Raw genomic sequence first — 144,179 nt, forward strand, 5'->3', positions numbered from 1 at the left:
TATATATATGCACATACTTTTTCTATATATGCACATACTTTATCAATATATGCACATACTTTTCCTATATATATGCACATAGTTTAATTTATATGCACATTCTTTTCCTATATATGCACATACTTTTCCTATATATGCACATAGTTTACTTTATATGCACATACTTTTTTTATATATGCACATAGCTTACTTTATATGCACATACTTTTCCTATATATGCACATAGTTTACTTTATATGCACATACATTTTCTATATATGCACATAGCTTACTTTATATGCACATACTTTTCCTATATATGCACATAGTTTACTTTATATGCACATACTTTTTCTATATATGCACATATCTTACTTTATATGCACATACTTTTCCTATATATGCACATAGTTTACTTTATATGCACATAGTTCTTCATGTGCATACTTTTCTCTATATGAAAATAGTTTTTCAATATGAGAGTTACCATTCATATGATACTTTACCGAAAGTGCAATTTATAGAAAAAACGAGAAAGTGCAATTTAACAAAAATCAACGTTTCAAACATTTCGTAGGAAGATTTAGATACATTAACACAGTACTAGTTGACAAATTTCCCTGTTGCGTCGAAAATATGATAAAAGACTTTTTACTGCAAAAGACAGCTTTTTGTGGTCGTATAAAGAATTGGATTCACCCTTTCCATTCCGAAAATTTCCAAGCCCTCCCCCCTTTAATTTCCTCCTATCTCCCCTTTTCAGGTTACAAATGACCGGTCCTTTACATTTGTTATTACCCTTGCATTGTCCGATTTTTGTCCATTTTTCCGTCTTTGTTACTAATATCTTGAGAAAAGTAATATGTCAATAAAAACGTGAACAACTAAAATGATCAGCAAGTCTAGATTTACAAAAACTGACAATACTTGAAATTTGTGTATCTTATGGAAGAAACTGCCTCTAATTAGGAAAGGCATTTTCAATGGAAAGAAACTATTTTGTTTGCTTCTCTTCTGAAACAAATACTGTCTTTTTCAAGAAACTTGAAATCAAATTAAAAAAAGAATTGAATGGTCGGTACCTTAGCCCTGTTTACAAGTCGATGTCTTTAGTCTGGAGGTGTATATATGAGTGTCTGCCCACTAAACCGTTTATGTTTCTGGTTACTGTCTGTTTGAAGCTGTAAAATAATGCGCGAAAACGTAATAAAAAGCTGCGTACAAATGTAACGCACCGAGTTGATGTTCATCCCATATCTCCTTTCCTTGATACTGAGGGGAGGGGCGGGGCCGGGGGGGGGGGGGGGGAGGGGGGGGGCTGCTTTGGTTGCCGAGTGGTCTAAGTAATCAAACTACTGTATCACTAGCCTGTCAACACTAAGGTTGTGAGTTCGAAACCCGCACGTGGCAGGTTCGCTCGACTCCAATCTTAATTGACTAGAATTGTCAGTTTTCCTACCGAAGTTCGTTGGTTCTCTCAAGGCACTCCGACTTCCTCCACCAATAAAAACAGACCGTCACGAAATAGCACGATAGTGCTGAAAGTGGCGTTAAACACCAATTAATTATTCAATCAATCATTCACATCCGATGAGTAGAAATTTTTATAGCTATTGTAATGAAATACTTTTTTTAAAATGACTGTGAATTTAATTGGTTCAGGAAATGAATTAAGATAAAGCGGCAATTCAAAAAGAGGGACTAAATATACCGGTATAGCTGTCTTTTGTATATAAAGTAAACTATGTAGGAATATGACAGTTGTTATCCATTCGTTTGATGTGTTTGAGCTTTTGATTTTGCCATTTGATAAGGGACTTTCCTTTTTGAATTTTCCTCGGAGTTCAGTATTTTTGTGATTTTACTTTTTATTAAACATCTTCATGACAAAAAGCTGATACCATCCCATAAAATGCGTTTTGGTGAAATGGAAACAACTGACCATTATTTGTTTTTTTCAAAATGCCGAAGATTCGGTGCATTTCGTCAAAGACGCATATAAAATCTAAGGCTTCAAAAAGAGTATCCACATATACTTTACTTTTTGGCTCCGTTAGAATATATCGACAAAAATGAATTTCTATTGAAACACAGCTACAATTTAAAATCGCTATATACCCACTCCTATCTTCTATAGTCTACCTTTCTGTAACATCACTGCCATTTGTCTTCGTTTATAAGTAATTGTGTGTATGACAAATCCATCAATAAAATATGTGTACACTTACAGGAACGAAACACAACCTGTAAGTCATCATAAATGTATATTATATAATTCTGTACTAAAAATCAGATCTCCAAGTAAAAGGAAAAAAGACCACACAGCTGTCTGATACATTATAAAAGAACGATAGGGCGGACACGCATGGGTCACGTACACTATTTATCCAAGCCACTTCGTGAAGGGGGCATTTAATTAAAAACAAATACATAAAATAATAATTAACATTTTTTCTAAAATATTATTACATATATGAATGGGTTCCTGAATAAAAAAAAACTATGCATCACTATGCCAATGAAAATTCTGATCATCATGTTAGGAACATCCAAGTAGCGATTAATGTTTCATTATACCAAAAAGATATACACTAGATAGTATGTTCTTTATGAAATGATTTTCAGGTAGAACATTTAGGATTCACTTTTAAAACGTTATGATTTATATTTCCCACTGCATTGTTCTGGAAATATAGGACAATTGATCATCAGCATTAAATAAGTGATCACCACTATCCCCGAACACTCTCCATATGATGTCTGAATCTAAGTATATTGTCTAATGCTTTATGGATACCAGCTCCTGTTATTGCACTCGTTCCCTGTATAGTACATAAACGTCCAGAGATTTGTTTAAGCTCTAAAAGTTCAACAATGTCTTTTTCCTTCATTGCACCTGCAGTAAATATATATATAGGTAAGTAGAAGTTATCATTGCATTTAGAAAACACCAAACCATCTACTCTTACAATTCTTTACAACATTTTTTATACTTCTGTGTGAGTGGTAAGATAATGAAAGTGTTTTTTTCTTTTCTTCTTCTTCAAATGAAACTTTTACTAGGAGAGGGAATTTTATACCGGTGTTTCATACCAAGTTGAAGGAAGTTGTGGGATACCGGTATAGACTTTCCAAAATTGATAACATGAGTAACAATCAAGTATTTAGAAGGGCTAAGACCGTGCGCTCGTAACATAAGTGTGTTAAAAATTAGAATAGTGAGGTGAAGAAAAGGTTACTGAGCTTGATTTAAATTGTTATAGTGATATTGACTCGTTTTTGGATAAAAAAAAAGTTGTCATTGATGACGTTTTGTCAAAAATGCTGACATAGTTTGAGGAAGAGTGGAAAAAACAGTGTCAAAAAAGTATCTTGTAATATTGGTAGAGGAGTTCTTTGTTTAATTCCACATTTAAGACAGAACACTTCTGTAAAATTTTGATAAAAAGATAAGGAGATGTGGTATGACTAAAGATAAGGAGATGCGGTATGACTTAAAGATAAGGAGATGTGGCATGACTAAAGATAAGGAGATGTGGCATGACTAAAGATAAGGAGATGTGGTATGACTAAAGATAAGGAGATGCGGTATGACTAAAGATAAGGAGATGTGGTATGACTAAAGATAATGAGATGTGGTATGACTAAAGATAAGGAGATGTGGTATGACTACCAATGAGACAACTAGAGACACATAATGTACACGTAAGCAACTGTAGGTGATCGTACGACTTTCAACTATCACCAAATACATACCGTAAAGTCGTCTATAAAAAGGCCCCGAAGTGAAAGATTTCAAACGAAAAAAGATTTATGACAAAGAAAAACAAAAAACAAAATTACAGACTCCTAACTACGGCCAGGCACATATAGATTGTGGCGGAGTAAAACATGTTTGTGAGCGCTCAACCCTCCCCTAACGTTGGACAGTGGTGTAACAGCATATCATAAGAACAAACCCATCTGGGAATCTTATGTTTTTTAAAGGTCTTAGTTGTAGTAGGAAAACATTTCCTTCGTATTTGTTAACAATGACACATGAGTCCAATAGTACCAAAAGCTATTATAATCCGACAAAACTGGCAAATGCTATAACCATTTGCAGGGCAACAATAACAAACCACCAATGTCAAACGGCTTTAACTAATTTCTAAATGTAACGAATTGCTCTATTTAAGTGTTAGTTGTTGAATAAATCATCCGAAGAGTTCGAATGTAATAAGATTAACGGTACCAATTTACTGCAACAGATGCGCATTTCGACAACACATGTATCTAATCTATGGAATAGGATCTATATCAATCCGCGTTACATGATGACACTATCGGTTTATATGTTTTATTTGACAGACATGCCAGTTTGGATCAAATCTGTCACGGTTTTTTCTCAGACCTTATGGTATAAAGTGTAAAACAACGGAAGTGCAACGCATGTCAATTTTTTGTGAATCAGCTCAAATAGTAACACCAGAGTTGTATATTTAGGTAAAATAATGCATGTTGAAATGCTAAAACTGCAATAACGAACACCGCTTAAAAACAGCTGTTTAATGTATTATATTGTATACCGTCTAAGTCTTGTTTGTTGGCCACAACGACAATAGGTGTACCTAAAAGTTCATCGTTTTGCAGAAGTTCATCAAGTAATTGCTGTGCCTCATCTATCCTGTCCTTGTCTGCACTGTCAATTACAAATAGGATGCCTGTAAAATAAAAAAGACACCTTAATAAACAAATGTTTTATTGTTATTATTCATTTACCAACATTTACCTGGTTTTGAAAATAGTTATCAAACTCAGTTTAAACATTCCAGTTTCGATTTTTAATCGCTAGAAATGTTGGGGTTTTTTTTTGTCCCATGTCTTAAAACAATCATCTTACCGACAATTGTCCACTATTGTGACGCTGATGATTGTTATTTAATATTAAGAAACGCATTCTAACTTTACTCGTCCCAAAAAAATAAAGAACGAGATTTCACTTTTTAATCATAAGTCATCATGTACCGAAGAAACAACATTACTCTACCACTACCTTAAAGTAATTCGTTCTGTCATTATATTTCTGAAGGTAATTATTGATAAATGAGAATTATTTTTGTGTATATCCTACCTCTAATTCTTAGAAAATAATGCCTCCATAATCTTCTGATGTTCTCCTGACCTCCCATATCCCAAATCGTGAATTCATTATCTTTGTATGTTATTGTCTCTACATTAAATCCTAACGTAGGTGTTGCCTCTATTACTTCTCCTGTAACTAGTCTGTACATTAAGGTGGTTTTACCTGCAATGTCCAATTGGATTGATATTCAATATAATTACTGTGCATTTGCCCAACTTACTATTCAAAGGGAGACAATCAAAGAATTTGTCTCTCTCTCTCCATATTATAAGGTGTATGTCATGTATATAATTATCTACACAACTCGTTTATATTTATAAGATTAGTTAATATTCATGTAGGCTCTCCTACATGTGAACCATGTACATCTCTTGTCATTAGGGTACAAATCAAATCAAATCAAATATTTTATTATTCCAATCAGGGTCCCACAGGGGGCATTTACAATTAACAATTATGATAATATAAGCAACAAACATGAGTCATTGTACAGTATATAACGTGACAGATATTATAATAGGTACAATGCGTTGAGTTTTTACCTACACTGTCAAGTTAAACATATATAGAAAATATCGCGTGGTACTTTTTTTTTCTCTTTGGGTGGAAAATTATTATGTCAGATATGTAAATATGCTTTCTGTTTGTTATTTTTTTAGACTCGGGACAATTTAAAGCTTCTCATATTGTAAAGACAACCATCTTTTATTGGAGACTATGTTGACCTTTAAACTGTCATTTGGTTATTTGAGTGGTTGGGTTTCTTCTCATTGACGTATATCGAGTATCTTCTTTTATTCATATCAAATAATAATGATTTGTTGTATGTACCTATAGAATAAGTGGTTGGAAATCATTTTTCATTTCAAGCACCGACTATTCTTCTTGTGTGTGTGTTTAGGCGAGATGGGGAGGGCATGCTTTTTTTTTTTTTTTTAATATTTCTGGAAAAAATAATTTGCTTCAGAAGGAAAGTGAACAAACTTTGTCTCTATTTTAAATTGGTAAAATATTTAAATAAAAAAGTTAATTAAAAAAAATTTGTCATGTATGTTACGTATCTTGGTATGTACTTTATCATTCCTTATTCTATTTAAGATTTTTTTTATCAAAGTTGTCCCGAGGCCTCCGATCCCCCAATATCATCATATATATTAATGTAAAGTCAGACTTACCACTTCCATCTAAGCCCACCATGACAATTCTCAAGGAGTTTCCGCCACGGTAAGTCTTACTAGCGGAACACCCCATAATAGCGTCATAGGGAATTTATGTCTGCACACCCAGTTTAAGTCCTTTTAGTTCTCAAGGTTATTTTCTTTAAATGAATCTGAGTAACTTCAACTATGACATAGACACCACAGCGAATTTGACTACCTTTTAATTCCTAGTACCACAAATTATTATAACGCGACAATTCCTTTGCCATCTTTGATTTCAGGACTACTTGTATTTACTGATTCGAGTGACGATTTTGTAAATATTTATGTCTAACATGTACATAGATTATCCTTTTCTTTTTTTTACATTTTATTTGAAAAGTAAAATTAGAGACTATATAATCCTCACTAATTCACTGTATTATTTATCCCCTATACAATCACAAATTAAATCAAATTTTACCTATTTACTGTAGGTAAATAAAGCCTATGTGTACAATGTAATGTTTTGATTTACAAACAAATAGTTCATAACTTTGACATTCAATACCTAACACTTTGTTTGGTTCAATAGCAGATTTAAAATGTTCAATTTGAAGACGAGATTAACTTTCGTTAAAGTTCTTTAATTAGCTTTGACTATGTAAAAGGCTTACGTATGCTATTTTGTTAACCATGTTAGGATTAAATGCCCCAGTGCCTAAATAAACCATATGACTTTGACATAGGCGTTGATTTGACCGTAAAATGATATGGTATGCATGTGTTGCATATATAGTTTTTAGACGTAATGCATTATGATTAAAAAGCCCAGTGTTGCATGTTGATTTTATCCAAATGAGACGAATAGTAATATACAAAACACATTTCCCTTATATTATTTCGATGACAGAAATTGTGTTTGGGTATAAAAAATGAAAACTGTGTGTTAAACGTTTTTTCTATTTTTGTATTCATCTTATTTGATTTAATTTAAAGTCTACAACAGATTTAGCCATTAAACAAAATGGCTCATTATAGATGTGTTTAAAAAATTTAAATAAGCTAACCGAAATTATATATAATTTCCATAAAGCATTATGTATCCTTGCCCCCAAAGTAGTATATATGATCATTAGTACCTTTATCACTAAGTTCTGTAAGCGTGACTAATTCGTATAGTAGTTGCCGGTGTTACTGATTATGTTGCTACTGTATTATTACATCTCGTCTCTCTTTATTTGTAGTGATTGTGCACGTCAATGTAAAACCATGCGCATTTTCCAAATTATAATATAAATAAACACGATCAGTAGACTGACGTCTTGAAGTTTTTGGTTTAGAAATAAGGTGGAATATCTACGAAGAGAATAACTAATGAAATGATGGTTGTTTAGCAGGACAATATGTCCAGTGAATTATTGGCCAAATGACCTTCACCGAAACTTATCAGGTCATATTTAGTCCTTTAATTTCTCGATAACTAGGCCATCACGCAGAAGTAGTAAATTATTTCTATTTATTCAAACTTTCTAAACTCCCACACTTTCTCTTTGAAGTGGGTTTTGATCAAGCCTGGAAATTCGGACCCTCTTTTTTACATTTCCAGAGAGCTATATATTAAGGTAGTTATTCAATGCCTATAATGGTAGTTATCTCTTTTTATTTTACCTATATGCGGGCTTTAATATAACATTATAATAAAGTATATATGTAATTTTTTTTCAGAGACAACTGTCTGTGCCACTACAGACTAGTTTCTAACGATTTCCTGAAGAAATACGTAGGTGTGTAACAACCTAATCCAACACATTTACAAAGACAAACAAGAGGCATTAGTAGTTTGTGCGGAGAAATCTCAATATTAAAAAAAAAACAAATTAAGCACTTGTACATTTGACTATGAGGTATACTGCAAATAACAAGTTAGTATATTTAATAAAGGATATTTAATATGACTTATCTGCAAAAAGCACCAAGAGTCGGTGCTTAAAGGGAAGTCCCTACTTGTACTTAATGCAGATGAGTCAAACTCCTAAATTATTTAAAATATATTTTAAAAACATATTTTTAAGATTATAGATTCTGTGTCCAGCCAGCAAAGATCATCAAGGGACGGTGCCATAGAATTTGAAATTCTTCTTATGATCTGTGCAGGCTTAACAGGGTATCCAAATTCATATTAAAGAGTTATATTGAAATTAGTTATTGCAGATTATGTTGTCCTTCAATTCTTAGTATCTTCTATATATTTATAAAATGCAAATAGTACATTGGGATCCTCATTATTCATTATCCAAATTAATTTGTTATTAATATTTAAATTTTGAAAGTTTGGACATGATTTTAATATACTTTGCATCAATTCCTCTCTTTTTAATAAATGAGTGTCACATTTAAATAAAAAATGAACTTCATCCTCAACCTCACCAGAGGTGCACCTGAGACAAATTGTGTTTTGTCGAAGAGTACCCTGGTATCTACCAGATTCAATTGCAATTTGTGAGCAGGTATTCTTAATCTAGTTATACATTTCCTTTGCTCAAAATGTCGCATTATTGACAAATAATTTTCAAAACCGAAGTTGCACTTGAATGTTACATAAGTTCGTAGTTTACCATCTTTATGTTTATCTAGCTGTTTTTTTCCACAATGTAGTATAGTATCCCTTAACAATCTGACCACAGTGTAATTTAATACTACAAGACAAATGCTTCAGCAAAGTTTATTTTTTTGCATATTTTTAGAAAATTGAGAATGCTAATGCAAAGAAATATGTCTCTGGCTAATGTAAAAGCGAAATATTATTTTAAAAATTTTTTGGACGATTATATGCTAAAAGTTGATATATTTTCCAATCAAAGCGGAATATGACACCTTGGTGGGTCTGGTATCACGTGATACTAAACATTCAGCGTTTCGGTCATGTGACTTCTAGTTTAATTGTTCAAAATGGCAGAAGTCGATGAAAAAGGTACACGTCTTTTCTTTTTTTTTTCAAGCATTTAACCATTAACAAAACTGCGTAAATTCGCGCTTATATTTAAAGTATGCATATTCGTAACATAATAGGCATACCCTTTTATTTCTTCCAGATTTATATACCCACATTTTTGTACCTGTCAGCATTTCCCATATCCGCTCATGTGTAACGACCGGGTCACCATTAACTTAATTAAAACGTAAACGATTCGCGTGATAACCTGAACAATAGTGTTTTTTTCTCAATACCACAGTTAACAGGAATTACCACATAAAAAAAAAAAATTGGGGAGATAATAAAATAATATATTTTAACGGTTGAAAATTTTTAAATTGAATACCTTTTACAATACTCCTACATGAAAATAGAAATGAACAATTATAATATGTAAAAAAAATTATGTATCATAATTTAATGACAAAAAAAATTCAAACTTTATTATTATACTAATCATGCTAATTGCCACGCCAAATCAATACCTCATTCATTGGGTTCCTTGCGTGGTGAAACAGTCAGCAAGAAAAAAAACGTTTATTTCGTTGAGACCATATCCAAATAATTTTGATTTTAATGATAATTTATAGTGAATTGGAATTTAAAACAGGAAATGATTAAATACATTGTATTCTGTTTTACTACATTGAACATTGGACTAAAGATATTAAGAATTTTATAAAAATAAGGAGATGTGGTTTGATTCTCAATGAGATAACTACAATGTATTTACCAGAGTTCAAATGAAGTGGATGTAATCAATCATAGGCCACCATACGGCCTTCAACAATGAGAAAAACCCATACTGTTTAGTCAGCTATGAAAGTCCCTGACATGAAAAATGTGAAACAATTCAAACGACAAAAACTAACGTCCCAATTAAAACAAAAAGCAATTTACGAAAAACAAATAAGACAGACATGAACCAACAACAACCACTGAATTACAGAATCCTGACTTGGAATAACAAACAATTTATGAAAAACAAATTGTACATCTCAATCATGTACAAAATATGTTTTACAAATAAATTGCTGCAGACCTTCAAAACATATGGTTTAATTTTATGAAGATTCAAAAGTGTTTAAAAAAACAAAATCAACTGCAATGATGTTAAATGCCATGCTCAATTTTTATGCAAATGCTGCACAGGCCTCAGTGAATACATTACTGTTTCAGCATATTCACAGAGAACTAAGCTGCCTTGTTTTGGTTGAAACAATAATATCAGATCTTGCATTATTTCACAATATATGAGTGGGTATGTACATGATGTATGTTACAAAATTTTCTTTCTTGCATCTTTAAACTTTTTTTATCTAATTTTTCTAACAGAAATAGCCAAACTTGAGAAGGAAGCTGTCAATGGGGATGAAGAATCTCAAATCAAATTAGGGAAACATTTTTTAACCTTGGCAGACTCTGAAATTAAACGTGAGATAAATGGAGAACAAGCAGTGAAGTGGTTTATACAGGCATCTAGACAGGGAAATGATGAAGCTACACAACTATTACAGAAATGTCAAAAAACTAAAACAGGTTAACATACAAAATGATAGATTTTACAATTGTTTTTTTTTAACTGGGATTTGTATTGGAATTTTTATTTATTGATAAGATGCGAGTTCATTACTTAAATACATTTTTAGCTCACCTGGCCCGAAGGGCCAAGTGAGCTTTTCTCATCACTTGGCGTCCGTCGTCCGTCGGCATCGGCGTCGTTAGCTTTTTACAAAAATCTTCTCCTCTGAAACCACTGGGCTAAATTTAACCAAACTTGGCCACAATCATCATTAGGGTATCTAGTTTAAAAAATTTGTCCGATGACCCCGCCAATCAACCAAGATGGCCACCATGGCTAAAAATAGAACATAGGAGTTAAATGTAGATTTTGGCTTATATCTCTGAAACCAAAGCATTTAGAGTAAATCTGATATGGGTAAAACTGATAATCAGGTCAAGATCTATCTGCCCTGAAATTTTCAGACAAATCTGACAACCTGTTGTTTGGTTGCTGCCCCTAAATTGGTAATTTTAAGGAAATTTTGCAGTTTTTGGTTATTATCTTGAATATTATTATAGATAGAGATAAACTGTAAACAGCAATAATGTTCAGCAAAGTAAGATCTACAAATAAGTTGTCATGACCAAAATTGTCAGTCGACCCCTTTAGGAGTTATTGCCCTTTATAGTCAATTTTTAACAATTTTTTGTAAATTTTTGTAGTCTTTTACAAAAATCTTCTTCTCTGAAACTACTGAGACAAATTTAACCATACTTGGCCATAATCATTATTAGGGTATTTAGTTTCAAAAATTTGTCCAACCATCATGGCCTACTTGGTTAAAAATAGAACATAGGGGTAAAATGCAGTTTTTGGTTTATATCTCTGAAACTAAAGTATTTAGAGCAAATCTGACAGGTGGCAAAAATGTTCATCAGATTAAGATTTATCTGCCCTGAAATTTTCAGACGAATCCGACAACCCGTTGTTGGGTTGCTGCCCCTGAGTTAGTAATTTTAGAAAAATTTTGCAGTTTTTTGTTATTATCTTAGATATCATTATAATATCTAATATCTAATACTATTAGTTATGCTTTTAACCTTATTTTACATGATTTCCAAAGCATCAGTAAATACAGGTGAGTGACACAGGCTCTTGAGAGCCTCTAGTTATTATTTTTATTTTAACTGGTGGATAGTTCTCTCATTGGCAATCATACCACATCTCAATAATTTTATATGGACATGATTTTTGATAGGTGTCAATTTATGTGTACTAGTATAAAAATCCATGCAAAAATATACATAAAAGGAAATGTGAAAATGGTCATATGAAAAAAGACTGTCATACATTTGGAATATGGATTTCCAGGAAATTAATTAGTTAACTAATAATACATGTATTATATACTAGTATACATACAACATTTAAAGAGTTTTAATGTAAAGACACTTTCAGAAAATCTTACTATTTTCAACAGGAATAACAGAGTTGAACCGGGAGGATGTGGAATGGTGTGTCAATACCAGTAACCTGGAGAAGAAAGTTAGACAAGCTGCTAGAAAACTCTACACAAAAATGAATGACACTCATAAAGAAGTTTTGTCTAAAGAAGACTACATCACAGCTGTAAAGAGAGTGACAGGAGGAGATGTACTGGAACAGAAATTACTCCTTGCAGCAGGTACCAGTCTTCCAATCACCACTTTTTTTGTCATTTCCTTGGCTTGCTGCAGGTACCATCTCAATCAGTACTAGTTTTGGTACTCCCTGCTGCAGGTTCAAATTGTACCACATTGTAATCCACAGAAAAATATATATTTTTTGGCCATTTAGTTCTTTAAAATAGGAACATGCGATTTATATGAGTATAAAAAGGGCATCTTAAAGGTCAAGGTTAAGAACCTTACAAATATTTTCTGCTCTCTACTAGTGGATATTGAACAAGATAAGGTGATATATTCGATTTCTAAATGATTTTTTAAACAATTTGTAAGCAAGCTGCTACCTTTTTCCAATGATCATCAAAAAGATTGTATTCTTTTTGTGAGAAATTCATCAGGCTTAGAAGACTTGTTTTTGTCGATGTCACAAGAGCCAAATCAGAGGAAGTAAGAACATTTTATTTCATAAATGAAAATATTTTACCAACGAAGAACTGTGATCATGCAACCTACACATAAGAAACATCATATTTAATAATATTGAAATCTTATAAGTAGAATATGTATTAATATGTAACTTGTTATATTACAATTTTGTCTTTAGATATTCCCTTATAATCCTCATCATGATATGAATATTTACAAATTGAAGGATGTAGAAATTCGTTGCTTCAAGCATTGAAAAGAAGAACCTTCACAATATAAGGAAATTTTATTTGTTTATATATTTGTTAAGGAAAGAAGATAGGTGATTCTATTAATGAGACAGAGTTTGTCAAAATCTTGTCCAAGAAAATTCAAGGAAACCTTACATTAACTTCAGAAGAAACAGAGGAGCATTCATCTGAATATAAAAGTGCTGGCATTGTTACAAAAGTAAGTTATCTGAATATGTTGGAAAAAAATAGGAAAAGATTTTAAAGAGAAAGAGAGAGTTAGTATAGGCAAAGTTGATAATTGTTTAAACTGTTAAAAAAATATACAGATAATATCTAGAAATTGAAATTTAGTATTTAGTTAATAAACAATAAAAAATTCAAGAATATCCAAAAGCAAATTGATTACACTAATTGAAAATTTCTTTATTCATGTTTTATTTGTATCAAATTCAAAGCAATACAGAAGATGACAATTTATGAACTTTTTGTAGAAGATCACATGTGAATAAGATTACAATGTAAAGAGATGTTTAATAGGTATTGAAATTAATTTAAAAAAATAGATTAAAGAAGTTTTTATTAATTGATTTTTGCAAATTTTAATTGCAATGTTTGGTTCTATAAAGACAAGCTCCCTTTTTATTTTGATGATATTTCAAATGTTGACCCAATATTATTATGGTTGAAAGTACTCACTTTTGTAGGACATTATTAGGTACATTTTCCATACTCTTATTTCTTTATTCTCATAAAGCCAACATTTTAATCGATACAGCAATAACAACAACAATAAATATTTAAACATACTCATTGCTCAATATAAAAGTAAGGAGATGTGGTATGATTTCCAATGAGACAACTATACACCAAAGTTCAAATGAAGTCGATGTAAGTAATTATAGGCAACTGTAAGGCTGACCCATCGAAACAACATCTGATTAAAAAAAAAAACACTTTTAGATATTTAGATATGATATATTGGCTCTCAATAGTGACGACTTCAGTATGTACACTAAAGAGGTTTATCCTGCCGAACTGACTTTAAATAAAGCTAATACTAACAATGAACACTGCCTTTTCCTGGATCTTGATATCTTTATCTTTAATGGGAAGCTTAATACCAAAATTTATGATAAAAGAGATGATTTTTCATTTCCTATTGTTAATTATCCATTTTTAGATGGTGACGTTCCCTTGTCGCCATCTGATGGTGTTTATATATCTCAACTTGTTCGATTCGCTCGTGTATGTAACAACGTATTTGATTTCAACGAAAGAAATCTCTGTATTACTGAAAAATTATTACACCAGGGTTTTCGATATCACAAACTAGTCAAAACATTTACTAAATTTTATCATCGGTACAAGGACATCATTCCATCATTCGTAAATATAAATCAACATGCAGACATCTTATACGTTCAGTATTTCACATCCAATATTTTATGGTAATATTCTCTACAAAGCACAAAAATGTCGGCATTCACCTAAAAAGCTAACCAAACCTTTAAACAGACTTATTCGGAAAGGATATAGTTACGATACTGTTGTCAAGTCATTAAGGATTGCATATTTTGGTATTGATATTGATTCACTCATAGGGTCTTTGCATCGGAAATAAACACATTTATTCTAAAACCAGTTGTTGGCATGATACGGGTTATGTTCTTCTCATATATTTTATGATGGTATGATACTAAACCCCTAACAGGAGGGATTGTACTTGATTTTCATATGATGAAGACACAATCTTTCAATCAGTTTAATTGAGGTCTGGAGCTGGCATGTCAGTAACTGCTAGTAGTCCTTTGTTCATTTATGTATCATTGTCATTTTGCTTAGTTTCTTTTGTTACCTATTCTGACATCGGACTCTGACTTCTTTTAAACTGAGTTTTACTGTGCGTATTGCTATGTGTTTCTTTATTTTACATTGGCTAGAGGTATAGGGGAGGGTTGAGACCTGTCCCAAGTCAGGAGCCTCTGGCCTTTGTTAGTCTTGTATGTTTTTTAATTTTAGTACATTTATATTTTTTGGAGTTTAGTGTGATATCCATTTTCACTGAACTAGTACACAATTTTATTTAGGGGCCAGCTGAGGACCACCTGTGGGTGCGGGATTTTCTCGCTGAGTTGAATACCCATTGGTGGCCTTCGGCTGGTGTCTGCTCTTTGGTTGGGTTGTTGTCTCTTTGACATATTCCCCATTTCCATTCTCAATTTTATTTCAACAATGAGAAAAACCCATCCAGTATAGTCAACTATAAAAGGCCCCAACATGAATGGCAATATAAAAATGACATGATAATTTTACCTGAAGCAATTAAGAATTATAGATTGTTCTTTTCAGTAAAAAATGTAAAAAACAATAAAAATGTAACATTAACTCAAATCTATTGCTTTATAAGATATTTCAACTCTAGATATTAAACAATTCTGCCCTTTCTTAAAAGTGATATGGTAAAACAATGTTGGTGTAAAATAGAGAAAAAGTAGTCATTAATATGATTTTTCTTATTACAGGTTTACAGATACCCTAAAGAAACTTTCCAAGCTATATTTGAACAAGGATTTGAAACAGTGTCTAAAGAGGGGATGAATTGGGTGACATCTTTGATTCCATCAAATCAGATACAACTGTTAATCTTATTTTATTTGTATAATTTTATAACAACTCCAATGATCCTCTTAATTGTACCTTTATTAGTTTTCTATTTAAGTGCTTTGGTCATGATTGTTACTACAGTACAGATGTTTTACAAAAAGAAGAAGATGAAGGACGCTGCAGCTCTGGCTAATGTACTCAAAACTTACGATGTTGGGGTAGATGTCAACGAAACTCGTTCTCAGTACTCTTGGAACTCTTTAACACCATATTTGGTTTTTTTTGGAGCATTACCATTGACTGTTGTTAGTTTTTCTTTAGCTAATAAGATGTATATTCCTTGCTCAGAGTTCTGTATTCTGGCGGGTGCCTTTGCAGGGCTTTGTTTTACAGCACTAAGTGACAGCCATGATATACTGATGATTCTAGCAGTGGTATTCAACTTAATTGCATCTCTACCGACATTTGTAAATAGTCTACCTCAGATTCCATTCATTACAGCTGCTATTAAATTAGTACTAGGAGCAGGGTTCTCCATTGAAGTAGGAGGAGGATTTCAGATTAATTTGGGATTACCAACGGTTAGTTACCTGGTGGTTCCAATCATGTTTATATTGATGGCAGCACGTGGTTCATGGAAGGGCACCTATCAAGTGCTGGTTCCCCACCTGGTATGTTACTTTTGGTGGCAGCTAATGGTAGCAGTCTTCCCTTTTACAACTTGGAAGGGACTGATACGTTCTGCTGTTGGCTATTTCTTCTTACCTATGCTTATACCTTTGGCTGTTCTCTTGGTAATTGTTGGGTTGTTTTATATTGTCTACAAACTGTTGATGACGGCTGTTTTTGGGAAGTTAGTTGTAACTCTGCTGTTGGGAGGATTAGCATTTCTCTTGTCTCAGACTAAAACCTTGTTTGGGAAGAAAACTGATAAAAAGTTAGGAACTACAAAGAAAATAATAATGGGAATATTTGCAGTGTTGGCTTTGCTACCAATGATCTTTGTACAGCTACCAACGACTAAAAAACCATCAAAGCAAGTCATAGCATGGGAGGAATACAGGAGCATTTGTGCTGCGAATGATGCTAATTCTGTTCCAGAACAATTAGCCTGCAGTTCTTTCATTGGATCCAGTATAACATGGACTGGTACCTTCAAGGAAGCTAGAATAAGTAAAATAGAAAATAGTGTTGAACCACTTTTGAAAGGAATGCCAGGATTTATAGCTAATTACCTCAGATGTTCATATGGAGGAGAGTATGGTGATTGTAATGACGAGACAAAATCGGAAAAAGAAAAAGAAGTATGTTCCTTGATGACCTCCCTAGGACATGAATGTCATCTAAATAGACACAACAGCTATTCATTTTCACTCCAAGTTAAAATGGAGGAGTTTGAGAAAGGAACTTTGGTCTTGAATGCAGGTAACAATTTTAAAGAGACACTGAGTGCATTAGAAGTGGAAGACAGGGTAGAATTTTCAGCAACTTTGGTCGATGGAGCAGGATCTCTTGCACCTCAGTTTAAATTGAAGAGCATTAAATGTCTTGATAGACAGTTGGACATTATGGCAGTTATGGAAGAAAATGATGAAGATTTGATATTACGATCAGCCAATGAAGCTATAGCAGTTGGTTTCAATTTCTTCTGGTACCCATTAGCAGAGTATATCCCTGACAAAGGCTTTCTGGCAGAGAAAGAAGAGGAGGCAGCAACTGTAGAATGATGACTGTGCCATTAAATTTACCATATAATAGAGGTATGTTTTGGATTAAAATGTAAAACAAGAGTTTTGTCTTTTTGGTTAAGTATCTACTGACAGAGTAGGATTATTGTGTAAGTGAATGCTATACAAAAGAACAAAAAATATCTAAAGAATTTTTTTTACTCTTTTTTTAAATTTACTTATGATTAATTAGTTAGATGGCAAACCGAATAGATAGAACATAAAAAAAATGAAGAAAATCACAAGATGTGGTTTTATTTACTGTTTATATTATAGATACAAATAACTTGCTTGAAACAAAAAAAGCATATATTTTACAAGTCTATTTATATATGCATAATAGTTACTTACGACATTGACTCTATTTATCATGTTTATGAGAAGAATCATTTAAAAAAAAAATGATGAGCAATGAAAAGTCTATTTGACATTTGTTGAATTAACTTAATAATTATCATGATTATAAATTTAAATTAGGAAAAGGAAATTGTCTCTTTTTTTAGCTCTTATTGTCTCCCCTACCATTTGCCAATGGCGTTGCTATAAATGATAAGTAACATCTGTACAATCTAGATTTTAGATATGAAATGATCTGTGAAAGAATATTTAAGTATCTAAGATGCTTTGGAAACCCTTTATATGGGATGTTTTTTTATGATAGCGGTGATCACAGTTATAGAAAACAACCTGGATTTCTAAGACATTTAATTGAGAATTGCTCATAATACCCACCTTTAATGTTATTACCAGTTAACTTTTTTTTTTAATTTTAAAATGTCATTTAGCATTACAGTAACTTTTACTGTTTCAAACAGAAGATAATGTTTAATAATGTTAGTAGACCTATTAATTATGTGCACATACACCATTATATATATAACTCGTCTCAAAATTAGCCCATATATATATTTATATATATATATGTCAACAATCATGTTAAACTACAAGATAATTGCAGTTCCTGTAAATGCTTTTAAAAATCTCCTTCTGATAACCATTTTTTCTTGAGAGGGAGGTTAATTCTAATGTGCCAGAAAAAATCTCCAAATGTCTCAGTTTTAGAAACTGTTGCCAAAAACACTTTAAAACAGTGTTTATACAATATAGAGTTCCAACCGTATCAGTCATGATGTTTATATAATTTATTAATTAATGGTTATATTCATAGAAAGTTGATTGAAAGATTTGATGAAAAATATGTATTTTATAGCAAAAAATAAAATGGAACTTTCCAACTGACGACCAGTGGAAAATTTATATTCTTAAACTTATATCCCACTAAATCATTTTCCAGAGATTGTGATCTATCTCTTTGAAAGTTGAAAAGTTGACACATATGAAAATTGAAATCATTGTATTGAAGATATTGAAAAAGGAAATATTAGACAAAATAAAATGTTATGATATAGAAACTTCTGATTGGTTTATGTCAAGATACTATTTTTATTACTTTAATTTTGAATTTTTATACAGTACTACTTAATACAGTTGTAGTTATTGTTGCACATAAGTCTACTTATAAGTAACATGCTTTTGTATTCTTGTTATATATATGTACATTATTGTTATGAGAAGTTATACTTCCTATATAGTTTAATAGATGCTTTGTTTATATCTGTATGGTTGTTGGATTGTTGAAAAAGATATATAATCAAATAATATTTATATAGTTATGCTGTTTTATTTATAGTAAAATTTATTGTATATACTCAGCCAAGTCTTTCTACTAAAATTGAAATAACATTTGTAAGAATTATTTTTATATAATATTTTCCTATTGACGATGAGGATTAGTTTCTAAAATACAGTTGTTTCATTTATTGAAGATTTAACTTTTATTTCAGTTTGCAAATTGTGATATTTTTTTTTATATTCTTATATAAATCTTGCTTTACAATATGAAGTCATTGACACATGTTGAATTTATATAAATGTTTTTTTCAAAATGGATTTTATGAACATGATGAAAAGTATCCGATTATTTTTAGCTCACCTGGCCCTGGTGAACTTTTCTCATTACACCGTCGTCGTCCGTTACCTTTTACAAAAATCTTCTCTGAAACTACTGGACCAAAAAGTAAAATAACAAATCTACCGAACTCCAAGGAAAATTCAAAACGGAAAGTCCCTTTTCAGATGGCAATATCAAAAGCTCAAACACGTCAAACCAAATTTAACCAAACTTAACCACAATCATCATTGGGGTATCTAGTTTAAAAATGTGTCCGATAACCCCACCTACCAACCAAGATGGCCGACATAGCTAAAAATAAAACATAGGGGTAAAAGGCAAGTGTTATCTATTATTTTGAAAACTGTTATAAATGCAGAAATGTTCAGAATGTTGAGCTTTACCAATTGTCTATTTATGTTGGAGTAATTTCTCTTTAATGACTATTTTTACCAATTTTTTTTTTGCATTTTGCCTTGTATGATAAAAATTAAAATAGATAAATAGGAACTTTAAAAAGCAAAAATGATCAGCAAGGCAAGATCTACAAACAAGTCAAATTTTGCTGATTTAGTAAGTAGATTGCCAATTTTTGTAGGAGTGATTGCCCTTAAATGAGGATTTTTTTAACCTATTTTGTGTTTTGAGCAAAAACTAAGAAAGATAGAGAGAAACTAAACAGACAAAACGATCAGCAATACAAGATCATCAAAAAGAAATTTTTGTCATGAATTCTATTCTCGTCTTCAATGTTGGAGAGTGTCCTTTGTTGAATATGCGCATAGACCTAGGTGAGAGACACAGGCTCTTTATAGCCTCTAGTTTGTTGATGTGATAGTCTTGAAGTTCTTCCCGTATTATTTTACATGATAGTGCTTTTTGTTCTGATAGACGTCTGTTTACTATGTCAAAGTTAAGGTTCTGAATAGATAAAATTACAAAAAGTATAAATCAGTACAGTCGAGTACAAATACTGCCCATTTCAGACAATAATTGGTTAGTAGTAATATATAACAGCTTCAAAATTTTACTTACTGGGTCTCGTTATGGATGTCATGGGATTCTCTCAGTTTTTTTGTTTTTTTTACCCTGATTTGTTATTTATGAGATTTGAATATTGGTTTACAATATTACCTCTAGTTTAACTAAGTTTTTCTCTACTAATCATATCATTGTCTAGGTTAAGGTCAGCATTTTTTAACAATACATGTATTTCTTCTTTTCATATATGTAGTAGATTGCCTTGAACGTTTTTATGCATAACGTATCTCTTATGTTACATTTGTGCCATTAGGTGAATGCCTATTATTTTGTCAGTGTTTTTGAAAATTTGACTAATATGTTACAAGCAAGTTTATTACATTATATCTATCCCGTTGACAAGAACCCATTCATTTGTTATACATTAATAATTTTGGAACTAAAATGATGGTATGTAAAAAAATTAATCAATTAAATTATTTTATTTTCTTTTTTAAAAATGTTTAAAGTAAATTAAGTACTTCAAATAGAAATAAAATGGTCTTGTTAATAAACTTAAGGAATAGTGCCATACAAGTATTGGAAGAATGATTGTAAACGAAATGACAAAACTAGTTACTGACAGAAGGCAAGTTAACAACAGATATTGCAAACATGTAGATTAAAGATATATATATGCAATAATTTTTTTTACGTTTGTAAGTTTTATATATTTCTAAGGATTGAAAATTATTTGATGTAAGATTTTTCTACAGACGTTGCAATTATATCTATTCATTTTAATATTTATTAACACTTGATAATAAAAACCTTTTTTCTTGTTAGTTTTCTGATTATTTATTGTTTTGAAATTTCCATAAACATACTTTGTGCATCATCTGTTAGTATATAAAAAGAACATTTTATAAATTTATCTTCACCTGGAACGCTCAAAACTAAACATTTGAAAGCCGAGGATGTATAAATGTTTGAGAAGCTATATGACAATAAGTAGACATAAGAAGATGTGGTATGAGTGCCAATAAGACAACTCTCCATCCAAGTCATAATTTGTAAAAGTAAACCATTATGGTCAAAGTACGGCCTTCAACACGGAGCCTTGGCTCACACCGAACAGCAAGCTATAAAGGGCCCCAAAATGACTAGTGTAAAACCATTTAAACAGGAAAACCAATAGTCTAATCAATATGAAAAACGAGAAACGAGAAACACTTATGAACCACATCAACATACGACAACCACTGAACATAGTGGCCATAAAAACACTCTTTCAAGATAGCAGGCTTGAAATGTTTGTACGCCAGACGTATTTCGTCTACATTTATCAGCGGAAAATTTAAGAACAAATTAATAACTTATATAAGACTATTTATAGCTTTGTTATTTGTTAAGATCTTCTGAGCTGGCTTAGATTTGCAAACGTATGCTGTATGGTGGGTTTCCATTTTCTTCTCTGTCTTTGTACATCCGTATATATGACAGCTGGTTTTAGGACACCTTAAATTGCATTCATTCTAGTAGTATATATAACAAACAAACAAAAAACATCTACAGGAATTCTTTAGTCGTGTTCATTGGCTAGATTTCATACTGGATCTATCAAAGTGTTAAGATCACTTTTAATTTGTTTTATCTAAAATCTAATTTGAATGAAGAGACCTTGAGCATCTGTACGAAATTCCTTGCTTTTCATAATGCATGTTTTAACTAAACATCTCCCCCAAGTGCATATACTGGTGTAAAGCAGTCAAGTTCATGTTCACCGATTTAACCCAAATTCTCATACTTGATTTATAACATACTAAAATGTATATCCAAATTACCAAAGTTCAAAAGAAACAATTAACAATACAGGAGGTCGCAATTTCGTTCGTATTTAGACAAGACGCCATTTTCTTATCCATCGAGATGACCTCCAAAGAATGTCATCGAACATATAACTCGATATAAACAAGAATATAAATATAAATAGATAACGAGCACGTGCAATCAGATTTTTTTTTAGGTCTGTTTGATATCATTTTATAGGTTAAATTATATATGTAAATGATCGCTTTACTTGTATAAGAATATTTTTTTGTTGGACGGATCAGTCAACGAGATTGTTATTCCTAATGCCTCCCTTGTTTCACTTTTCAATGTTGACATACTTTTTAATCAATGGAAATGCTGACCACCACACGCTAAAGACATGCGCAAGGTCAAACTAAAGGTTGCATGAATACGGATGTGAATAAGTTGAATTATTGACTTGCAAGTCAATACACCAGTTATGTCTTTTAGCTTTTTTGACGAAATTGAACGAAACTGTCTGCTAATAGCGAAACATTATTTCTTTATTCCACTTTTATAAATATATCATTCGATTCCCTCGGTTTCTGTTTGTTACCTTGATCTGTCTCTTCCTGATAGATTTACGAAGTTTGAACATTCGTAAACTACTGTCGCCTTAATTTATGCATTTGCTGATTCATATATTGATATCGTTTTCTGATCCTGGAGAAATACATATACGATTTAAATGACGCGTTATTCTGTTCATAGAAAGTAGAAGCACACGATACAAAAACATGATTTTTAAGAAGGTTAATTTTTTGAATAATATGTAAGCGTAACTTATATGGATTTTGTTGAACTTAATGAACTAATCATCAGCTATCGCAAACAATTTTTCAAAAGATGAACTTAAGTTATGAACATTTTGTGAAGTTTAGCCACATACGGCAAAATTGGATATTCTACGATCCAAATTTTATTGATATTATAACAGACACATGTACATTTTATACATTAAACTAATTTTTGTCTCGCCTGCTTTAGTCGCAGTATGCGAGACATAGGTATTACTATCCGGCGGCGGCGGCGTAAACTTTTTGTATAAAGCTTTATATTTCAGAAGGTAGAATATCTGGATGCTTCATACCTTGTATGGAGATACCTAATGTTACGAAGTTTCCGTCTGTCATATGCCCATTGCCCTTGACCTCATTTTCATGGTTCAGCGACTGCTTGAAAAAAAAAATTTACAGTTTTTTTGTCATGTGAATTTCTCACTTATTATGAGTAATGGGGTAACTATATTTAGTATATGGGTTCCTTGCAACGTCTACATGTCCTTCAGATAGGGTTAACCTGACCTCGACCTCAATTCATGGATCAGTGATCAAGGTATAAGTTACGTGATTAGGTCCGTTTCTCAGATATTACAAGCAGCAGGTCAACTATATGTGGTGTATGGAATGATTGTAAAGTGCACATGTCTGTCTAGCCGGTATCATATGACCTTGACCTCATTTTCTTGGTTCATTGGTCAATATTAAATATTTGTGTTTTGGTCATTTTTTCAAGTACTATAAGCAATAGGTCAACTATATTTGGTTTCTGGAATGATTGTAAGGTTTACATGTCTGTCTAGCCAGTGTCATCTGACCTTGACCTCATTTTCATGGTTCATTGGTCAATATTAAGTTTTTGTGTTTTGGTGTTTTTCAAAAACTAATAGCAATAGGTCAATTATAATTGGTGTATGGAATGATTGTAAGGTGTACATGTCTGTCTAGCCAGTATCATCTGACCTTGACCTCATTTTCATGGTTCATTGGTTAATATTATGTTTTTGTGAATTGGTCTGTTTTTCAATCACCTTTAACAATGGGTCAACTATATTTGGTGTATGGAATAGTTGTAAGGTGTACATGTCTGTGTGACAGTTTTTATCTGACCTTGACCTCGTTGTAACGGATCTTTAAAAATGTTAAGTTTATGTGATACATGTATTTAAACCTTTATCTTTAAGACTTTCAACATAAAATCAATGGTCAGTAAAACAGGCGAGACATTTCAGCATGTGCACTCTTGTTTAACATATTTTTATTCAGTGTAATTTCTGAGGGACAGTGCTAATTAGTCATATATTTATCTACTTTAATTTACAAAATGTTTATAAATTCAAAGCGGAGGCAGTGCAAAATTAAAATTTGACAAAAACAGACACAAAACGAATAATGACGAGTCAACAGTAGTCCACAAAACACTACATATGGATTTATCCTCACAAACCTAGACTCGTATGATTCATCAATATCTATAGACTTATTTATAACCTTGTATACTAAAATGTTACAGATTATTCCTGTTATTTACAAACACAATGGTTTCCCTTCCTTGTTTACACCCAAAAAAGGCAGCAAATACCACAGGAATATTAAAACTCATAACACCATGGGAAAAAACAAATACCACAGGGATATTAAAACTCATAACACCATGGGAAAAAACACCAAATACCACAGGGATATTAAAACTCATAACACCATGGGAAAAAACAAATACCACAGGGATATTAAAACTCATACTACCATGGGAAAAAAAACCCCAAATACAACAGGAATATTAAAACTCATAACACCATGGGAAAAAAACAAATACCACAGGGATATTAAAACTCATAACACCATGGGAAAAACAAATACCACAGGGATATTAAAACTCATAACACCATGGGAAAAAACAAATACCACAGGGATATTAAAACTCATAACACCATGGGAAAAAACAAATACCACAGGGATATTAAAACTCATAACACCATGGGAAAAACAAATACCGCAGAGGGATATTAAAACTCATAACACCATGGGAAAAACAAATACCACAGGGATATTAAAACTCATAACACCATGGGAAAAACAAATACCACAGAGGGATATTAAAACTCATAACACCATGGGAAAAAACAAATACCACAGGGATATTAAAACTCATAACACCATGGGAAAAACAAATACCACAGAGGGATATTGAAACTCATAACACCATGGGAAAAAACAAATACCACAGGGATATTAAAACTCATAACACCATGGGAAAAAACACCAAATACCACAGGGATATTAAAACTCATAACACCATGGGAAAAAACAAATACCACAGGGATATTAAAACTCATACCACCATGGGAAAAAAAACCCCAAATACAACAGGAATATTAAAACTCATAACACCATGGGAAAAAAACAAATACCACAGGGATATTAAAACTCATAACACCATGGGAAAAACAAAAACCACAGGGATATTAAAACTCATAACACCATGGGAAAAAACAAATACCACAGGGATATTAAAACTCATAACACCATGGGAAAAAACAAATACCACAGGGATATTAAAACTCATAACACCATGGGAAAAACAAATACCACAGAGGGATATTAAAACTCATAACACCATGGGAAAAACAAATACCACAGGGATATTAAAACTCATAACACCATGGGAAAAACAAATACAACAGAGGGATATTAAAACTCATAACACCATGGGAAAACACAAATACCACAGGGATATTAAAACTCATAACACCATGGGAAAAAACAAATACCACAGAGGGATATTAAAACTCATAACACCATGGGAAAAACAAATACCACAGAGGGATATTAAAACTCATAACACCATGGGAAAATCAAATACCACAGAGGGATATTAAAACTCATAACACCATGGGAAAACACAAATACCACAGGGATATTAAAACTCATAACACCATGGGAAAAAACAAATACCACAGAGGGATATTAAAACTCATAACACCATGGGAAAAAACAAATACCACAGGGATATTAAAATTCATAACACCATGGGAAAAAAACAAATACCACAGGGATATTAAAACTCATAACACCATGGGAAAAAACAAATACCACAGGAATATTAAAACTCATAACACCATGGGAAAAAATTAAAAACAACGAAAAGACAAACAACAGTCTACAAAACACAACATAGAAAACAAGACTGTGAAACACTAACCCAACTTAAACCGAGGGTGACCCCAGGTGCTCCGGAAAGAATAAGCAGATCCTGCTCCACACCAAGGTCCCTCCAATATATTTTACTGTAGTATATTACAATATTTGATAATAGTTCGATTATTGTTTCATATGGTATCCACTGAAATCGATCCCAAAATTGAAAATTGATCTCATGTTGAAAAAATATTTAGGTATTGATAATATAACTATTTTAAAGCATATAGATACATTTATACATATACTTGACAGTCATCGACCAACAGAGAATGGATGTTTGTTTTGTCAATATCATATTACAATGAATGAAAAAGTTTATTTACTACGAGGTATAATATACTTTAGAACCAGTCTGTAGAGCTTCAGTCAACATATAAACTAGCTTGGTTGCCATTATAACACTTTCGCCTGTTACTGTACATTCTTCTTCACCTTTAAAACAATAACATCATTGATTTATATATTTCATTACATAAGATATTTCATACAATGAACTTTTCTGCTTTTTAATATTTTACCTACTTTGTGTTTTGATTTCTAGATTTGAGGAACGTTCTTGTATGTTATAACACAAATCTTTTTCTATTATTTTGTCATTTTCTCCATGTCCTATCATGTTCTTCTATGTATTGTAAATGTCACTTTTATTTTTTTTTTAGATAAAAAGTAAGATACCGAAGAAACGAAAAACGTGGACAGAAGGAAAAAAAAAACAACAAAAAAGACAAACATAACACATAACACTAAAGATAAAGGAACATTAACAAAAAACCAGGTGTGAATTGAAGTGCTTTGGAAGGGCTCCTGTTCCACTACTAGCACCCGTCATGTTGTTCATGGAAAGTTATAAAATCAGCAAACCTCTATCGAAAGGAATAGGGATAGAATGTTGTATCAATTCAAAGATAATTCGCCAGATTCAGATAATGCTAGGATGTTACTACAAAGAAATAGATAGTTTACAATGATCATTGGAATCCTCTCTGTGATGAAAAGTACAGTTTTGAATTCTTAAGGTTGATAAAAAGTACAATCACAAAAATACTGAACTCCGAGGAAAATAAATTAATGTAATGTGCTTTTATGTTTAGAATGAGAAATACTTTTTGTAAAGGGCAGAAAATCAATTGTTTTATGGTACTGCACAAGTAAAGGGCGTAAATTGAATTGTATGTATTTTAACAGATCATTGAATTTTATTAGTTTAAACATTCTATTCACACTGTACCTGGAGTAAGTTGAGTCACGCACGGTTTTGATTTATAAAATAAAGGTTAATAATTTTGAAAGAGGTTTTTCCTGCATCATGGACAGACCAAACATAAAACGATGGTTGTACGGATACTTATGTCATTTGAACATTAAGTTAGGTATATGAATAGTCAGTGCCTCATCGTTCGTTGAAAGACCACGAAACAGGAATACATTTCCACGTAAGGAAGTATCGTGTGTGTATATGTTGGGTTTGATGTGAATTGTCAAAAGACATGCAGCACTTTTATTATCCTTTACATTATAATAAAATGAAAATCATAACCGTAAGAGAATAGCTAAAACTGTAAAAACCCTAGGGATTGGGAACCTTTTTATGTACAGATATAACATCCATAACAATACGTATAAAATAACATTTCTATATGAGGTAAACATTCATCAAGGATACCAGGCTTATAATTCAATCGATGAGTTTTTATAATCTAGTAAGTCTGACGCGCGTTTCGTCTACAAAAGGATAATCAGTGGCGCTCGTCTCAACAGTTATAAGGCCAAATAAAGAACGAAGCAGACGAGGATTGAGGATCCCGACATATCAGTTGAAAGTTTCAATATTATCTTATTGCAATACTGGAGTACTGACTACAGTGCTGGCGATATCATTAGGGACGAAACGAAACGAAACGAAACGGCTATCATTAGTGGCATCGACCATGTGTTTATAAATCTTATCAAAGATAACAGGCTTATAGCTGAGTACCCCAAACAGGCATGTCGTCTTCGCAAGACCCACCTGTGGCGTAAAAAATTAGTATTCACAAATCCTGTGTAACATACGTTTACCTTTAACAACGTTGATAAAATGAGACATTTCTGCAGCAAAAGAATCTAAATATCTGTCTAGAAATCCATCCACTAAATAGTATGGAGGCAAGTGCGTGCCTTTATCGTCAGTGATTTCTAACTGTGACTCTCGTATGTTTGTTACATCAGCCACCTGTTTTGTTCCTAAAATCTATAAAGAAATGAGAAATTCCAGAAATGACTTATATCCAAAGGAAAAACGTTAGCAATAAGACATAAATAGTACCATTTCAATACACCAGATGCGCATTTCGACAATTAATTGATGCTTAGGCCAAAAAATTTGAATAGCAAAGAATAAGAAAATAAAATTTTATAAAAAATATTAAAATTCAGCACTCCTTACCTGCATATCCAAATTCAAAACAATTATCCATAAAAGAACAAAAGAAAAGAAAAAGCAGAAATCAGAATTATAGGAACAATGAACAATTAAACACGTAAACAACCAGTTCAAAGCATACACAATAAATTGTTCATAAAATTAATATTGTAGCCAAAGTTGTTTTGTTACAAATTAAATTCCAATGCTTTCGATAATTAAAAATGTGTGCAAGTGTTGTAAAAGCATTTTTTGTGCGTTTTATTAACCCTCAAAATGACAGATACATACTTTCACAGACTGTTGATAACCTCCACATGTCACCCGGTTAAGGTCTAAATGTACTAATGTACCATTTTTGAATTTGATCAATCCCATGGCCGTGTCATATTCCCCGTACGACTGAAATCCCTCCGACATCACTGAAGTATGTGAACCGATAGCTGTACAGAATTCTGGTTCGTCCCCTATTATCCATGCTATGTAATCAATGTCATGTATTCCCATATCTAGAAATATTCCTCCTTTATAAAAAACAAAAAACCAAATACAAAATCAAAAAAAAGCTAACGATACAACTGGAAACAAACCAAAAACAAATGAGACGAACCAACAAAACAACACATTTACAACTAAATCTAAAAGATGATGCTACAAAGAGTCGAAGCGGAAGATACCAAGGAGCATATCTAATAACTATTAACTGAATAATTACGTAACATGGTAACTTAATGTTTTCATTTAATTTGTATTATTTCAAAACGGCATCCAAACTAATTTCTTTTCCAATTCACATAGTTCTAAACAAAATTGTTTGTTTTTTGTTTTTTTTTTTTGTGGTTGAAGGAGTGAGCTCTTTTGAGTGTGCTTTGTTTTGTTGTTGTAGTTGTTATTTTCGCTCGTTTATATTATATTGATTTGTTTTAGTCTTTTTAGGGAGGGTTATAATTGTACCGAGTTGTAAAATAGCACTTTTAGTTTTAAACAATTGTTGCTCAAATTTATTCAATAAATATTAAGGAGACAAATGTGACTGGCTGTAAAATAGACAATAAATGAAACAAAAGTAATTTTGAGACGTCATTTTAGACCCATTCTAATCTTTTGACCTCCAAAACGTTGTGCTCTGATTATTTCTGAGTAATTTTTATCCAGAAAGCGTTTCTAACACTGTATCATGTTAAGAAATTGATATACCTCTAGGTCAATACCACACGTATATGATGCTTAGGCATCACAAATTCCATTTTTAAATAGTCAATGGTTTGATCTATTTCATTTATTAATGCTAAATTGAAGATGATAAATTTTGCAACACAAACCAGTTTGAACTTCTTCCTAAGTATTTAAAACAGTTTTGACTTTCAAACTGGTGATTAGTAAGCGTAAAAGGTCTTCAATGACAATAACTTTCTTTTTTAAGACATCAACTACAAAATTAGGGGAAATTCAAATAAAAAAACAAGCAAAAATAACGAGTGATTAGGTAATCAATATTTTTTTTTACAAAAAACAACATAATATAATAGGGAGCAATGAAAATAATGAACAGTCTTTTCGTTAGTTTTTACTGTTACTAAAGACTTAAAATTTCATTACCTTTGTTGTGAGCAAAATATTCCAAATTAGTTTGATTATCTCTGCTTTCCATCTTGACGGTACGAATTTTACCGAAAGCTCCATTTTTGACCAGGAGGCGAACATGGGAAAACTGTTTATCGAAGCGTCTACATAAATAAATATACACGGAATAGTTAACAGTGTGAGGCAGTAATTATCTGTTTTCCTTATCGTTTTGCATTTTCAGCTTTGAATGACGTTGCATAAACAAAACACACTTAAAAGTTTCGTTTTGGCCATTTTTGTTCAACTGACTACACATGTGAATGCACTAAAATGTCATTTAATATACTTTTACATTTCCAATTTCCGCGCGTTTTTTCTAAAGTCTTCAGCTTTTAATGACGTTGCATAAAAAAAAAACACAATTAGATTTTTCGTTTTGGCCATTTTTGTTCAACTGACTACACATGTGCATGCACTAAAATGTCAGTTAACCCCGTGATGCCTGTTATAAGTCAGTAATTTTGCTATTAATATCTCTACTAGGACATTTGCTTTTCGCTCTGTATATCCCTTATTCGTTATTGACACAGATGGACGACTTCAAATTAGATTCTATGTCAAACGTGATGATTTCTATTTTCCAATTGTTAACTTTCCATTTCTCAGCAGTAACATTCCTTCTGCTCCATCGTATATCATTTACAGTCTTAATTAATATGTTACGCACGTCCATGTTAACAATTACGGACTTCATAAACAGGGATATGCTCTTTACAAAAAAATACAGCTCTACAAGAGTGAGGAGGAAGACCGACTGAAATCGACACTTCATAAGTTTTACGGTCACCATCCAGAATTGGTTGACTGAAACGATGTGTCGTTGTTTCAGCTTACTAGTGTTGTATTTTCGCTGTCTTTAATCTTCAAATATTAATTTAGTCGTCTGATCTGTACTTTTACCGATGGTGTCCTATTCCCGACTGTAACATTTTAACTAAATGTGAATTCGCATGGCTGGTGATGCATGCATAGCAGAGGAGGCATACCCTGTCGATGCACCTCAATGCACCGGAAGTATGATAGTATGAGTGGGGCATGGTGTCCTATTGACACATATTCCTAATCCTTGTACTTTGTTTATTAAGACTTGGGTTTTTATGCGTGTCATTGTTCACATATATTTGAGAGCTACTCAGGAATCTAGTCGATGTAAAGTTTTCCGTATGATATGGACGCATGGTTTTCAATTCTTATTTTCACCCAATAAATTGAAGAAATCAAATAATGCAATAAACAATAATAAGAAAAGGACTTCAAAACAAACTTGATACCGGTATTTCATTTCTTTGCACACCCATTATCTAATAATGACATTTTTTGCAGGAAAACATTGTATGGACATAAAACATGCAACTATAAAAGAAACTCAATAGTAAAACAATCATTAATATTCGTTATTATGTTTTTTAAACATTATTCACCATACGATGAAAGTCTTTGCATTGACGCTGTTAAACTTTTAATATGTACCCTATTAGTGTACACAACACATGTTTGCGTTGACATTTACCTGTTTAATGCGCTCATCCAAATGCAAGACGTCAAAGTCACTTGCCTGTTTAATGCGCACATTAATGATTGTATTGCATCTTATCTGTTTAATATGCACCTTAAATGATTGTGCAGCATCGTATGTGTTTAATAGATATAGGAAGATGTGGTATGAGTGCCAATGAGACAACTCTCCATCCAAGTTACAATTTATAAAAGTAAACCATTATAGGTCAAGGTACGGCCTTCAACACGGTGCATTGGCTCACACCGAACAGCAAGCTATAAAGGGCCCCAAAAAATTACTAGTGTAAAACCATTCAAACGGAAAAAACAACGGTCTAATCTATATAAAAACGAGAAACGAGAAACACGTATGAACTACATAAACAGACGACAACTACTGTAATCAGATTCCTGACTTAGGACAGGTGCAAACATTTGCAGCGGGATTAAACGTTTTAATGGTACCAAACCTTCTCCCTTTTCTGAAACAATAGTATAACATCACAACATAGAAAAACACACTATAAAATATCAATTGGAAGGTTTAACTCAATCAAAAAACGTAAATTAACACACAATGAACGAATAAATTTGACCTGTGACACCTGAATGCAAATACACAGTTAATAAAAAATTACAAGGGATAAATAATTAAAGTCAAAAGTAAATAAACAGGTTTCAACAAAGTTAAAGTATGATATCACTGTGAAAAGTCAAATATTTTTTTAGGAAATCATCACTTTTGAAGAAAACAACATTAAATGATTGTGTTGCCTTGTACCTGTTTAATGCCCACCTTAAATGATTGTGTTGCATCTTACCTGTTTAATGCGCACATTAAATGCTTTCCTTGTCGTTTGGCTTCTTCATAGCACTCTTTTACATCTTCAACAGTAATGCATAATGGTTTCTCACAGAAGACATGTTTACCTACCAACAATACATTACTATTATCATCATTATTGCACGAAAAAGTGTTACAAAAAGAAATGATAAGGGTTTTCATTCATATTTAATACCACACTGTAGTAAATCCGAAGTAAGTTCATTGACAGAGGTTGAGTAGTAAGTCAACTTACAAACAGACAAACCGAAGTCATTTCAGAAGCAAGCTATATTGTGGCAAGAACAGAACACACACATTAATTATGTCAGATAGATAAACAATTGACTACAACTGCTCAACTTTGAAAACTACTTTTACTAAATTTCTTTACATATTAAGTTCATGTTATGACGACAATTCATGATAAAAGATGCAAAGCGTCAAGGGTTCAGAAGACAAGGTACGCTTTGGGGCCACATTGGCCCTAAAATCAAATATATTTCAAAAGAGAGGCGAAAGATACCAAAGGGATATTCAAACTTTTAAGTCGAAAACAAACTGATAACGACAAGGCAAAAAAAAAAACGAAAAACGACAAAAAGACAAACAACAGTACACAATAGTTATCAAAGGTACAAGGATTACAATTTAATACGCCAGACGCGCGTTTCGTCTACATAGTAAGACAAAACACAACTGAATACTGAACAACATGAACCCCACAAAAACCCGGGGATGATGTTGATGATACGTCTAATTAGGTAGGTCACATTCGAAAAGAGAAAGGAATTGTGATTACGACAATTGGAACATATCTGTCGTCATCTGTGAAACAGATATTTCATAACGGTCAAAATATCTCGAATTTTCAAAATTAAATGTTGAATGTATGAACTTTGAGGTTGCAATTCTGTAAATATAGACAATACAATTTGCCATAGGAACTCCCTTTGCGGCTAAAACTGTGCCACTTTTACTAGGAAGTTTCGTGAAAAATTATATCCCAGAACGGAAAGTTGATATACACTACTATTTTATTCAAAGGTCAAAATATAGGGCTGTGCAGCATATTTTCAACATTTATATGCCCTGAACTTTTAAGAGTTTAAACTTACACTAAAATTCTATACTCCCCCTACCTTCACTTTTGGACCTCCTAAGAATTAAATTTTAGGCGCTGCCATTTTTTTCTATACTGGTAACATTCTCAAGTTATGTCTCTATAAGATGAAACACAGAGATCATATCTGGGAACCAGTACGTTAACAAAAAAAATTAAACTAATATTATAAACCACATTCAATTAAAAATATAATCGATCATAAATTTCTATACCTATAATGGTTAACTTTTATAAATTTTGACTTGGATGAAGAGTTGTCTCATTGGCACTCATACCACATCTTCTTATATCTACTTACCTGCTTTTAATGATTTCATTATAAACTCTTTATGAAGCCCAGTTGGTACACATATTACTACCATTTCAACTCTGAAAGAACGATCATATATTGTTATGAAATACACAGGAGTGTCAGGCCCTATGATGCATACTTATGATGAAATCATATACATTGTAACGTTTCATTCAATTACAGGTGTATTGTTGATAAATAGCCACTTGTTAGGACACATAAATAAGGATTCACGTATGCACACAAAAAAAACGGTTTTAAAAAACTGTTTAATATAAGCAGACACTTATAATCTCTGCACACGTTTCAGCCTCGAGGCAAATACAACTTCGCGCGAACATTAGTGTTTTCGGGCACCAAATGCAAGTATTTCATTACTATTAAAAGCATATCTTCATGAAATGGGACGGAATCGGAAACACATGAATACGTTTTAATCTATTTCGTACTGTGTCACCACAGCACTACAATTTAATTTTTTGAGGAAGAACAACTGAAATTGACACTACACATGTTTCCGGTTACCATCACTATTTGGTTGATCAATACGACGTGTCGGTGTCTTTATTCCCGAGCAATATCTTTTCGCGATCTTAAATTTTTAGATACCAGTATAATCTGATCTGTAATTTTCTGGATTGTGACATTTTGACTAAGTGTGAATTCGAATGGCGGATGATGGTTTATTAGCAATAACCTAATCAAAGATACCAGGATTGAAATTTTGTACGCCAGACGCGCGTTTCGTTTCAAAAGACCCACCAGTGACGCTCGAATCAGAAAAGTTAAAAAAGTCGAATAAAGTATGAAGCAAGAGACGCTTACCCTGTCGACACTTCTGGTATCGCTCCTTTTAGAGTTCATGATCGAAAATATTTCATGGGCTAGGTTGGGGTGATTAATGAATATGCTGCAGCTATATCGTAAGATAGATGTTAAAATATCTTCTTTATGTATTACCGTTTAGTCTTTTTCATATATTGTTGTATATGTATTGACCTAATTGATTAACGTGTTGTTTTCATTTTTTTTACAGCACTGGGTCGATACCTCTGCTAATGGACTACCAGTCCCCGAGGGTATCATTAGCTCATAAGTCAATACTTCGGTACTGACATAATTAATAATAAACTTTTCTAAAATTGTCCGTTTACAAATTTTTAAATTATGAAGAAACTAAGGTTTTAACTCCCTCAGGTAAAGTTGATAGATTTGGCTATTTTTTGGGGATCCTTTTTGGTTATATAGCTATTCAATTGTTTCGGTTCTTATACATCCTTGGCTTTCAAATATTATGCTTTGAGCGTTCCGGATGAAGGTAAATCAAGAAAAGCGCTTTGGACGCATTAAATTTATAACTTGTTGTTTTCATTTTTTTTATTGTTGTCCTTCGTATCTTCCATCATGTTATTTTTACACATGTTTAAATTTATGTCTACAGTTAATACCAGCCATCCTTAAATAGAATGACACAACTGCTCAAATTAAGCTTGTTTTTTTTCTCTTCAGCCAATAAACTCATAAAGTGAATATAACGAATCATGTTTTGTTGAAAAGTATACAAAATTACAAAAATATCTATAAAGTTAAATCTTTAAGTTATTAAAAATATATTCAATGCAATACGATGGATCATACACATGGGGGAAATATTTTCAACGATTACCTTTCGTCCGCCATCACAGTTTCAAATTGATCCGGGGTTGTTATATTTGAATCAACAAGATCATAAAAGTTGGCTAATTCCTTCAGATTTCCATGAACAGCAGCAGTGTCCACCATCCAATGAATCTGAATACAATGACTGTTTACCATATTTTTTAAATGAACCTGTCCAATACGACCAACACCAATGATAGCAGCACCAATGCGGTTCATCTTTTTTTTTAACTATAAACAGATGTTAACATTATTGTTATAGTTCAACATTACTATTGACAAATTGACTTGATGTGAATTATCTATATTTAAAAAAGGTAAAGTTGTAACAAGTATCAATTTCTATCTGGTTGTGTACAAGTTTCTGAGAATATACTTTCCAATACAGAAGTATCATTTGGATTTTATATTTCCGAAAATGGTATATTTTTAGGCAGGAAATTCGGAAACTCAAAAGGCGTTAGGATCATATGCCTACTAAGTATATGCATCGTTATGGATGACAATTTTACAATCCAATGAAGAAATATATCGTAAGGTTTACACACATTAAGAGTTTTGTATAAAAAAAATCATAAATCATGACTTTATATTTTGAAATAAAGATGAACTTCATGGATATAACATTTAAAGGCTACTATTCATTGCATACTGCGTGCATTATTGACTAACGAAAGCCACTGGACACAATGCAGTAGGTGTTGCTGTTGATGTTTCATCGCCTATGGGTTATAATCACGTCGAAGGAACGATGTAAGTTTTTCAAAATGCTGTTTAAACATTTTTTACCGAAAGCGAAAAATATACATAGAACAAGATGGACAACGTTCCAAAAGCGTGTGATAATAAATGAAACTATATTTAAAAAATACTCACGTTATGAATAATCAATATGGATTTGTAGATCAAGTGTCTAATGCGATAAATATAAAAATGCACAAAATCTTACTTTTCAAGACGACAACAATAAGATTGTATTAAAGGTATCAAATGTAGAACAGTTTATCTACCTGTATATAAACAACCTCTGACCTTGTTACATGTATAAATTTGTAATTTCGGACGCTAAAAATAATCTTTCACAGACAGATTGATAGATTATGACATAGCTTTTCTACCTTTATCTTGTCAAGAACATTGGTAAATCAAACAGGTGCGTCAAATTGTACTTCTATCAGATTTTGTATAAAATGGGGTACTTCCATTAAATTAATACGATATCAAATTTGACCTAATAAGACCATGGATACATAAGACGTCTAGTGATTGTGTCATCATTCACTTATTAATAATATTAAGAAGAAGAAGAAGAAGAAGAAGAAGAAGAAGAAGAAGAAGAAGAAGCAATAAGTCTTTTAATTGGTGACTTTCAACAAGTGTGATTTTTGAAACCTTTCTGGAAAATTTTAAACGACAGTGAAAGAACCATAACTCTTCTTAATATCTAATGTCTCAAGGTATTTGTTGAAACTGATGGTACTCCGAGTCCAATAAATGGGAAGAAAAGTCTCCAAAGTTATTATACTATACATTAGTTTTAAATGGAGGATGCACAATAAAGCATAACATATTTTGAATTTAGTACACGTGAATGTAGATATGTTTCATGTCTACCTGCGGCAAAGTTTACCTCAGATGAATTTTGCTATTCTGTTTAGGTCCTTTGTGGTCATGAACTCATTGTCGGTACTTCGCTACTGTCATGATTTATAACATTTACTTATTCATAAAATTCCCATAAAATTTAGAAATGATTAAGAAACCAAGGCTCCTAATTCCTTTGGTAAAGCTAACTTTAGATGAATTTGGTTGTTCTGTTAATGTTCCTTTTGTTATAGACTCATAATAGATATAAGACCCCAGAATGCCAGACGCGCGTTTTGTCTACAAAAGATTCATCATTTATGCTCGAATCAAAAGAGTTTAAAGGCAAGATAAAGTACTAAATTGAAAAGCATTGATACCCCAAAATTTCGAAAGGTTTTGCCTAAAACATCAAATTTAATCTATTCCTAGGGTAGAAATCCTTAGTATAGGATAAATAAAGGCAACAGTAGTATACCGCTGTTCGAAAATCATAAATCGATAGAGATAAAAACAAATCCGGGTTACAAACTAAAACTGAGGGAAACGCATCAAATATAAGAGGAGAACAACGACACAACAAAAACACAACATTAAAATGTAACACACAGAAACAGTTAATTTACAGCCCGTAAAGTTGCGCCGGTTTTAGTGTTCCTGTTGAATGTTATCCAGAAAAACGCTTCGAACTCACGGAATAACTAAATAGTGTATTTCATTTACTAACACTGGGTCGACACTGCAGCTGTTGGACTGTTAGTCCCATGAGAATCATGAGCTCAGTTATTAGTACTTAGTGTCTTTTTTGTTGTGGGAATGTATACGTACCCTGCCACGTCCACTCTGTGTTTTTGTTAGATATATTTCTATTTGTTGTATCCATCTGATGAGTTAAGCCTTTTTCAACTGATTTTTATAATTTGTTCTTATGTTGTACTGTTACACCACTGCCCCAAGTTAGGGGAGGGTTGGCACCTTCAAACTAGTCCAACCCCGCCACATTCTATATGTGCATGTCCCAAGTCAGGAGCCTGTAATTGAGTGGTTGTCGTTTATTGCTGTTTCTCATACAAGTATTTGTTTTTCGTTTATTGTTTTGTATAGTTTGTTCTTATATTGTGCTCTTGCACCACTGTCCCAGGTTAGGAGGAGGGCTGGCGCCTTCAAACTAGTTTAACCCCGCCACATTCTGTATGTGCCTGTCCCAAGTCAGGAGCCTGTAATTCAGTGGTTGTCGTTTATTGCTGTGTATCATATTTGTTTTTTCGTTCATTATTTTGTACTTAAATTCGGCCGTTAGTTTTCTCGTTTGAATTGTTTAACATTGTCACTTCGGGGCCTTTAATAGCTGACTATACGGTATGAGTTTTGCTCATTGTTAAAGGCCGTACGGTGACCTATAGTTGTTAATTTCTGTGTCATTTAGTCTCTTTTGGAGATTTGTCTCATTGGCAACCATACCACAGCTTCTTATTTTTATATTAAGTACTGACATTATTACAACATATTAAGGTCCTTTTTGTTTATATAGCTCCTAACGTTGCCACGTTTGTGTATGTTTATAATGTTTACGTTTGAGAGTTCCTGATGAAGGTTAATCTAGAGAAATAATTTAAATACTAAACAGTATATGCTCACCGTATAAACAACAAAACCACGTGCTTCTGATAGTTCATAAATGCATTTTAACTTTATTGCACTAAGATCGTAACTCCGAGAGACACAGTTTACTTATAACTGTATTTGGTGTTCCTCTTGTTCTGTCAAACGTTATATGATTTAATAATAAGGCCATGATCGTACCCACTATAGATTATTTAATTCAAAAGGCTGTGTAGTCTGGACGGAATCTTCAAGACATTACTTCCTAACAAAACATTAAGGTTTCTTACTTCGAACCAAGCTATAAAAAATACAGTTGTCAATATTATACTATAATGTCAAAATCGGGAATATGAAACAATCGGTTAAATTACAGATCAGAATACAATGCCGGTATCTAAAGACCTGAGACCTCGAAAACATGTCGCTCGTGAGTTAAAACACCGACACATCGTATCGGTCAACAAATACGTGATGGTGACCGTAAAACTTATGCAGTGTCAATTTCAGTTGATCTTCCTCGTAATTCTGTTGGAGTAGTTTTTGTGTAAGGAGCACACCGGAAGTGTGATACACCAAACCAGGTACCTCATATCTGAGAAACAGGCAATATGCCCTCAATTTTTACATTTTTGTATTATTCAAAATTATCAGTCAAAAGGTGTTCTACAAGGATCACCAGTCCTTCAACTTTCATTTGATTCCTAAATAACCAAAATATATTCTACATAGTTTGATATTTACACCTATGCGTAGGAACTATTTTGTTTTAAATATGTAGTACGTTCCAGTATGTTCTTTTGGCCGGGCCAAAGTGGGTGGTGTTACATCTTACATACTCTACCCGAATTATTTGCCCTATACGTCCGTTATTTCCTGCAAAAAGTAAAGTAACAAAAATACTGAACTCCCAGGGAAAATTCAAAACGAAAATTCCTTAATCAAATGGCGAAATCAGAAGCTCAAACACATCAAACGAATGAAAACAACTGTCACAATCCTGACTTGATACAGGCATTTCCTTATGTAAAAAATGGTGGATTAAATCTGGTTTTATAGCCAGCTAAACCTCTCACCTGTATGACAGTCGCATAGAATTCCATTATATTCACAACAATATGTGAATAAAAAACAAACAGATATAATGAGTAAATATGTCAAAAATTGGGGTATAGCACAGTCAACATTGTGTTATAATCTTAATCACTATAAAATCAAATAAAATGGCGTATAGACATTCTATAGACAAAGTACATAAGCAAAAATGAAAGACAAGAATATAAAAATGAACAAAGCACAATAACACAATGGTGGGCCACGCCAGAAGTATTTTATCAAAAATGGACCTGACAGTCGAGTTAAAAATATACAAAGACAAATAGAAAGAACATTACAATTAAGTGCGATCAAGCTTAGCGAAAGGCCGTGCGACATAAGTCAAACAAACTTTATTAAATCAACTCGTAAAGGAACGATCGTTGTCATTGGTCAATTCAAACCTTCGACCTCAAATAAACTATCAAGCACCGCCCAAGCACACCTGCGAAAATAGAACACACGTACACACAAACGATCGAAAGTTGAATGGATTGATCACATACATGATTGTGTACTTGATTATCTCATGGCAATTCTAGCTTATATACATGTGCATGTAAAATTTATTTATATTATAATTTTGGGCAATAGTTCTAATAAGGTCCTTTGTTTAAAATTTTTTGAAATTGATAACAGAGACGCTTTAATAACAGGTTTCCAGGCGAAAAATTGAATCCAAGGCCACTGTGTCCTCTCAACCTCTGGACTAACCTCTTGCAACTTTTCTATCTGTTAAGTTACATCATTATGTGTTTGGATTGATACCGAATAAGGAAATATGAATAAAGTTGCTCGGATTATGTTGGATAAACGTAAATGAGACCGTAACTTCAAAAATAGCCAAATTACATAATAAAGATATCGACACGATTTTACATTAAATAGGGTTGTGAAATAAACTGTTCATTACTCATATTCTATCGTCAGTGTATCATAGCCTCTTCCTCGACCCTTAAACTAGGCTCACGTATACAAAACTTTTTTTTATAAATATGAAACTACATGGAAATAGAAAAATGGAATCCCAATGACTAGTTATAAATGACAACTTAAATTTACATCATTTCATGGCATAATCCAGTAACTTTTTAAAGCAGGGAAGCTTGGGGTTTTAGGGATTCGACTTGGGATAGTGTGATTTATTTTCTGATTCAGTTTACTTGATTTTGAACAAAAATCCCGAAATTCTAAGTAAATTCAGAGCAGGTAACCATGCTTTGTTTGGAGATGACAAAACATTGGCCGCAGTAATGTTTAATTCATGATCTGTTAGATCAGCAAGAATGTGTAATAAGATACATTGTGTAGAATTCTACTGACCAATGGTCATCCATCAAAAAGATTGTAATGCAGGGGTTCCCCAAAGGGGTTAGGAAAATGTAAATTTCCAAACAAATTAATGGTTTCCTTCGTCTGCATAAAAATAGCTATTAAAATAACTTGCCTTTATTTAATTCTTTTCACGTTCGTAGTAACATAGTACATTCCATTGTCGGTCACCTGTGTCAATTCACGTGCACACTACGATTGTTGTTGTAGTTGAATCTTTCGGCCAATGAAATGGGACGTTACATGTTGTTTGTTTGTGATATGCCAGAATGTTATCAATGAATTATCAAACGCTTAACTTGACTGCAGTTCGGTGTATATCACGTCATTAAGAAAATAAACAACGTCAGTACCTAGAATCTATACTTCAAGACCATCATGTATTATTTGTGAAGTTGATATTATATCATATAGTATATATGTTACAGTGAATTTGTATAATCAGGGATATTACATAATCCCTGAAATTTTCAGGGATTATGTAAAATAACTGGTTAGTTTAGGGATTATATATAATCACTGAAATTTTCAGGGATTATGTATAATCACTAGAAAAGACGTCAGGGATTATGCATAATAACTGAAATGAAGAAACAGTTTTGTGTATGAAGAAAATGAATGTAAGTTAAACTAAATAATTCATAATATCAAATCATAATAAAACTTCATTATAAACATCCTAAAATATTTCCATACACCAAATTTGTAGACCTAGCTATTGCATACAGTATAAGAAAAACAGATCATAACAAAAAAACTGAACTATAACCACTGAACCATGAAAATGAGGTCAAGGTCAGATGACACCTGCCAGTTGCAAATGTACACCTTACAATCCTTCCATACACCAAATATACTAGTCCTATTGCTTATAGTAACTAAGATATGGACTTGACCACCAAAACTTAACCTTGTTCACTGATCCATGAAATGAGGCCGAGGTCAGGTGAAAACTGTCTGACGGGCATGAATACCCTGCAAGGTACAATGTACGCACATACGAAATATAGTTATCCTATTACTCATAATAAGAGAGAAATTAACATTACAAAAAATATTTAACTTTTTTTCAAGTACTCACTGAACCATGAAAATGAGTTCAAGGACAATGGACATGTGACAGACAGAAACTTCGTAACATAAGGCATCTATATACAAAGTATGAAGCATCCAGGTTTTCTACCTTCTAAAATATAAAGCTTTTAAGAAGAAAGCTAACGCCGCTGCATCACTATCCCTATGTCGAGCTTTCTGCGACAAAAGTCGCAGGCTCGACAAAAATGATAACCTTAAAGTATAATGAAAATGTTAGGCATACTATTTTAAAATGTCACACAAAATTAAAATATTAAGCACTAAACATGTATATTAAAATGATAACCTCAATATATTTTACACAAAATACAAAAATGTTAAGCACAATATATTAAAACATTCATTAAATAAATTTGGATGGCAGAAACTTTTGCACATTTGCCCTGTTTTTCTACAGGCACATCTACCTGATTCGCATCTGTTTTACTACACTATCTACATTAAAAAAAAACCTTGTCTTTCTCATATCGAATCAGATTTTACGGCATGTCTAAGAGAAATAAAGTTTGTAATACAATCATCTGAAGGTACTCAAAAAAAGGGAATCAGCAGCCGTGAACTGATTGCTGATGCTAGCAGAATTCTGTTGCGTTATTTCTCTCAGAATTGAATTTCATGTTCTTTATCCCCTCTATGGACAACGCCCTCAATTCAACTCGAATCAACCACTGATTTGTTATAAAAACTAGTATACTTATGAGACGCAAATCATATAAATGGTACTTCTGTTTTTGTATATCTAGTTTTGACAACTTTTGCTTTTCACAAAATATATATTTATTTCGTCAAATATTGAAGACTATCTATTTTTAGATCCATGCCCACCAACCCCGTCCCCTCCTATAGTACTGCATAATGCTGTAAAGAGTGTAATATGTATGAAATATATAGGATAATAGCAGCCTTAAAACAATTTAAATATATACTTTGTTAGCAGATAGAATTAAGCAGGATTTTAGTCTTTTTTACTTGGTTCTTTTGTCATCAAAGTAAAAATACCATTTTTTGTTCCTTGTCCATAGCTTGCATTTTGTATTTTCCTCTGCCATACTTATTTGTTTGTGAAAATATTGTGGTTCAACATACAGTTAAATAAAATATCACTGGTAAAACCTTTCCCTTATTTTTTTTTCATTATTGATAATCCCTGAAATCATATTAGGGAATTTGTAAAATAATTAGTAAAATGTTCAGTGATTATGTAAAATCACTGGTCATCTTCAGGGATTATATATAATCACTAATGAGTTTAGTGATTCTACATAATCCCTGAAAAACCAGGGATTCTACATAATCCCTGATTATACAAATTCACTGTAACATATATACGGAATATTTATCAACAAGTTCTTGGTATCTTCCGATTAAATTTTTTAGATAAAAGACGAGACGTTCTTTGACATAACCCTGATTCATAAACTTTCTGCTTAGACAATGGTGACAATTATAAAGTCTGGGTAGCAGCTGCAAGCTCTTGCATACCGAATGAGTTGGGCAATGTATATCCCATATGCAGGTGAAGTTGGTATATTGCTGCTTAGGAGGGGGAAATTTATAATCTAAAAATCAAAATCGTCTCGTTTGTCATAGATTCTGGTACTGAGATGACCGCAAAGTTATCTAACATATATCTCGATGTGCCCCGTGGTTGACTAAATGTTTGTATTGTCTTTTGCACGCTTCCGTGTGATTATCCGGCTAAATTATGACAGCACATGCTTGATTTCTTTGCCAGATTTATTTTATTGATATAACTCCATGGCTTTGTTCTTCAATTCACAGTTGTGGCGTGGTCGTCACTGTGCAAATAATACCGCTAGCGGTACTAGGAGCCGTCTTAAACTTGCATTGACGTGAGAGCGTTTTTTGCTCCGGTTGAGGAACAGCCATACAAGCACTATTCCTTTGATTTTTGTGTTTTTAGCTGTGGACATGCTGATTTTGTATCATGGATGGATACCCCATATCCTCTCTTTTCTATTACATTCATGTTAATGAAATCCGTATAGTGTGACTATGCACGAGCGAAAATTATTACTGAGATATGTAAACGCCATATGATGGAGCAGAGGGTATGTTACTGCTGAGAGATGGGAAATTAACATTTGAAACGGTGTTTAATCATCACGTTTGTCACAGATTCTAGTTTGAAGTTGTCCATCTGTATCAATATCCAGGAAAAGGTATGGAGCAGACCTTCTACTTTCGGTAGTATCCTTTATCTTATGTTCATTTGGCGATATGAGATTTAATCATTTATTTAAGTATGGGTTACAGAACATCATCAATTATCAATATATCTGAAGGTTGCACGTTGTAACTACATCTGATTCACCAACTACGCCTCTTTTGGTTTGATACTTTATATTCATAAATATTTTGTTTTGTTAACCTACTGGTTCCCAGATATCAACTCAATGAGAAACAACTTGGAAATTTTATCAGTATAAAGGCAGTGTGAAAACTGTCAATTGAATTCCAAGCAAGACTCAAAGTGAAGGGAGGGGTAGTACGGACTCTTAGAAGCTAGAGGTATATAAATGTTAAAAAGATGCTGCACAACCCTATGTTTGACCTTTGCAAAAAATAGCAGTGCATGTAATCCTTCCATTCTAGTATATGATTTTTTACGAAACTTAGTAGTAAAAGTGGGTCAGTATATAATACATTTCTTGTATGGAGTATACATTTCTTAACTCATACGATACTCACGAGCTTGCAGCTGCTACTGATAAAGATAGGTAAAACGTCATCGGTGTCTGAGCAAAAAATGAATGAGCCAGGGTTTTGTCAAAGAACGTCTCGTCCTTTTTCTCAAAATGTTCATCGGAAAGTACCAAGACCCAATAGATAAATATTTAGTGTCTACAATGTTGTATTTCACAAATAATACAAGATAGTCTTGTGTTATATATTATAGGTGCTGGAAGCTGTGAATCTTTTTATTTTACTTTTAGTTTCCCCGTTATTTGACTACGTGCTATTATGTTCCTTTTAGTCGTATGACTTTTGACATGACTCAGTATTTATACATCCCGCCATCGGGTTTTTTAGTGTTTAACTTTGGGCATTCCTGGTGCAGGTGGCTGCTGACGTGCGATTCGGACAGAGTTTTCACACTGTTGTTTCTATTTTGTTTACCCTTGTTTTTAGATTTACTTAAATTTCACTTTATCAAGAAAGTGTATATACTATATACGGTATGTACTTTCACGACAAAATGTTTTTTTGTTGACGTCATTGTTAAATTTTAATTTACTATCTACTACACCTTTCTTGTTAGCGTCTTTATAAGATCAATTTGTTAGTTTGTTTGAATTTTTACGTCAGTAGTGTTGTTTGTCTGTGATGTATGTTTCCACAGAAGAAGAAGTATACTTAACAACACAATTATTTTCATTTACCTGTGTTTAATATGACGCAGGTTTCTTCAAACGTGATGATTTTCTAAAAATTGTTTGACATTTCACAGTGATATCATACTTTAACTTTGTTTAAACCTGTTTATTTACTTTTGACTTTAATTATTTATCCCTTGTAATTTTTTATTAACTGTGTATTTGCATTCAGGTGTCACAGGTCAAATTTATTCGTTCATTGTGTGTTAATTTACGTTTTTTGATTGAGTTAAGCCTTCCAATTGATATTTTATAGTGTGTTTTTCTATGTTGTGATGTTATATTATTGTTTCAGAAAAGGGAGAAGGTTTGGTACCATTAAAACGTTTAATCCCGCTGCAATTGCTTGCACCTGTCCTAAGTCAGGAATCTGATTACAGTAGTTGTCTTCTGTTTATGTAGTTCATACGTGTTTCTCGTTTCTCGTTTTTATATAGATTAGACCGTTGGTTTTTCCGTTTGAATGGTTTTAAACTAGTAATTTTTGGGGCCCTTTATAGCTTGCTGTTCGGTGTGAGCCAATGCACCGTGTTGAAGGCCGTACCTTAACCTATCATGGTTTACTTTTATAAATTGTAACTTGGATGGAGAGTTGTCTCATTGGCACTCATACCACATCTTCCTATATATATTTACACAGTTTTGTTTGCTGGATCCAAATTATTGTCACAGTAACCTATTATGTCTGTTTGGGTTGCTAAATATAACGGAACTATAAACAACTGTCATACATGTGGGAGGTTTAGCTAGCTATAAAACGAAAACATTTAACCCTACATTTTCTTTCTGTACCAAGTCAGGAATATGGCAGTTGTTTTTCACTTGTTCCGTTGGTAATAAAGTTTGATTGTGTCAGTTTTTATGGACTTCCTCTTTTTGAAAATACTTCGGAGTTCGTTATCTTTTTTATATTACTGAATTGATTATCCAATAAACTCATCATAGATACAAATTACACAAACAAGTATCCTTATAAACAACGTTATATTGCCGATCTACAAAAATGTTCTACAAAACCTCTTTTCATATTATTAATATCTAAGTAATCATTAATAAAAACATGGCTTCAAAATTAATGTCAAAGTATCTACTTTAGGGGATTCAGATGTGGATATGAAAAAAATCAAAAGATCTGTAAGAGTACGTACAATCGATCTCTCTTTCCTCATATAATAGTATAAACAAATCATTTTGACTAAACTTAAAAGTAGATTCATAAAAAAATAACCTTATTGTTGAAGGTCGTACGGTGACCTATAGTTGTTAATTTCTGTGTCATTTGGTCTATTGTGGAGCGTTGTCGCATTGGCAATCATACCACATCTTCTTTTTATATTATGTAGATATAAGTATCTTGTTTTAGAAAGGGATAAAAAAATGAAAATAACACACTATAAATTGTATGCGTCCTTTTCAGGATTCCCCTTTTCTAGGAACGCGCAAAGCCAAATATTTTAAAGTCGACGAAGTATATGTACCGAAACACTTTGAGAGATTTATGACCAAAATGAACCTAAGAATAATAGCCAAATCCATCTAAGGTCATCTTTGCATGAGGAAGTTGGAAGCTTAAATGATACTTGGTGAAACAATGTCTAAATGTAACAACAATTCTCTGACATTGACACAAATAAAGATGCCTGATTTTTCTATTGGCAATATATTTGTTTCGTTCAGAGGGTGTGTTTTCAACAGGCATTGCTATTGGAACCAAGAGCGCTTCTCCTCTTGTCGTCATGTTCCTTTATTCATACAAGGCTTACTCCATACAGGAGCTTCTCATACAAAAATGAAAAAAAAAGCTAGCAGTATCTTTGAACTTCATGTTCCCCCAATAAATAAAGGCAACAGTAGTATACCGCTGTTCAAAAGTCATAAATCGATTAAGAGAAAACAAATCCGGGTTTCAAACTAAAACCAAGAGAAACACAGCAACTATAAGAGGAAAACGATTGATATCCTCTCATGTAATTATTTACGTTTGGTGGTTATGTTGAACTTGAAGTAAAGGATACCACAGAAAACAGTTAAGTTGGCCTTTTCTTGACTTACATTTAGAATTTGACAATGAGGAATGGTGGAGAACTAACAGTTAAGACAAAAGAGAAGATTTTAGTTTTCCAATTATGAACTTTCAATTTAACGTAGCAGCATTTCAGCGGCGCCTCTGCCTATGGAGTATATATGTTTTTAGCGAAATTCATTATTCCTGACCATGCGTTATCTGTCATGATTTCCTTGTTAGAGGGTGCTGCAAAGATGAAAGCTACTGAACCAATGATTCATTTAGGTGACGTAAAGTCATCCCTTTGAAAGTTTCAATGACGCCATCATAATATGCTAGATCTTTATGGCTTATCTGCATCACAGATGATCATTGATATATCACTATAGTCGTAGCCACAATTTTGTCCTGTTTTCTCCAATTGTGTTACACCGCCTGTGACTTATCACCAAAATCACTTGAATGAAAGTGGCCCTTAAATAATTTTGCGCAATATGTATTGCAAGGTGTTAAATAGTAATTTAGTTTTTATCCAAAATATATAACGTAATGATTTAACTTTGAAGCTAAATATAACTGTGTAAGACATTTAATTTTGACACAGTAGATTTATCTAAAAAAAAAGAACTGTTCAATTGAATTTGTTTTTTGTAGAAAATATAATAACTGGATGAGAAATTTTATAAATTTTCTAATACTTTATATAGATTTGTTACGGTCGTGCATGTTCACTCTATACGTACTTAATTTGCAGGGTCTGCTCCTTACACAAAACTGCTCTAACAGGGTTATGAGGAAGACTGACTTATATCGACACTTCACAAGTTTTACGGATAGCATCACAAATTATTTTCGCAATCTCAGATATTTAGATACCAATATAGTCGCATGATCGGTAATTCACCAATTGTGTCCTTTCTCGATTGTGATATTTGACTGGGCATGAACTAGTTTTCTATGCTGTGTTTTGTTTACTATTGTTTGTCCTTATCGGCGTTATCTGTTTTTTGCCATGACATTGTCAGTTTGTTTTCGATCTATGAGTTTGAATATTTCTTTGGTATCTTTCGCCTTCAATTTTTTTAAAAAATTGTCCGTTTATACATTTATAAATTATCAAGAAACTAAGGGATTAACTCCATCAGGACAAGTTGACCTAGGATTGATTTGGCTTTTATTTTTCGACTTTGAGTGTTCCGGATGAAGGGAAATTCAGAAAAGCGCTTCGGACGCATGAAATTTATAAAGCAATGTTATCATTTTTACCCTGTCGACGCAACCGGTATCGCTCCTTTTTGGAGTTCATGCGGTTCTTTCAGTTTTTGTTTGGTTACTTTGAATTGTGTTCTAAATCGATCTTTGAGATTACATGTCGGTTAACTTCTGATGCCTTGATTTATTTTTGGTCTGACTATTAATTTGATATATATATAAAGACGCCTATCTGTTGTTGAACACCAAACGATGAACTATTTGCCGTTGGTCTCTGCTTCATCGGCGAATATCCCAAATATCATTTTATTCATGTCATACTTACAAAACTTGTTAGTTATATTAGAGATATTTAAAGAGTAACAGAAATGAAATCGAGATACTGATTTACGGAATAGGATAAAGACATTTGTTTCTGGAATGATGGTCTTAGATAGAAAAGAGACCAGACCCTTGACGAGGTTTTTAACGTATTAGCTGCCAAAGTAGGAGTTCACAGTTAAAAGTGTCCAATACATCTGGACACCTTTATTAACTCTATTATCTTACAAACTACATGATGAAATAAAGCATCCCTTGAACAATTTTTATTAACGTTTCAGCAACATATGAAAAATAACAAGAAAAATGTGAACAATATTTGAACACCAGTAATACAACAAATTAACCAATAATTAGTTATACATCAACATTTTAGCTACTTATATAAAATTATTAGTTTCATGTTTGGAAAGACATTTTTGTTTTACGCATACAGTGATGTTTCAATTCACGATTTGTGCCACCAAAGTTGAAAGTTATTATTTGGAGGCATTATCTTGTTTGTAATATTTGGTGTTTCTCCGTTTACTTTCTTTCTTTTTCTAATGTTGTTGTTATCATCTTTCTATTTATAATGTTTTATAAACCTCTAGATGTATTCCTATTTTTCAATTGTTAATGTCTTCTTATTTTTCAATAGCAGATGTCTTTTTATATTTCACTTGCAAATGTCTTCCTATTTTTCACTTGCAGATGTCTTTCTATTTCTTAATTGCAGATGTTCCGAGGTATGAAATGTTTCTTTGATTTATTTTATTGAATATATTTATATTATAAACCTAAATAACATCTAATAATTTTCATAATCCCCCACAATTAAAACACATTGTGATACAAATAATATAAAAACCCTATTAGTCACTAGTGATATTTTTAAAATGTATTGCAGCAAACCACTATTAATGTAAGAGAAACAAATGATTATTTATTATGTTGCACCAGATTTTGTATAGTGTTACAGAATAAGTTGAAGTACATTATGAACATCATATTATGTATAAGATAAAAACATGATGACAGAAAATATCGAACATTTCTCAAATTAAATACATTATTTAATAACCAATCCAATCTAATGCCATTATAAAAACCGAATTAACATTAAACAGATCACAATAAAACATAAAGATGTCTTCTGTTTTCTGTTCTTGTTTCGAATAATAGATTTCATCCATATGGTTTCAATTTTTCTAGTAGTAAATATTTTACATACATATCTTATACCTTAAAACCTTTGTAGGAGGACTTGCCTTGTGGACAATACAGTCATGTACATTAGTTAAAGTGGCACAGTTTAATGATAGTAGTTTTATAATGTCGTATTTGATGCTAGCATGCTTCCATTTATACGAGAAGCCGTTAGACAATAAAACATTTCGTTACCATGACTACATTCAATACCCTTTGTCAAATTATATACTGCTACTATCACTCCGATTACGGAAGCCAAAATTCCAAAAGTAGCCACTAATATTGGGAAAATATTCTCTTTTGATAAAACTGGCTCTTGTCTTAATTTCATAACACATAACGGTGGTATAATGAATGCTAATGGACACGCCACAACTACTCCCTAAAAATAAAATAAACATACAATATTGAACCTTATTGTTTAGGACCTATTTTAAATTCATCTATAAATGATAGTCAAATGAATGTTGTTGGCAGTGTAACAAAATGAATGATGTTGGCAGTGTAACAAAATGAATGCTGTTGACAGTGTAAAAACTTCATCTAGCAAAATATACGCTTTATTTGGACTCTGTTTGATTGTTGTCACATGGACAATCATACCACTTCTCTTTTTTCATATTGCTGTGGGCATGCAGTTTTATTTGCATACTAGTATTAACACTTATTGGTGTTCCAGTAATGATAACGTAAACGATCTTGAGTTTGATTGAGTTTGATTGTTCTAAGACATCAATTTAATAGAATGTTGATTTATTGTACAAGTCTAAATGCACTGTTAAATGCTGGTAATATTGGTTAAACGTTTTTACAGATTTTTTACGTAATTCTAAATTAGAGGTATGAAGTCATGGGAAATATCAAGAAGTTAAGTAACCATTATGAGATTGTTACAGGCTGCTTTCAATAACTAGTACTGCAAAGTCCAGTGGTAAATATCTAATGTACCTCGATGTTTTGTTTTATTCAACGTTTTATATGTTTTCAGTTCTACTGGTTCTAAGCGAATATTTTGTTTTTCAACTGATTGATTAAAAGGTGAAAGCAATGAATAATCTAAACATTTAGTTCAAATTAATATCAACGATCCGTGTGAGATATTTAGTTGTCTCTGTAGAAAATATTCACAAATTGTATCAACTTAAAGGGAACAGGATCTTGTCATGCTATTAAGTTCTTGTTGTCGTATAGTGATCGTTGTATGTCAATTTTGGTAGTGCAAGTCAATGGAAAGTGATCATGAGAGTCAATAGATAATGAGATTCAATGGATAGCAGCTATCAAACGATGTTTCCTCACGCCTACTACCAATAGTCTATATTTATTTTCAAATGGTTGAGCAAAAGTCTACTTTCATAAACTTGAATGTGACCCAAGCCATATTATTTTCACAACAATTTTGACATGACTATAATGTACTAAATGAGATCATATATAACAGCAAAAATCACACTGCATACAAATTACTTAATGCCACCACATTTACCAATCTTAAATTAAAATAATAAACAAGAGGCTCTCAAGAGCCTGAATCGCTCACCTGTAATTTTTTGCTTAAATCTTTCATCAATGATTATTTTTTGCTTTTCAATATATATGAATGAGTGGCTTAAAAATGCCATTTAAATGTTCTTTGTATCTGTCATATTTTCTTCAAAAGCAAAAAAATGCATTTTACCCCTATGTCCATTTTAGCCATAGTGGCTATGTTTCTTGACGTACAAGAAAATAAAATACAAAATTTATACAAGATACTCTGAAACTTATTCAGCCCAAGTTTGGCTGAAATTGATTCAGCAGTTTCAAAGGAGAAGATTTTTTAAAGTAAGCAAACTAGATTAGATGAACAAATTGTGAAAAATTGCCTCTAAAGGACAATAACTCCTTCAGGGGTCAATTGACAATTTTAATCATATGAACTTATTTGTAGATCTTACTTTGCTGAACATTTTTGCTGTTTACACTTTGTTTATCTTTATCTATAATAATATTCAAGATAATAACCGAAAACTGCAAAATGTCCTTAAAATCATCAATTCAGGGGCAATAACCTAAAAATCAGATACCCGATTTGGCTGATAATATCAGGGCAGGTAGACCTTGACCAAATGAATACTTTAACTTCTTGTCTGATTTGCTCTTAATGCTTTAGTTTTTGACATATAGGTCAAAAAATGCATTTTACCCTATGTTCTATTTTTAGCCATGGCGGCCATGTTTTCTGAGGAAACAGAAAATAAAACACACACTTTATTCTAGATAACCTAAGAATCATTCAGCTTAAGTTTGGTTGGAATTGGTTCAGTAGTTTCAGAGGAGAAGATTTTTAATTTAGAAAACATGATAAAAATTGTGCAAAATTGTCCTTAAAGGGCAATAACTCCTTAAGGGGTCAATTGACAATTTTGGTCATATAAAAACTTATTTGTAGATCTTACTTTGCTGAACATTTTTGCTGTTTACAGTTTATCTTTATCTATAATAATATTCAAGATAATAACCAAAAACTGCAAAATTTCATTAAAATTACCAATTTAGTGGCAGCAACCCAACAATGAAAATTTCAGGGCTGATAGAAATTGACCTAATGAACATTTTTACCCATGTCAGATTTGCTCTAAATGCTTTAGTTTTTGAGATATAAGCCAAAAACTGCATTTTACCCCTATGTTCTATTTTTAACTATGGCGGCCATGTTTTTTGACGAAACAGAAATAAAACACAGACTTTATTCTAGATACCCTTAGGATCATTCAGCTTAAGTTTGGTTGGAATTGGTTCAGTAGTTTCAGAGGAGAAGATGTTTGAAATAGTTTACACCGGACGGACGACGACGACGGACGCCAAGTGATGGCAAAAACTCACAGTTCCATCGGAAAGGTGAGCTAAAAACCCTCCAAACCTACCAGCCTTATGATTAAGTACGCTGTGGCGCGTTTCGTCTACACTCAACTTACCAGTGGGGATCTAATAAAACCAATTGGAAAATAAAATCAATTACGAAGTTGAGGAGCATTGAATAGTTCGTAAAAGTTTTGCTTAATCTGACATAAGTTGTTCATGCCTGGGGAAGAAATATCAAACCAGTTGGAAAGGTAAATCAAATATAAAGTTAAAGAGCCTTGAATTACATAAGTTCCAAAAGATTTTGCCAAATCCTGATAAGGCCATCTATGTCTGGAGGTAGTAAAAACCTTGGCGATTCGAATGATTTTTACATACCATGAGAAGTAAGTTTATAAAAAGAAATTACCGTATAAATGATATTTGTATGGCAGCACAGAAACGCTGACAAGCATTGGTTTCGATACAACCCAGCAGTACTAACCAACACATTTGCCTGAATCGTTGTCTTTTCATTCAAAATTGCACAATGAAATAATTAAGTTCTGAGTTATGCAATCTACCCCATGTCGTAATATTTTTGTTAATTGAGCTTTGTGTATATCTTTAATAGTGTATGTTTTATTTATTCACAAAGCTTTAATTATCATTACCCGTACGAAATTATAAGGCGTATTACGCCTGGAAATCTGGCGTAAACCAGGCGTAAGTGGTAGTTACGTGTCCAGATCCAGGCGTAATGGAGCAGGAAACGTAAATTTGTAGCATTTACAGGCGTAGGAAAAAGTGGTAAACCTGGCGTAAATTGATATAAGCCAGGCGTAATTTTTTCTAAGGGCGTAAAACTGTTGGAAAGGCGTCAATCATTATACCCATAATGCTTTGTTTAATGTCATGGGAAATGTTTTCAAAATTTGGCTCCCTTGTAACTTGCAAGAGTTGGACATATGGCAGCTTGATATATTCAGGGGAAATTAGCTAAGTTTTAGTGCTTTTTGAAAGAATTTGAAATTGGAATTATGGAATTATGGAATCAAATTGATGAATAAAAATTGTGAAATGAAAGGAAAGTAGTATACATGGTAAATAATAATTATGTGAGTAACTAAGTTATGAATTTTTTATTTTTTACCATTAATTTCAAATTCTGGAATTGACCCTCATCCTTGGATAATAACATTTAAATCTTTCACAAGTTGAATTACAGTATTATCATTGATTTTTTTAGTAATTAAATGACATTAATTTTCAAAACAACTTAGTCAAAATGCTAGTGTCTGTCTGATATGTATTTATCTTTATAGCTTCTTCAATGGTTAATATTTCAAGTTTTATGTCAAACAGTGAGAACTTTAAGCAACAGTACAAGTTTGTATCAAATACACAAAGTACACAGCTAGTACACTGATTTAAATTAAGTGTAGTATTATGTAAGGACATTACGCCTGGTTTATGTATTGACCAGGCGTACTCATTTGCATATTACGCCTGGTTTTCTGTCAACCAGGCATACTCATTTAAATATTACGCCTAATTTTACGCCTGGTTTCCGCCTCAGTTACGCTTGGTTTCCGCCTGGTTTACGCCTGGTTGACGCCTGGACATGCATTCCTTAAACACTGCAATGACGCCAGGATAAAGTATGATTTCTACGCCTGGTTTCTGTGTCATTTCCAGGCGTCACATTTCGTACAGGTAAGCACACTGTCTGTTGTTTAAGTCTTATGTTGTCCTCCTGTTATCTTTGTTAAAATGTGTTGATTGGACCACTGTCCCATTGACGTTACCCCACAACTCATTTCTTTCATATCCACTAGAAAACATTGTTTACTTACGTTAAACGTCAAAACAATGCCTAGACAGTCTGTAGTCATTGAAATAAGAACTGTTGCTGCTGCTACAGAAATTGTAACTGTTAGATGACGCCACATGGGAGCCTTTTCAGTTACTGCAAAGAAGGCATTCTCAAATACCTAAAACGACAAAAACATATTTGAAACAGTTGCCTTCTGATTAAAAATTAATATTACAAACTATGCATTTGTTAAGCTCGTTTTGTGTTTAAGTTTCATTTGGATTAAATCAATGCTATCTTAATTTAAAAGAATTGTTTAATTTAAAAGCTGGTTAGTTTTGCAACCGTTTTACATATGTCCATATATATTTGCAACCGTTTTACATATGTCCATATATATTTCCGCAAAATAATAAAACAATCATACTAGTGGTTATAGTCACAAGATTGACAACAAAGTAAGTATAGACGACAAATCATGTAAGCGGTGATACATACACGATGGACGCATTGTATGTGTACTTTTTGAAGTTTATCATGCTTAATCGAAAATTACACTTACATGTCGAACAACAAAGCATTCTACAGATCATAAATTGTGTAATGGAAATCTTAACACTTACATGACGAACAACAGAGCATTCTATTAGTTATACTGATACAATGGACATATATTGTGAAATAGAAATCCCTAAATACTTACATGTCGAACAACAAAACATTCTAGAGGATATGTCAACATAATAGTTATAGCAAAACAGAGTCGAGCCACATTCATCAAATCATCTGTACGGCAGTAGTTTTCCAAGAGATCACCTAAAACAGAGCATAAATGTGTAGAAAAAAAAACTTGTACATATATGTTTAATTAGTTTGTCCCGTTTACGTTGAAAAGTTGATATTTTGTGAGCAGATTCATATGCAAGTTGAAACAGCCAAAGGAATAAAGGGGTACGTTTATATGTGTCATCAACCAAGGATAAACGTACAACTGTGTATCTTAAAACAGACACCAGTTAATGTAAAAATAATAAGAAGAAAGGAAAATGGAATATTCAGGCGACAGTAGTTTACCTATCTTCACATCTCGTAAATGGATAAGAAAAGACAAATCATGGTAACAAACAGAAACTGAGGGAATATTTATACAATAATGGCATTTTTGCTTTTGATACTGATTTTATCAGCCAGAAATTTAGGCGAGCCAGCTAGTGTGAGCTAGTGTGAGGTCAGTATTAAAATATAAAACGCAATTACTCTTTTAATCGGCAATTTGTCTCAACTTTTATGTTTTTTTTATTGAGGATATGAAAGAAAATGAAATAGAGAGTAAAAGATATTTTTACGCGTACAAAACGTTGCGATAGTTCCATTTGATAATTTTTCGCGGATGGACATGAACATGTGTCGCTGCTGCACTGATACATGACGTCATTGTCTGATTTTTTTGACTATCTAGTCATGTCCATGATCTAAAAAATATTAGACAGTAAGATCAAAGGGAAAATGTACACATGCCGATAAATCAGCATACCAGCATATTAATTTTAATAAAACATTTATCACAAGGAAACCAATCTAGAACTAATGACTATGTTGTTACTACTAACCTAGGATGTATCAATCAGCTGCATAATTAACTTGGAAAAAATGTAAATGCTAGAAAGCTAGGAATGCAAGTCGACAGCATAGTTACTAGGGTATATTATGTTAATAAAAACAGCCCAAAATGCCAATAGGCAGCATATTTCACTTGGGTAGATCCTGTGAATGTTACATAGTCAGGTATGCCAATAAGAAGCATTATTATCATAGGAATCTCATGTGAATGTAACTTAGCCGAAAATGACCTATCAGCACCATAACTACCTTGGGTATATTCTTTCAATGTAACATAGCCGAGAACGCCAAACATAATTACCTTGGGAAGAGGGGCGAAAGATACCAAAGGGACATTCAAACTCACAAGTCGAAAATAAACTGACAGCGCCATGGCAAAAAAAAAAAGAAACAGACAGACAAACAATAGTACACAAAACACAACATAGAAAACTAAAGACTGAGCAACACGAACCCCACCAAAAAACTGTGGGTGATCTCAGGTGCTCCGGAAGGGTAAGCAGATCCTACTCCACAGGGAATATTCTATGAATGCAACATAGCCGAGAATGACCAATCAGCACTACTTGGGCATGTTCTGTAAATGTTACATAGCCGAAAATGCCAATCAGCAGCAAATTTAGCTTGGGTATGTTTTGTGATATTACATAGCCGAGCATGCCAGTCAGCAAAAATTTTCCCTTGGGTATATCCTCTGAATGTTACAAAGCGGATAATGCCAATCAGCCGCTTGATTACCTTTAGTAAAATCCTGTTAATGTAACATAGACGAGAATGACCAATCAGCAGCATAATTACCTTGGGTTTATTATGTGAATGTAACATAGCCTAGAATGCGAATCGGCAGCATAATTACCTTGGGTATATCCAGTGAATGTAACATAGCCGAGAAATGACAGCATAATAATCTTGGGTATATCCTGTGAATGTAACATAGCCGAGAAATGACAGCATAATTACCTTGTGTATATCCTGTGAATGTAACATAGCCGAGAAATGGCAGCATAATTACCTTGGGTATATCCTGTGAATGTAACATAGCCAAGAAATGGCAGCATAATTACCTTGGGTATATCCTGTGAATGTAACATAGCCGAGAACGCCAATCAGCAGCATAATTAACAATGAAAATAAAAAACTGAAATGCGTCACAATTTGAAATCTCTTTTCTGTTGGATTCTCTAGTGACTGGTGTATCAGAAATGTGTTATGGTGACACATATATGCTGCAAAAAAATAAAATTCCCAATAATAAGCAGATAATATACACATGTTTACCACAGCTGTTATGCTTCACATTAAAAAGAGAGTATAGTGCAGATCATAACAAAACATGTAACACTGGGAATTAAACAATAAATCATACTGGACATTCCCTAGTTTATCTTAATAAATAAAAATTACATTCAACATATTCAATTCTGTCCAAATTAGAATCCTTGTAAGTAATAAGCGTTTGTTTTAATTTATTAATGTTTGTCATTCAGTGAGTTTGGTGTACTGATTTTACGGGGAACAAAGCACTGAAACATCTATGATAATCATTGTAAAAATTTTGTCACAACTATTCCAGATACTCGGTGGTTTATGGTATGGCATGTTGTATAGGCACCTGACTATTGTCAGTGATCTATGGTTTGGCATGCAGTATAGGCACTTGACTATTTTGAGTGATATGTGGTTTGGCATGTTGTATAGGCACTTGACTATTGTCAGTGATCTATGGTTTGGCATGCTGGATAGGCACTTGACTATTGTCAGTGATTTATGGTTTGGCATACTGTATAGGCACTTTACTATTATCAGCGATCTATGGTTTAGCATGCTGTATAGGCTCTTGACTATTGTCATTGATCTATGGTTTGACATGCTGTATAGGCTCTCGACTATTGTCAGTGATTTATGGTTTGACATGCTGTATAGGCTCTCGACTATTGTCAGTGATTTATGGTTTGGCATGCTGTTTAGGCTGTTGAATATTGTCAGTGATATATTGTTTGACATGCTGTATAGTCTCTTGACTATTGTCAGCGATTTATGGTTTGGCATGCTTGATATACTCTTGACTATTGTCAGTGATCTATGGTTTGGCATGCTGTATAGGCACTTGACAATTTTGAGTGATAAATGGTTTGGCATGTTGTATAGGCACTTGACTATTGTCGGTGATTTATGGTTTGGCATGTTGGATAGGCACTTGACTATTGTAAGTGATTTATGGTTTGGCATACTGTATATGCACTTAACTATTGTCAGCGATCTATGGTTTAGCATGCTGTATAGGCTCTTGACTATTGTCAGTGATCTATTGTTTGACAAACTGTATAGGCTCTCGACTATTGTCAGTGATCTATGGTTTGGCATGCTTTATAGGCTCTTGACTTTTGTCAGTGATCTATGGTTTGGCATGCTGTATAGGCACTTGACTTTTGTCAGCGATCTATGGTTTGGCATGCTTTATATGCACTCGACTATTGCTAATTACTAGATATATATTTTGGTTTTGTGTGTGCTGCTGTGGTGTTGTGATATTGATGTATATATAATATTTCCTTTTGTAGTTTTATAAGTATAATTGAAATGTTTATGTAAGAATGTGTTTCAAATTGAACAAAAGTTTCAAAATAAATACTTCTTCACGAATAATTTTCTCCATTTGTTCCTTAGAGGGTATCATCACCCCTGTAGTCATAACTGTGGTGCTCACATGGAATATCATAGAACCGATCATGTTCTGAAAAGTTATCCTTTATAAAATGTTCAAACACTAGTGATTTCCTACACACAGGGAAAGTTGGCCGTACTAGATTTGACATAATTTTTGTGTTTACCTATTTTAGTTTGTTATTGACGTCATTAATTTGGTTTTCCAATTGTTTTGATTCAAGCTCTACTTTTGTAATCTTGAAGATGATACGCGCGTCTGACGTATCAAATTAAAAACCTGGTATCCTTGATGCTTGAATATATACTTACCAAATGTCATTATTCCTATCGACTGTGCAAAGTTATAATCAAAAAGAGACCAGGCATCTGCAGTAGCTCGTCTAAAATCAGAAACAATATAAATAAAAGGCTTAGCAGGTAAGGAACAGTAAACCCGTTATATATATATATATATATATATATATATATATATATAAAAGTCTAAATTGAAAACAACGTTCAAACCTATGATTGCGTTGGATAAAAACCGCAATTTTTATACGTGTGCATGTAAAACAAATTTCTTGGTAGAGGGGTCTAAATACAGCACAAACAACAATTTCCAAAAGACCAAAAAAAGTGAAAAAGTCTATTTTAACAAAACGCATTTGACTAACAGGTCGAACAACTGATGTTCTTAAACCTTGCTGACTGCCATTGGCGATTGCCAAATAAATTGATCACCAGATCTAACAAAATGGATCTTAATATTAATTTAATACCAAACAGAAAACAATAAACTAGTGGAAAAGATGATATACCACAAACATGAGGTGCAAAAATTTGTACACCATATCCGGATTTCGACAATTAATGTCCCTTCAGTGATGTTAGGGATCGAAACGGTATATATATATATATATATATATATACATACTCTACCTTTGTCTAGTGAGTGTATCAACTTGAAAGAGTGAAATCTGAGTTTTGCTGAGCGATTTAAACATATAAAACTTAACTGCACAGAGGTGACCAATTTCATAACATACGCGACACAGTTTTGTGATTTATTAAAACAATTTGTGAGAAAAAGTTTTACATTGACTTCTGTTTTAATGACATAAGTTCATAAATTCATGTTTTAGTTTATAACAAAGATGCTTTATAAATGTTCAAAATATTATAAAATAAAACTTCACCCACGAAGATGGAAGACACAAGTTTAATCTTCCTAAACTTATCATCACTGCAGTGTTAATTTAAAGAAAGAATCAGAGTACATCAAAGGCCTTAACAGAAAAAGATACACAACAAACACCCACAACCACTGACTAGGCAGGTGTACAATGTAGGCAGCATGATTTCATGTCATAGGTTTTAGTACTTTAAGATTGCAGTTAAGTAATAGTAATCACTCCTTTATACGGTATAATACAAGAATAGAGAATGGAAACGAGGAATATGTCAAAGAGACAACAACCCAACCAAAGAGCAGAAAATAGCACAAGGCCATCAATGGGTCTTCAATGTAGCAAGAAAATCTCGCATCCGTAGGCGGGCTTCAGCTTATTGCTTTGTTTGTGTTATTTTTTTAACTGTTACGTTAGAGTTAAATGCCTTTCCTGTACAGAAGGTATTGGGTAATTTTCTAAGTACATTTTCTATGTCCACTAGTGTCCTGGTCGAGATTATTAAAAACGGGGTCGATGAGATATATAGCGCAACATTTTCTTGTGCATGTCTCCAAGTTAGGAATTTGTCTTATCTACTGTGATGATCTTGCATTTTTGGAAATTTGGGATTGTTACCAGATGAAGTTTTATCAAATTTATTCACTCCCTTTTTTGACTTGGGAGATTTAAAATTTTACATCTTGTTTAAACACATGTCTGGAGACGGACGTATGATGACTTTAAATGTCTATTGTGCTTTGTGATTTCGAATGCTGTCTCATCGGTGTATACGCCACATCTATATTCATATAAAAATACTGAGATAATAATATTATACAAAATCGAGTGATGTCATGTCCTCTAGAGGAATACTGCCTAGTCGAAAAGTTGTAAATGTCAAGCCTTCCATATTACAGGGAAACATTAACATGTATGGTAGTATGGTACAATTCATTGCAGTCCAAACATTAATGTGTGTATCAAACCACAAGGTATGTTGAATACTACAATGGCAGAATAACTTTCAAAAATCGATTTTAGAGTAGAAATATACTTACACATCACTAAAATCTGGAATCCTTATACAAATACACACAATTATGAACACAATTAAAACCATTGCTAGAAACGCCCACTGAAATTAAAAAAAGTTATACACTACCAATAATGTACTCAAACAATTGTGCACTACCAAGAATTTATTTTAACAGTCAAACACTACCAAGGATTATACTAACAGTCTGATTGTAAACTAAACAAACAAATTTACACTACCAACAATGTACTTACATTTTACTTTATACATTTTTACCCTATACTGAATCGTTACTGAATAATCAAAATCGAAAGTTACACTCTGTTTCTTCTTACTGCCAATATCACACACATAGAAAAAGGCAGTTTTTAAGCAATGGAAAGTATAGCGTAACATTTGGATTATAAAACCGTGAGTTACATAGTCAGAAGTATGTATACTTGGAAGTGTACAGGTACTATTCTGATTTTATTACAATGTTTATGTTTTGTGTTTGGTTGTTTTTGTTTAAGTACGAATCGATGTCTTTTGATTGTAGCACTTAATTAGATAATTTTACAACAATGAATTCTGGTGTTGAGGACATACTATGTTGAGTAAACAAAGTTAATTTACAACTTTTGTTTTTGCTTTTATATGTTTTTAATTTTGTCTTGGTTTGTCATCTGTTTTATATAAATTAATTTTGAAAATATAATATAAAAACATTAATATGTAATTTCATTCGTAAATATGACAAATTACATGGTATGTTTTAAATGATTTTAAAAATATTGTACTTAAAAAAATTATTCTTCCTAACATGCATTTCACCAAACAAAATGTTATGCATTTTCCGGAGGTAGCATTATATCATTAGTCCACTAATGCTATATGAAATCCTTTCTTATTTCATATTTACGAAGGAAGTAATGTTTGAAAAGTTCTGTTTAATTTACCTTACTGAGCTTGGCTACATCTCTATAAAGGGATAATGGTAACGTAACAACTAAAGTAGTCAGAAAAATACAAAAATGCCTATTGACTAGAACTGTGCCTTCAAGATAATCTGTAAATATAATTACAAAAATTGTAAATATGGAATAAAGCATTATTCATTATAAGTGTAACTAACGCTTTACAAATGTTGTGCGTCCGATGCGCTTTCTGGATTTCCCTTCACAGAAACGCTGAAACCACTATATTACAAAGCCAAGTATGTATAAATACTCAGCAGCGTTAGGAGCTAATTAACCAAAGGGGAACTTAATACAATAGCCAAATTTCTCTAAGGATATTTTTGCCTGAGGGAGTTGGAACTTTAGTTTCCTAGTAATTTCTTAATCTTTTAACGGGTGATTTTAGAATGAATATGATATAAATCATAATATGATACGATTTAAAAATATCGTAAGAATAGTTAATGTACATATTTTGTATATAAAACTTCCTTGAAAATAACAAAATGAAAATAATACTGAATCAATTGTATGCATCCGTAGCGCTTTTCTGGATTTATTAGTATTTAGATAATCAAGCTATGTACAAAAAGATACATGAAATCCATGGTACTATCGAAATCACGAGGATACATGAAATCCTCGGTACTATCGAACTCATTAGGATACATGAAATCCTTGGTACTATCGAACTCACGAGAGATGCATGAAATCCTTGGTACAATCGAACTCACGAGGATACATGAAATCCTTGGTACTATCGAACTCACGAGATTACATGAAATCCTAGGTACTATCGAATTCACGAGAGACATATTGCAGGTGTATTTTCAAATTAATCTTCATGAGGATCGATGTCTTTAGGTTACAAGTTTGAAAATCAGTCTACATTTTTAACCATTTCATTTCATTTTCGGAAAAAAATTACCTTTTTTGAATGTAGACTTTTTCTATATAATATAGCACTCTATTTATAATCATTTGTTTTATCAAATATCAGACAGTTAGTTTTCTAGTTTGAATTGTTTCAAATTTTGTCATTTCGGAGACTTTTAGGGCTGATTATACGGTTTGGGTTTTGCTCATCGTTGAAGATTGATGGTAATTTCTACTTTGACTCTGATAGATAGTTGTCTCAATGTTTCAATGGCAATCATGCAATATCTCCTTATCTTTATATCTATATTCACCCATTTCATCCTTTAGAAAATTCAGTCGGATCTATACTACCATTATTCCGTTTTAAATGATCCAATAATGCTCTGCTTGTCAAAATAATCTAATAAGGCTATCATTTTATTTCAGGGAAAGATTAGACGGTCAGATATAATAATTCTTCCATACAAGTAAACAAGATTTACTGGGGTATACAAAGTAAACATATTTACCTCCTCCTACTCGTAAAAAACATTTAGTAATTGTATCTCCTATTATAACCTGGTAACTTATCATAGCTGAAAACACAACAGAAAACCATATCACTTCCAAATTTAAATATATAAAAAAAGCTTTATGTGGTACTATATTAGTACTTCTTTTGTAACTCTGCCTCTAATCCAAATTTAAAAACTTTAAATTATACAATAAGGATCTATTTCCTTTTAAATTTCTAGATAACAATGCTACCTTTGATTTAATGTATTTTATCAATAAATTATTTGACATATATAACTGATATTAACACTAGCGGTACCAAATTTACTGCACCAAATGCACATTTCGACAATCATTGTCTCTTTAGAGATGCTCGAGGCCAAAATAGTTAAAAATCCAATATTTAGTACAAACCCTAAACAGCCTATACAGCCGATACAGGACCAAATATAAAGCCAAACGTGGACAAGGAGGCAGAATTATAATTGAATGTTTCCCTTTACAGATAGTTACTTCGTATAATTTGAAGTAGAATACAGTGTTTCCCTCTTTATATTTTTAAATGTTGAAATATATATCAACCTTGTCGTAGCAAGCAATGACTAATCGGAATCAAATAGACCAACTTCATTTGAACCTCTTCATTCGTATTAACCAATAGTACTTTAAAACAGTTTCCTTTTTGAACAAAATGAAGAGCACATAAATTAGCACTATTAGAAATTTGAATGTCTTTGCTGCCTAACGTTATTTACTATCCTTAAACCTGTCTGTTTAGATTAAAATGTTCCGATGCAATAATATAATTTTCTTTTTGGAAATTTTAAACATGGCAATACTACGTCGAATCGTTTTCCCGATGTACTGATAAACCCTGTAGCATCTTTCACACGGCAATACAATGTCGATTCTTATCTTAAAATGGATGAACAGCATATTTAACAGAGCAATATCGTATCGATTTTATTCATGGTACACTGATAGTCTCAACCGGCATTAGCTTACGAGCAATATTGGGTCGATTCTATTCCCTGTGAACTGATGGTATTCCACACCATCATCAAACCGGGAATACTTCAGTGCCAGCATTGGTTATATTATAAATGTAAATTTCGCGAATGTAGACATACAGTGTCTGCATGACTCCTTTGAAAGTTAATCGGAGACTTTAAGTCACTGTTTTGTCCCTTGATGTTGCAACCCCTTAAGTATCTATTCATTTTCATTTTTTTATTTTGTTTCTTGGTGTGTTTAATAGGTTAAAAAAATACAAATATGGTTTATGAAACAAAAAGCGAATTATACATAATGTCCAAATATTTACCTATAAAAGGATAAAGGAATTGTAAGACAGTTAACAAATAAAATCCAGGTCTACCAAAAGCCACCAGAACAACATCCTGGAAATAAAACAGTTAAAATTTAATATTCTCCAGCTAAATACTGCTTAATACTTTTACCAATATAGCTTAATGTTATTGCTTTTTGGAAAATCTCTTAAAACTTAGGAAACTGTATAAACCCTTCACTTCAGACCATTAATACCAGAAATTGCATAATATCTTACTTTCATTGGTTCCTTAAAATATGTCATGCTGTTTGTTTAATGGTAACAACTGTTAAAGAAAATTATTTGAAGTAACATGAATTTAATCTCTTTAAAAGAGTATCATTTGGTTCAATCATTACTATTCGGAATTGCTTTTGCGTAGAAGGATCCAGGATGTTATACACATGTATAGCACGGATAAACAAACTCCAACGCTTTACATTATGATATTGTTGATAAGAGAGAATAGCATTGATAAAACAAATTCCAATGATTTACAATATCATATTGTTGATGAGAGGCAACAGTAGTTTATCAATGTTCAAATCTCGTAAATAGATTGTGAATATACAAATACAGATAAAAATAAACTCCAAAGTGAAACTGAACAAGTGTGTCGACAGGGTAAGCATCTCCTGGGGAATAGGATACAATCGGTAAATTAGAAGATCGCTGTGCAAATATATAATACATACCTGATCATAGACTACACATTTAGGGTAGCATTTTTTTTTTTATATATTTAAGGAAATGAGAGAATCCGCGAAAAATGCTTGACGATGAGATACACTCGACTTCTGGTATAAAAATTTAATCTGATAAAATTGTCATATCAAATGTTTTAACATACACTGTTATGTCTTGCCTTTTTGTTATTTCGTTAGTAAAATGCAAATGTTGAAATTAAAATAGCAATACTTTAACATGTAATTTATGCAAAATATTCAAAGTCAATAAACTGACCTAATAACAAACTAATACATGTAATCTAAGGAAAAGTTCCAAAGTCAATAAACCATGACTGAGGGTGCGGGCAAAATAATCTCCATAGAAATGAGATGTGTAAATGCTTATACAACTGCAAACCAAATATCATCGACCTACCACTAGTGATTCCTCATAAACTGACATAATCACAAACTAATACATGTAAACTAAGCAAAAGTTTCAAAGTCATACTTCATGACTGAAGGGGCAGGGCCAAATAATTTCCATAGAATTTATATGTGCTAAGGCTAATACCATTGCATACCAAATATCATTGACCTACCATTAGTGGTTCCCTACAAACTGACATAATCACAAACTAATACATGTAAACTAAGAAAAGTTTCAAAGTCATACACCATGACTGAGGGGGGCCAAATAATCTCCATGGAAATTAAATGTGCTTACGCTAATACAACTGCATACCAAATATCATTGATCTACCACTAGTGATTCCCCATAAACTGACCTAATCACAAATCAATACATTGTTGACGCCGACGCCGTAAACAACATACCTTTGTATCGCGTCTTAGCTAAATTTTAAACACTTGACAATGAGCAAATTCTTTTTATCCATTTAGGAATGAAAACAGTCAGATCCTAGACGGATCTTTGTATAATTTTCAACTTATTGAATTTTAAAATGTCTAAATCATACAAGACACCGATATATCAAGAAGAACATTATAGATTATTTCATCGTAATGTCTGAGAAAGTTACATATCAATACTATCAATTCTTATCGGATCACCGATAAGGACGCATTTTGTTCTGTCAAACCCTCAAATATAAAAGTAATAGTAATGCTAATTAATTGACTGGATAATGTGAATGGAAGGATAAATTAATGTAAGACATGTCTGTAGATCGAAGTCTCTTAACCCAATGTTAACTAAATCACTTGACACTGGATGTAAGACGAAGTATGGGGGTAATATATATCTCTATGTGATAAGTAACTGACACTAATGTGAATAAAACGTGAATAGCAAATTGATGATATAGATGAATTGATTGGAATCCTGTTGATATTATCTACTATTCATTTCCCGAGAGGATACGATGCTTACAGCTCAGACTACAAATAAGTCCGAAATGAAAAATGATACAATGTAATGTTATGTGTTTTCAAAGGCAGAATGGCAATGTTTAAGAGATAAGAATAGTATGGATGGATAATACCAGTATATCGGTTGATACACTGACGTTTGTCTTTTAGTATTCAGTTGTTTCCCTGTATGTGCCCTGTAATTATTAAGTTTTCCTATATGCCCTGTAATTATTAAGTTTATTTTGATTTCCAAATAGGATTAAAACATGTTTTATTTTTTTTAAATAGTAAGATTAATATGCAAATAAACAGTTTACAATCTGTCTAATTTTCATTCTCGATTTAATACATAACCTGTTTAGGAAATAGTTCCTGCAATACATAAGATTTATATGAAAAAGACGAAGAAATCCACAAACGCTGCATTGAAAACTAAAGACTGAGCAGCACAGGTCCTCTGGAGGATAAAAGATCGGCAAGTTACACCCAAAATTTTCCAGGTAGAAAAATAAAAAGATATGACATATAGCTATTGATGAGGTTCCTGATTTGTTCGTCTTTTCAGAACAAAACTGATCACGCCATGAAAAAATCCGACCAAAAGACAAACCACAGTACAACAAACACACCGCAGCAAACTATAGACTGAGCAACACGAACCCCGCCAAAAACCGGTCTTGTTTGTGGTTAAGGCAAGTTTTGTAGTTTTTGCGGTTTGAAACATATCTGTCGTCCTCTGTGAAATAGATCTTCCATAAGGGTCAATATAAAATTGTTGACATCAAGTTCATATCCGTGTCGTTTTACGATTTTGTTTGCACTGTGATTTCTCTGAAGTACAAACGCATATCAGAGCACAACGTACTTCATACAAAGATACTGATTAATGCATTCAATCAATTACAGTTAAATGTCATTATGTGGTATTGTAGAGAAAAAATTCGTCAGTTGAGATTTGTTTTACGATAATTAAAGGAATAAAATGAAACAATCAATACAAATTTGCTATCTGCTGAAAAAGAAGTTAACTGGATGTGCACTTTCCAGTATTCACCACCAGTCTTTGAAAATAGAAAAGGCATAATGGAGCATTGGTATTAAAGTCATTAGAGAAAAAACGATGAAACATTTTATCGCATAATTACACGCAACCATTACTTTTGTCTTTTAAACTGCTTTACATTAGGTCTCCTTCCTTTTGGTTTGATCCGTAATATTTGTTTTGTTCTTTGATCCTTTTTGTTTGCCATTTTCAAAACACTTGTAAGGATCAAGAATTACCTAGCATGTAGTGTAGTATCCATTAGATGACAATTATTTTTTTTCAAAAGTGATTTAACAAAATACCTGAGCGTGTACGTAGTGATAAATACATGAAGTGGTGAAGAACGTGTGAAACAAAGAGCCGTTGTATCGTGTTCTGTGTCAAAACATACGGGATTTAGTTTTAGTCTTTTAGACATAAAAAAGATAAGCAGATGTGGTATGATTGACAATGACACAAATATCCAGCATTGATCAAATAAAGGCAACAGTATTATACCGCTGTTCAAAAGTCATAAATCGATTAAGATAAAACAAAGGACGAGGATGTAAACAACTAAAGATCACTATACGGCCTTCAATAATGAACAAAATATGTACTGTATAGTAAGCTCTAAAAGTCCCCGGTATGACAAAATGTGAGACAATCAAAAAGAAAAAACAACAACGGCCTAATCAAAATAATAAATGAAAAAACTAAAACCAAATATGGCAGACAGCAGCCAAAGACAGCCATTGAATTACAGACTCCTTACTTGTGTCAGTGACATAACGAATGTGGCGGCGTAAGCAATATTGGTGAGCACTCAATCCTCCGACTAACTGTAGTTACCTATATCAGTGATGTAACAGCACAAAATCAAACAAACTGTTAAAAAATTAATTGGAAAAGGCTTGTTGACTCAACTGATCAACACGAAGCACAACAACATAGAAGTCCTCTAGACTGTTGCTGAAATATTTCCCTATATGAGTATACTTACTTGGTAGGTATCTGTGTTAGACAATTTTCCACCTTGCACTAACAATAGAATAGAGTAATCTGTAAAAAGCAAACAAACATTGTATGTGAAATATCACGTATATAAACCATCATTCATTCTGAAAAAAGTTCCATTACCAATTAACTGTTGTGTGATGCCTTGGTCAAAGTTTGCTTCATAACGTTACAATGGCACCATGTCAGAGTTTGGTTCATAACGTTACAATGGCACCATGTCACAGTTTGGTTCATAACGTTACAATGGCACCATGTCACAGTTTGGTTCATAACGTTACAATCGCACCATGTCAGAGTTTGGTTCATAACGATACAATGGCACTATGTCACAGTTTGGTTCATAGCGTTACAATGGCACCATGTCACAGTTTGGTTCATAACGTTACAATGGCACCATGTCACAGTTTGGTTCATAACGTTACAATGGCACCATGTTACAGTTTGGTTCATAACGTTACAATGGCAACATGTCACAGTTTGGTTCATAACGTTACAATGGCACCATGTCACAGTTTGCGTTACAATGGCACCATGTTAGAGTTTGGTTCATAACGTTACAATGGCACCATGTCAGAGTTTGGTTCATAATGTTACAATGGCACCATGTCAAAGTTTGATTCAAAACGATACAATGGCACCATGTCCAAGTTTGATTCATAACGTTACAATGGCACCATGTCAAAGTTTGATTCAAAACATTACAATGGCACCATGTCAGAGTTTGGTTCATAATGTTACAATGGCACCATGTCAGAGTTTGGGTCATAACGATACAATGGCACCATGTCAAAGTTTGATTCATAGCGTTACAAAGGCACCATGTCAAAGTTTGATTCAAAACATTACAGTGGCACCATGTCAAAGTTTGGTTCATAACGTTACAATGGCACCATGTCACAGTTTGGTTCATAACGTTACAATGGTTCCATGACAGAGTTTGGTTCATAACGTTACAATGGCACCATGTCAAAGCTTAATTCATATAGAATAACCATACATTGTCTCGAAATATATATTTTATTTGAACAAGGTTTAGAAACAGGTAGAAAGCGAGGCTTTGCCGAGCATTTCTATCCTGTTTTGAGCCGAGTGCAAATAAGATTTATATTTCGAGACAATGTATGGTTATTATTTGTATACTGCAACTCTTACAACTGTTCCAAATGAAATATTAAGGGTAAAAACCATATTTTTTTTTAATTTGGAGCGAACAACGTAAAAATTCCGCGAACCTGTACCTTTTAATGACGTCATAAATTAAACTCTACGGAAACGGATTGTTAACGTCATAAACAAGGCGATATATCACAAATGATTATACGGTCAATATAATTTCACTGCGCAAATAGTATATATAACATTACAATGGCACCATGTCAGAGTTTGGTTGTTAGGTGTTTTTCTTTATTTTATGACGATTATCACGTTTTTCGACATGTGTTTTTGTTTTGGTCTTTACCAAATCATCTTTGTTCTGAAAGACTATAGCAAATATACCAAAATCTGAATCACATCCTTTTGAAATTCAATTTCTCCATGTCACAGATAATAACTGGCCCGAAAATGTATGGTTACTAGGTGCTTTACTAAAAAATTGATCTAACACACATTCGGAAAATTTATCAAAATTTGAATCGCAACCTTTGGCCAATTATTTCATGTTTAATCATAGGACAATATAAGATTGCTAGGTACCTTCCATAAAGAATTTTGGGTGTAACTCTTTCTGGAAACTTACTTAAATTTCAAAATTTCAATTAAAAGTTCAATAACGATGTACAATGGCCATCATAAATCATGAAGTTGGGTTTTCTCGTTTGAATTCTTTCACATTTTTATGTAGGGGCCTTTTATAGCTTTCTATATGGTATAGGTTTCTATATGTTATAGGTTTCTATATGGTATAGGTTTCTATATGGTATAGGTTTCTATCCTTGTTGAAGGCTGTACGTTGGCCTATATTTGCTTACATCCAGATCCTTTAGTCTCTGGTGGATAGTTATATCATTCATAATCATATGCTCATTATTTTTATGATTAAATATGTTTAGTAAATTTGTTAAGTGTCATATTTTGTTGATAGAACATTCCAACAGGCATACATTCCTTTGAAAGAACATTCCAACAGGCATACATTCTTTTGATAGAAAATTCCAACAGAACATATTTATTGATACTTTTTTTGATAGGCTAAATTATTGTCATTTCTTTAATTCTTGTTCTATTTACATTTCTAATTGTTATACAACAATAAAGAAGAATTAAGTTGCACTAAAGGATTAAGACAGAATCCGATGTACAGAACCACAAGATATCATGACAAGAAACAGTTAGTCAGCTAATCGATAAGACCAATGGGTTTTGTCTCACAATGAACCATACGTTTTATGGCTAACAACCTTATTCAAGGTCATTTACAGCAGAATATAAAAAGAAACGTCAATATTAATGTGTGATCTATAGATCTTCCTACCCATAAAGTCATATATTATCAGATTATAACAGGTTTTATTGTTCTTGACATCAGTTTAGTCGGATACAACCATTTCGACTAAAAACAAAGATGATCTTGAATGTATAAACATATAGTTTTGATCAGTTCTAACCTCTCTTCAGAAAATTTATTCTAAAATCTTAGAACTGGTACTACTATCAGAATCTGTTCTAAGGTAGAGTAATTTGAATCTGTTTTAGGGTAGAACTGTTTTCTTTTACTTTTTACTTTTGTTGTAATGTTACACTACTGTCTCAGGTTAGGGTGAAGGTTGGCGCCTGTTAAAACGTTTAAACCCGCTGCATTTTTAGCACCTCTCCTAAGTCAGGAGCCTGTTGTTCAGTGGTTGTCGTTTGTTGGTGTGGTTCATAGGTGTTTCTCGTTTCTCTTTTTTTTTTGTAGATTAGACCGTTGGTTTTCCTATTTGAATTGTTTTACACGTCATTTTGGGGCCCCTTTTAACTTGCTGTTCGGTGTGAGCCTAGGCTTCGTGTTGAAAAACTTTTTATACATTGTGACTTGGATGGAGAGTTGTCTCATTGGCTCTCATACCACATCTTCTTATTTATAAATACTAAACATACCACTGTAACATGTTTAACACCGCCATAATAAGCATACCACTGTACACATACATGTTTATCCCCGCCACACACTGTTCATCTTACCTGTGATAACAGCAACTAAAATCAGCAAAAATGTTCCAAACAAAAAACCGGACTGCTTCAGTGCATATGGTATTCCTGCAAAATATATAAAAGGAAATCATTTAGATGTGCAATCTATCTACCTGAGTATTATAGTTTGTCAGTTTTTTTTCCATATTTAAATAGTATTATGGGATTCTTGATACAATAATACTGAACTTAATATGTATAGAAGGTTGATATATTATCTTGATTTAAATCAGTTTCTTAAATATACAATTCAGTGTTTAAGTAATATAAAAGTGAAGAAAACCCATAATTATACTCCATTGCATGTTCATTTGTCTGGCCAAAGCCAGGAATCTCATCAACTGTCAACAATATAGGTTTAAAAACCAGGTATTAAATTATACGGACTATCGTTTATTTGGCTTTCCTGTCATCAATAATCATCTTAAATCTTAGATAACCTTTTTTGTGTGTTTTGGGATTGCTTTCTCAGTAACGTATAATCTACTTTTTCTTTTATTAAATTTAATGCCATTTGTGTACAGAACAGTGCATATCCGACTGTGAATCCATCAATTCAAGGCTGACACAATCCAATATTCACACAATCAATGGAACTAGATACTATATTTTATTGAAAATACTAATGGAAACTACTTTATTTGACAGTGTCTGAAATTAGTCAGAATGTGACAGTAGTTATCCATTTATGTCACTTGTTCTCCGATATCTCTAGTAATTAATGTTTCTATCGGCATCTAGGGATTGAGTTGAATTAATATTTCTTGCTTTTAATTGAAAATATTTATCTTAAATAATATTCGAAGACAACCAATTACATTCTTTTTTTTTACAAAAATATAAACAGATGACATAATGTTTTGTGTAATTATATATAGTTCTTGAATAGAACTGATAAACGAATAAAAAGTGTGTATTTTAAATTAACATTTGAGAATTCAATCCATATGTTGTTATTAATACATTGATGAAGTCTGAATCACAATATCCTCTTAGGACACTTAATAATAATATAGATCTCTGTGTGTACAATCAATAAAGCACAAGGTAAAGCGGACAATTTGAATGATAATAGTATTGTGATCAGTAGTAGTTATAATTCCACGTGTCAAAGAGTCGGTGTACAAGTATATAATTCCACGTGTCATAGAGTCGGTGTACAAGTATATTTTCAATATCGAATATTAAAGCTTTATTGAACTGACTCCTTGCATATTCTTATTATTCATTAATGTTTTGATTTATTGCGGACCTTTTTTCAATATCGAATATTAAAGCTTTATTGAACTGACTCCTTGCATATTCTTATTATTCATTAATGTTTTGATTTATTGCGGACCTTTTTTCAATATCGAATATTAAAGCTTTATTGAACTGACTCCTTGCATATTCTTATTATTCATTAATGTTTTGATTTATTGCGGACCTTTTTTCAATATCGAATATTAAAGCTTTATTGAACTGACTCCTTGCATATTCTTATTATTCATTAATGTTTTGATTTATTGCGGACCTTTTTTCAATATCGAATATTAAAGCTTTATTGAACTGACTCCTTGCATATTCTTATTATTCATTAATGTTTTGATTTATTGCGGACCTTTTTTCAATATCGAATATTAAAGCTTTATTGAACTGACTCCTTGCATATTCTTATTATTCATTAATGTTTTGATTTATTGCGGACCTTTTTTCAATATCGAATATTAAAGCTTTATTGAACTGACTCCTTGCATATTCTTATTATTCATTAATGTTTTGATTTATTGCGGACCTTTTTTCAATATCGAATATTAAAGCTTTATTGAACTGACTCCTTGCATATTCTTATTATTCATTAATGTTTTGATTTATTGCGGACCTTTTTTCAATATCGAATATTAAAGCTTTATTGAACTGACTCCTTGCATATTCTTATTATTCATTAATGTTTTGATTTATTGCGGACCATATTCTTATTATTCATTAATGTTTTGATTTATTGCGGACCATATTCTTATTATTCATTAATGTTTTGATTTATTGCGGACCTGTTTTTGAAACTTCTCAGTTGTGGGTCCAGGTGATTTCCATAGAAATAGGAAGATGTGGTATGATTGCCAATGAGACATCTCTCCATCCAAGTCACAATGTGTAAAAAATAAACAATTATAGGTCAGAGTACGGCCTTCAACACGGAGCCATACCTATTTCTAACAGTAAGTATCACATGATTTTATCGTCACTGTGCATGAAATATATTGATCACAGAATGATACATGAATGTAAAACTGAACGTACGCCACCTATAACAAGAACCACACATATATATATTTCAAAATTATAGACATCTTCATAAGTTATTCAAATCTAATTACTATTTTCATTTAAAAAACATTTGTCAACGAAAATTCATATGAGAGATCAACTTGATGTGTTGAATCCGGCAATCTTGACCAAACAACTTTGGCACCAAAACAATATGTATTTACACTGCCAATCGAAGATCGACTACTAAAAATAAACTGAACATGAAAATGAACAAAGAAATTTTAAAGAAATTATTTTGAAAAAAATAAGTCGTCAATGAAAGCTTAAGTAATATCATATAGATTTATTCTAGGAGCACAACTTCTGTGTCGTCTAAATTGAACCCAAATTTTACGGTATTGACATTTTTTTCTAAAACGTTCGAGGCAATAAATTTTATTCGCAGCCTTTGGAGATAAAATTTGTCTCATAGTCAAGAATGTGTTGAATGTGGTCTATTTAATCATTTTGTTGATGAAAATTATATTGCTCTTTTTAGATGAACAGTTTGGTCTATCATAGACATATTATGTCATTGTATCAATATGTATAATGATTTAAAACAATCCACCAAATCTTTTCTGCGTGAACTCGTCCCATTATCAGAAATACTTTACTTGTATTACTAATTGCATGTAGGCAAAAATCAATAAACGGATATTGTATATTTTTCTCCGGCTGTTTTAACGAAGGCGTAAACCTAATATTTTATCTATTTGTAACTGCTGTTGGTTGATCAAATTTCTGATCTTTTATCATTTTATGCACATCAAAAGACCACATCGAGGGAATTAAAATAATTGTTTTTAAATAAGTTTTATTTTCATCGACTGTTTGAGATAAAAAAAAAAAAAAAAAACTACTGAGCGAGAAATACATGTACAGTCTGTTTTTGATGTATATATCAAGAGGTTAGTCAGAAGAGAAAACAATATAAACATATTTATAAGGTAGTGTTATTCTTGGTGGCCATGCAATTAACTACGCTCCGAAACAAAGATTTCAACTCAGATGAGTAAAATAAATGCAGTGTCTCGTATTGGCAAGATCATTGGCTATCATATTTAAAGTCAATTATCTAAATACTCCTGTTGAACTAGTTAAAAAGATCCAACCAGTTGTAATATACATAGAATGTCATATAATTCTCCCAGTTTTTTATTTGTATTCTATCTTCATGTGTATTTGAGTGGATTGAACCTCGGTAAACTACAGCTGACTCAAATAAATGACGTCATCTAAACTTTAATGTCATTGATTTCACCAAGGAGGTAATGATACTTAGTATTTTATGCAATAGTGTTCGAATTAATCAAAAGCCAGTAGTTGTATGGAAATACAGTTTGACTCTGAAGTATTGTACCTTTTTTCTGTCATTGTGATGTTATTTATCTGTAAATGTAAACAATCTATAATAGTAAGACCATATTTTTTGAAAAAACTAGTCTTTTTAGATTTTTGTCTTTTTAGACTCTCACAATATTTCTACTTTAGTGTGGTAATTTAAGATAATTTATTTATTTACTGAATCCTCAAATTTTTCATCATCTGATTACTATTGTGAACGAAAAACAAAACTTTTTTAAAAGAAATATATTCATGCTTATTACTGTTAAATGCTTTTTCCAATATAGCTTAATGATGCTGCACTTTGAAAAATCTCGTAAAACTTAGGAAAAAGAAATTAATCTTTTACTTCGCAGAATTAATACCAGAAATTCCTTCTTAACTTATTTGTACCTGTCCCTTTAAATATGTCGAACTTTTTAGTAAATGAAAAATATTTAAGTAACATGTATTTTAGCTTCAGAACTATATATATAATTTGGTACAATTTTATAAATTACTAACAGTATCTACTGTATTCATAATTAATTCTATTAACAATATTTAAGCTGGAGTTCGATTGCTAAGACTCCTAACCTTTTTTATGGTAAGAGTATAATTACATATTTATTTTTTATCAATTTGTGTCAAGATTTATTGTAGAACCGCATAAGATAAAATAAAAGGCTTTTATTTAAGACTTTGATTGATAGTAATGCTCTGGAAAATCCAGCTGTATCTCATCTTTATCTAGGAAGTCAGACCCATTCGATTTCCGGAATCTTACGCTACATGAAATACGGAAACGGTAAAGTAGATTTATAAAGCAACTTACTGACTCAATAAATTGCATATGATGTAAAAAGCAAATAAAATACATGAAACGCGATGATATAAAATCTAAAACGACTATATGTATTTTGAAGTCATAGTCGGGTTTTCTTTGTAGTTATAATACATATTAAGAATTACAGGGAACTCCTTATTGATTGTATGTGTGAGACAAATCCAGAAATATCCCACCGATCTTAATTAACAACTTATACTTTGAAGGTAACGATCGATGACATCATCAAGTGATTGTCACGAAATACCAAGTTATTTATTAATTCAAATTATGAATAACGACAAAAATCATGCTGAGTCATCATTTTTGTATTTATGCAGGTCTTTGAGATGACGTTTAGAGTGCACTTACTTTAATTTTCTTTATTTCTTTATTACCTTCTATTCTTATAAACAACAAGTGATTTGTATAACATTTCAGTGTTTAATGATTCAATGACAAATGTAAGTTATTCGCTGTTCATGATGCTCAGTGTATAATGATTCAATGACATGTTCATGATGTTTAAAGTTTCAAAAATAGATGTCAATTATTCGCTGTACATGGTGTTAAAAGATTCAATTGCAAATATATGTTACTTGCTGTGCATTGTGTTTAATGATTCAATGCATATCTCGTTGTGCCTAGTATTAAATCTTTTAATTACATAGGTATGTTATTCGTTGTATGATTATTTAATTACAAATGTCTATTGTACGTAGTGTCTGATGTTTAATGATTCAATGACAAATTTTGTAATTTGCCGTGAATGTTGTTTAATGGTCTAATGACAAACGTCTGTTATTCGCTGTGTATATCTGTGTAATGATTCAATAAAAATGTTTGTTATTTGTGGTGTTTTGTGTTTAATGATTCAATGACAAACGTCAGTGATTCACTGTGCTTGGTGTTTAATGATTCAATGACAAATGTAGATTATTCGCTGTGCATGACAAATGTCTGTAATCGGGTGTGTATTCTGTGTAATGATTCAACAAATATGTTTGTTATTTGTTGTGTTTTGTGTTTAATGATTCAATGTGAATGACACAGTTATTCGACGTATTTGGTGTTTGATGATTCTATGAAAAATGTCTGTTCTTTTGCTGTGTCCTGTGTTTAATGTTTCAATGACAACCGTTTAATGGTATAATATCAAATGTGTGTTATTCCCTGTGTGTTTTATGTAATGATTCAAGCAAAATGTATGTTATTCGCTGTGTATTGTGTTAAATGATTCAATGGCAAATGCCTGTTATTCGTTGTGCATGATGTTTAATAATTCAACGGCTAGTTTCTGTTATTTGTTGTGCATGGTTTTTAATGATTAAATGACAAATGTTTGTTATTTGCAACTTGGAGTTACAAACTAGTTTCCTTTAGAGAGGAGGCGTGCCATTAGCTACTTTAAAGCCTCGCAAGTTTATAATAAATTTAAAGCAAAAATTCTATTCTATCAAAACTAGGTTATCTTACTGATAAATGAAAATAAAGATGGATTAATTGCTGTTTGCCTAAAGTCCAATATCAAATAGTCTATGCCTATGCATATGAAAAACGACAACAAACTTACAATAAATGTAAACAAGAGGCTATCAGATTCACATCAAATCGGGTTGTCCTGCATGAAAATGATATTTGGTCAAATCAATTTTGATCCATTTATCATAGGTGGCATAATATTGGAATTTAAGAGAGTATATAAGTACACACACATTTGTTCAGCAGGGGTGGATAGGCAGCAATCATGAAGTCAATAATGAAAGAAATATGTTTATGAGATTGTAACCTTATTTAGTATGAAACCATAGAATAGTGTGGTCACTCCAATAACTATCCAGAAACCCACTCTCAAACGGTTGTTGTCTTGTTTCTTCAAAGTATGATAAGACTTTCATCTAAGCCTTTTCAAGTTATCGCACGGACAACGCTCTATCACCTTACGCTACTAAAAGTTCTACAACTTTTCAACAATAAAAGCTAAAATCGTGAAATTCGAACTTGACCTTCGTTTAGTCACAGAAAACAACAAATCTTAATTTAAAAAGATATCGTCAAAGCATTTTCAAGTTATTGCACGGACAACACTCTAAGTATGACTTTTCGCTACTTATAGGTCTACAACTCCACAAAGATAAAAGCCAAAATTGCGATTGCAGGTGCTGATATCTATGATCAAGCTGTCATTGCATGCTTCGATATCTATGATGTACAGACAGCAATGACAAGCATCAAGCATCGGTTTCAATTACTGTCTGTACATTATATACCTATGACACCTGATCAAACAATGGAATTGATCATCTTGATGGTTGTCATTGCTGTCTGTACATTACATACCTATGACACCTGATCCACTAATGGAACTGACACTGTTAATGCTTGTCATTGCTGTCTGTACATTACATACCTATGACACCTGATCCACTAATGGAACTGACCATGTTGATGCTTGTCATTTCTGTCTGTACATTACATACCTATGACACCTGATCCACCAATGGAACTGACCATGTTGATGCTTGTCATTGCTGTTTGTATATTACATACCTATGACACCTGATCCACCAATGGAACTGACCATGTTGATGCTTGTCATTGATGTTTGTACATTACATACCTATGACACCTGATCCAACAATGGAATTGATCATGTTGATGCTTGTCATTGCTGTGTGTACATTACATACCTATGACACCTGATCCAACAATGGAATTGATCATGTTGATGCTTGTCATTGCTGTGTGTACATTACATACCTATGACACCTGATTCAACAATGGAATTGATCATGTTGATGCTTGTCATTACTGTGGGTACATTACATACCTATGACACCTGATCCAACAATGGAATTGATCATGTTGATGCTTGTCATAGGAATACTACTTTGTTCTTGGTCCTGTTTTTCATCTGTAACTAATTGCTTTGTATCTCCAATACTACTGGTTTCCGAGAACGTGGACTGTGTCTATAACAATATATGGATATTATAAACGTATAAGTTATCTATGTCACTGCTTTACTTTGTATAATGCATTATGATAACATTTACTGATGTCTGATATTGAGTGGTAATTTAGTGTTGATATCTGAGATTGAGTGGTAATTTCATGTGTTAATATATGTGATCGAGTAGTGACTACATTTGTTGATTTTTAAGATTAACGGCGATGTCATGTGTTGATATTTACTTTTGAATAGCGATTGTTTGCGAGATATCTTAGATTCGATAGTAACTGCATGTGTTGATAACTAAGATTGAGTAGCGATTTCTTGTGATGATATCTAAGATTGAGTAACGATTGCATGTGTTGATATCTAAGATTAAGCAGCAATTGTACATGTCGATATCTAAGATTCAGTAGTAACTGCATGTGATGATATCAGAGATTGAATTGCGATTGCATGTGCTGATATCTAGACTATGATTAAGCTGTTATTGCATGCTTCGATATTTATGATTAAGATGTTATTGTATACTTCGATATCTATGATTAAGCTGTTGTTGCATGCTTCGATATCTATGATTAAGATGTTATTGTATACTTCGATATCTATGATTAAGCTGTTGTTGCATGCTTCGATATCTATGATTAAATGGCAATTGCATGCTTTGATATCTATTATTAAGAGGTGTTCAAAATCCAGTGATAAATATGCAATAAACATTCAAGACGAATGTACCCTGTATGTAAGTTGTGAAGAACAGCTTGACGGGGGAGGGGGTAGATTACAAAAATCGACAAGTCGATCCTACATTTTTATGTTTCCTTTACAAAATACCGACAAGTCGATCCTACATTTTTATGCTCCTTTACATAAAAACGACAAGTCGAGCCTACACTTTTAACTTTCCTTTACAAAAAAAACCGATAAGTCGATCCTACATTGTTATGTTCCTTTACAAAAAAAACTGGGAAATCGAGCCTACACTTTTATGTTTCTTTTACAAAAGACCGACAAGGCAATCCTACATTTTTATGTTCCTTTACAAAAGAAACGACAAGTCGAGCCTACACTTTTATGTTTCCTTTACAAAAATCGACAAGTCGATCCTACATTTTTATGTTCCTTTACAAAAAAAAAACGAAAAGTCTAGCCTACACTTTTAGGTTTCCTTTACAAAAACAGATAAGTCTATAGTGTGTCTTTTTATGTTGTAATGTTACACTACTGTCTCAGGTTAGGGTGAAGGTTGGCGCCTGTAAAAACGTTTAAACCCGCTGCATTTGTATGCACCAGTCCTAAGTCAGGAACCTGTTGTTCAGTGGTTGTCGTTTGTTGGTGTGGTTCATAAGTTTTTCTCGTTTCTTGTTTTTTTATATAGATTAGGCCATTGGTTTTCCTGTTTGAATTGTTTTACACTAGTCATTTTGGGGCCCTTTATAGCTTGCTGTTCGGTGTGGGCCAAGGCTCCATGTTGAAGGCCGTACTTTGACCTATAATTGTTAACTTTTTATACATTGTGAATTGGATGGAGAGTTGTCTCATTGGCACTCATACCACATCTTCTTATTTATATAGCCTACACTTTTAGGTTTCCTTTACAAAGACCTACAAGTCTAGCCTACACTTTTATGTTTCCTTTACAAAGACCTACAAGTCTAGCCCACACTTTTATGTTTCCCTTACAAAAACCGATAACTCGAGACTACACTTTTATTTATGTTTCCTTTACAAATACAAGAAAGGCTTGTACTCTTCCTTCTCCAACATGGTTCGTATTGCCCAGTGAAATTCAGCGTACATACTTCTAAAATATTAATGTACTACCATACATATGCTACACAGAAAGTTTTCTATAATCTATGCAGTTTGATTGGCTATGATATCGTTTTTAGACTTATCTTTTAGGTTTATCACCGAACAATTAAGTTGAACTGGACGTTCAATGGTTTCATTTGGACAATTACATTGCATATTTAGGATTTTTTCATGGCAAAGAATAAACCTCTATTTTCGAAAAATATATGCTTGAATTTAATAAAACAAAATTTAAGAGAAATAATACACATGCGGGCATAGATTGGTTCTTGTAAACTTAACTTCCAGTGAGAATTGAAAAGACAACCTCTACTTTAAATAAATTATATGCTTGAATTGAAATATTAAAGTTTATGACAGTTTATACACATGCGGGCATAGATAAGTTCTTGTAAACTTAACTTCCAGTGAGAATTGAAAAGACAACTTCTACTTTAAATAAATTATATACTTGAATTGAAATATTAAAGTTTATGACAAATAATACACATGCGGGCATAGATTAGCTCTTGTAAGTTTTAATTCCAGTGAGCGATTAAACAGAAGAGGACACAGTGTAAGATTTGATTAAAATCTACAATGAATGCTCTGCTCCTATTTCATTAATGAATTTAACGGTAATATACATGTATATAAAACATACATATCATGCAATGTTTTTATGTAGGACAGAACAGCACGTGCCCAATCTATGCAAAGGACGCTTGGGCAACGGATGACATTACAAGTATCGAATGCTCAAATTTGCAAAACGTGTTAAATTCTCCAATATACATACAGTAAGTTGAATTTCCTCCATAATTGTTCAGCGTGCCTATGAAAAAATGTGTTTAACAATCATTTTAAAATGATCTTTCCACAGCTATGTATTCCAGGGTAGTTAAATCTATTAAGTCATTTCGTTTTCATAATGAATAATAGATCATCAAGAGATCATTTAAATCAATATATACATATTAATTACTAGAATAATCTTAAATGATGTCCTTCCAAAGCAAAGTGCCATTCAATTTTTTTTATTAAATTATTTTCTTGTTGTTCTTTTGTGTTCTTTTACTTTTATTTTTCTCTCTACTTCTTTTGTGTCACTTAATTTTTCTGTCCAATTTATACAAATGTTGAAATAATATGTAATGTATGCATGCTCTTATACATTGTATTGTTAAATATGTTAAATGGAGAAGACTTCATAAGTCTGTTTGACTTGTGTCTCATCCAATTTGTTTTGCAAATAAAATATATCTAAACTAAAAACTTAAGTGCTAGTATAAGTAAATAATTCATTAACTGGAAGTTAATCAAAATGTATCATTTGGTCATAGAAATACAAAAAACACTGACTCCTTCAAGACTGTACTTTTGAGACTTGGTGACTTATAGTCTTCAGCAGTACTGAAAATTTTGGTAAAAAAGGTATAACACAAATGTTCTTGATCTCCAATCTGGTTTCTGGAATAACAGTCAATATTCAAAAGAAACGCTTGAAATTAAAATTCACAGAACGCTTGTAAGCAGCAAAAGGGCCTAAAGAGAACAATCGTTCTATAGTCAACTTGTATTAAGTGAATAGCCATCTTGGTTTCAGTATAGACATTATTTATTAACCAAAACGTTATTCAACATATATCATTGGGTCATGCCAATAAAGAAGCACTGGCTAATGTGGTAGAACCTTGTGGATTTACATCCCCAAATCAGTTACATAGACTCTTTCATATTTTAAACCAATATGTAATCCCCCAAGATATTCACATCGAGCTTTCGACTCAGGTTTATTACTTTATCTGACCTTAAAACTGACATGATTTTATCTTCATAATGTCTGTAATATTAGCATCGAATGATACAGGGAGGAAAAACTGAGCATATGCCGTCATACTACACGAACCATACATCCTGGGCAAACTTTGCTGGGAAAATCTAATATATTTTAGAGTCTCTGATTTTCAGAATCAAATGCTGAATCTATGTGCCTTAATAAACAGTGCTGTTTGTTTTAAAATATAACTTGTCCCTGGGAAATACAGCTAAGGAAAATGAAGGATGCACAAATTATGTGTTTTTATAAATATCAATTCTTTGTTTTACGGTAAATACTTCTTTTTCTTAAATTTTCGGGAGCAAAAATTTATTTGTATCCTTTGTGTTGAAGACAAAAAAAGCCAGCCCCTGAAACTGTAGGAAGTGGTTATCTCATTGACGAAGTTCTATAAGACATACAGATTGATACATCACAGACATGTTATGTCATTGTATCGATTTAAATACTATTTTAAAATAATCCCCCAGACTATTTTCTGCATGACCTCGTCTCATTATCAGAAATACTTTGCGTGTATTACTAATTGTTTGTAGGCAGAAATCAATAAACGGATATTGTATATTTTTCTACGGATGTTTTAACGAAGTCTTTACTCAGCTGGTGTTGATGGATCAAATATCTGTTCATTTCTCATTTCAAGCACTCAATAAGAAGAGCTGATAGATCACCCCAAGGGAATTGAAACAATTGTTTTGTCATCGCAGACTGTTAATAATAAAAATCTCCATGAACGTTTTAAGAAAACAAATCATAAGCCTGTGATTGAGTGGTTGTCGTTTGTTGCTGTATATCATATTTGGTTTTCGTTTGTTGCTGTATATCATATTTGGTTTTCGTTTGTTGCTGTATATCATATTTAGTTTTCGTTTGTTGCTGTATATTGTATTTGGTTTTCGTTTGTTGGTTTAAACATTAGTCAGGCCGTAGTTTTTTTCTCTTTTTGATTTGTTTTACATTTATTTTGTCATGTCAAGATCTTTGTTATCCTCTTTATAATAAACTTGTTAACCACTTTTGATTTTTACAAATGGGGTAACCATGCAAATAAACTGCATTCTTAGATAATGAGTTAAACTCAGTTGAGTATCAATAATGCGAAAACTATGTTTTGTGATTGCAAGAAATCAACTTGGAAGTCAATTATCAAAATGTTCCTGCTTAAATTGTTAACAGACCAAACCAATTATTATTTTTCACAGAATTCTCTAATGATGTGTTAAATACATGCACCTAAACATCGGAAATCCTTACAATTTATGTGGTGTGTCATCTGACATAATCTTAAATAAAACTTTCAAAAGACATATTTCACTAAAGAAAGAATAATATGCGTTTAGTATTTTACGCTTTCGCCAGCAGATATAATGCTATACATCATGTTTGTTTATACCATTTGTTCAGCGGTATAGCCGCCATATTTAATGATGTTACAACTACACATCATGTTTGTTTATACCATTTGTTCAGCGGTAGCCGTCATATTAAATGTCTCTCAGGGTAACTACACATCATGTTTGTTTATACCATGTGTCCAGTGGTACCCGCCATATTAAATGTCCTTCAGGGTAACTACACATCATGTTTGTTTATACCATGTGTCCAGTGGTACCCGCCATATTAAATGTCCTTCAGGGTAACTACACATCATGTTTGTTTATACCATTTGTTCAGCGGTAGCCGTCATATTAAATGTCTCTCAGGGTAACTACACATCATGTTTGTTTATACCATTTGTTCAGCAGTACCCGCCATATTAAATGTCCTTCAGGGTAACTACACATCATGTTTGTTTATACCATTTGTTCAGCATTATCCGCCATATTAAATGTCCTTCAGGGTAACTACACATCATGTTTGTTTATACCATTTGTTCAGCGGTACCCGCCATATTAAATGTCCTTCAGGGTAACTACACATCATGTTTGTTTATACCATTTGTTCAGCATTACCCGCCATATTAAATGTCCTTCAGGGTAACCACACATCATGTTTGTTTATACCATTTGTTCAGCATTACCCGCCATATTAAATGTCCTTCAGGGTAACTACACATCATACTTGTTTATACCATTTGTGCAGTGGTACCCGCCATATTAAATGTCCTTCAGGGTAACTACACATCATGTTTGTTTATACCATTTGTGCAGCGGTACCCGCCATATTAAATGTCCTTCTGTTCGGGGTAACTACACATCATGTTTGTTTATACCATTTGTTCAGCGGTACCCGCCATATTAAATGTCCTTCAAAGTAACCACACATCATGTTTGTTTATACAATTTGTTTTAGCAGTACCCGCCATATTAAATGTCCTTCAGGGTAACTACACATCATGTTTGTTTATACCATTTGTTCAGCGGTACCCGCCATATTAAATGTCCTTCAGGGTAACCACACATCATGTTTGTTTATACCATTTGTTCAGCAGTACCCACCATATTAAATGTCCTTCAGGGTAACCACACATCATGTTTGTTTATACCATTTGTTCAGCATTACCCGCCATATTAAATGTCCTTCAGGGTAACTACACATCATGTTTGTTTATACCATGTGTCCAGTGGTACCCGCCATATTAAACGTCCTTCAGGGTAACTACACATCATGTTTGTTTATACCATTTGTTCAGCATTACCCGCCATATTAAATGTCCTTCAGGGTAACTACACATCATGTTTGTTTATACCATGTGTCCAGTGGTACCCGCCATATTAAACGTCCTTCAGGGTAACTACACATCATGTTTGTTTATACCATGTGTCCAGTGGTACCCGCCATATTAAACGTCCTTCAGGGTAACTACACATCATGTTTGTTTATACCATGTGTCCAGTGGTACCCGCCATATTAAACGTCCTTCAGGGTAACTACACATCATGTTTGTTTATACCATGTGTCCAGTGGTACCCGCCATATTAAATGTCATTCAGGGTAACTACACATCATGTTTGTTTATACCATTTGTTCAGCGGTACCCGCCATATTAAATGTCCTTCAGGGTAACTACACATCATGTTTGTTTATACCATGTGTCCAGTGGTACCCGCCATATTAAACGTCCTTCAGGGTAACTACACATCATGTTTGTTTATACCATTTGTTCAGCATTACCCGCCATATTAAATGTCCTTCAGGGTAACTACACATCATGTTTGTTTATACCATGTGTCCAGTGGTACCCGCCATATTAAACGTCCTTCAGGGTAACTACACATCATGTTTGTTTATACCATTTGTCCAGTGGTACCCGCCATATTAAACGTCCTTCAGGGTAACTACACATCATGTTTGTTTATACCATGTGTCCAGCGGTACCCGCCATATTAAATGTCATTCAGGGTAACTACACATCATGTTTGTTTATACCATTTGTTCAGCGGTACCCGCCATATTAAATGTCCTTCAGGGTAACTACACATCATGTTTGTTTATACCATGTGTCCAGTGGTACCCGCCATATTAAACGTCCTTCGGGGTAACTACACATCATGTTTGTTTATACCATGTGTCCAGTGGTACCCGCCATATTAAATGTCATTCAGGGTAACTACACATCATGTTTGTTTATACCATGTGTCCAGTGGTACCCGCCATATTAAACGTCCTTCAGGGTAACTACACATCATGTTTGTTTATACCATGTGTCCAGTGGTACCCGCCATATTAAATGTCATTCAGGGTAACTACACATCATGTTTGTTTATACCATTTGTTCAGCATTACCCGCCATATTAAATGTCCTTCAGGGTAACTACACATCATGTTTGTTTATACCATTTGTTCAGCATTACCCGCCATATTAAATGTCTTTCTGTTCGGGGTAACTACACATGTTTGTTTATACCATTTGTTCAGCATTACCCGCCATATTAAATGTCCTTCTGTTCGGGGTAACTACACATGTTTGTTTATACCATTTGTTCAGCGGTACCCGCCATATTAAATGTCCTTTAGGGTAACTACACATCATGTTTGTTTATACCATTTGTTCAGCATTACCCGCCATATTAAATGTCCTTCAGGGTAACTACACATCATGTTTGTTTATACCATTTGTTCAGCATTACCCGCCATATTAAATGTCCTTCAGGGTAACTACACATCATGTTTGTTTATACCATTTGTTCAGCGGTACCAGCCATATTAAATGTCCTTTAGGGTAACTACACATCATGTTTGTTTATACCATTTGTTCAGCGGTACCCGTCATATTAAATGTCCTTCAGGGTAACTACACATCATGTTTGTTTATACCATTTGTTCAGCGGTAGCCGTCATATTAAATGTCCTTCAGGGTAACCACACACCATGTTTGTTTATACCATTTGTTCAGCAGTACCCGCCATATTAAATGTCCTTCAGGGTATCTACACACCATGTTTGTTTATACCATTTGTTCAGCGGTACCCGCCATATTAAATGTCCTTCAGGGTAACTACACATCATGTTTGTTTATACCATTTGTTCAGCATTATCCGTCATATTAAATGTCCTTCAGGGTAACCACACATCATGTTTGTTTATACCATTTGTTCAGCATTACCCGCCATATTAAATGTCCTTCAGGGTAACTACACATCATGTTTGTTTATACCATTTGTTCAGCATTATCCGCCATATTAAATGTCCTTCAGGGTAACCACACATCATGTTTGTTTATACCATTTGTTCAGCGGTACCCGCCATATTAAATGTCCTTTAGGGTAACTACACATCATGTTTGTTTATACCATTTGTTGAGCGGTACCCGCCATATTAAATGTCCTTCAGGGTAACCACACATCATGTTTGTTTATACCATTTGTTCAGCGGTACCCGCCATATTAAACGTCCTTCAGGGTAACTACACATCATGTTTGTTTATACCATTTGTTCAGCATTACCCGCCATATTAAATGTCATTCAGGGTAACTACACATCATGTTTGTTTATACCATTTATTCAGCATTACCCACCATATTAAATGTCCTTCAGGGTAACCACACACCATGTTTGTTTATACCATTTGTTCAGCGGTACCCGCCATATTAAACGTCCTTCAGGGTAACTACACATCATGTTTGTTTATACCATTTGTTCAGCATTACCCGCCATATTAAACGTCATTAAGGGTAACCACACATCATGTTTGTTTATACCATTTGTTCAGCGGTACCCGCCATATTAAATGTCCTTCAGGGTAACCACACATCATGTTTTTTTATACCATTTATTCAGCATTACCCGCCATATTAAATGTCCTTCAGGGTAACTACACATCATGTTTGTTTATACCATGTGTCCAGTGGTACCCGCCATATTAAACGTCCTTCGGGGTAACTACACATCATGTTTGTTTATACCATGTGTCCAGTGGTACCCGCCATATTAAATGTCATTCAGGGTAACTACACATCATGTTTGTTTATACCATGTGTCCAGTGGTACCCGCCATATTAAACGTCCTTCAGGGTAACTACACATCATGTTTGTTTATACCATGTGTCCAGTGGTACCCGCCATATTAAATGTCATTCAGGGTAACTACACATCATGTTTGTTTATACCATTTGTTCAGCATTACCCGCCATATTAAATGTCCTTCAGGGTAACTACACATCATGTTTGTTTATACCATTTGTTCAGCATTACCCGCCATATTAAATGTCTTTCTGTTCGGGGTAACTACACATGTTTGTTTATACCATTTGTTCAGCATTACCCGCCATATTAAATGTCCTTCTGTTCGGGGTAACTACACATGTTTGTTTATACCATTTGTTCAGCGGTACCCGCCATATTAAATGTCCTTTAGGGTAACTACACATCATGTTTGTTTATACCATTTGTTCAGCATTACCCGCCATATTAAATGTCCTTCAGGGTAACTACACATCATGTTTGTTTATACCATTTGTTCAGCATTACCCGCCATATTAAATGTCCTTCAGGGTAACTACACATCATGTTTGTTTATACCATTTGTTCAGCGGTACCAGCCATATTAAATGTCCTTTAGGGTAACTACACATCATGTTTGTTTATACCATTTGTTCAGCGGTACCCGTCATATTAAATGTCCTTCAGGGTAACTACACATCATGTTTGTTTATACCATTTGTTCAGCGGTAGCCGTCATATTAAATGTCCTTCAGGGTAACCACACACCATGTTTGTTTATACCATTTGTTCAGCAGTACCCGCCATATTAAATGTCCTTCAGGGTATCTACACACCATGTTTGTTTATACCATTTGTTCAGCGGTACCCGCCATATTAAATGTCCTTCAGGGTAACTACACATCATGTTTGTTTATACCATTTGTTCAGCATTATCCGCCATATTAAATGTCCTTCAGGGTAACCACACATCATGTTTGTTTATACCATTTGTTCAGCATTACCCGCCATATTAAATGTCCTTCAGGGTAACTACACATCATGTTTGTTTATACCATTTGTTCAGCATTATCCGCCATATTAAATGTCCTTCAGGGTAACCACACATCATGTTTGTTTATACCATTTGTTCAGCGGTACCCGCCATATTAAATGTCCTTTAGGGTAACTACACATCATGTTTGTTTATACCATTTGTTGAGCGGTACCCGCCATATTAAATGTCCTTCAGGGTAACCACACATCATGTTTGTTTATACCATTTGTTCAGCGGTACCCGCCATATTAAACGTCCTTCAGGGTAACTACACATCATGTTTGTTTATACCATTTGTTCAGCATTACCCGCCATATTAAATGTCATTCGGGGTAACTACACATCATGTTTGTTTATACCATTTATTCAGCATTACCCACCATATTAAATGTCCTTCAGGGTAACCACACACCATGTTTGTTTATACCATTTGTTCAGCGGTACCCGCCATATTAAACGTCCTTCAGGGTAACTACACATCATGTTTGTTTATACCATTTGTTCAGCATTACCCGCCATATTAAACGTCATTAAGGGTAACCACACATCATGTTTGTTTATACCATTTGTTCAGCGGTACCCGCCATATTAAATGTCCTTCAGGGTAACCACACATCATGTTTTTTTATACCATTTATTCAGCATTACCCGCCATATTAAATGTCATTCGGGGTAACTACACATCATGTTTGTTTATACCATTTATTCAGCATTACCCGCCATATTAAATGTCCTTTAGGGTAACTACACATCATGTTTGTTTATACCATTTATTCAGTGGTACCCGCCATATTAAATGTCCTTCAGGGTAACTACACATGTTTGTTTATACCATTTGTTCAGCGGTACCCGCCATATTAAACGTCCTTCAGGGTAACTACACATCATGTTTGTTTATACCATTTGTTCAGCATTACCCGCCATATTAAACGTCATTAAGGGTAACCACACATCATGTTTGTTTATACCATTTGTTCAGCGGTACCCGCCATATTAAATGTCCTTCAGGGTAACTACACATCATGTTTGTTTATACCATTTATTCAGCAGTACCCGCCATATTTAATGTCCTTCGGGGTAACTACACATCATGTTTGTTCATACTTTTTGTTCAGCAGTACCCGCCATATTAAATGTCCTTCAGGGTAACCACACATCATGTTTGTTTATACCATTTGTTCAGCAGTACCCGCCATATTAAATGTCCTTCAGAGTAAACGGATGTAATGATAAAATACGGATTGTTTTTAAGGAATATGCTTTTATCAACAGGAACATTGTAAGTATTTTAACAGAAACATTTTATTTATAAAGCTTAATAGTTTTAAGAATTATTCTTTAAATCTTTTGGTTTGTTTTTTCTCAATATGCTATTATATTCATTTGTGATAATGACTAATTCCATAATCTTTGGAACAAGACTATATGTTACTTTTGTGGGTTTTTTTCTGTATTAACAGTGTGTACACATTGGGCTTTGCACAAGATCGTGTCTTTCTTGACATAGTATTGTTGTCTCACATTTACTCGGAACACAGATGCCGATATCACAGAGCTTTGCACAAGATCGTGTCTTCCTTGACATAGTATTGTTGTCTAAAATCTACTCGGAACACAGTTGCCAATATCACAGAGCTTTGCACAAGATCGTGTCTTCCTTGACATAGTATTGTTGTCTAAAACCTACTCGGAACACAGTTGTCGATATCACAGAGTAGGATAGGATTATTTCTTATCGTCCTTCCCTTCGCCTTTATCACATTGATCAGTCGCTACGTAATTTTCGAATAGACGTGAGCATCCAACTGATCAAGGACGTCACGATGTGTGAGGGAACATAATCAAGCTTACTTTCGTCAAGCGTAAAACTGTCCAAGGGTGGATGAAGAGACCAAAACATGCAGGATACAAATATTATCGGGTTTTCTACGTAAAGATACAATAAAACATCAACTGCTCGACACAATGCGGAGCTTTTTTGTTCGTTCGTTGCACTCACTCGCCAAAAAAGTTCATATTGTGGCTTGCGGCTGATATTTTACGATATCAATGTGCAGAAAACCCGATAACCTAAACATATCAGCTGGTGAAGCAGTTTAAACTTGCTATACATGCGAGCATTTTTCATTCTGTATTGTTAATATTAGTGTACTTTACTGCTTTTTTGTTTTATTTATCATACTGCTCTTATCGAGTTAAGTGCTTATCGAGTTAAGTGCTTATTTTGTATTTATTTGTATTGTCTCTTCATAAATTAGCATTTAAATTATTATTAATCTAGAAAAATAATGAAATGCTGCCTTCCTTTACTCCATTTATTCAGATACTATTAATTTGATGAAAAGAAAAGAAGCGACCTATATACATGCAAAACTCAGAAACGTGTCCATCCCCCCAAACGTGTCCATATGACGTCGCTGAATTAAAAACATGTCTAGCTGCAAAAGGGCTCCGAAACGTGCCATTTTTATGAGCGCTCAATCTTGTCCATATTTTCAAATGCCCATTTAATTAATTTAATTTTTGACCATCAAGTAACTATTACATATCCACCAATATTAAAATTTATTATTAAATTTTGGTTATTGTTCTTCTGTTGACGTATATTCCTTTTAATTTACTCATTCATCTATTGTCCCACCTCCAAGCGTGAAAAGAGAATAGAAACATGGTTTATTAGGTCTTCTTCCAACCGACAGTTAAATCCTTGCCAAAGTTGTGCGTCCATTTGGCTGTGTGGGATGTAAAAGTACGCAGCCATATCCGAAACCTTGTGTAGGAAGAGATATATCTACCTAATGTATTTATTGTTAATATGTTGTCGTCCTGAATATGAATTAAATATTTGTAACTGGCCTTTAAGCAATCAACAGTAAAGAGTCAATTTATATGTTGCAAATCAAGCATGCAATTATTCTAATTTGAATATTAACAACCGACGTTGAACAAACTAAATCTAACAAATTTAGGATTTTCTTCTTTAAATTCTGTTCCTTTTTAATTTCCATTAATTGTGCCGGAATACTTCATTCAGCATTTTTGTCTTTTGAATACGGCTTTACAACTGTTTAATCAATTATAGGATTTAATCGAAACCCGACATATTTTCGTGTCCCCGAGAATTGAATTGCCGTAGAAATTATTAACAATAGCGCTAAAATTTCTGAAACGTTCAGGCGTCTTAAAGTGGACACGTTTTGGCGAATAACAATTATCGGACACGTTTGGGGATGTGAAATTTGACACGTATGGGCGATTTGGGGGTTTAAGGACACGTTTGGGCGAACTAGACACGTTTGGGGGAATCGGACACGTTTGGGAAGATGGACACGTTTGGGAGTGTTACATACATACACATATAAACTACAAAATACAGAACCCAGATCTTAGCATTCTGTATCTAAATCGAAGTAGAAAATACGTTCTTAACTTTTTATACTTAAAACAAAAATCTATCTGTATTTCCATATGAATGGTGAAGACATAACTGATGTAGTTTTGGCTTTTTGTAAACATTTGTATTGAAGGACATCCTTTACAAAATTAATTTTTTAATTTGTATCTGAAAAAATAGCTTCACTTTCAATAGGGTTTTAGTTGTGGATATTTGGTAAATAGTGGTGTTCTTTCTGCTAAGTTTTTATTTATGCCAGAATTCCAAATTGCAGCTGTTTTTAAATCTTTGAGCACCTACATTTTTATAACATATTATGAAATACGAGATAATGTTGTTGGAATCTCAAATTACACACATAAAAATATTATTTAAAAAAATATTTCAAAGATCCTATCGGTTGAATTAAAACCATGTGAGAAAATAGCCTGACGTCTTTTTGATTTCTGATGTTTATTGTGACCAAACTTGTCATTAATCCAAATCCGAGTTCACAACATAAAAAAAGAGTTTCCTGCTTTTATCATCAGATATTTAAGTGGGCTTCAGCAAATAATAAAACGTTGTCATTCGTTTATAAAATGAACACTCCAGGGACTACTAGTTTATTGTATCGATATGATGTAATCAAATCTACACTGGCTGTTGTACAATATCAATGCCAGAAGATGATTTGATTTCATACAATATGTTTGCTACCCCCATCTTCTACAAACGTTAATTTTTCTCATCTCCTTTCGTTATTTTTTCCTTTAGAATACCCATTTAAAACCAGCCTTTTTTCTCGACTTCCGCCCTCTCATCTCTTGGTTAACCATAAAACATGTAATTTTTATTTGCAAATCATTGATCAATAGTTTCTAAATGCCAACACTATCTATTATAAAATTGGAAAAAGAAAAGTTTTAGTTGTCATTTAAACAAATTGAAAAAAAATGCGAGTTTGTAGTCTTATCGAATTGTCTCCGATTTATTGCGCTTCATCAAATAACTTCGTTTCAGTGATACATTTATCCAATCTCATTCTGAACGATCGGCTTGATACGGTTTGCTTGATGGCATTGAGCTTTGGAAGTAATTAGATAATGAGAATTTAATCAACAGCTTCTTCTCTATCACAATTTTCAAACAATTGAAATTATGATGGTAACTCGGAACGTTTCTCGATTTCGATTTTTTTAACTAAGCATGTTTAATTGACAAATTCTTGACAGTCAACTCCCATATTAACAAATGTGTGAAATATTTTAACGGTGAACTCCAATGCAGATAAGTGTGCACAAGATCTAAACAGTCAACTCAAATGTAGGATGTGTAATAAACTTATCTTGAAAGTCACTAAAGTGTAAAAAGGTTTGACTGAGGTAGATAATTATGATCATCCCTTGATCTTCCTCTGACCGGCAGTAAACCCTTGCCAAAGTGGAGCGTTCGTATCATCCCTTGATCTTCCTCTGACCGGCAGTAAAGCCTTGCCAAAGTGGAGCGTTCGTTTGATTGTGCAGGATGTATAAATTCGCTTCCATAATTCGAAATTTATAGACCTTCATTCCTGTCGACCCCTATTGCAGGTCCTATCTATTCTTTTAATTCGTCCTGAACATGCATGAAATATTTGCCACTGGACGTAAGGCAAATCTATCACTAAAGAGTAGTTCTTAAATAAAAGATAATAAAAATCTATAATGTCTTATTACTTTCCATATTGTTCATAAGTGTATAGAGACAACATAATGAAAAAGAAAATGTATGGTGTATCAATTAATGACACATACATGTACATGAAATAAAAAACATTCAAACAAAGGAGCCGTGCTTTTATTTCTGTTATTCATCTCAAAGTAACAGTAAGGTCTTCAACATGGAGCAAAACCTCTGACATTATTGCAAGTTTAAGACGGCCCGTATCATACAAAACGAGAGGGCGAACATACAAAAACTCTGACATTATTGCAAGATTATTGCAAGATTAAGACGGCCCGTATCATACAAAACGAAAGAGAGCGAAAATACAAACAGGTCTACAAAGCACTACATAGAAAACTAAAGCAACACGAACCCCACCAAAATCTAGGGTGATCTCGAGTGCTGCGGAAGGGTAGTGGCAGAGTCTGCTCCACTAGTCGAGTCAGAAACGAATTGAGCAAAAAAAAAAATACTGTAAACCTGTTATTTGTTCGGTCGTTGGCTAAAGGCAGGATCAAAATTTTTGTTTCATTATAAGAGATCAACTTTCATCGTTAAAAAAGTCAGATTTAAAAAACTTACCTGGCTTCTACCGAGAATATAAGAGTCTTCCGATGCTTTATTGGACGTCATATTTCTATTTGAAACTCTCTAATCACTATGACATTATACGCCTTGCATTTAAGTTATTCCAATCTTGTTTCATTCACCGACTCCAATAAGCGTTTAACGGATATTATCATTAATTCTGGCTGAAGCAAAAGATTTTCCTGATTTTGAAAGTGCAGACGATACGATCAATTCCCGATTTCACAAGACTGTCAACTGCTCTGCTATAATCCAAACTCTATCCAACGATTACAACACAAGTCTGATAATAAGTGTCCTTGCTGAAAGAACAGAAATATTGATTGGAATAATTATTTATAACAGTGTGACAAAAACTTTTGTCCACATCCGGACGGGAAAGGGTAGGTGGATAACTACCACTAGAAGATGTCAATAGTAATTATTGGTAGAAAAAATCGGTAGGATTGTTTAATCTATCGGAAAACCATTAATCGCTCTACTATGTATCAATATCAGATTTTAAATAACATTTATCATATTGCATCCTAATTGTTTTCAATTTAGCGAATCTTCAATTTTAAATTATACTAAGCGTACGTGAATCATCATCATAAAAATCGTCATGCGTTTGATTGTGTCTATATTTTCTTACTGGAATAGCAGATAGCATTCTTAATTATTTGTTTTCATTATTTTTGCAGTGGCAGTTAATATAATTCATTTTGACTTGAAAATGCACAGTATAAATAGCATTAGTTTTAATCTAAAAAAAAAATATTATGCAGTATGATGTAGTTGGATAATTTGCTTAATCTATACACATTTGTATAATGAAATGAGAATTTTTACTAAATCACAAGAATCGCTTGCGTTATCTGTTTCGATGCTTGGTATTGTCGTTGCATGTCGAGTAATATCCTGAAAATAGCTATAATACTCTACAAATACTTTTATATTTTTACATCTTTCAACAGTTTACGCACACAAACATTCATGCAATCCCTTTTTTATTCCAAATTATATGAGCACTATTCAGTCACGGGCATGAAATTTCTCAACAATTGATCGTAGTCCATAAACTTTAAGGGTGATCCAGAATTAGATATATAATTTCTCAACAGTTGATCGTAGTCCATAAACTTTAAGACTGATCCAGAATTGGATATATGACTTACTATTCACGCTCTACTGGTACCAATTAAACAAGATATAAACATACAACTCAAAAACGAAAACCCCCTTTTCTGAATGATACTTGATAGATTTTCAAACGAAACGCCTTGAAATGTACAAGGGGTCTATTTATTCACACATCTTTGAAACAAATATCTATGTCTATCAACTTTATTTAATATACTCTTTGTTAATATGTTAAGAAATGAGTTATTATTTTAGTTTTATAGTTTTTACACATGAAGGTTATGCTATACTTTTTAAGCAATTTTTTAAGTTCCACTTCATAAAAAAAAATCATGTTCCAAGTTCCGTAAATCCTTTTCACCGTCATTTGACAGCTCATTTGAAGAAATGTCAGTTCAAAAATTGGGCTGAACGTACCCCCCCCCCCCCTCCTTTTTTAAAAAGTATGTTGAAATTCTTAGATCCGCCTCGGCCGATTTTAAACACTAATTAATAGAGAAAAGTAAATAGAAGGTAGAATGGTTAGAATGTAACCTAATTTTCTATACGTCAATCTTCAGCGTAGAGAGCAGGAGAGAGTCGACTGCCAAAAACTAAGCCCATTTATCAGTTAATTACGGGGAAATATAAACACATCTATTTTTTTTTTACTAGATTATATTTTTTAATCTTGAAGAAACTTCTGTCCAAATTTTGTAAAATTTCATGAAGATATGACAAAGTTATTGATGTCTAAAAAAAGCTTTAAAGTTTAGACTGTATCTGACTGCCAAAACAAATTTATCCACAAAATACGAAAAAATTATAAAATATATATTTTCAAAACTTTTTGTTCCAGATACTGTCTTTTGATCACAAAAAACTGCTGTCAAAGTTTCTATAAACCATTGATAAGGTCATAATTATAAATTAACTGTTTACAAAACTTTGAATTTTTGTCGAGCCTGCGACTTTTGTCGCAAAAGTGAGACATAGCGATCCTACATTCCGTCGTCGGCGTCGTCGTCGTTGTTGTCGTCGGCGGCGTCCACAAATATTCACCCTGTGGTTAAAGTTTTTTAAATTTTAATAACTTTCTTAAACTATCCTGTAATTCTACCAAACTTGGACAGAAGTTTGTTTATGATCACAAGATAGTATCCAGAAGTAAATTTTGTAAAATAAAAATACTGTTTTTCCGTATTTTACTTATATAAATGGACTTAGTTTTTCTGCCAGTTAACATTACATTCACTCTGTGGTTAAAGTTGTTTAAAATTTTAATAACTTTCTTAAACTATCCTGGATTTGTACCAAACTTGGACAGAAGCTTGTTTATGATCAAAAGCTAGTATCTAGAAGGAAATTTTGTTAACATTTATTTCCTGTTTTTCCGTATATTACTTATAAATGGACTTAGTTTTTCTTCCAGTTAACATTACATACAGTCTGTGGTTAAAGTTTTTAAAATTTTAATAACTTTCTTAAACTATCCTGAATTTCTACCAAACTTGGACAGAAGCTTTTTTTATGATCATAAGATAGTATCCATAAGTAACTTTTGTAAAAGAAAAAATCCTGTTTTTCCGTATTTTACTTATAAATGGACTTAGTTTTTCTGCCAGTTAACATTACATTCACTCTGTGGTTAAAGTTGTTTAAAATTTTAATAACTTTCTTTAACTATCCTGGATTTATACCAAACTTAGACAGAAGCTTGTTTATGATCAAAAGCTAGTATCTAGAAGGAAATTTAAAAAAAACAAATTTCCTGTTCTTCCGCATATTACTTATAAATGGACGTAGTTTTTCTTCCAGTTAACATTACATACAGTCTGCAGTTAAAGTTTTTAAAACATTTATTAGATTCATAAACCATCCTGGATTTTTACCAAACTTGGATAAAAGCTTCTTACAATCAAAAGATAGTTTCTAGAGTAAAATTTTTAATAATTTTTTCCCCACTTTTGTTGAGCCTGCAACTAACAGCAAAAGTAGGCGAGACACTGGGTTCCGCGGAACCCTTACAAATTTTTTTAATACTAAGGCTTTTCTACCTCAAGAATAGAATACCTTAGCTGTATTTGGAAAAACTTTTAGTAACTTTTGGTCCTCAATGCTCTTCAACTTCGTACTTTTTTGGCCTTTTTAACTTTTTTTTTATTCGAGCGTCACTGATGAGTCTTTTGTAGACGAAACGCGCGTCTGGCTCAAATACAAAATTTCAATCCTGGTATCTATGATGAGTTTATTTCCATGAAGGTTTCACAAAGTTATTTGTGCTTACAAACACTTTTACAACAAACTGATCCTAAATATTGATGCCGCCGACGCCGATGATATAATGTATGATTGCTATGTTTCTACAAAAGTTATGCTTTAATTTTTTTATTTCCGTAAAATCTTTTGACAGTCACCCCATTCACAAAATGTTAGTGTAAAAATTTCGGGATGATCATGCAACCCCCTGTTGAAAGTTCAGTTGAAAAAAAAAGATTGCTTCTGCTCATGTTGAATACATTGTAATGAAGAAAATTAGTAAAATGTTCTTGTCTGAAAGTACTAGACAATTTTCAACAATTTAGATATTTCTTCACATCCACTTATACATCTATAGATTATTCTGACTTTTTGTCAAAATAATACCATGGCTGTAGTTTTGCTCCCCACCTTTTTCCTAATCCTATTAGATTAAAGATGAAAATGATAGCGGACACTGACGAACTGCTATAAACTATGAGACTATAGAGTTTTTTTTTTTGCATGTCACTTTCAGAAGCCCCCCCCCCCTTTTTGTCTACTTCTACGCCACTAAATACTTGTTTTTTTCTTTATTATAAAGGTCCCTCCATGTATTATTTCTGTCATGTTACATTCAAATTTCAGTGAAAATGTTGTGAATGTAACTTGTCTTATGGGCAAGGTGAGCTAAAATATTAGTTTTCTGAATAACATATTAAATAAAAACTGTCGTGGGAATTAATCTTTGAAAAACGAATTGGAAATACTTCTAAATCTATTGGAAATACTTATAAATCGATTGCAATGAATAATAAATGAAACAAGAATCTTTCAGCAATAGTAATAACACAGAATTCTGCAGCTTTCAATAATATGAATTGTAAATTAATAGTAATAGTCCAATGCAATTAGAGTAATCAATGTGGGAAAAGATGTTGAGAATATTTAGCAGGATTTTTTTTTATTATATAATAGAATTTACATATAGATATGTTTCTTTTTCAATGTTAGAATTATGACAAGGTTTCCGAGTACAAAATTTTATATGTGAAAAACCCAAAAGGGGAATAGAACCAAGCATGGTTTACTTTTTATGTCGCAACGATATTTATTTATAAATAAACTGTTATCACAGAGATATGTCTCGCCTTTTTGTAATTTGTAAGTCGATGAACTATGACTGAAGGTACATGGCTAAACAATCTCCATGGAATGAGATGTGCCAATGCTAATACAACTGCATACCAAATACCATTGACTTATCCATGGAAACGATACTTGCAAATGCCAATACATTTGCATACCAAATATCTTTGACTTAACATTAGCAGTTCATCTTAAACTGATCTAATCACAAACTAATACATGTAGATAAGCAAAAGTTTCAAAGTCAATAAATAGACCATGACTGAGGGGGCAGGGTCAAATATTCTCAACGGAAATGAGATGTGCTAATGCTTATACAACTGAACACCAATTAACATTGGCCTACCACAAATGGTTCCCCTTGAACTGACCTAATCACAAACTAATACATGTTAACTTAGCAAAATTTTCAAAGTCTATAGACCATGACTAGGGGAGCGGAGCCAAATAATCTCCATGGAAATGAGATATGCCAATGCTTATACAACTGCATACCAAATATCATTGACCTACCACTAGTGGTTCCCCATAAATTGACCTAATCACAAACTAATACATGTAAACTATGAAAAGTTTCAAAGTCAATAGACTTTGACTGAGGGGGCGGGGCCAAATAATCTCCATGGTAATGAGATGTACCAGTGGTTCACCATGAACTAGACCTAATCACAAACTAATACATTATTGACGCCGTCGCCGTCGCCGCCGACTCCGACGCCGGAAACAGCATACCTATGTCTCGCTTTTTGTCTCCGTCAAGGCGAGACAATAAAACTATTAAGCAATTTTTCTCATACATCTAAGTAGTTTTGCGTCTTGTTTCAATATCTGCCCCAAAACATTGCATGTATATTAAAATGTAGAAAGTACAATTTTTAGGGAGTCATATTAAATCATGTATTTAAAATGAAAATTGTCCGGATTAAACGATTTGTCAGTCAAGACCCGCCTATTTATGTCATATGGGTATAACTCGTAAAAAAAAGTGAACTTTATAGAAAATAAATGGGCAACAACTTTGGAGATCTTTGGAGACCTTCTTGGGGAGAAGGATGATGTGGTTCCGTCCATCATACTCACATACAGATTAATAAAACTTGCAATATACTAAATATGTGTATTCAAGTTTCTTTCATTTTAAATAAAGGAATAACATGGTTTAACGTTAGAGACAACTAGCTATGAGTTGTATTCTTTTCGCAAGGGCGTGGTGGAGTAATGACTTTTATAATTTTTCAATAACTACAGCGGTCTTGAATATGAGCTCCAGTAAGAAGTTGTTGGGAGTACGCGGTGGAGAGGAAAATAAAATGTGTTTTTTTAACTACAGTGTATGCTGAAGTAAAGAACCATCCAAAAGTAGGATATTTTGGTGGACGCTTAAAAATTCAGTCAAGCAGTTGGCCAAATAACTAAGCACATTTCTTTTGAAGAATCCTTTTGTCGCTAAGTATAACTGATATTTAGATGGAAAGTCCGAAAGGTTCCAAATAATGTAAAATGTTATAGTCTCATTCGTATTACCACTATCTCCTGGAGAGCTACTACAGAGTAAACAGATGAAAGAAGTCATAATTCTGTTAAATACTCACAGAAGAATTCTTTAAAAGAATTCAGTCACCTCCCTAAGAGATATAAAAGAAAAAAAGTAGGATAACTCTCGGCCATTTGGGGATGTGGATGGGGGATGGTCGTCCCGATGACTTCGAATTTCAAACACCCAAACGAAGTACTCTCTGTTATACTAGAATTCTTTTCCAGATCTGCAATGTATCCGATCCGGAATTTTAACCACTACGTAACAGGTATAAGAATCGGACATGAAAGAAACCACTCAGACTCGTTCCAACTAAATAAAGGGCAATGGTACTAGGAATCTTATGCAGGCTGATATCCAGTTAAAATTAATCAAAAGAAATGAAACTCTTAAATAAAAAAGGTAAAATGACCAAGTGGGTATATTTGAATTGTTTACTTCTGTTTCTATGGGCTTTTATGGAGGTGCATAATTTAGGATTTTAAGAATCTTATATACGTGTTCATACTTAATTTATAGTATGGAGCTATAAGATATTTGTAAACTTTTTAAATAAAAACACATTTTCACAAAACAATCGATTATGGTAGGTGCAAATACATGTGGATCCTTTTTTGTGCATAAGCATAAATCCTCAGAAAGATAAAAGATTGATCTGTTCAAAGCATTAATTTGTATCTCTGCCCCCGGCAACAGTTTATTGGGGAAAAATCCTACAACTGGGCTATAATCTGATTGAAGAGAAAATCGAATACACCTTTTTATGTTCAGGCGTGTTTGAGTTGACTGTTTTGTCTTGAAAAACGTATAAAGCAAAACAATTGGACACATCATCTCGCTGCAGATTCTATTATTTATATATTTAGGCTATAGGTTGATATAATATCATTACAAATTCACAGTGCCAACAAATGAAATCTATGGGTCAAGTGAAATACCTTTCCAACGAGTCATAACAACAGGGTCGACTTCGATTTGATTGACTCGGGTTACTCGGGTAAAACTTTTTACGTAACTGCGCAAGCGCACCAGACAATTAAATCGAACATTAACTTACAAGACGAATAGTGTTATCTTATTTAAGTATTAGAGTAATGATATGATTTGATTTGTTTGTGTTGATGGTGTACATTTTCATAGTACTTTTCAAAAGTAAATATTGAAATTACCTCTTTACAAAGAAAGCGGCAAAATAACAAATTCACGATATTACAAGCGCCGGCAAAATGGACATTGCAATAGAATATGCCTTTTTGCCGAATTTAATTAAGGTATTTAAATCAGAGCTGGCAAAAAATGCTAATTTTTTTAGTTTGCTGGCGCCGGATTTTTTTTATGGTACTGCCGAAAAATATCAAAATTCCCTCTTCAAAATAACAAATCCACGATAATTCCGGCACAAGCAAAATAGCCATAGCTATATAATTATGCTATTTGCTGGCTTTTATCAAGGTATATTTATTAGAGCCGGCAAAATAACATATTTTCTAGTTTGCCCGCGCCGGCAAAATAGCCACTGCTTTATCAAATCGTACCAAATCGATGAAAACATTTTCATTTTGTATTGAATCAATAACTGAGCTGCTTTTTTATATTTTAGTTTTACAAAGTTGTTTTTTTTTTTTGTCATTTGTTACCCAGTGTAAGATGCAAGTAGCTTAAATTTGAAGATTTTTTTTTCTTCAGTTTTTACTTACTTCACTTGTTCTTCCATCTTGTTTTTTTACTCTACTCGATTAAACCTGCCCAAGTGGTAGGTAGAACTCGACTCGGGTCAAAAGTTTAAATTGATGACGTTTTAGAGAAACTCTACCCGTTCGATTTAAACTTTACTTACACGAGTAACCCGAGTTAATCAAATCAAAGTCGACCCTGAGTATAGGTCAGGATTCTACTTCGTCAAAATTATCTCCCCATTACGCCAGCTAATTTTTACAATCGTAAAAATGGAAGCCATTGTAGGGATGACGCGCTGCCAATTTAGCTCTTGAAAACCGATAAATTTATCCACATAGCACCATTACGATCCTTATATGCCAGTTGTATTTTAAAGGACAAATGTATCTATTAGCTATTGAGCATCATTTAATGTACTTTTCTGCATTTAGTCAACTTAAAACTATTGTCTGATCGGTTGTCAGGTGGAATTTTCGAAAGTTCAAAAACATTTAAAAAAATTCTAATTAAATATTTCGCCGAAGGGCAGACTAAAAATTTCAGAGTTTGAAGACTAATAACCCTAGGTAACACACACAAAAAATTAAGTTTTTTGAAGTTATGCATTTTTAAGATCCACTTGGAAAGTCTGTCGTCAAGAACTTTTAGTAAAAATTTGTTATTCGAACACACCTACTCTGTTATGACTCATTAGAAAGGTATTTCACTTGACCCATATATTTCAGATTTTAGTACTGTGAATTTTTAATGTTATCAAATCAACCTGTAGCCTAAATATATAAAAAAAATAATAGAATCTGAAGCGAGATGATGTATCTAATATTTTTGCTTTATACGTTTTCAAGACGGAATAGTCCTCAAAAACGCCCGAACATAAAAAGGTGCACTCGACTTTCTCTTTTCGATGAAATTATTGCCCATTCTTAGGATTCTTTCCCAAAAAACTGTCGCCGGGGGCAGAGATGCAAATTAATGCTTTAAAAAGATCAATCTATTATCTTTCTGTGGAATTTTTTCCCCACTTGTATTTGCTCCTACCACAATCGACTGTTTTATGAAATTTGTCTATAATTTAAAAGTTTACAAATATCTCGAAGCTCCATACTATAATTTAAGCAAAACACGTATATAAGATGCATAAAATCCTAAATTATGCACCTTTAGTAAACTTATAAAGCCCATAGAAACAGATGTAAATAATTCAAATATACCAATTTGGCTTTTTTACCTTCTCTAACAAAAAGTTCCATTTCTTTTGTTTGATTTCAACTGGGTATCCGCCTGACTGAGTAGGTGTGTTTAAGGTTCATGCATCATAATCTTTTGGCTAATATGACCTTATTTACACCACAATTTATACTTTGTGTACAAACAAAACTGTGCACCTGGAAAAGATTTAAGGCATGGCAGGACCTAATTAATTAAATTCTAAATGCATTTTATGTTTCAGAAACTTATAAACTTTTCTAGATTTTTACTTGACGACAGCCTTTACTTGTAGATCATTTTTGTGCATAACTTCCACAAAAAAATGTGTGTTATCTATAAGGTAATTACTCTTCAACCTCTAAAAATATTAAGTCTGCCCTTCCACGAAATATTTAATTATATTTTTTTGTGTTTTTTTTTCAACTTTCGAAAATTCCCCTTGACAACCGATCAGACAATAGTTTAAAGTTGACAAAAGGCCTTAAAGTACATTAAATGATGCTTAATAGCTAGAAGATACATTTGTTTTTATTTTAAATACAACTGTCATGTAAGAATGGTAAGGATGCTAAGTGAATGAACTTATCGGTTTTCAAGAGCTAAAACGACAGCACGTCATCCCTATAATGGCTTCCATTTTCACGACTAAAAAAATTAGGTGGTGTAATGGGGAGATAATTTTGACGAAATAAAATCCTGACTGTATGTACTTTACATAAACATAGAAGATATATGGTATTTCAAAAAAGTAAATGCGAGATAAAAACAAGAGTGCACACGATGAAATATATCGCCTGCTTTACTCTATGTTGAAAGTCTTTAACATAAGAGTTTTATTAGCTCACCGGGCCCAAAGGGCCCCATGTGAGCTTATGCCATCACTTGGCGTCCGTCGTCTGTCGTCGTCGTCAACTACTTCAAGAATCTTCTCTGAAACTTCCGGGCCAAATACCTTCAAACTTTAACTGAATGTTCCTTAGGGTATCTAGTTTATAAATTGTATCCGAAGTTTTGATCCATCAACAAACATGGCCGTCATGGCTAAAAATAGAACATAGGGGTCAAATGCAGTTTTTGGCTTATATCTCAAAAACTAAAGCATTTAGAAAGCAAATCTGACAGGGGTAAAATTGTTCAATATGTCAAGATATATCAACCCTGAAATTTTCAGACGAACCGAACAACCCATTGTTGGGTTGCTGCCACTAAATTGGTAATTTTAAGGAAATTTTGCAGTTTTTGGTTATCATCTTGAATATTATTGAAGATAAAGATAAACTGTAAACAGCAAAAATGTTCAGCAAAGTATGATCTACAAATAAGTCAACATGATCAAAGTCAGTCGATCAAAGTAGTCAATTGACCCCTTGAGGAGTTATTGCCCTTAAAACTTTTTTTTTTACATTTTTTGTGAAATTATAATTACTTTTTCAAAAATCTTCTCCTCTGAAACTACTTGGCCAATTACTAAAAACTTTAATTTAGGTTTAGATCTACCTGTCAAGTAATCTTCAGACCAATAGGACAACTTATTGTTGGATTACTGTCCAGAAATAGTTATTTTTTAGGAAATTTTACAGTTTTGGGTTATGTATTATCTATAATGTTATTATAGACAGAGAGAAAGTGTAAATGACAAAATTGTTCAGCAAATTAAGATCTACAAATAAGTCAAATGACTGAAACTGAAATTACAGGTGAGCGATATCAGGCTCTCATGAGCCTCTTGTTACAAGTCAGTATCGCATCAACCAGGAGGCTAAAATTATTTCATAAATTCTATAAAATGAAATTCAGACGGACATTTGAATATATACAATATGTTGATAAGCATTTTTGTTTGTTTCTAAACGTTTTGTTATGTTTTGTTTACGTTGTGTGTAGTCCCTGTGTAAGCTAAGTGGTTGTGTAATTGTATTTACATCAACAATATTTAGTAAACAGACCAACATTCATTAATCCTCTGGGTGCAGTATAATGTATATGTCTTTACGTTAAACACGTTTTCATAATTTTGAAAATTCAGAATGGTAAAGAATAGAGCATGGAAACGGGTAACGTGTAAAAGGGACAACAACCCGACTGAAGAGCAGAAAACAACCCAAGGCCACCAATGGGTCTTCAACTCAGCAAGAAATTCCCCCACCCGGAGGCTGGCTTCCAAATTGAAAGGAGCAAAGACTGGAGTCCAGAACATGAACCAGCATGCAAGAATGAAGCAAGTAAAAGGATAAAACTGTACGGCGTAAGACGCCAAGCATTTCACTTGTATGAAGAAACAAAAAGCTATTATCTTATGAATTTATATCATTTTGAACTTCCTCTGGACATAGGTAAATCCCGTTATTGTTTCGGTATTCTGCGTGTAAATAAACTAGTCACAGGAATCTATAATTAGTATTTATCTGTGTGTTACTTGCAAAACATTTGTGATAGATCATCTTCACCTCGTTAGATTCCTTGGTATGCACATGTTTTAATTAATGATCTTGGTAGCCTCTTTTCGTCACAGGAACAAACAATAATTTTGGTGGGATCAATGATTCCTGATTTATTGATAAGTTTTATCGGTATTCGTCATCTAAACAGACTATTTTTGCAGGACCATTATTTAACAACTCTTATTCGGTATCGGGTCCATAAACCCACGATAGATTTCTCAGTTAGGCACCGACCATTCATCTTTTATGGGGGCATGAGGTATTTTTAAGATACATGGTGTTCCTAACAAGGAGTTTGGTAGTAAGACAATTCAAATCCTTCGTTATTAATGTCCTGAAAAAAATTATTTGTTTAAGAAGTGTTGTTTCTATTGAAAATTAATATCTAAACACCTTATGAAGATTAACCAATGTAAATCAATGAAATAAGATAACTGTACCTTGTATACCAGAAAATATTTTCCATTTTTAATTATGAATACAAATATGAATCACACCAATGAAATGGAAACAAACGAAGAGTGATTTAATATTATCTAAGTAACATATGGTCAAAAATCAATGTATCTAAAAAAGTGATGGAAATGTAAAGGTTAATGGTATTTTAGTTATGTAGTTATCACATCTGTTACACACCAGCGTGTAATAATCTACAAAATATGGATAATCACTGTTGTATAATTCAGGGAGCTGTCATTCTCACTATTCACTTGTTTAAACATTGGTATTACCATTATCACGTGATAGATAATTGATGCTTATGGGTACTTTGATAAAAGTATAAAGGAATTCAATGTAGACAAGCACTTTCTATGCTTATATATATAATTCGTCTAAATAACCCAACAATGTTAGATCTGTTCATCCTTGGCCGGGATTCGAACTCATGCTACTGAGATATCGTAGCACCAAATCGCCGTGCACTATGCCTGACGCGCTAGACCATTCGACCACCTAGGCTCGACAAAAATCAAGCTTTCAATGGCCGGGTGTTACCTTTCCTCGTAACACAGTACATGATATATAAGGCATGAATATATATATATATGTACTATATAAACAAATTAACAACAGTTAATACCCTGAACAATAACTACAATCATAAAATTCTGACTGTTTATCAAATTAATACTTTTAAATTAGTTCAAAGATTTTAATCCATGTAACAGTGTAATGTGATAAATATATGTTTAATAAATAAAAATATAACTTGAATAAATATGTTCTTTGTGTATTTTCAACAACATGCTTGTATTATAAATTTTGTTAGTCAACATGTACTTAACGGCTCATAATATACAGACAAATCTGATATACAAAAAAAGACAAAAGATAGACAAGCAAAAGCTGTATGTTGTACTAATGACGTAAGCATAAAAATAGTAACAAACGAAAATACGGACTTCAAAAAATTTGAGCTTACCTCGCAATAGGTGCAAAGGTCTTTTGAATAGTACTACGTGGATAGATTTACATGTTCAGGATTATGAAAATATACCTGTATAACAAATAAACAAATTGAAATTCATATTTAACTACTGATCCACAAAATTCATGTTTTACTGTACTGATCCACGAAATTCATGTTTTACTGTACTGATCCACCTGTACACAATTTGTATTCATAAATGAAAAAAAAATCGTTTCCTCCTAATATTTACTCTGTTTAAAATACCTAAACCATTCATACCGGAACACTCGAATTCTCACACATCGTACTATATATCTTTTTATAGCATTCATCTCGCGATCTTTAGTCCAAGGTAAAACAATTTTATACTTGGACAATTAGCGTGTAATTATCAGTAATAGAGGAAATTTAATGTGAACTGTAAATAAGAATAACTTTAGATTATCACAATTTGTCCATCACAATAACAAAACCGTAGACAACAATAAAGAACAAAAGAAATATAGCAACAAACCATAATAACCAATACAAACAAAGTAAGTGTGCGTAAGATGTTAAAATTCTTCTCAACAAAGTAAGTGTGCGTAAGATGTTAAAATTCTTCTCAATAAAGGTATCTCCCACCAAAATAGCACAGAATATCTAGACTACTAAAGGAACGAACCGCAAATTTTCTGGAAACGTGTAGTTAAAACTTCAAGGGTTATATTATACAGGTTGCCCTAGCATTGAAGTTTCATCTCAAGTACATGCAGGTATAAACTTTCTTCACGTTTATTTGCAAATGCATTTTGTATGCATTTTTAAATACGACATTCAAAGATGTATCTAATTGTGGATGAAATTGCAGTGAATACGTAAATCAAAAAGAAAAGCAACCAATGAAATCTGATCAACTTGAATGAAACATATCGAACTTGAAAATTCTCCAAAACAGATACATAAAGATGTAAATGTAGATAGAGATATGATTATTAAAGAAAATGGTGATTTCGATCATTGTTAATGTTGAAAATAATTATTCAAATTTCATTAAAAATAGCCTATTGGCTTGAATGAATGACTTACAGTTGAACGTGTTGAAATGACACTCAAGTTTGTCAAACGCAAGTTGTTTCAATATAAAGACTGGTACCAAGTGGTTTCATTTGCGCTTCATCGTTTATCTTCCGTTATAGACACGCAAACAAAGAAACCACTTGGCACATGTCAACGAAACCACGTGGGATCAGCTATGTATATCAAAACCATTTGGCACCAGTCACCAGTCTTTATATTGAAATGGCTTGGCACACTGTTGAATGGTCAATGTGACCCCTGACCTGATCGATCTTTTCAGAGACATAACAGAGTACTACAATGGTCTGGTGATGGAAGAATGGTCATCTAACATTATAATACTCCCTGATGATCGTCAATTCAATCATGACAGTAACCGATACGATTTGTATTAGTTTTTTAAGTGTCAGTTCAGCATAAGAAACACATTTATGCACGACGCACTCGACTATAAAACGCGACCATATTGTAATAATAATATCAACAAGTCCGGTAGTATATGAAGTAGGTGCTCGCTCGCACCAGACAACTTACAAGGCTTCACCTAGATTATACACGTTTTGGATTTAAGAAGAATAATTTGAAGTACAGCTATTTAGGAATTCATGTTTTAAATCTGATCTTTTATAGAGATTGTATGTAATATTGTTGATAGCGATGTCATTTGTGATGCAATTTAATGTAATGGCACTTATTAAGTTGTAGTTAATACATATAGAACATAATAAGGAGACGTGTTTACATTTTGATTGAGTTCTAAATGTTACAAAAAATATAAAATATACTACTGAGTCATGGAAAATAAAATAAATACATGTACAATGACTAGTATAATAAATGCGGATTCGTTTTATGATTAAAACATGTATTTAATGTTTTATGTTTGAGATAAATATGCTTGAACATTTTTTAGTTTCAGTTGTGTTGTATGTCTTTTATGTATGTTTACAGAGTTTTTGGCTGCTGGATTCCAACTATTGTCAAATTAACCAATTATGTCTGTTTGGGTTGCTCACCCAATTTTGTCAATATAACGGAACTATAATAAACAACTGTAATACAAGTGGAAGATTTAGCTAGCTATAAAACCATGTTTAACCCACCATTTTCTTCGGAAAATGCCCGTTTCAAGTCAGGAATATGACATTTGTTTTCCACTCGTTCCGTCGGTTGATAACGTTTGATTTTGTCAGTTTTTACGGACGTCCCCTTTTTAAATTTACCTTGGGGGTTTGGTATTTTTGTTATACTTTTTTTTTGCATGGCAATTTACATCGATCTTTTAGTTATGATGCCCTCTTGTCGAATCATTTAAAGTTTAAAAAAAAGTACGGTAGCAAAAATACACATATATACTAACCTTAAACATAGATGGCAACATATCCTGTTTCCTGTTATCAATAATACCAAACGGAACTGGTCGCTAAATAGTGATCACTACTTACTTGTGTCATTGTTGTCTGTTTTATGATAGAAATCCGTTAATATGTAAAGAAAATAAACTTTCGTGACGTAACAAGATATAAATTTAGAAAATGTTCATTCATGTGAAAATGGACTGATTCAAAGTCCTCTATTTATGTTCTTTACTCATGCATAAAGAAATTTAAATTTTCATAAAATACTGTAGTTGAAGAAATGTAATATATTTTTGATAGTTTAACACATTTGATGGAAATGAAATGGATATTGAAAATATGAAACAAAAATGAAGAGTGTAAAAAAGAGTGTAAAAACGGTACTCAACATATACTACCATATATATTTAAATGTAACAAAATTAAACATGTCAGATATTCAAATACACCCTTACAATATGAAAACAACGTTATTTATAAGGAATAAAGGCTTTGGTTGAAATAAACTCTGAAAAACAAGGTGTTACTTATATTATTTAAAAGTCCTCAATTAAAAACCAGAGAATATGAAAAGATATAAACATACAGTTGAAAATTAGAAACCCACATTAATTAACTATATTGCGTAACAGTAGCTGCACCATGCACTGTGCAAGTTTTTAATATGGGTTTTACTTTTTTTGTGTTTTGTGTTTTGTTTTATATTTTTGTGTTTTTGTTTTATTTTTTTGTGTTTTTGTTTTTGTTTTTTTTTTTGGGGGGGGGGGGGGGGGGGGGGGAGGGTACTTTACACGTGTTGAATTATACAACACCATATATCAAAACATACAGGCAGGTTATCTCAAAGGTCGGCTTCAAATAATGCGGGGAAATGAATAACATGGCCTAGTAAAAACGGAAAATAACGGATAATATTGCCAAAGACAGGATCAAAGTGAAACTTCTGCCGTACAAAATGCAGAAAATAATTATGTTCAAAATCAAAATAAATTTGCGTAAAGTAAATAAGTAGGTCTAGCAAGAGGTTGAAATGGATGTTCCGACTGCAAAAAAATAATCTCCCAACTCCCCCTCCCCTCGGAAAATAATTGGACGTCGCTTACGAATTATATAGATATAAGAAGATGTGGTATGAGTGCCAATGAGACAACTCTCCATCCAAGTCAAAATTTATAAAAGTAAACCATTATAGTCTAGATTACCAAAGGGTGGGGTTTTCAGAGGAGACGGATGTTGGTGTGGTCTGATGTACTTTCTAATATCTTCGGTAATTCCGAAGTTTCTGTATAAAATATAGCAACTGATATAATTTGTCAAACGATATGAATTCTTATCAGCAAGTTATATCTATTTTGAGCTAGCTGGCAGTGCATGCGAATGAACCCATTTATAAAACATTGTCCTCTTCTATATAGGTAAAGCACTTAATCTTTTATATTAGTATAGTAAATGATAGAAAAGTCAGAAAACTATTTACAAATTATACTGTACTAAAGGATGCACGATGTTTTATTTTCATTAAATGGGCTCACAAAGAGCATATTACAAGACTAAGACATTATTTTAAACAACAACTAAAAACAATAATCAAGAATACATACAAAGAAAAAAACCCAGTTTGAACATGTTTGAACTAAACGCACATATAAAACACATGTATATGTTCTAATATGAACGTTTTGTAATCTACTGATTGATATTAAAGAAGGGCAGGCTTGAGATCTAAAAAAACCTAGTTAAAACCAGTTTCATATTCATGTGTGTGTCCCAATATGGAACATCGTCAAAAGTTGTCGTAAAGTTGTCGTTTGTCATATCTTATTGTGTTGTTATAGGAGTACGGGTTGTTAATTAATGACCGTTCTTTGATTGTTTTCTGAATGCTTATTTACAGCTCATATAGGCTCTGTACGATCTAGAGATTGACAAATTATATAGACATCTGTCGTAGACTATGCGTTGCCCTGTGGATGTCTTTGGGTAATTTGTGTCGTTCGGTTGCCGTCTCATTCCCGTTTACTCCACCAATCCTTTTATTCAAATGGAAATTTAATTAATAAGTTAAATACGAATAGGCTATTTGATATGTACAGATATGATATTTAGATATTCTCTTTCTTGTAATTTGAGTTTTAGTAATCAAACTATATCCCCCTTTTTTGCTAATCATCTCTACTGGTAAAGGGGAGGACACTCTTACCCATTTGTCATATAAAGTCGACATTTTACCAGTTCCCATACCTAACTTCTTTTCAAGGGAGCCTCGGTCGCCGAGTGGTCTAAGTAGTCCACTGTATCACTAGCCTGTCAACAATGAGGTTGTGAGTTCGAATTCCGCACGTAGCAGGTGCACTCGACTCAAATCTTAATTGCCTAGGATTGTCAGTTCAGTTTTCCTACAGAAGGTCGGTGGTTCTCTCTTGGCACTCCGACTTCCCCATCATTAAAAACTGACCGCCACGAAATAGCACAATAGTGCTGAAAGTAGCATTAAACACCAATCAATCAAATACTTTCTTTCAATTCAATTTATTCAAAAATTTACATGTCCTTTATTAATTGACAATGTTTATTTTAAGAATCAATATGATACTCCAATTCGCATACCAGTGTTTTCTAGTTTTTTTTAATTATAAGAAATCCCACCTTTTTATGGCCTGTATGGACATGTGAATGCCAGTGAAGTATCAGCTAATTGAATGGTAGCTGATACGCCATAGCAATTGTAGAAAGAAGCTGTAAGAATATCGTCACCGACGTAACAAGTTCACCAAAGATCTAGAAATGGGACAGAAGACGTAGAAAACGAAACTTGTAATTGTTTTGGAACAAATAAAATGAAAATGTTTTTCGTTATCTTTGCAATATTAATATATATATCACCTTTAACATTATGGTATGTCCATTGTATGTTTGCTGACTCTCATTAGACATAACTCATATTACATAGGATTTTATAGATTCGCCATGAATTGTTATCTATGCTATATAGTATACCAATGCAAATGCGCATCTAGCAAAACCGTTTAACGTTATGTACATGGAGACCCATGGGTTTCCACACGGCCAATTCAAGGGGTTTACCTGGAGTTTCCAGATCCAAAAAATCAGTGTCGTCATTGGAATTCCAATGCAAAACAAAGTTCTGTATGTATGAACAATTTGTATTTGTAAAATATAACCGGTAACAACTGATTGCAACGTAAATTGCTAATGATGCACAAAAAGGCCATAACAGCTAGTTTCACCCAAAAGGCAACAGCGTGCAAAATACATAGTCATATAGTCGTCTCTTAAATAGGTTGTCTCAACAGGGACTTTATTTCTTGTTATTTGCAACTCTAATTTCCATTTCTTTCTTTCTATCTATTACTCCAATCTATCTCTTCGGACACCTAATGATTGAAATATACCGATGTTCTATACAAAGAAACACAGGCACTTGTCACTGATTTTTTTCTTACCTGCATACCTTTATATAGTAATTTTTCAGAGAAAAGTGTCTGTGCAAATGCAGACTTTAAATTTATTGGTTCATTGGAATATACCATCTGCTAGAAGATTTTCAACTGTGTGATTTGTTCTTACTTGCTCATTTACTTATTACTTACTTTGTGCTACCGAAGGTGTGACATATATATGTTGAAATGTAAATGACCTCGGCTTTATTGACGAATACAAAACAATTTAAACACAAAATCATGAATTTATGCAGAACGCTGTAAAATTACAAAACATGTTTTATAGATTTTATTCACAATAACAAGCTACCCCCAACACAACATCATTGATTCCTTTAAACACGGAATATAACAATCAATTAATAAGTCATATGATATTCACAAAGCTATACAAATGTTTCTTCCTGACAAAATTAATGCAGCAAAAACATCGGCTTAAAATAACGTAATAAAATTAGGATTTAAAACGAATATCCGAATATTTTTAGATGTCAAATATGGTACTTGACAACTGGAGCATAAAATCTAGGTCATGGTCAAATGACACAGTTTGTGATAAATCAAAGTTACATTTTTCGCAAGTCTATAACAGGCCTAATCTGAAAATTTGAGGCTGAAAATAAGGAAAATACACATCCACTGAGTCAGTGATTCCTGACAGCTACAACTATAACAACAACTGAGTGTGTGATTCCTGACAGCTACAAATATAACAACCACTGAGTGTTTGATTCCTGACAGCTACAAATATAACAACTACTGAGTGTGTGATTCCTGACAGCTACAAATATAACAACTACTGAGTGTTTGATTCCTGACAGCTACAAATATAACAACTACTGAGTGTGTGATTCATGACAGCTACAACTATAACAACCACTGAGTGTGTTATTCCAGATAGCTACAAATATAACAACCATGCACTGAGTGTGTGATTACTGATAGCTACAAATGTAACAACCACTGAGTGTGTGATTCATGACAGCTACAACTATAACAACTACTGAGTGTGTTATTCCAGATAGCTACAAATATAACAACCATGCACTGAGTGTGTGGTTCATTACAGCTACAACTATAACAACTACTGAGTGTGTTATTCCTGACAGCTACAACGTATTTGATTTTAACGAAAGAAATCTCTGTATTACTGAAAAATTATTACACCAGGGTTTTCGATATCACAAACTAGTCAAAAAATTTACTAAATTTTATCATTGATACAAGGACATCATTCGTAAATATAAATCAACATGCAGACATCTTATACGTACAGGTATTTCACATCCAATCTTTTATGGTAATATTCTTTACAAAGCACAAAAATGTCGGTATTCACCTCAAAAGCTAACCAAACCTTTAAACAGACTTATTCGGAAGGGATATAGTTACGATACTGTTGTCAAGTCATTAAGGATTGCATATTTTGGTATTAATATTGATTCCCTCATAGGGTCTTTGCATCGGAAATAAACACATTTATTCTAAAACCAGTTGTTGGCATGATACGGGTTATGTTCTTCTCATATATGTTATGATGGTATGATACTAAACCCCTAACGGGAGGGATTGTACTTGATATTCATATGATGAAGACATAATCTTTCAATCAGTTTAATTGAGGTCTGGAGCTGGCATGTCAGTAACTGCTAGTAGTCCTTTGTTAATTTATGTATTTTTGTCATTTTGCTTAATTTCTTTTGTTACCTATTCTGACATCGAACTCGGACTTCTTTTAAACCGAGTTTTACTGTTCGTATCGCTGTGTGTTTCTTTATTCTACATTGGCTAGAGGTATATATAGGGGGAGGGTTGAGATCTCACAAAACATGTTTAACCCCGCCGCATTTTTGCGCCTGTCCCAAGTCAGGAGCCTCTGGCCTTTGTTAGTCTTGTATGTTTTAAATTTTAGTTCATTTATATGTTTTGGAGTTTAGTATGACGTCCATTTTTACTGAACTAGTACACATTTTTATTAAGGAGCCAGCTGAGGACCACCTCCGGGTGCGGGATTTTCTCGCTGCGTTGAAGACCCATTGGTGGCCTTCGGCTGTTATCTGCTCTTTGGCCGGGTTGTTGTCTCTTTGACATATTCCCCATTTCCATTCCCAATTTTAGTAATGACTGTAGATGATGGGATAGGCTAGTAATTACTGTAGATGAGATGCTAGGCTAGTTACGACTGTAGACGAGGGGATATGCTAGTTACGACTGTAGATAGGATGATAGGCTAGTTATGACTGTAGATGAGGGGATAGGCTAGTTATGACTGTCGATGAGGGGATAGGCTAGTTATGACTGTAGACGAAGGGATAGGCTAGTAATGACTGTAGGTGAGGGGATATGCTAGTTATAACTGTAATTGAGGGAAGAGGCTAGTTATGACTGTAGATGAGGTGATAGGCTAGTTATGGCTACAGATGAGATGATAGGCTAGTTATGACTGTAGATGAGGGGATAGGCTATTTGTGACTGTAGATGAGATGATAGGCTAGTTATGACTGTAGATGAGGGGATATGCTAGTAATGACTGTAGGTGAGGGGATATGCTAGTTATAACTGTAATTGAGGGAAGAGGCTAGTTATGGCTGCAGATGAGATGATAGGCTAGTTATGACTGTAGATGAGGGGATAGGCTAGTTATGACTGTAGATGAGGGGATAGGCTAGTTATGACTGTAGACGAAGGGATAGGCTAGTAATGACTGTAGGTGAGGGGATATGCTAGTTATAACTGTAATTGAGGGAAGAGGCTAGTTATGAATGTAGATGAGGTGATAGGCTAGTTATGGCTGCAGATGAGATGATAGGCTAGTTATGACTGTAGATGAGGGGATAGGCTAGTTGTGACTGTAGATGAGATGATAGACTAGTTATGACTGTAGATGAGGGATAGGCTAGTAATGAATGTAGGTGAGGGGATAGGCTAGTTATGACTTTAGATGAGGGGGTAGGCTAGTTATGACTGTAGATGAGGTGATAGGCTAGTTATGACTGTAGGTGAGGTGATAGGCTAGTTATGACTGTAGATGAGGGGATAGGCTAGTAATGACTGTAGATGAGGGGATAGGCTAGTTATTACTTTAGATGAGGGGATAGGCTAGTTATGACTGTAGATTAGGGAATAGGCTAGTTATGACTGTAGATGAGATGACAGGTTAGTTATGACTGTAGATGAGGTGATAGGCTAGTTATGACTGTAGATGAGGGGATAGGCTAGTAATGACTGTAGGTGAGGGGATAGGCTAGTTATGACTGTAGTAGGGGGTAGGCTAGTTATGACTGCAGATGAGGTGATAGGCTAGTTATGACTGTAGATGAGGGGATTGGCAAGTTATGGCTGTAGATGAAGTGATAGGCTAGTTATGACTGTATATGAGATGATAGGCTAGTTATGGCTGTAAATGAGATGATAGGCTAGTTGTGGCTGTAGATGAGGGGATAGGCTAGTCATGACTCTAGATGAGGGGATAGGCTAGTTATGACTGTAGATGAGGGGATAAGCTAGTTATGATTGTATATGAGGGGATAGGCTGGTCATGACTAGATGAGGGGATAGGCTAGTTATGACTGTAGATGAAGTGATAGGCTAGTTATGACTGTATATGAGATGATAGGCTAGTTATGGCTGTAAATGAGATGATAGGCTAGTTGTGGCTGTAGATGAGGGGATAGGCTAGTCATGACTGTAGATGAGGGGATAGGCTAGTTATGACTGTAGATGAGGGGATAAGCTAGTTATGATTGTAAATGAGGGGATAGGCTAGTCATGACTAGATGAGGGGATAGTTATGACTGTAGATGAACCCAAAGTTGAGAGAAGTAAAATGACATGTTATATTAAATGAAATTCTAAAAGTAAAAAAAAAAACATGGCTGTTTACAATATTTTACAGATAAGACATTATTCAGATTAATATAAAAAAAACAAGTAACAAAAGATAACATAAATAATTTTAATAATTTTCTTATCATCTTTACACAATAGTTCATGCTTCTTCCTTAACAAATACATGATAAAAATCTATAACTGGTAACAAATTATAATAAAATCATTGCATTTATTAAGTACTTGTTGCATTTTGTTTTAAACATCAATAAGTGTGACTGTGAATATTATGATAATGTTACATTTTTCTCTTTATGGCATTATATTCTAAGTAAAACATTTGAATTCAAAGAAGCATTATTGCCTCCAATCAAATTTATCCTTAACTAAGTTACTTCAATATTGACTGTCATGATAGAACCTCCTAGACTGTCCTACAGAAGTCTTCTAGAAATAAAGTATTAGGACTTGCATCAAAGCAATCATGTACCTTTACAATAATGAATCGCATGAAAAATTATAGATGCACAACATAAACTCATTTCTAGCAAGAAAAAGCTTATTGGTATAATGAGTTTCACTCCTTTTCTAGTAATGGTGATCTTGACCTTGGCAGTACTGAGCTTCTAATACTCAATAAACTTGACCTTTGCAGTATTGAGCTTCTAAGCATGATTCAATAATCTTGACCTTGACAGTATTGAGCTTCTAATATTCAATAATCTTGACCTTGACAGTATTGAGCTTCTAATATTCAATAATCTTGACCTTGGCTCTATTGAGCTTCTAATATTCAATAATCTTGACCTTGACAGTATTGAGCTTCTAATATTCAATAATCTTGACCTTGGCAGTATTGAGCTTCTTATATTCAATAATCTTGACCTTGGCAGTATTGTACTTCTAAAATTCAATAATCTTGACCTTGTAAGTATTGAGCATCTAATATTCAATAATCTTGACCTTGACAGTATTGAGCATCTAATATTCAATAAAGATCATCGTAATTAGTCACATGTAACATGTCAGGATGAGGTGAATCGTTATGACAGCGAGCAGTGAGTCATGCTCACCTTCACTATTGACTGGAGATATCTTTACCAGTATACACTCACTTGAACATCAAACCGCCAACTGGGATCTCTCAGCTAGGAATGGAGATTACAAACTAGTAATAAGACGGAAAAAGTCCAGGCAACAAGAAGAGCAGAACGAGTCGCCTACATTTCCAAAAACATGGAAAAGGTCATCAAAAGCGAAAACAGACAGGAATAAACGCCGCCTAGAAGCTTTTATAGCTAAGAAGTCCACACCATCGACAATTGAGAACGGAGAACCCTCTCAAAAATGTCTAGAAAAATGACCCCAATGTAGATTCAACCAATAACACCGAAGAGAAGGGAGAATATACCGCAAAACCTACAGAGGAAATGACTACACAGGAACAACCGGTAGTCACAGTACTCGACGACAACAGAAAACTACCCTGTACACCACAAAAGGATCCCCCCTGCACAACAGGTGCTGAGGGTCAACCTTCAGCAAATCCTGCAGGAATGGAAACATCTCAACCAACTTCACGAATCAGGGTAGGAAAGATAACACTAGATCTACCACAACAGACCTTCCTGTTCGAGGTTGAAAAAGAAAACAGTTTTATTCTAGTCTACTAGGATAAGCTGTATCCATACAAAATGATCGAGAAAGAAAAAGACCCAGATTTCTACAATGCCATCAAAAGAAGTCATGATCACTGGCTAGATGTACAAGACAAGAGGAATTTCTTATATACAGAGGAAAGAAAGCTGAACATTGAAGAAGTGGCTAAAAAACACTATTTCAAATTGAGAAAATTAAATAAATAAAATAAAGGCTATATGAGACCAAACCTGTTAAAGTCCCTCTTTTGTTATATTTTTGTGTTATTGGGGCGAGATAAGCCCATCCCTTTTCTTGTCGAAAAAAAAAAAGATCATCGTAATTATTTTTACCTCAGTGTACTAAATTTGCAATTATATTCATTCAAAATAGTTGACAATATTCAATATGGGTACATATTTCTAGTTGAATGACAACAAAAATATAACAGACAACAAACTGACAGTAGGTAGAATTATAAAGTATGCACTGATGATTACATGGACCGTAGGTAGAATTAACAAGTATGCACTGATGATTACATGTACCATACACATTCAGAAATCAAATGGAGTTTAATAATCACCTTAGTATTATAGAGTTAAATTATTTTCCTGTAATGGTGTAGCATCTATTATACATCTTGATTGGGAATAAAAGAGGAAGCCTGGTTATCTAAAATGTATGTTTTCCAGTCTTCTATATTAATGGAAAGTCTTTGTTACAGTTATCACAACCATTTAGATTCAGGGGGATTTACAGTATATACACCTGTCTTGTCTTTTGTTAAATACTGTTGAGTTCTAGACATTTTGGATTTTTGTGTCAATGGGTTGCGGTCTCATTGACATACATTCCACCCCTCTTTTTATTTTTTAACATATAAATAACACACATACTTAATGATCACTTAATACATACACACTTGATTATCACATGTACAATACACACTTAATGATCACTTAATAAACACTCTATAATCACATATACAATACACACTTAATGATCACTTAATAAACACTCTATAATCACATATACAATACACACTTAATATTCACTTACAAGATATGTACTAAAGGATCAGTTATAAAAAGCACATTTCCTGATTACATATACAATGCACGTTTAATGATCCCAAATAAAAAACACATTCAAAGATGTTCAATCTATGACAACAGGAATCACACTGTTTTTTTGTCTTTATCATCTCCTAATTCTAATTCCATATTTAATCCATCTTCTATAACAAAACTGAAAAGAAAGAAAACATTTCTTTATTTTTTAGAAATGCTGGTGAACAGAGATTAAAGAATGAATTCAGTGATTGTACAGTTGTTGTCTAATTGTAAGCACTTAAGGATGTTTGCTACTCTGTTTCAAAATAACAAGCTTTTTGAAAGACTGTCATAAATTGATAGTATATAAATGAAGGAACTAAAAAAGCAGAAAAAAATGAAGGGTCCGTGTAATTGTTTTCGAGATATAAGCCATTGAAAATTTGGCGGGAAATGATTCTCTCTAGATTTTTCAAACATTTAACATTGGCACCTTTTTTCTTTCAAAAACATTGAAAAAATAACAAGGATTTAATAAGATTTTCAAAGATGGCTTTTTAAACTATATGTAATAAAATTATGAAAAGAAAAGTAGGGGTTAGTGGACAAAATTTCTTAATGGAAAAACATGGATAAAACCAGAGGATTCCGAATATCTGACAAAAAATCAAAAACAAGAGGAGCGAATTAAGTCTCTTAAAGTATCATCAATGTGCAGAAATGAACATTTAATTTATATACTTAATAAACCACTGTTATTTTAGAATAATTACTATACATGTATGTTTCATTAGAATCCATAATTTAATTTGCGGACAACAATAGTGAGACACTCCAATATCATATCTCATTTCCGTATACAATACAACAACTATGACTGCATGTGCTATCGGTTACATTATGTTAAAATAATTCATTGAAAAACAAACGAAAAGCTTGGTACAACTCTTAATTTCATGGTTGTAGCACAAAAATGTAATTACAAGTATTGAATGCTTCTTTTTATTATTCTATAGGGTTGTAAAAGCGTTGATCATGCGCACATTTTTATACGACTGCAAACAAATTTTGCGGTCGTATATTGGTATGACGTTGGCATCGACCGAAGACACATTGGTTTTCGCACAATAACTTTAGTTTAAGTAAATGGATCTCTATGAAATTTTACCATAAGGTTCAATACCACAAAAGGAAGGTTTTTGGGGGTTATGGTACCAACAGTTAAGGAATTAGGGGCCAAAAATAAGCATTTTAGTAACTTCCAGACAATAACTTGTGTGTTAGTGTATGGATCTCCCTGACATTGTACCACAAGGTTCCATATCACAAAGGGAATGCTGGGATTGATTTTGGGGGTAATTGCCTCAAAATTTTAGGAATTAGGAGCCAAAAAAGGGGCAAAAAACAAGAATTTTTCTAGTTTCATGACAATAACTTGTGTGTAAGTGTATGGATCTTTCTGAAATTGTACTACAAGGTTCCATATCACAAAGGGAAAGCTGGAATTGAGTTTGGGGGTAATTGCCCAAAACGTTTAGGAATAAGGGGCTAAAAAGGGGCCAAAAATAAGCATTTTTCTAGTTTCCAGACAATAACTTGTGTTCAAGTGTATGGATCTCTCTGAAATTGTACTGCAAGGTACCATACCACAAAGGGAAGGCTGAGATTGATTTTGGGGGTAATTGCCTCAAAATTTTAGGAATTAGGGGCCAAAAAGGGGCAAAAAACAAGCATTTTTCTAGTTTCAGGACAATAACTTGTGTGTAAGTGTATGGTTCTTTATGAAATTGTACTACAAGGTTCCATATCACAAAGAGAAAGCTGGGTTTGAGTTTGGGGGTAATTGCCCTAAACGTTTAGGAATTTGGGGCCAAAAAGGGGCCAAAAAACAAGTATTTATACAGTTTCCAGACAATAACTTGTGTTCAAGTGTATGGATCTCTCTGAAATTGTACTGCAAGCTACCATACCACAAAGGGAAGGCTGGGATTGAGTTTGGGGGTGATGAATCATAAGGGGGTTCAAAAAATTGGAAGGGGGGGGGGTTCCTTTTTTTTTTTCTTTAAAATTTTCCATTTTAAGTTGGTTATTTTTTATTTATATATAAAAGCAAATAATAATGATAAGGTTTGATTTATTCAAAAATTGAAATATTGGGGTTCTTTGATATGCTGAATCTAACCGTGTAATTAGATTCTTAATTTTTGGTCCCGTTTTCAAATTGGTCTACATTAAGGTCCAAAGGGTCCAAAATTAAACTTAGTTTGATTTTAACAAAAATTGAATTCTTGGGGTTCTTTGATATGCTGAATCTAACCGTGTATGTATTTAGATTTTGGATATTGGACCATAATAGGTAAATTAAAAATTTTTAAGTTCTTAGACAACATTCATTCTGTGTCAGAATGACAGAAACCTATGCTGTGACAAATATTTAATCACAATCCAAATTCAGAGCTGTATCAAGCTTGAATGTTGTATCCATACTTGCCCCAACTGTTCAGGGTTCGACCTCTGCGGTTGTATCAAGCTGCGCCTAGCGGAGCATTTTATTATTATGAAGCATGGAAGCTCTTCATCCAAAATGTGCTTTGGTCAACACTTTTACATCCCCAATAAAATTAAATAAAGCATTAAATTTTAAATGAAAATAGTTCCTTTTCAACTGAATATACTTCTCTAAAAGTATGAAATGTACTTTATTTCAGCAAAAAAAAAAGAAATTCTTTATCGTTTGAACCAAACCCAAACTGTACAGAGCATCTACCTTGCCCCAAAAGAAAGTTTACACAGAGACTTTATATTACATGTATCTCCTTGCAGGTGTAACACTTTTCTAGGTTTTGTTCATTTAATTGTTCAACCTAACCATATAAGGGAGGATAACTCTTAACTTTTATAGTAAAATTTTATACTGTAATGTTAATGAAATTTTCATTTTCTACTTGTAGCAAGAAAACAACTTCGGTGACAGCATTTTTTTTTTTAATATTGTACAACCTATTTTCTCATATTTCATTTCAAAATTCAATTGCATTGATTTCTTTTTATTCACAAAAAAGTTTTTTTTTTTTCATTTTCATGAATAATCTATGCAAAATTGGGCAGTTTTGCACGACTCGTAGCTTGAAAAATAGCACTGTGACCCATACATTTTATTATATTTTTGCAAAAAGCATGGCAAAATCTACATTTTGGCAAAGTATAAAAATTCTATCTGAGGAAATCGATGGTGATTAATTTGTGAGAATACATACCTGTACCAAAGGTAACATACAGGTATTGTACCTGCATGCCACATTGAATGAGCATCAAAAATCCACAATAATGGAGGAAAATCCAGCAGTTCTAATAAAATAAGGAATGTCAAACCAAACATAGCTAGCATACATTTTTGTACATAACGTTTTTTTATTCCTTCTCTGTAAGCATAAAGCATCCATCCAGTAAAGTTTAATGCCCCTGTATTTAAAGAAAAATACTGAATTAAATAAAGACAATAAAAACCTTGTACTGGTTCATATATAGATATATGTGTAAACTATGTTCTCTTTTTTAAAGTAAGATTTTCTAAGACAGAAACTGGTGGATATCAAAGGGCTCCACTTCAGCAATGCAAAGGAGGCTTATTGATTTTTAATATTCTGTGTTGTAATCTGTTTTATTTTTCAATGTCTCTGTTGTTCCTTAACATTTAAAACTTTAACAACAAGAAATAGAGAAATTTACAAATAACAATGAAAATGAATTGATGAAGTCTAAGGATTACACAAAAACATTTTCCCCTTTTTTTAAGCCTTATCACTTGATATAACTAACAACAACAATAAATTTTATCCTGAATTACATAATGGAGTACTAATAGGATCTACTGACTTTCCTGGAGCTATTGGTGTTATGTTGCTTAATAGTCTAGTTTTCTGTATACCGGTAGTGAATTTTTAAACTTTTTAAACATGTTATCTTTCTTCATTTAATGTTTTTTTTATTGCCTGCTTGGTATCCTTTCCCTTTTTTCACAATCAGGATAACTAAGTCTAAATCGTTAACTTTTGACACAGTATCACATAGTTTTGAACAATATTATGTACTATTGATAAGTTTAAATAGCTTTGGAGCATTATTTTAACAAGGAAGGACACTTCAAAACTAGAACTAAAATCATGTCAGATAAATTTTCATAACAAAAAATTCATTTTGGTTCAGAATATCTGTCAATGCATAATTTAAAATAATATTTTATATTTGCATTAATCTATCAAAACCTCTCAACAACTCATTTTTTACTATTGAAATATGATATGTAAAAGTTCCTCAAACACTTCCATAATAGTAGGTGCACAACTTCAACATTTGTGCGATCTTCCTGTGAAGTTTCATGGATTTGGATTGATAATTGTAGGAGGAATTGTTGATTACACAAATTAGGTACCCACTTTTTCCAGCCCCACTGACATCACTATACTATAAGGTGATTTTGGACTTGTCCAACCTGACTAAAAATGAACAATGCTGAGATAAAGACTACACAGATTACCTGCTCACAAGGCAGAGTAAAATTTATACAAAGGAAAGGAACTTTGGAAGTGTGACCACATAATGAAAATATCATAACTGATTTATACTTACCAAAAACGATATTTACTTGCATGTTATATCCATAATCAAAATGAACAAAGGCAAGGTAGTAGATATGGTAAGTGTATAAGGCAATGACTAATGCTGCAAAAATGAGAGGACGGCGCACTGGACTTGTTCCATATAATCTGAAATATATACAAATAAACTGAAGTAGACATGTGCACTGAACTTGTGCTAAATTAACAGAAATTTATCAAAATTAAAAGATAAGGCACTAAACATGTTAAATAATATGACAAATGGACCAAATAATCTGTAATGTCTCATAAGATTGGACAGTAAACATGAAGGTACCCAAACATACATAATGTCAAATCATAAAAATACAAATGGTTTAGTCTCTATGAAAACTTGTAAAATTTCCACTGCTATTTTTGCTAAATGGGTGCAATTTGGGAACTGTGATGTTAGGCTACTTAATAAGTGGATGGGTACACTGAACTTTTTCAAAACTTACTGTTGTACCTTTACACAACTCTCCCAGGTAAAGGGAGGGTTGGCGCCTTCAAACATGTTTAACCCAGCCACATTCTGTATGTGCCTGTCCCAAGTTAGGAGCCTGTAATTCTGTGGTTGTCGTTTGTTGCTGTATAACATATTTGTGTTTTTTTTGGTTCATTGTTTTGTACATAAATCAGGCCATTTAGTATTCTTGTTTGAATTGTTTGAATTGTTTTACATTTGTCATTTCTGTGCCTTTTATTGCTGACTTAGCGGGCATATACATTTATGTGTAGACTCTGTTCTCCTTTTTTTGGTCAGATTTTCTAAGACAGAAACTGGTGGATATCAAAGAGCTCCACTTCAGCAATGCTTATGTATGGGTTTTGCTCATTGTTGAAGGCCATACGGTGACCTTTACTTGTTAACTTCTATGTCATTTGGTATTTGGTGGAGAGTTGTCTCATTGGCAATCATACCACATCTTCTTATTTTTATATCTAATAAAGTTTTATGTAATTCCGCACGGGTAACTATATATAATACATTAACTGACAAAAGATCAGTCCTCTATGACTCGTAGTTCCTCTTAAGCAGGGAAAACAAAAAGCAAACATAAAAACACAATATACAAAACTTTGTTGGAGGAGTGAATATTTTAAGCACTGAATAAGTCAATAGATGTGTTGGAATTCAGTTGAATAATCACAAATGTTTCAAATATCCTAATATGAAAACTACATCTGGAGTTTCATAACAGTCAGTTGAACTTCTGTTAATATAAGAAGACAGTTTCATTTATAGTACTTTAAAAACATTACAATTAAAATAAAATAACAAGATGAACTGTAAGCTAATGCTAACTAATTAAAATCTCTTGCTCAATTTTGTTGACTTCATGTGATTAAAATTTCTTACTATGTGCATGACATCTTAGAGATACAAAGTTTGGCAAACAGGAAGCAGAATCTGAAGGAGGATAAAAGAGTCACAGAGGCCATCATAGCTACCAAAATGGATAAAATATTAAAAATGCAAAAGGGGGATAACTCTGAATAAAATTCAAATGACAGAAATCATTCTACATATTAGAATCTGACATCCATGAATATACTTCTATGCCAAGTAGGCATGCATTAAGGAGTTAGACTAAAGACTGGTCGGCTCGAAGTCAGAATAATGTGTTCAGGTAAGGTGACATGTCTACCTGCAGACTGTTCATGAACTTGCACGTTAAAAATCAATCTCAACTTGTAACATTTATATGTTCTTGCCCTGAATATGTATTAAATATGCAGCTAGACATTAAATAAACATCCGTCATCATCATCATCTTCATCCATAAATATACAACCAACTAGATAAAGTGGAGTTGTAAAAATAAAGTAGCTAAAATGGATGAAAATTTACAGTTTTCAAGGACATAACCCTAAAAAATCTTCATAAACTGGAACAACCTTATCACATTTGCAAACTTTGACCTGAGATGAATACAGCCAATTAGTGTTATAAAATTGTATGTGCTTCAGTACAATTTTGTTATATATACCATAAAAATTCAGAAATTCTGAGAAAATCTGGCAGATAATATAAAAGAGTCATAAAAGGTTGCTGTTTACAAATCTACTCCAGAAAGATGAAGGTATTCATCTGAATGGCAACAATACTCACCTACATAATACAACATAACAGTTACTGAGTACTACAGAAAACGCACAGAAATAATCCATTTTCTATAATTAACAAAAATTCATTATTCATTTTATATTACATAAAACTTCACCTCATATCATGCAATAATACATAAATTGACCTTACCATGCTCTCTCTGCTTATTTCTTTTAATTTACTTTCTAAATTATGCAAAGTTACACCCAGAATAGCATCCCATAAAGTGCAGAAAAAGATCAGAAATTAAACAAGCAGCACTAGAAAATCCTCAGCATTGAGACAGCTGTCTATAATATAATAAAGACCAGTGTTCTTAACACTATTCATTTGATGTTTCTATAGATGCATATATAAGTAATAGTATGTGGAATTATTTAATTTGATTTTGGAGGCAATTAATATAAAAAGAACCAAATTGATTTGGTCAAGAGATAAGTTTGAACTGAAATTATAAAAATATGATAAAGCAAATACCTCTGTAAAATCTGTATCTTTTGTATGAAAAACTGTAGACCAAAACCAAGCATTAAATGCTACCTGAAAAAGACAAAATAACTGTAGACCAAAACCAAGCATTAAATGCTACCTGAAAAAAGACAAAAACTGTAGACCTAAACCAAGCATTAAATGCTACCTAAAAAGACAAAAACTGTAGACCCAAACCAAGCATTAAATGCTACCTAAAAAGACAAAAACTGTAGACCCAAACCAAGCATTAAATGCTACCTTTAAAGACAAAAAACTGTAGACTCAAACACCGCATTAATAATACTTGAAAAAGACAAAAACTGTAGACCAAAATCAAGTATTAAATGATACCTGAAAAAGACAACAAGAGTGCACACGCTGAAATGTCTCGCCTTCTTTACTAATCATTGATATTATGTTGATAGTCCTAAATATAAAGCTTTATTACAACTGCCACATAAACTTAACATTAACCAAGTAAACTAAACATTGACCAATGAACCATGAAAATGAGGTCAAGGTCAGATAAACCATGCTAGGCAGGCATGTACAGCTAACAAATCTTCCATACAACAAATATAGTTGACCTATTGCTTATAGTTTAAGAAAAACAGACCAAAACACAAAAACTTAACACTGAGCAATGAACCTTGAAAATGAGGTCAAGGTCAAATAAAACCTGCGTGACTGACATATAGATCATAAAATATTTCCATACACCAAATATAGTTGAACTATTGCATATATAGTATTAGAAAAAAAGACCAAAACTCAAAAACTTAACTTTGACCACTGAACCATGAAAATGAGGTCAAGGTCAGATGACACCTGCCAGCTAGACATGTACACTTTACAATCATTCCATACACCAAATATAGTAGACCTATTGCATACAGTATAAGAAAAACAGACCAAAACACAAAAACTTAACTATAACCACTGAACCATGAAAATGAGGTCAAGGTCAGATGACACCTGCCAGTTGGACATGTACACCTTACAATCATTCCATACACCAAATATAGTAGACCTATTGCATACAGTATAAGAAAAACAGACCAAAACACAAAAACTTAACTATAACCACTGAACCATGAAAATGAGGTCAAGGTCAGATGACACCTAGCAGTTGGACATGTACACCTTAAAGTCCTTCCATACACAGAATATACTAAACCTATTGCTTATAGTATCTGAGATATGGACTTGACCACCAAAAACTTAACCTTGTTCACTGATCCATGAAATGAGGTCGAGGTCAAGTGAAAACTGTCTGACGGGCATGAGGACCTTGCAAGGTACGCACATACCAAATATAGTTATCCTATTACTTATAATAAGAGAGAATTTAACATTACAAAAAATCTTAACTTTTTTTTCAAGTAGTCACTGAACCATGAAAATGAGGTCAAGGACATTGGACATATGACAGACGAAAACTTCATAACATAAGGCATCTATATACAAAGTATGAAGCATCCAGGTCTTCCACCTTGGAAAATATAAAGCTTTTAGAAGTTAGCTAACGCTGCCGCCGCTGCCAGATCACTATCCCCATGTCCAGCTTTCTGCGACAAAAGTCGCAGGCTCGACAAAAACCAAGACTACCTGAAAAAGACAAAAAACTGTAGACACACCAAGCACTTAAATGTCTGGTTTAAATTGTATTACATTTTGTCATGCCTTTATAGCTTACTATACAGTATTGGTTTTGCTCATTGTTTAAAGCTGTACTGTGACCTATACCTCTGATATTTGGAAAGTTTTCTCATACTACATCTTCTTCTTTTTTCTCGATAGGACAACAAACCTAACCCATCATAGAAATGTTTTGTAGGGAATAATCAAAATAAACTTGTGTTAACCTCACACATTTGAAACAGTTCCTTTCTTAGACGAACTGTTACTATGTAACCTCACACATTTGAAACAGTTCCTTTCTTAGACGAACTGTTACTATGTAACCTCACACATTTGAAACAGTTACTTTCTTAGACGAACTGTTACTATGTAACCTCGCACATTTGAAACAGTTCCTTTCTTAGACAAACTGTTACTATGTAACCTCACACATGTGAAAATGTTCCTTTCTTAGACAAACTGTTACTATGTAACCTCACACATGTGAAAATGTTCCTTCCTTAGACGAACTGTTACTATGTAACATCACAAGTCAAAACTGTAAAACATTTTCACTTGGAGCTGGTCTTAGTCTTTGAGATCATGCAATAAAATTTATCAAAGAATATTTTAGAATATTTAAGAAATAATTCATGACAGCCATGGTACATAAGAGATATTAACACTGGTTACATTGTCTATAGATGTCAAATTGACCTGGTTAATTTCTTTTTTTTATTTAATTATGAGATGTTTTCCATCTTGCAGAGTAAGACCATTACACTGTACACACCTATAACTAGAACTTTTGTGGATTGACCATAATATATTTATTTTACTTACTAAGGCATAGAGATGCCAGATATAATATAAAGGAACTTTGGGAGATACTTGTTTTCTGTAGGACAGGATACGCAGGTGGGCTAGTCCATTAAGTACAGAGAACAACACTGACGCTGGCTCCTGTATCCCAAACAGTCGTACAAATGGCCACTGAAAAAGAAATCAAATAAAAACTAAAGCAATTCATGCATTAATTTTTATGTATAGATATACCAGACAATATAAGGAACAGAGCATGCACAATTGTGCAGGTATACCGTATGGTGTAAAAGATACAATTACTCACAATGTAAAAAGAAATGTTTAGGGTTTTATATCCATGATGTTTCCTTTTCCCTTTACTGTAATCATGATATACGGTACTGATCTACTGTGGATTCATTTATTTCTGTAGATTTAAGATAAGATGTATTATCATGGATATTTGATTTCATGGTTTTGCCAAAAGTCTGTTTACTTTCCAATAGAAAACTTGTACTTTAGCATGTTTAGTGAACATTTAAATTTGTTGTAGAAGGTCCAGTAACAACAACACTTTAAGGAATGCTCCAGTAATTTATTGAGATCGACATGTTTCGGTGGCTAGGCTACCGTCATCAGGATAGAAAACAATACATAAAATCATGCTGAGGTACAAAATCGGGTTGAGAAAATTAAAACGTCACAATGTTGCTATGGTGATATGTTTTTATCTAACAACCCTGCATACCCGAGGTATCCACTTTATGGAATCTACTGACAGAAGATTTACCAGGTGTTGGTTCACTTGTGTTTAAATTCAAATTTGTTGTTAACCTTTACCTTCAAAATCCACAAAAATTGGTATCTAACAAATAATAATGAATACACAGTACTCAAACATCTGCTTTATACACCTATATGTCAATGTATGCATTTTCTTTTCCAGAATTGACTTAAGCATATGATTTAATGTGTACATTAACAATCGTCAGAAAATAATGATATCAAACATTTTATTTGAAACTGTAATACACAATATCCATCCTTCTGCATAAATAAATATACCTCTATACTCAAAGAACTGTCATTCACTGAATTTCACTCGGCATATTTTTCTTAAACCATTCGGATACTAACTTTGCTAATGATTTGTTATACATCCAATCATCATAATCACCGAGACAATTACATGTAGATGTGCAATAATCACCCAGGCATCTACATGCAATAATGACCTAGACATCTACATGCAATAATCACCGAGGCATCTACATGTCAACGTGCAATAATCACCCAGGCATCTACATGCAATAATGACCTAGACATCTACATGCAATAATGACCTAGACATCTACATGCAATAATCACCACAGCATCTACATGTCAACATGCAATAATCACCACAAAATCTACATGTCAACATGCAATAATCACCCAGACATCTACATTTAAACATGCAATAATCACCCAGACATCTACATGTCTACATACAGTAACCACCAAGACATCTACATGTCTACATACAATAATCACAATGACATCTACATGTCCAAATGCAACAATCACCAAGACATCTACACATCTCCATTCAATAATCACCAAAACATCTACATTTCAAAATACAATAATCACCACAACATCTACACATCCACATACAGCAATGCAATCATGAAGACATCTACATATCTCCATGCAATAGTCATCCAGACATCTACACATCTACATACAATAATCACCAGGACATCTACTTGCTACAATCACCAACACATCTACATTTTAACATATAATAATCACCCATACATCTACATGTCTACATGCTATAATCACCAAGACATCTACAAGTTTAAATGCAATAATCACAGAACTTCTATACATTGGGTCAATTCTTTTGAAGTCTTTCAGATACTGACTTTCCCTTAAAAAAGTGGAACATTCAGTCCATCCTTTTGAACTGATTCAGATACTTACTTTCCCATGGAACTGTGGAACACTCAGCCCATCCTTGTGAAAGGCATCTACAGTTTTCCACATACACTGGTATCTACATTCATCTTTACATGACCACTGTAACACTGTAAGATACCATGGCTGAGCAGACAAGAACTTTGATTGGCTGGTACAGTTTTTATTGCCACAGTTACTAACACATTTCATGAATATGTATGATCTGTCACCATATGAACCTGCAGTTACCTTGACACACAAAAGAATTAGAAAACACAGCAAAAGTTGTGATGCACTAATGTAACTTATTGATGAAAAGATTTTGTGTGTTAGTCTTTGAATTCCCATGATGCTTTTATCTGTAATCATTTAGACAGAATGTGTTGTTCTTTCTTTCATTTCTTGTTCCATTGGTAAATTTAATCTTCCCAAATCTGTAAAATAAGTTTAAATATTGAATCTTACTGATATTGTAACCATGGTAACCAGTTGAATATCTTTCAAAACAGGCTATTGATTACTAAAACAAAACAATTATTTGTCATTCATCTATTATTATCAAGTAAGAGCACAGCATCAAAGCATAAATTACCTTTCAAAACAATTTTACTTTTCATGCTTTTGGTGAACTTGTGCAGCTGTATAAATGATATATCAACATGCACGGAATATGTTTTTGTTAGAGATGATATAACGTTTATTTTCAATACTGAATAGAAAAATTAACTACAGCAGTCTCCAAACTGGTCTAAAATAGAGGACACCTGCCTAAAAACATTGAAGCTGTAGCCTTCTGTTCTTTCACTCTAATAAAATTGTTCCTCTTCCAAGTGCTATAAAATAAGTATCCGAATTACAATGTCAGTCATAAATTAATATCATAACTACAATGTCAGTCAAATAAGTATCATAACTACAATGTCAGTCAAATAAGTATCATAACTACAATGTCAGTCAAATAAGTATCATAACTACAATGTCAGTCAAATAAGTATCATAACTACAATGTCAGTCAAATAAGTATCATATATAACTACAATGTCAGTCAAATAAATATCATAATTACAATGTCAGTCAAATAAGTATAAATATCATAACTACAATGTCAGTCAAATAAGTATCATAACTACAATGTCAGTCAAATAAATATCATAACTACAATGTCAGTCAAATAAATATCATAATTACAATGTCAAGCAAATCAATATCAGAATTACATTCAATTTAATGGCTTCCTGCATTTCTTTGACAATGAGCCATACCATCAAAGAAGTATGATACAAAACATGCCAAAAGTTTGATTATATGCAATAGTTACACCTTATATAATTATCTTGATTTTGATTGGTTAAAATCTAATACATAATTCATTTATTTTCTTTAATGAGACGACAAACTTTGTTCCTAGTTCGCCATTGCTAGGGTATATGCACAAGAATCAACTTTTTTTTACTGTCTCTGCTGTGGTGTTTTCCAGGGGTGGTTCCAGGATTTTAGGTTAGGGGGGCACAAACTTAAATTTTTGCCGAGCGGAGAGAGGCGAAAATATTTTGAGGTAATATTATCAAAATATTCTTTATTAAGCTTAGGACAACCCATGCTTTGCAAATTTTAGGGGGGGCACACAAATGCCACGCCCCCGCCTGAATCTGCCCCTGTTTTCCAAAATGTATATATACTTTTTTACCCATCAAGGAGACCCTTGATCATGTGTGCACTTTATCAAATGCGGCTGTATTTGCTAACGTCTAGAGGCGAAGAATAATGTATTAAATTTGGAAAATTTAACTGAACAATCTCCATTGATTTTCAGTGTTATTTATTCAATATATTATATTCAGGAGAGGTATCTGCAAATATAATAGCATTGAAAAGAAATTTCATTGGCCTGGCCACTCATAAAATTTAACCTTCTCTCAACTGATATTAACAATTTTTTGCAAATACCCTTCAGCATCATGAATGCTATATCTACTTAATAAGTTGAAAATACAAACATGACAATTAAGTCTATTTATTTTCCATTTGAACCCTGAAAACAGAATTTTAAAAAGAGTAAGCTTTGCAAATCAGAAACAGATGATTATGGAAATTTTATCCGACAATGACTGAAGAACTGACTCACAATATACATGAACATGTACATGTACATACAATATTTACAGAATCTAGTGTGAAACAAACTGTGCATATAATTAGGTGTTTTATATAAAAACTGTACTTTTATTTGGAAAATATATATATTATCCACATTGATAACAAAACTTTAATTATCAGGTGAATTAGAAATACAGGTAAAGAAGTTTAATCAGTAACTTGTCATTTGTTAAATACATGTCTTAGGTCCGAGTACACAGTTATTTCGTAGTGCATTTCTTTTAGACAATAAATGAAAATTAAAAAAATCCCACCTGCGCTTTCTCAATAATATTTTCACAGTGTGTTGTACTACTTTTGGGACAAATTATATCAAAATTATAGAAAACTTCATCGGCTCTAACTCAAAATATGGACAATTTTATGTTAAGGGGGTCTTGAAATCTTTTGACAGCTTCCGAAGTGCTAATTTTTAACCTTTTTCAGCTGGACCAAATCACTACTTTACTTTAAAATTCATGACCCAAGTTTTTTTACAGTGTAATTTCATCCCCCTTCTTGCTATTTGAGGCATAAAACAAGGAGAAATAAATTTGGAAGGGGTATAAAAAAACTGGCAAGTAACACACTGTCCACACTAGGGACTATACTTGTGGACAACGAAAATCAAAGGACGATAACTGTGTACTCGGACCATTTGATATAAGAATTGGGACAGATAATAATAGATGTAAGATAAATTAATGTATAAATACATGTTATTTACATTTTGATTCAACAGAGGTGTGTTGTTAAAGTGTCTTTATTTGTGTAGATAAAAAATATTGTATGTTGTATAAAATACCTTTGGTTAGTCAACTGTTAGATAAAAAAAACATAATAATAAAAGCAGATTAACCAACCCAAGGTATTTGTATAGTAAATCCTTGAAACACCTAATGTTTTCCCAAGGCAGGAACCTCATAAGTGGTCATAGCTTAGTGTGGTTTTCTTCTTCTCTTTTTAATGAATCAGAATTTGTGTGGATGGCTGTGGATTAATTTATATACTACATTTTTAGACATGGGAGTTAAGAGCTACACATATCAGCATATCTCCTACTTACTTTTTTGTAAAGACACTCATCAATCTCGTTATAGACTAAAGCCTACAGTATGTTGACCTCTACTCTAAATGTAATTTTAATTTTAGTGTTATTGGGTTGCAAATACAAAACATAATTTAAATACATGCATATATTTAAGCTCTATTGATCGAACCCTTTAGCAACCAACAGGTACTATAGTATATTGGTTTATATCTTTACCTTACTTGTTCGTTGGTTTTATTTATATTGAAATACCCGGCAACTTACAGTGGAACGTGTCAACTGTCATATTGAAAAAAATCCAATCATTTTCTTGTTTAAGTAACTTGCCGGCTTTTTGACTTTCCTCTCTTTTTTCCTTGAGTTATCTCAGCATACAAATAGCGACTGGTTGGTTTTTGATCGTTATTTCTCCTTTGCTCATCGTTAAAACACGGGCTTCAATCGTCAGTTTAAAGGGACATAAAAGTATACATTGCTGAGGCACAACGAGGTTTATTATGAAACGAGATACCAAGCTGAATTATATGATTTTTTTCTAATTAATGAAGTCTTTTTTTTTGTAAAGTCAAGTAGTATTATTTATTTGCATGCTGCATGCCTTGTTTTATTTGTTATTGCATATGTTTTTAGATTCGGTGAAAAGCTCATTAGAGCTCATGTTTGTATGTTTGTCAATATGCCGAATCAAAATAAAGTTTTACTTACTTAACCGAAAGATATTAGTTTGACCGAATACCTGATAGATTAACAGTACATTTTGCTTAGGAAATTGTGCTTAAGGATGTACTTAGCTCAGGTTTAGGAATTTGTGACATATTCTCCATTTCCATTCTCAATTTTACTATATATTGTGGGACCCTCCATTTTTTAACAGTAATGTTGGGACCCCTAAAGTAAAGGAAGGCCGATGTTCGGACTCCTTGGTTTTTTTACTACGATACTGTGTAAAATATTTTGCCCCAAAACACCCATTTTTCTTTTCATATAAGACTTAAATAGCTCATAAAAGGTCATTTACCAAAATTTAAGCAGATTAGATTTCATTTCTTTCGATTTGAGACCAAAATAATAACAATGCAAAAAAAAAAGGTAAAGTCCGAGTCAGCCTTTTCCCGCCATTTAAAAAAAAATCAAATATCTCGAAAAGGAGCTCCATAACCTATCAATATTTAGCTTATTTTGTTCCTAAACTAATGCTCTTCTGATCTATGATATCAATTTTAAATTCTAGATTTTCACCTAAATACATCCTTAAATTAATGGTCCAGAAGCCACCAAATCTAAATATTGATCAAGCTAATAAATGTTAATAGTGGACCTAGATTACTATAGCACATGTATTACAGTAATCTCAGGTATAGACAACAAAATCATTCAAACTGTGAATAAGCAAAAGGTATTGGGAATTACAACTGATCACCGCCGGCCTTACTTGGAAAGAGCAAATTAATCGATTTCTAAAAACCATTAGCTCAAGGTTATTTATTTTTAGACAAAATCAAGAAATACTTAGACTACAAAAGTAAATTTTAGTTATAATTCTTATATTCTACCAACGATTAAATAAAACTAAAAAAGGATCAGTAAGAATAATGTTAGATGCCCTTTCTTTACACCATCGAGAGAACTTTTTGACAGATTAAATTTGATAAGTTTCCGAAACTGAATTTCACATGACAAACGATTATAGAATATAAAATTTTACACAATAAATTTATGAAAGATTTTTTTTTCTCAAAAACTGAACAATTTGGTTGTTGTACGGACTGGGAACAGTAGATATGTTCATGGTACGAACAAGCACGAATATAATGAAAAAATCTTTTGTTCACAATTCTGCAATTCTATGGAACAGCTTATCAAAGAAGATAAACACATCTTCATCTTTATGTTTTTTTTCTTCAAATATCTCCGTCAAGCCATGTGGACATTAATTACCATGAACACTATGCTTGATAATCTTCGGTTTATTTGTCCTTTGAAAATTAGCCATTTAGACCTTGGGCATGACATCTATCTATTTGTAGTAAACAACCTGAACATTGGTACTTGGATATTTATAAATATGTGTTAGTATATTTAAGCCCAGGTTAGATATATATAAGCTAAACAGATTCAGTATACATGGTTTATATATAGGACTAAAGTGCATCAGAAAAAAAAGAACGGACAAGAAAATTAGACAGAACTAATCTGCTGCCTTTAATTTACGCACATTAAACCATTTTTAATTGATTGATTTTGATTGGTGTTTAACCCCACTTTCAGTGGCGGATCCAGAACCTTTTGTAAGGGGGGGGGGGGGGGGGGCACTGACTTACCTAAGCGGGGGCCCGCTCCAGTCACGCTTCAGTGATTCCCTATATAATCAACCAATTTTTTCCCACATAAGGGGGGCCGGGCCCCCAGGGCCCCCCAGGATCCGCCTATGACTTTCAATACTATTGTTCAATTTCATGGCGGTCAGTTTTTTTATTGGTGGAGGAAGCCGGAGTGCCCGGATAGAACCACCGACCTTCGGTAGGAAAACTGACTATCCTAGTCAATTAAGATTGGAGTCGAGTGCACCTGCCCAGTGCGGGATTCGAACTCATAACCTCAGTGTTGACAGGCTAGTGATACAGTAGTTCGACTACTTAGACCACTCGGCCACCGAGGCACCAAACCATTTTTAACTAGAGACATTTAATACACATGTATGATATGTATAAAATAAGGTGATGTGGTATGATTGCCAACGAAACAAGTCCAAATTCATTTGAAGAAGGTTTAAGCAACTGAGTGTCACTGTCTCTGTTTGAACCGTTTCAATTCTAAACTTAAATATTTAATCCTATCTTAAACTTACAAAATGTTAAACTCAGTAGAAAATATTATTTTAAAAAAGTAAAAACATTTTTCTAAAGTAGAACTTTGCAATTTTATTTATTTCTGATTCTTTCTTTATTTTCTTCAAATCAGAACATCTCTTTGTGGACTGTTTCTTATACTTACTAAACAAAGTCGCCTATTTTCTTCTACTGTTTCACCTAAAACGGAATACATTGGTACAATAAGTGATCATAAGTCATAAATATGAATCGAGATGAACTGGTGAAAAAGAGAAAGGAGTGCATGTGAGGTATTAAGCCACTGTATAAAGGAGTATATAACTGGCACAATAAAGCAATGGATCTATAAATTTAAAAAGTTAAAGTTAAGCTCACTTGGTAGAGTATTCCTTTACTGTGCCATGGTAAAAACATGAAATATGAAATATCAGAACTTAAGGTCTGTCGATGTTTACTGTTATTTGATAATCACTGTCTTTCTGGACGATAAAATGCACCATTTTACTACAATCGACAAAATCCCCTTAAGTGCCTAATTTTATTACTTTGATTACTCCCTCTAAAATTATTTTAAATCTTGACGCAAAAGTATTGTAAAAATGTTTGGGATGATAATTGAAACATTTTCAATATTGGAATGTCTCGGTTCTCCTTTTATATAAAGCTATGATTTGTACATCATGGTTTAATATGATGCGCAAAAATACGATGTGCGAACGTTAAAAATGTGAACATGGTGAAATGAAAAACACAAAGGATAGGCCTAAGGGAAATATTTTTGTGTTAGATTAGACTTCTTCTAGATATCCATTTACATCATCTATAATTTAGGCGGGTCAACGACATACATAATAGGTGAACTAGTGTTAATTTTACCCTTAAAGAATATGGAATACACAATAGATTTGCAGTACACAGTGTGGCGTCTGAGCAATACACAAATCAATACTAAGATTGTTTGTTGATGGATTTATAAGTAAGATGTAAGTATATTAAATACCATGTTTATTACGTGTATGTAAACAGAAATTTATATATATGCTGTGTTTGTGTTTCAGATTTACTTGAAAATCTTTATGGACAGATTGACAAATGCACAAAATCTGTGACCGTGGGAGACCATACTTGGCAAGGGCCCGTGGAATTGGGGGGAGGGCTTTTAAACATGAAAGGAAAAAATAAAATAGAATAACAACAGCGGAATTAAAGGTTTATTACAGTGGGCATATGTCAGTTTTATATAAGTATCATTGATTTCACCTCTTCTCTTTTTGCTATCAAAACATTTAAAGAATCTGACAGTATTGCACTATGCGACCACTTAATTACAAGCTTGGTCATACATGTCATAAGTAATGCATTGCTGTCCCGTACCAATAGATAGGGTAGAAAGAATTCCACTTTTTGTAGATTCTTGAAATGCGTAAATTGAGAGCAAATTAGTTGAGACTATTCGACGGAACTATACACACTGGTTCACGTTTTATTCAATTCTTGATAAAAATAATAATCTACTAAAATTTTCTTCATTTGCTATGGTAACAGTTTTATGTAGTCAATTGAATTCTGAGAATATGGCAACGTTGACACCTAGTTCAAATATGCTGCTTATCAGGAAACCCAAACTAATGCGACATCCAAGGAATGTTGACAGACTATGACTTTTTAAAAGTCCCGTTAATGTCGGTTTAATTATATTAGATATCGTTCAGTATATATAGGACATACATTCTATGGTCCGATTGACATACTGAAGGGTCTGCGATCATTTGTAGAGATCTTATTTTATGTTAAGTATCAATAAAACCATCACATGTGTGTCCAACTATTCAATAAGACATTATTTAGATGCTTTATCATGTTTATTACGATATTCAAAATGACGAAATTTAAATCCGTATATAAAGGTATTGATAGATTTTGTACGTGTGCATTAACAATTATACGAATTTTGTTATTAAATAGATTTACCTGGTTGACTAATACTTAAATGAAACCTAAGGCATGTGTATAAATTTGTATCCAGTTATATAACAAAACAGTAATTAATGGAAGATATAAACTTCTTTTCGTGGTAAATATCTGTCCCTCTAAGTTTATGCCAAAGGACACGACGTCTGACACTGTTTAATTAATGTATATAGCTGTTAATTTCTAAATTTATTAGACAAATCAATTGACATTCGAACAATATGGGCTGCTCTTCTAAATTTATGGTTCCCGTGTAATGATACTCCCTTATTTTCGAAGAGTGATTGGGGTGTCCGTCTGTTCGTTCCCGTATACTGATACTCCCTTATTTTTGAAGAGTGATTTGGGTGTCCGTCTGTTCGTTCCCGTATAATGATACTCCCTTATTTTTGTAGAGTGATTTGGTTGTCCGTCTGTTCGTTCCCGTTTGTATCCGCTACTGCTTCTGAAACAATTGACAGCATTTGATGAAACTTTCACAGAACCTTACTCACATGGTGTATGTTTGCACCTGCCATTTCATTTCTTCATCGCGTTGGGATTTACTTTAGCAAGACATGGACTTTGTCCTATTCGCTTCTCTTAAACCCCTAATTATAATTTACAGAAACTTTCTCATAACCTTCATCATGTAATATCGTAACGTTCCATACCTCCTATTTTGTTGCTTGGTCCAAATTTTAGGGATTTTACATAGCAAATCATAGACCTGCATCATTTTGTTAGCTTTTCAGTGCTTCTAAATTTTAGGCTAAATTCCAAATTTGCTCTATATTTGTCTCTAGTTAATCATATGTACTACATCTACACATTTTTTACTTTAAAATATGACGCGTTGACTGCTGATATACAAATAAATCTGAAAATATATAATCATGATCATACTATAGTTCAATTTTTATACGTGTGCATGCAAAACAAATTTCTTGGAAGAGGGGTCTAAATACAGCACAAACAACATTTTCCAAAAGACCAAATAAGTGAAAAAGTATATTTTAACAAAACGCATTTGACTAGCAGGTCGAACAACTGATGTTCTTAAACCCTGCTGACTGCCATTGGCGATTGCCAAATAAACGGATCACAAGGTGTAACAAAATAGATCTTATTATTAATTTATTACCAAACAGAAAACAATAATATCCGGATTTCGACAATTAATGTCTCTTCAGTGATGTTAGGAATCGAAACGGTATTTGGAAGGCCATATAATTTACCTCAATTTAGGATAGACTCTTGAATTTTGAAAGAGTCAAAATAGGATGAACGGATCATATAAACCCGAAGGCAAATATAATACAAGCCTAAACGAAAAAATATAAACAAGTCTAAATTGAAAACAACGCTCAAACCTATGATTGCGTTGGATAAAACATATATATATATATATATATATCGGCATGATAAACGAGATTTCTATATAAACATGATAAACGAGTCATATATTTTTTCAGAAACGAAAATGATGGAAGAAGAAAAGATAGAACGACTGAGAGAAAGAATTCTCCAGTGTCCAATTTGTATGGACGAATACAACGACCCAAGGATCCTACCATGTCATCATTCTGTTTGTTTTCAGTGTCTGCAAGATTTTGTTCGACACTCTTCATCTTCTGGTCGACTGTTCAGGTGTCCACAATGCCGTTCAGATATATGTGTTCCTAGAGGAGGAATCAAAGATTTCCCGCCAAACTTTTATGTCAACTGTATTCAGGATGAAATTGGTTCTAAACCGTACTTTAGCACGTGTAACGTCTGTGAACGTGATTGGTTGGTATCTCAGTATAGATGTGTTGATTGTGATATCGATATATGTAAATTCTGTATCCACGAACACAAACTTTTCAAACACGATCCTTCCAAAACTCTCAATATCATGCGTATTGAAACTGGAAACATGGGCACGGGCATGTCTTCTCAAAAACAGTGCACTGAACATTCAGAACATATTCTGAGTATGTTTTGCTCTACTTGCAACACTGCTGTCTGCATAGATTGTATCCTACAGTCACACAAATCACATGATACATGTACTTTGGGTAAAAAACTAGAACAAGCAAGAGAGTTCCTACAAAAAGAAATGGATTCTCTGAACACGTCCGTTCGATCAGTGAAAAAGACAGTTGAGGAGTTGGAAAAGTTGTCGACAGACATAAAAGAAAACACCACACACTGCATCAAGGACGTTCGGAAACAAGCACGTGACTTAACTAATACAATAGACCAAATCGCTGAACAACAAGTGAAAGTCATGACAACAATTGAACTAGAGAGTTTAACGCCGATTAACAACTATAAGAAATGTTTGAATGATTTTACGGACAAAGCTCAGTCTGTTTGTCGGTTTTTGGAGGATCTACAGGAAGACGATATGAGTTTGGAACTACTTGAATGTTATGCTCAGTATAAGAAAAATGTAGATGCTATACGAGAATCGATTCATAATAAGAATATCTCTGTAAAAAAGTTTACTTTCAAACCTGGTAAATTCTATTCCTGGGAGGATATTAATGTTTTCAGATTCGGAAGAATAAAAACGGAACCAACAGATAAACTTTTCTTGCATGTGCCATCGAAACCGAAAAGAACAATTCGAGGCACATTGAAGTCCATATTTTCTATACAAAACATTATTCTAGTCTTAGTGCCAATGTTTATGTTGATAACAATAAGTAGAATATGTGCTTTAATGTCAGACGAAACGGACAAATTTCCTGACGCAATCTGTGGCTTATTTTTATTTCTTTATATATCACTTTCTGCTGCTGTTTCTTATGTAAAAGGGTGAAAGACGTCATCAAACTGGTGCAAGAAATCTATTATCTTTGAGGTTCTCTAATAAGGTTTACAACGCCAGTATTTAAACCAAAAAGTGTTCAGTTATAAGTGCTAACTCCATATTACATATTTTTATTTACTTGTAAAATGTATTTATATTTTAAAGTATATGCCTTGTTGAAAGGACATTTGCTATCTTCTCGCAATTAAGTTTTGGTACGATACAGTAACGAATTCGTTTCACAACCAATAGTTTCCACACGGAAAATTGTCTGAAACGGTTTTTGCTACTCATTTTATGCCAGTTTGGGATTTACAAATCTGTGGGTTTTAAAACTTTCGTCCCCGAGCTGGTTTATATCCACAAAAGGGTCTCTAGCATAGCTATATTAGACATGGCTGACTTTGATTTATATAGAAGCAGTTTTGTATTTATTCAAAGCTTAAAGGTCCTATCGGGCTTGGTTACTTATCTTTTCTCAATTAAACAAGTTCGTGTATAGAAAAATATATTTTATTTTACATTCTAAGACGCAAGATAGACTACGCAGATTGTTATGTCTAAAATAGTACAAAATGTAGTTAAATTTGTGGGCATTTTTCATATATCGGGCTTTCATGTTAAATTCTCGTGTTTGAAAGGCATTTTAAAGATATGCAATATATATATATATATATATATATATATATATTGAAATATATGTGTCTTGACTTTTTAATCTTTTATGATTACGCTGGTGCAGTCTAAATATCCCATATTATTTTTCAAGGTCATACCCAGAAGACAGATGTCACAAATATGCCCTGTTAGAGAGCAAAGTGAAACTATAGGCAAAACTTAAGAGAGCCTCACCTTTCGTCCAATATTTTCAGTAGATTCTGATAATTTTCGTTTTTTACATACATGTGCAACTGTGTTTGCTATTTATTTTTTTGCAGAAATAAAATTGAACGAATTCATTTAATGCATAATATACTTTACGTACATCATCTGCAAGAATTGAGAGTCTATCGAGATACAAGAATAACTCGTCGACGATATTGTAGAAGGGCTTGGGTTTGATCATCACTCCGTTTGAACTAAAAATTTGTAAGGGTTCCGCGGAACCCAGTGTCTCGCCTACTTTTGCTGTTAGTCGCAGGCTCAACAAAA

The 144,179-nt window shown here is 33.0% G+C and overlaps 6 protein-coding genes across 37 annotated transcripts; 2 read left to right on the forward strand and 4 right to left on the reverse strand.

Moving 5' to 3' along the window:
• Positions 1–2,415: 2,415 nt before the first annotated feature.
• On the reverse strand, positions 2,416–6,839 carry LOC127731163 (uncharacterized). 2 transcript variants are annotated; one of them, XM_052240096.1, is made up of 4 exons: positions 6,280–6,839; positions 5,093–5,266; positions 4,590–4,682; positions 2,416–2,875 (listed from the first exon to the last, which is right to left on the reverse strand). In XM_052240096.1, exons 1-4 carry the CDS (start codon positions 6,353–6,355, stop codon positions 2,712–2,714), a joined length of 507 nt encoding a protein of 168 aa, XP_052096056.1. In that variant the 5' UTR covers positions 6,356–6,839; the 3' UTR covers positions 2,416–2,711. The 2 variants fall into 2 exon arrangements, with proteins under 2 accessions (XP_052096056.1, XP_052096055.1); XM_052240095.1 differs by having other exon boundaries at positions 4,548–4,682; positions 6,280–6,831.
• Positions 6,840–9,195: 2,356 nt separating this feature from the next.
• Positions 9,196–21,134, forward strand: LOC127727838 (wolframin-like). Its single transcript, XM_052234951.1, has 5 exons — positions 9,196–9,217; positions 10,556–10,759; positions 12,205–12,408; positions 13,125–13,264; positions 15,570–21,134. The coding sequence occupies exons 1-5, from the start codon at positions 9,196–9,198 to the stop codon at positions 17,376–17,378; spliced, it is 2,379 nt and encodes a 792-aa protein (XP_052090911.1). The 3' UTR covers positions 17,379–21,134.
• Positions 21,135–26,335: 5,201 nt separating this feature from the next.
• LOC127731164 (myo-inositol 2-dehydrogenase-like) lies at positions 26,336–35,822 on the reverse strand. The gene is made up of 7 exons (XM_052240097.1): positions 35,555–35,822; positions 33,895–33,965; positions 32,469–32,577; positions 30,124–30,251; positions 28,816–29,048; positions 28,182–28,353; positions 26,336–26,555 (listed from the first exon to the last, which is right to left on the reverse strand). The coding sequence occupies exons 1-7, from the start codon at positions 35,764–35,766 to the stop codon at positions 26,446–26,448; spliced, it is 1,035 nt and encodes a 344-aa protein (XP_052096057.1). The 5' UTR covers positions 35,767–35,822; the 3' UTR covers positions 26,336–26,445.
• A 13,622-nt stretch (positions 35,823–49,444) lies between these two features.
• Positions 49,445–110,862, reverse strand: LOC127731165 (putative sodium-coupled neutral amino acid transporter 11). Of its 12 annotated transcripts, XM_052240102.1 has the most exons (16): positions 110,691–110,862; positions 108,284–108,358; positions 95,503–95,810; positions 82,382–82,417; positions 79,666–79,807; positions 72,386–72,460; positions 69,207–69,265; positions 65,132–65,207; positions 63,822–63,887; positions 62,434–62,543; positions 61,518–61,594; positions 59,618–59,688; positions 57,706–57,867; positions 55,725–55,837; positions 55,062–55,199; positions 49,445–50,764 (listed from the first exon to the last, which is right to left on the reverse strand). In XM_052240102.1, the coding sequence occupies exons 4-16, from the start codon at positions 82,400–82,402 to the stop codon at positions 50,501–50,503; spliced, it is 1,374 nt and encodes a 457-aa protein (XP_052096062.1). In that variant the 5' UTR covers positions 82,403–82,417; positions 95,503–95,810; positions 108,284–108,358; positions 110,691–110,862; the 3' UTR covers positions 49,445–50,500. The 12 variants fall into 12 exon arrangements, with proteins under 12 accessions (XP_052096062.1, XP_052096059.1, XP_052096058.1 ...); XM_052240099.1 differs by lacking the exon at positions 82,382–82,417 and having other exon boundaries at positions 110,776–110,861; XM_052240098.1 differs by lacking the exon at positions 82,382–82,417 and having other exon boundaries at positions 110,691–110,861.
• Positions 110,863–118,090: 7,228 nt separating this feature from the next.
• LOC127731167 (post-GPI attachment to proteins factor 3-like) lies at positions 118,091–135,815 on the reverse strand. 20 transcript variants are annotated; one of them, XR_007995539.1, is made up of 10 exons: positions 135,711–135,815; positions 132,284–132,693; positions 130,355–130,504; positions 127,898–127,960; positions 127,424–127,485; positions 125,300–125,436; positions 123,928–124,132; positions 118,941–120,866; positions 118,824–118,862; positions 118,091–118,624 (listed from the first exon to the last, which is right to left on the reverse strand). XR_007995539.1 is itself a non-coding variant. In XM_052240111.1 (8 exons), the coding sequence occupies exons 2-8, from the start codon at positions 132,626–132,628 to the stop codon at positions 120,797–120,799; spliced, it is 1,032 nt and encodes a 343-aa protein (XP_052096071.1). In that variant the 5' UTR covers positions 132,629–132,693; positions 135,711–135,815; the 3' UTR covers positions 118,631–120,796. The 20 variants fall into 20 exon arrangements, 1 of the variants encoding a protein (XP_052096071.1); XR_007995538.1 differs by lacking the exon at positions 118,824–118,862 and adding an exon at positions 118,668–118,706 and having other exon boundaries at positions 118,902–120,866; XR_007995534.1 differs by adding an exon at positions 118,668–118,706 and having other exon boundaries at positions 118,785–120,866.
• Positions 135,816–138,841: 3,026 nt separating this feature from the next.
• Positions 138,842–143,982, forward strand: LOC127731171 (tripartite motif-containing protein 45-like). The gene is made up of 2 exons (XM_052240114.1): positions 138,842–139,260; positions 141,703–143,982. Exon 2 carries the CDS (start codon positions 141,711–141,713, stop codon positions 143,034–143,036), a length of 1,326 nt encoding a protein of 441 aa, XP_052096074.1. The 5' UTR covers positions 138,842–139,260; positions 141,703–141,710; the 3' UTR covers positions 143,037–143,982.
• The last annotated feature ends 197 nt before the right edge of the window (positions 143,983–144,179 follow it).

The sequence above is a fragment of the Mytilus californianus genome, unplaced genomic scaffold (genome assembly GCF_021869535.1).
Source record: "Mytilus californianus isolate M0D057914Y unplaced genomic scaffold, xbMytCali1.0.p SCAF_2, whole genome shotgun sequence".
NCBI lineage: Eukaryota > Metazoa > Mollusca > Bivalvia > Mytilida > Mytilidae > Mytilus > Mytilus californianus.

Coding starts and splice junctions, on each gene's coding strand:
- LOC127731163 (XM_052240095.1), bottom strand. CDS start 6,355: ATGGGGTGTTCCGCTAGTAAGACTTACCGTGGCGGAAACTCCTTGAGA. Junction 5,267..6,279: donor GGTGGGCTTAGATGGAAGTG/GTAAGTCTGACT, acceptor TGGACATTGCAG/GTAAAACCACCTTAATGTAC. Junction 4,683..5,092: donor TTATTTTCTAAGAATTAGAG/GTAGGATATACA, acceptor TTTATTTTACAG/GCATCCTATTTGTAATTGAC.
- LOC127731171 (XM_052240114.1), top strand. CDS start 141,711: ATGATGGAAGAAGAAAAGATAGAACGACTGAGAGAAAGAATTCTCCAG.
- LOC127731165 (XM_052240099.1), bottom strand. CDS start 95,553: ATGACGTCCAATAAAGCATCGGAAGACTCTTATATTCTCGGTAGAAGC. Junction 69,266..72,385: donor TTTAGTTGCTGTTATCACAG/GTAAGATGAACA, acceptor TGCTTTTTACAG/ATTACTCTATTCTATTGTTA. Junction 61,595..62,433: donor ATGTAGCCAAGCTCAGTAAG/GTAAATTAAACA, acceptor TTTTAATTTCAG/TGGGCGTTTCTAGCAATGGT.
- LOC127731164 (XM_052240097.1), bottom strand. CDS start 35,766: ATGAACCGCATTGGTGCTGCTATCATTGGTGTTGGTCGTATTGGACAG. Junction 30,252..32,468: donor TTAATGTGCGCATTAAACAG/GTAAGATGCAAC, acceptor TTATTTATGTAG/ACGCTTCGATAAACAGTTTT. Junction 26,556..28,181: donor TTTTATCAACGTTGTTAAAG/GTAAACGTATGT, acceptor ATTGTTTTAAAG/GTGAAGAAGAATGTACAGTA.
- LOC127731167 (XM_052240111.1), bottom strand. CDS start 132,628: ATGATTACAGATAAAAGCATCATGGGAATTCAAAGACTAACACACAAA. Junction 127,961..130,354: donor TCTGGCATCTCTATGCCTTA/GTAAGTAAAATA, acceptor TGTCTTTTTCAG/GTAGCATTTAATGCTTGGTT. Junction 127,486..127,897: donor AAGATACAGATTTTACAGAG/GTATTTGCTTTA, acceptor TGTTAATTATAG/AAAATGGATTATTTCTGTGC.
- LOC127727838 (XM_052234951.1), top strand. CDS start 9,196: ATGGCAGAAGTCGATGAAAAAG. Junction 10,760..12,204: donor ATGTCAAAAAACTAAAACAG/GTTAACATACAA, acceptor TATTTTCAACAG/GAATAACAGAGTTGAACCGG. Junction 13,265..15,569: donor GTGCTGGCATTGTTACAAAA/GTAAGTTATCTG, acceptor TTCTTATTACAG/GTTTACAGATACCCTAAAGA.